The sequence below is a fragment of the Chaetodon trifascialis genome, chromosome 7, assembly GCF_039877785.1.
Source record: "Chaetodon trifascialis isolate fChaTrf1 chromosome 7, fChaTrf1.hap1, whole genome shotgun sequence".
NCBI classification, from domain to species: domain Eukaryota; kingdom Metazoa; phylum Chordata; class Actinopteri; order Chaetodontiformes; family Chaetodontidae; genus Chaetodon; species Chaetodon trifascialis.
The window spans coordinates 1,003,454-1,147,632 of NC_092062.1; the positions used below are offsets into that span (position 1 = coordinate 1,003,454).

Below are 144,179 nucleotides of genomic sequence, written 5' to 3' on the forward strand. Positions count from 1 at the left end.
AGTTGCAGTGGATGTCAGGCAGGGCCAAGGCAGGAGACGCAGCTGTAATCCACAATCCGGATTCAGCCACTGTGTAACCTGCAAGACGACAAAGCACAGAGACTCCGGGGAAGGAGCTAAGTTAGTAACACGCCGTGGTAGGACATGAAAGCGTGCAGATGGAGAGGGAGAGAAAGACAGAGGAGCTCGGTGTATCTTTGGATGTCCCCCGACAGTCTAATCCTATAGCAGCATAACACAACAGCTGTAACAAAAGGGTCACCCATTCAAACCCAGCCTGGCACCAAGGTGTGAGCATTTCCATGTTTTTGCCCATCTGTTGTGAACTCTTGTGGTTTAAAAGTTGACATGTTATTTTCCTCCTAGAAGCAAAGACCTAGAAACACCAAAAATTGGCAGATGGGTTGTGAATTTCACTCACTACAGTATAATGACACCCAAGGTGACGCTGTAATAATCAAGTTTACATTTTCGCAATGATCTTAAATTACTTGGCCTAGAGGCAAAATGTTTCATCATTTTACTCTTTCAAGACTTCTGCATCTGGTCTTCAAATATAAAAATCTAAAATTTAGCATTTTTTTTCAATCTGCTTGGACCCAAATTTTACAGCTTGTAGCTATATATTTTACCTTGTTGTAGTAACAAGCCCAGAAAACACCACCAAGGCAGACATGAAGAACAGGCAAGTATGCATTTCAGCAAGAGTGAATCTTTAAATAAAATCAATATTTTCTCTAATTAGCATTTTCATGGCAGTTATTTTGTGGGAAAAAATGTGTCAGGAACCTGCACACATTCGCTGAGTGATTTGTTGTTTTAAGTGTGAGCAATATCCCTTCAAGACACACTGGCTTTCTGGACTGTATGCAGTTATATCTAGACCAATATCCAGTAACAAAACTATTAGTGCTGTCAAAAATATTGCGTTATTAAGGCGTTAACGCAAATCAATTTTAATGGTGTCATTTTTTTTATCGCGCGATTAACGTTCTTTGTGACCTAGTGAACTTGTAGTTTTTTATAAGCTGTGGCCACCATAGACATAATATACGTAGATGCCTCATTGACTGCCGCTTCCTATTGGAGCTGACGTTCAGCACGGCCGCCATCTTGGATGGGTCTCCCATGCGTCCCCAGTGCATTTATTTCTATGGAGGAAGGTGTATGTCCAGCTACAATTATCATCATAACTCCTAATTTTTACCTGATTTCCACACGGTTTGGTTTGTTACAAACGTCAGAGATGTAGTTATGATACAGGACGGTGTCACACATTAAAAATAAATGCTTTCATGCTGAAATACTTTGTCTTTGTTAAAGAGCATAATACAGACATATGGTATGGCATATTAATAAATGTATAAATGAATTAATTTTGGATTTTAATAAAGAAACAGTTTGATTGTTCATTTGATCTCTCTCTCTCTCTCTCTCTCTCTCTCTCTCACACACACACACACACACACACACGCACACACACACGCACACACACAATCATGGCCCTTCTGTACACACCAATAACACAAGAATTTCTTCATTTTTGCTTTTGTGCGCTGAGTTTATTTAATGTAAAGTTAAGCACAGGCACATGCACGCGTGCGCGTGCACACAACACACGCACAAAAACCAGACATCTCGCATAACCTGTTGACATGCGCATTAAACTTTGAGTAAGTTTTTATACTCATTTGTGTTGGAATAAAACTTCACCAAAACACACACACACACACACACACACACACACACACACACACACACACACACACACACACACACACACCCCGTCTGGCCTGACGTGTCTAAATTTAAACAACTGTTCACAGCTTTAGGATGACAAAGATTCCATAATAGCCTGGACTGAAACTGCTGATGTTTGTGATATACACTGATTTTAACACATACATACATACAAAGCTCCCATATATACATGCTCAGTACAGTTTTTCCTTCTTTCACTTTTTTTTAAGGCCTGGAAAAGTTAGCTTTAAAATTCCAGGTCATTCCAGCGTCTTACACTACCCTGTTAAGCTTGTAACTGAGGCTGGGAAGCTAAATAAAATAAAATAAATAAATAAAATAGGGGCATTGTTGCGCTCTTTACGTTGACTTCAGTTGGCTCTGGTGCTGGCGGAGACCCACCCAATATGGCGGCGACGCTGGATTACGCTCCAGCACGTAATGAGGCGTCTACGTATATTATGTCTATGGTGGCCACTGCTAACGTTAACGTAACGTTACAAAAACGACAGGATCCGATTGTAAACCGGAAACAAAACAATGGGCACGCCCCATGCATTTTGGTCTCACCTGCTCGCTAGCTGTGAAAGTGTAGGCGGATGTCAAGCGCGAAACGCCGAAATGGATGCGAACAAGATTCTGAATAGAAAGTTTAGTTTCAAAAATTTTCCAGATGGGTCGACTGACAAGACCAAAGCTTGGACAGAGGCATATGGATACCGCAACTAAGAACAAGCTAACTGCAGCCATAGCCAAGTAATGTTCATTCTTTCTGGACAGAAATAAGAGGCTGGGTTGATAAGCCTCTGGTGAATAAACAGAAGAGCATTATAGTCTGACTGCTTGTATGTTCAGAGGAAACTTAAGAGAGGAACGTTTCAGCCATGGTTTAACTGCACTATAGCCTGAGTCCTAGTTTACAATGATGTGCACTTTGTGACTTTATCTTGTATCAGCCTGTTTTGATCCCTTAGAAAGGGTTGTCGAAGGGGCTTTTCTGTAACCAAGCATTTATTTATTTTTTTGTCATCTGTTTATTGACAGTGTTAAAATGCGTGGGATTTGATTCATTCAAAAGTGAATGACTGCTCAAAGTGAGAATGTTAGTGTGAAATATAACACTACACGTTGTTTTCAATAAAAAACATTTGCACAAAGCAAGCCTATCCACTTTTCCATGTTGATAACAGTATTAAAATGATAATTCATGGAACATTTAGAATAAATAAAAATGTGCGATTAATTTGCGATTAATCGCGAGTTAACTATGACATTTATGCGATTAATCACGATTAAATATTTTAATCGATTGACAGCACTAAAAACTATACCTTCTTTTCAATTATGGAGCCTTGAAGTGTTTGAACTCCTCACAGACAGCAGCCACACTGTGGAGAAGATGGTTTAAAGTGTCAAATCCAATTTAAAGTGGGATGATTTATGGTTTATGACTGAATTTCATAGCAGATTGGGACTCTCCCTTCCTATTACATGGACAGTGTTGGAGTGATGTTTGTAGAAGTGGTCCAACTTCAACCCAGCCATAACTGCAATCATATCATGTTGCTGTAGGTTCTTGCTCTAATTATGTGTGGTGACATCAGTCTGCAATATTTCTTGCTAAAAAAAGAAAGAAAAAGAAAAAAAAAGATGCTACTTTGTCTAGGGATTGTAATGATTCATTTATTCTTCCTTTGACAGATTTACTGTAATAAAAAAGCTGAAACAGAAATACATCATTATGTTTTGTTTATTTTTGTTTAAAAATGCTGTTGGCCCTATGCAGACTATGTGGGTCAGGATATTAAAAACAAGTTTCAGAGAGGAAGCCACTTTTAGATACAGTCAAGGAAGACATATTCAGATACATCATTTACTTAAGTAAAAGTTGCAATGCCTTAGCTTTAAAATTTTCCATTGGATGCATAAGTTTTGCATTCAGAATATTACTGAAGTACAGAATGCTAATCAGCGAAATCTACTTAAAGAAGAAGCACTTGTCATTTTATCACTGTGAGTGGTTGAGATGGAGCTAGTTTCAACTACCTTCTCGGCTTGTTTTGGGTATGACTTCTGAGTAAATGTACTTAATTACATTACTCTGGCAACAGCAAAGCATGTTCAGTCAATTCAACAGTAAATGTGTCAGTAGGAGAACTTTCTGAAAGCCAAAAAAGCAGTAATGCAAGTGTGTATGGTTTGTATCCAACGGATCAATTTATTAATTCTTGTTGCACAGTGTATGTGGACACTCCCCACAAAGAACCAGGCATGATTACAAATAGCCTGACTCCTGGCTCCACTGTCAAACCTGTGATCCAGTCAATGTTAGGAACCACAGACTGTGGCTGCATACAGTACAGTAATTCACTCCTGTACGCAGGCTGCTGGAGTTCTATCTAACACGCAATTTCTACTGAGAGCCAAAAGCACACAGCAAATTAATTCCTTAACAGGAGAAAACAAAAACACTACCAAAACCTAAAAAATTATATACAATCATACAAACCAGAAATATTAGAAAACTATACATGACTGAATATGTTTGATGTAATTTCTGCATACAAATATTTTCCATTTGACATGAATATAGATTGATTTCATGTTTGGTTCTCCACCAATTACTGTTCTCAAATGTGCACATATTGAAAAACTGTATGGTTCAGGGGTAGAGCCACAGGTAGGAAAACAAAACACTGTGCTTCCATTGTAAGACTTCAACCACAAAATTAGAACATGAAAAAATAAAAATCAAAGCATATGAGACAAAATCTCAGATGAGGCAAACCTACTCAAAAATAAAACAGAAATTTTCAAGGTTGTATAAAGGAGAAGCAGTGATTGACTGGAATTACTACAAACTGCATATCAATCCGAAAACACAATTGCATATCACATCTTCCAACAGCCACATAAACACTTTCTGACATGTATATATAATATACAAAACCCCAAGTCAGTCACTTAATCCCATCACATCAAGGAAATGTTTGCAGACAGAAAAAATAATTTAAGACATAATGTTGCTAGTTCAGAATGACAAAATACAAAACGGAACAAAAATATTATTTACCGAGCAATAATGTTGCACACACTGCATCATGTAACATAGACAGCACCTTTTTTGCCCCGATACTGCTTTCTGAAATAAAGAACATTTAAAATAAACAGCAAAACACAGGTGAATAGCCAACATTCACAGATTTCAAACTAACTTGGGCCAGAAACAGTTGCCTTCAGTCAGAGCTGAGAGTGGAGAAAAGAAAGACAAGCTCCTCTACAGCTCTCAAAAGACAAATAGATAGAAGACCCAGAGTCTCCAGGTGCTCATCACATCATTTTAAAATGAGAGAAGAAAGAGTCCAGAGAGCATGTGCAGCTGCTTCAGACTTAAAGAATGGCAACACTGGGATGTACAGTAGTACTGTATTTACATCCACTACCTGCCTACAGACAGGTCAACCACTACAATCTGAACACCAACATTTTAGTCAAAACTGGATTCTTGCCATAGTAAAAGAAAGGAAAAAAACATTAGTCTGATGTTTTATCTGTTCATTTATAGCTTTTCCTTCCTTCCTTGCGGTTTCTTTCTAAAGACTGAAGAGGTAGTTTCACATTAAGAAGGGATATGGATGCTGATTTGGAGACAGCAGTTTTAACTGTAACAAATATCATTAACCTCATTTAGAATGATAAAAATATCACAGGAAGTCAAAGGAGCATCATACTGTAGCACTAAAGAAACAGGAGAATTGGCTTTCCATAGCATACACATCACATCAGGAGGATGGAAACCAGCAAAGCTGAGCATTCCATTCAGGCCCTCACAGTCTCAAACAGCATCAATGAGCCAAATGTGCTCTCACTTTTCATTCCCACATGCACAAATCTCTCCAGAGTAGGTGTTATTGGGAGGACATAGAAGAAGTGATGGTCTGGGGAGGAGCCAGTTTGATCTGGCCCAGCAGAGAAGAAGTGAGGTCCAAGGAGAGTTTGCAGGCCTGTAGGCCGCTGTCTCTGCCAGAGATTTAGAGACCAGGAAAAAGATTGGGCTGCGGAGGTGAGACAGGGTTAAAGTTGGAAACCCTCCATGGGGCCTTCCTGTTGCTGGAAGACGAACTGGCCTTGACTCTGGTCCACCTGTGGAGCCAAGTTGGCATCCTCTTCCTCAACACCAAAGTAGTGTTCGATCAGGTCAAACGCCTTCTGGTAAATCTCCTGGTTCTCGTGGCTCTGCAGGAACTCAATCTTGTCCAGGCCTGAAGGGGCGCAACCACACATACACAAGTTCTAACCTAGTTGTTTGATTTAACAACTTGTTTAAGGCAGCATTAAGGAGCAAAACATGCAATGTTAGTGATTTTTTAACGAATCATTTGTTTGTTAAATGACCCAGACTAAACTGGGTGGCACTAATCAAACGTAAATGATGTCTTTGCTACTAAAGCCTTTAGTAATGTGTAAAACAGTTACTAACATCTGTGCCATTATCATAAAGCTCTAGTGGGTGTAGCCTGTCATGTAAGACCTGTTGATGCTGAATATAATGTCAGTTTTCATTTTGCTCAGCCACTCCAAGCAGCCATATGATGCATTTTTATTCTTGTGGCAGGAAAATTGTTTTGTACTTAGCTGTTAATAACTAGGTGTAAATATTTAGCAACAACTAATGCACGTACATAAGAACTGTTAAATTTCAGTTTTATAAATGTTTACATTATCACTAGGCTAAGTTTGGACATAACAATGTTGTGAAACATAACTGTCCACTACAAGAAAGAATTAACTATTAAATATTTCTAATTGTGAGTTAAGTGTGGATGTTAAGTGCCTGGAAAAAAACAGGCTGAATGACACAGATGGTGTTTCATTTTACATGTGGGTAACAGAGTTGTCTGTTGTTTCCACAGCTATTTGTCACACTTTGAATGGTCAGGATGACTTTAAATGATGCTGATGCTGAAGGGGTGAAAGCAATTACATTTTAGACTACATGAGAACAATTCAACAGTCAAAACTTAGTATGTGCTTCTTTGTTTACTTAATCTTGTAATTTATGCTGCAGTAACAATATAAAGTGGGAGTGGAACTCATTTTCATGTATTAAGCTTCAGACATTCTTGTATGTACACTGTTTTTAAACTTTTTATTGTTAAATGGATGGTTTATATTATAAGAAACGATGAGACATATCCTTTTAAAAGGTAGGGTAGGATGAAAAAAAAATGTAAAAAATGTAAACACAGAATACATATTGTATTATAAGTACATATTTTACAATTATTGGATATTCAACTGTTCAATTATGTTGTCGTTCAATAATTTCAATCAAAAGATGCATGGGTTATGTACCAGTTATGTATCAGTTACTGGACTGATGAATTGGTCTCAACCAGAGACTATAACAAGTGTAATATAAGAAGAAAACTAGCAACTCAGTCTTATCAGATTATAAAACCAGAACGCAATTTGTGATGCATTTCTGCTTCAGAACCAGCTTCAAAATGTGTAAATTGCTGTCATGTGTTAAAATTGAATGAAGGTATTGGTGTAAGTGACATATTTAATACAGTGTTGGCATGTTAGTTATGATGTTAGTGTGACGTTGCAGAGCAGTACCGTAAGCCTCCTCAATAAGAGCACAGTATGGGTTGATGCCTGTTCCATTTTGTTTGGCCTCCTGTTCTCCCAGCCTTAAGATGTTCTCCAGACCATTCAGAGATACCTGCACTATCTTTGAGTCCATCACTGTCAGCAGGTCACACATGGGCTTGATGGCATTCAGAGACACCAAATACCTGTTTTCACAAAGAGAAGTGATGAATAATGTATTTTAATTTATATTTAATGTATCTTTATAAATTGGTTTCAACCTTTTCAAATTTCAATCTATAATTACAAGCCTGTTTAATGTCAAAATATTACTACTACTACTATTACTAACAGGCAGATCAAATCATGTCTCTTGACTGTCTGTGTTCATCCTGGTCTGGCTCCAACTGTGGCTGAGCTGAGGAACATCATTGCTGCATTCCTACAATTATGTTCCCTGTTATCCATGAGGGAAGAATTCTCAGTGTTCAGCACATCAGACACAACCAGTGTTGTTTAGGACTGGTAAATGTACCTTATTTGTGAAGGAGTGCCACCAGAGGTGGCATTAGTAATTGCCCATGCTGCCTCCTTCCTTGTACGGAACTCAGCCTTCTGGAGGATCTCAATAAGTACTGGGAAAATGTTGGCATCAATCACATTCTGACAAGAGAAGAAATACTGTCAGCTACACAGACACACAACAGCAGCCCTTCTCCAGACAACACACCATACTCAGATGAAGCTGCCTTTACCTGAATCTGAGCCCTGTTTCCTGCTGTGATGTTGGAGACTGTCCAGCATGCCTCCTTCTTGATGGACTCCTTTGGACTGCTGAGGAGGTGGAGTAAACATGGTAGTGCTGAACAGTTCAAGATTACCTGAGAGGACAAACATACAAACAGACATCATATGGCATCATTTACATTTAATACTGTGTATGATCCCTTACAAATACATCAGTGAGGAAAAAAAGTGAGGGAATCAGTGTCTACTGTGAGTAAATGAGCCACTACCTGAGTCTGGATGTCATCTCCTGTTACAATGTTGCCCACTGCACGTAAAGCAGGAGAAACAACCTTATAGTCACTGTGCCTATAAAAAACACAAACATTCAAACAGTGTACAGAATTGAGATTACAGCAAAAGCTACTCAGTGTAAAAAATTTTATGCAAATATTCAATTTCTTAGATTTTGACAGTTTTCATGCCAAAACATTGAGAAACTGAAATTGTGTGTTGTTTAGTTAATGAACGTCTTCATTTGATTAAGGGCTTTCCACTGACAAAATAAACAGCAGAAACACTATTTTAATTCAAGATAACTGCACTGGGGCCACAACCATACTTGTTTATTAGATGAACACTTTATTAGATGAACACTTTAAAGGGAAATTTCAGTATAATTCAAACTGTGTATACTATCTATTTAGTATTTCCCATTACTATTTGCTATTGTGACTGGATAGGTCATGTTAATTTTGCTCTCACCAGCTCTCTTATATTCAGCAAAATGAACACTTGCACAAAACAGCTTATACTGGATCTTGGTGTGTAAACATCATACAGCTTTCCAAATAAAGCAGATTTTCGCATTAATACATCTTTAAACACTTGTCTCAGTGTACAGCTCTGTAAACACAAAACTATGCTAACTGCATACGGATCTACATCTGGGGCAGCTTGCTGGATGACCTGATCACCCTGCATATTCATCTGCACACAGGGATTTGTCTATTTTATTTTCACTTTAACACTGCCCTCTAAGGAAACTGACTGCAGCGAACTGCAATCACAAATAATTCCATGGACTATTATGAAAACAATCTTAAGTCATTTTACTTTGATGGTTGACTGTAATTATTCAAACTAGAGTACACAGACAAAGAGCTAAATCAAATGGAAGAGCAGATGCAAATAATCAGAATCAATCAGAAAAAGCTTTATTGCCAAGTACGATTTTACACATACGAGGAATTTACTTTGGTGAGGTTGGTGCATGACACTATTAAAAAGAAGCTATCAGAACAGTAAAAAAATATAACAGTAAGTAAATAACAAAAAAATAAGTAAAATATATAACAATATTAGAAACTGTAAGAGTAAGTAAAAAAATCTAAGAATATAAATATATGTACACAAGTCAGTTTTTTTTTTTTTTTTTTTTTTACAGAGGCACAGTCTGTTTTTTTTGAAAGGATGTCCAAGCAGAGTGTTAAAGTAACGCATATAGTTATGGCAATATCAATGACAGGTGGAGTCAGAGGTGGAGTGTGAAGAGTGTCGGGGGGGTTCTGGGCCTTGTTAATAAGGCTGACAGCAGATGGGAAAAAACTGTTCTTGTGGCGTGAGGTTTTGGTCCTGATGGACCGCAGCCTCCTGCCAGAGGGGAGTGTCTGAAAGAGTTTATGTCCAGGGTGGGAGGGATCAGCCACAATCTTTCCTGCACGCCTCAGTGTCCTGGAGGTGTACAGGTCCTGAAGAGACGGGAGATTGCAGCCAATCACCTTCTCTGCAGACCGAATGACACGCTGCAGTCTGCCCTTGTCCTTGGCGGTGGCAGCAGCATACTAGATAGTGATGGAGGAGCTGAAGATGGACTCAATGATGGCTGTGTAGAAGTGCACCATCATTGTCTTTGGCTTTGACTGAATTTCTTCAGCTGCCGTAGGAAGTACATGCTCTACTGTGCTTTCTTGATGAGAGAGCTGATGTTCGGCTCCCACTTGAGGTCCTGGGAGATGATAGTTCCCAGGAAGCGGAAAGACTCCACAGTGTCAATAGTAGAGTCACAAAGGGTGATGGGGGCAGGTGAGGCTGATTTTTTCCTGTAGTCCACAACCATCTCCACTGTCTTTAGAGCCTTGAGCTCTAGGTTGTTCAGGTTGCACCAGGTCGCCAGATGGTCAACCTCCCACCTGTAGGCGGACTCGTCGCCATCAGAGATGAGTCCGATGAGAGTGGTGTCGTCTGTAAACTTCAGGAGCTTGACAAACTGGTGACTGGAGGTGCAGCTGTTGGTGTACAGGGAGAAGAGCAGAGGAGAAAGAACGCAGCCCTGAGGGGCCGGTGCTGATGGTCTTAGCATCGGAAATGTGTTTTCCCAGCTTCACACACTGTTTCCTGTCTGACAGGAAGTCTGTAATCCACCTGCAGGTGGAGTCAGGGACGCTCAGCTGGGAGAGCTTCTCCTGAAGCAGGGTTGGGATGATGGTGTTAAAGGCAGAGCTGAAATCCACAAACAGGATCCTGGCGTAGGTTCCTGCAGAGTCCAGGTGCTGGAGGATGAAGTGGAGGGCCAGGTTGACTGCATCGTCTACAGACCTGTTGGCTCTGTAGGCAAACTGCAGGGGGTCCAGGAGAGGGTCGGTGATGTCCTTGAGGTGTGAGAGCACAAGGCGCTCAAAGGACTTCATGACCACAGAGGTCAGGGCAACGGGTCTGCAGTCTCCAGTCTCCAGTGAGGTGTTAAAAATGTCTGTGAACACTGGAGACAGCTGATCAGTGCAGTGCTTCAAGGCAGATGGGGAGACAGAATCTGGTCCAGCTGCTTTCCGGGGGTTCTGTCTCCTGAAGAGTTTGTTGACGTCCCTCTCATGAATGGAAAGAGTCGTCACTGAGGTGGGTGGGGGGGGGGGGGGGGGGGACCTTTAAGGTGGGAATTGGTGGAGGTGACTGGAGCTGGAGCTGTTGGGAGATGTCGTCGTGGGGAATGGTTGCTGGACTGTCCCTTTGTCTTTCAAAGCAGCAGTAGAACTCGTTCAGGTCGTTGCTAGGCGTCGATCGTTGACAAAGTGGGGGGCTTTAGGCTTGTAGTTGGTGATTTGCCTAAGCCCTTTCCAGACAGACGCAGAGTCATTAGCTGAGAACTGCTGTTGGAGCTTCTCAGAGTACAGTCGTTTAGCCTCTTTCACCGCCTTGCTAAACTTGTACTTCGCCTCTTTGAATCTGTCTTTGTCCCCACTCCTGAAGGCCTTAGCTGTCTGAGTTTGGCTGTGAACCAGGGTTTGTCATTGTTGTAACTCACCCTGGGCGCGTGATGGAACACAGCAGTCCTCACAGAAGCCGTCCTGCACGTTGGCCTGCAGCAGCATGTAAACGCCGACCAGAATGAATGAAGCGAACTCATGGGGTGAATAAAAAGACTTACAGTTTATGAAGAAACACTCCAGGTCAGGAGCACAGTGCTGCTGGATCACTGTCACGTCATTGCACCAACCACTGTTTATGTAGAAACAGATTCCTCCACCTTTAGTTTTGCCGGAAAGTTCTGTGTCTCTGTCCGCCAGAAGAGTTGGAAGCCAGCCAACTGCAGGGCAGAGTCCGGAATTAATCCACAGGTCCACGTTTCGATGAAGCACAAAACCGCAGATGAGGAAAAGTCCCTGTTTTTACCCAACAGCAGTTGCGCACCTTTGACCAGAATGTCCAAAGTTTCCACTGTTGGGAGCAGAAAATTAGGAAATAGATCCACTGGTGTTGTAGCCCTGATGTTCATGAGCTCATCTCTGGAGAAAGAGCTCCGGGTATTGTCGCAAAAAACAGATTTAACACACAAAACAAAACAAAACAGTGTGCACCAACACACCGAGGCAGCCGTCCGTGGCACGATCTTACAAAAGACCAAAAGACAATATACATCAAGAGGTTGGTGTTCTTGCGGGCACTGCTCTCCACAGCTGACAGAGAAGGAAAAGCTTTGCTGTGGACAGTGGTACCTTTTCATGCCAGCCTTGGAAAATACATTTGTCAATGGATGATAGAGGACAGGCTGCAAAGGTGGAACTAAGTTAAATGAAATGAATTTGTGGCTCTGATCAACATTATTGATCTGCTGAGTGTGTTTTACCACCCCAAAATCAACTGGAAGAAAAGACTGTGGCCAGCTGGACCAGTAACATGTCAACATAAACATAATTTTATGTGAAGGACAGCACAGAAATACAAGCATCTGGTTATAAATTCTCCTTGACCTACAATGATGCACCATTACAATCATTATGTTAATTAAGAGAAAAAGTCAGCAAGCTGCCACAGTTAGTCAACATGTCCATTCCAGGGTGTTACTTTCTGTGTTCACTTCGAACCAGACTCACAGGCCAGTATTTAAAATGAGTTAGCTACAAGTCAGGTTTATTTGGAGTTGTAGGAGTTTCTCACAGCTTTACCCAATACATGTTGTTTTGAGCGAGTCCTTGTTTACCCCAATCTCTACAATAGAGGTGGCGAGAGCAAGTGCAAAGTTGTCATGACCCATACAGTCACATTTATGGAAAATACAACAGGATGTTCCTTTAAATATAGTTCCAGCTCACAGTTAAATCACTATTCTAAAGCAGTGTGAAAGGTACACTAAACTGCAGGCAACCACAGCAATGACACTCTGCTTCACACTGATACATACGAGGTAACTTACCACTGAAATGAACCCAAATGTTATACTCAGGGGTGCACATAACTGGTGCGCATGCGCCGCCAAAATGCATGATGCGCGGCACATCAAACGCATTGAAACTCACATGCGCACCAACAGCTGGAGCGGCTGCAAGAGGTATTTCTTTCCGGAAAATCCCGACATGTTCGCTGCTGTCTACAACTCTTCAAAATGTCCAAGAAGCAAGCCCCGCTAAGTAACTATTTTGGTGTTCCACCACCACCTCCAAAAAGACGTCAGACTGAACCGCCACCCGAGCCGCACAACAAGAGAGTGTTCTCGGAAAAGTGGCTGCAGCAGGTCGGTTGGCTCCAAACCAATGATGAACGCACCATGACGTGGTGCAAAATATGCCGCGAACATCCCAATATGGCCGATAAAAGCAGCGCCTTTTATATAGGGACAAAGAATTTCAATCATCCACCATTTGACAAGCATGAGGAAAGCAAAGAGCACGTTAACGTTGTGCAAACTATTGACAACAGGAGCAGCCAGGATCGGAGTCGCCCCCTTGACAGGTGGCAGGACAAAATGCATGAATAACAGCGTCAAGCACTGTCTAATATTTTTTTGTTAGCTTTTCACAAAGCCAAACATGCACGTCCTATGCGCTCTTTTGAAGAGGACGTTCCACTGTTACAAAGGCTTGGCGTTAATGTCGGGACTACATATCACTCACGTGAGGGGGGGACCCGAATAATGGAGACAATTGCTACGACAATCAGTTCACAACTCCATGAAAAATTAAAAGCAGCTGAATTTTGGGGTCTGCTCTTTGACGGTTCAGAAGACATAAACAAATCACAGCAGGAAATCGTGTACATTGTGTCGGTGTCAAGCAATGGAGAGTACAGCTCAGATTTCCTTGGATTAATTAATCTGGGGGCGCAGCGATCAGCAGAGGACATTGTGGATGGACTTGTGCAACTTTTCCATGCGTGTGGATTAACGGACAAGTGGAAGACGAAGTTGGTCTCGGTGTGCACAGACGGAGCTGCTGTCAACGTGGGAACATATAACGGCGTCATTCCTAAACTACGGGAGAGGGTGGTCATCGGGGATGCCATGGTGCACGTACTGTGCACCGCCCACACACTGGAGAACTGCGCTAAATCAGCTGATCGGCTGGTGCCATACTGTGAGTCTTTTAATCGTTCTGTTGTCAAGGTGCTTCGCTTTTATTTACAGAAGGGGGGTGCAAAAAAATCAGCACAACTAAAGAAACTGTGTGATGAGAATGGCATTGCCTTTGTGAAATTGGGAAAGTTTCACAACATTAGATGGTCTGCATGGAGACAGGACACTCTGTTGAAAATATGGAGACTGTTACCTGCCATCAAAATTCAGCTGGCTACAAGTGATGACTGACCTGAAACATGTATGCACAGAGCGTTTTCACTGTTTCCTTGCCAACATGCTTGACACTAACAAAGTCTTGCAGTCCCTCTCTCTCAAGTTTCAGCAAGATAAACTGACTATTGGTGAATGCAAAGATGAGCTCATGGTAGCAATTGGACAGCTGACACTTTTAATTGACAGTGATGACCAGCAGTACAGGAAAGGGACTGTTGCAAATGTGGATGCTGACAGGGACAAAAATAATGTTCTGACAGGTCTAATTGGGGAGTTTGAATCTAGATATGAATCCCTCAAATCCTGTGATCAATTATTAATATTTGATCCTTCTACTTGGCCTCAGGAAATAAAAGACCTCCACAGTTTTGGCAACACCACACTTAGTGGCATCCTCCAGAATTATGAGGGTAGCATGTCTGTTGACAGAGACTCCACTATGAGGGAGTGGATGAGGCTAAAGCATTCAGCAAAACGTTTAGCATCCTCCTCTGTGTATGACTTGGTCAAAATAGTGAAGACAAGCAACCCAGAGACTTACTCCAACATTTGGAGAGTAATTCTGTTGTCCCTTACACTGCCCTTGAGCAGTGCTGCATGTGAGAGAGGATTTTCTCACCTCAATATAATAAAAAACAAGTACAGATCCTGCCTGTCAGACTCTCGTCTCTCATCCCTGATGCACATCCATATGTCCAAGGTGACAACAGAGACTTTTGACCCAAAGCCTGCTGTGGACTTGTGGATGCAAACAGCTGATCGCAGGCTCAACCAGGGAGGGAGGAGTAGGCCTACATCCTCCTCTACTAAGACTGCCTTGGACATGGTGGTTGAAATTGAGGACAGTGATGAAAGCAGTGATGATGAGGATGTTTCAGCATAGGTTTTAGTTTCAAGCAAACTGAGCTCAAAGAGCAGTTAATCAGTGTTTAGAGAAAATACTTTGGTGGTGCTGTAGAGCAGCCAGTTGATTTAAGTTTTTACAGTGTTGATTTCAGAGTTTACAGAAAAGACATTCAGTGCTTAAAAAGGTGCCAGTTGAAATGATTTTTTTTTTTTTCTTTTGTTTTACATCCAACAACCTTACACCACACTATACACATCCATCCACTCATTTACACTACTGATTCTACAGACTAACATACACCATCATTTGTTAATGCACCTTAATTATGAATAAATGTTATTTTTGTGAAAATTTATTTGACTGTGTATCCCTTTTTTTATCCATCCTGCGGGGCGGGTTCACAACTCGCGTGCTCAATGAGCACCAAGTAACATCTCCAGGTGCTCCTCTGAGTACCAGACCAAAAAAGTTATGTGCACCCCTGGTTATACTGACAACAGACTATTAAAAGTGGATGACTTGTTAAACACAGCTTGCCATTTTTTACTTTTTCAGTATAAACATGCTAATGCAACCTTAGCTGTCCAAAGAGAAAATAATTGAGTTACATCTACCTTGTCCGTAATTTTACCATAACAGGACACCTGGGCATGCCAGGCACACACATATGACCCTACTTGAAAATGTGGACGTGCCAGTTCCTTACATAAGCAGCTCCACTAGTCTGCGGCACACCCCAGAGTCAATGACTGTCTGGATCTTTTCATTAGGACCGTCAGACAGATAGGACAGAGCCCAGCAAGCATCAGCCAGCACATCTGGATCACTGCTGAACAGAAGCCTGGACAACACACTTAGACAAGGAGACACCTGACACACACCAGAGACACAGATAACAAAGTTTAATACCAGAGCTGGATGAACAACTCAAGAATTAATGGTGCAAACAGAAATAAGGGAAATGGGCTCCAGCATTCCAATTTAGTTATGACAGGTAGAGTCACCTTGGCAAAATCTGGTGGTGGGTTCTTTCCTCTGCAGAGGTTGGACAGAGCCCACACTGCATTGCGGGTTGTTGTGAGACGGTTGGACTTGGCGAGTAGCCTGGATATGACAGCACAGGATTCAGTCGTTATAATATTTTCCACACTCAAACAGAGTGACACCTAACACTTAAGTGACACTAGACACTAAAGAGACTTACTGTTGTAGAGACGACAGGATGCCACAGTTGAGCACGTAGTCTCTGCACTCAGCGTTGTCTCCTGCAATGTTCCCCAGCGCCCACACTGCCTAAAACACAACTCACAGTCAACACACCTCAGAGTCCAAGTGAAAATGAAAATTTACAAACACTGGCACCCTCTCATACCTCACTTTGAAACAATGCAGCAATCTTTTCCACTGGGCCAGAGTGCTGGAAGTATGACTGGATATAGATAACTGTGGATTGTTCAGGCACATATATCTTGGGGCCTTTTGGGGTGCTTAAAGTTAGGCTGACACCTGTTCTTTTTTTCTTTGAATTATACAATTATTTTGTTATCTGTATTTATCTAATTGATTCAATACTAATTATTATTTTATCTCACTGCATGAAAAGTAGCATTTCCGTCAATTATTGTCACTGTAAATTGCCGTGGAAGTTCTCTCTCAGCCCCTGTGACCGTGAGGTGTTAAAATGCAAATGTAAATGCTGCAAGCTATACAAATGCAAATTAGAATTGTGTGTGCGTGTGTGCGTGTCTGTGTGTGTGTGTGTGTGTGTGTGTGTGTGTGTGTGTTCTGTGCCTACAGAATACAGACAAAGATTTTTTTTTTTAATGAGGATTTAAAAGTGTGTTTAAATAATTTTATAGGTTACATACAGGATAAGTGTCCTGACTCTCAAAAGCCTTTCATTTTCCACTTAAATCCACTAAATCAAATTGTGAAAATTAAAGCATCTACACTTCTTGAACACGTCACAATTTTTCGCATTTTGCCACCACACCAGATGAAAAATGGTTGCGTGATTAGCTTGCAAAATTCCAGCAGGGTAAGTCCACTGATGATTCTTTAAGTAGGAATAAAAAGGGAACACACCAAAGTAACTTTTCTTTTTTTTATTTTTGATGATGTTAAACAGTTTAAAGAAGTTTACATGTTTTATAAAATATGCAGGTACAAAAACAGAAAATCAAAATACTTAGCAAAATCACAACATGTTTTTCTTTCTCCGCAACAAAAATTGCCTCACGAGAAATTCCAAGAGCACGACCTCGCATATGATTGGACGTCTCCTCTGATGCAATGACGTAGGCAGAAAACGACCTTGGCGCGTCTGTGAACGCGAATGGAGTTTGGATCAGAAAAGTTAAATTTCGGGTCCTGGAAGGTGGGGTAGGTTAATAAAATACACAGAAATACACAGGAAATATTCTGCAGAATTAAGTAAATGGAAATGTTGCATGACCCGTTTGTACTTTTTGTGTTTTACAGACTGAACTCGTCCCACAACGAAGCGGTAACTTCACACTTGACGGCTGGGAGTCCTTTTATGTAAGTTTGTTTTGTTTTGTTCTATTTTTTTACCCCCTTTCTGTTGTGTCGTGTTGTTGTTGTTCTTGTTATTGTTGTCTTGTTTTTACTGAAGCCTGTCTTAATTATTTCAAACGAATATATATTTTCTTCCAGCAGCGTGTAAGACATATTACGAGATGGTGCAGAGGAGCTTCAGGTATGCCCAGCCAGCTCTTTCAGTTCAGGCAGCAGCCGTGAAGATTTTAGCTCGCAGCGGACAGAGAAGGAAGCGGGTAAGAGTTACATGAATGCCGCTTTATTTTCACAACAATGTAAAAATGGGCTGAATTTTATTTATTAGCTGCAGTGTTTTTGACAAACATGGTCACATATGTTATTACGTGTTATTGTTTCTTAGCAGTACTAATATTATATTAATACCTGTATTTTGTATTTACAGCTGCTGGAAGCAATAAGGAGTGTCTTACCTCTCCCAACTCTGCCAGACACTGCAAGAGCGGATGGAGAGCGACCCAAAGTATGTGGTGACACACCACAAGAGGCTTCGCATCGAGTCCCCTTCTTTTCCCCCCCAGTAGTCACTGATTTTATTTGGTTGATCCTTGTTGATGTGTGTTTTCATTAAAGACTTTTTCAAAATGTTTCTGTCAACTGTGTTCTTTGTGTTGTAGTGTAGTTTTCAGAAGGTGGATCGTCAAATAAATGAATCATTAAAATAAAATATAATCGATATCATATATATGTGTGTGTGTGTGTGTGTGTGTGTGTGTGTGTGTGTGTGTGTGTGTGTGTGTGTGTGTATATGGTATGTAGTATGGTATGTATGTAAATGTATGTAAATGTAGCACATGCCCTTGATGAGCCAGGTTTAGATTACTCAGCAAGTAGATGTTATAACATCGTATTTTATCTGTGCGGATAAAGAGAAGGAAAAGGAAAAGTTTCCCAAATAATAAGCCACGGGTAACAAAACAGTTAAGAAGTATTCTGAAGGACAACTGAAGAAAGGAGGGAGCATAAAAAAAATCAGGCAAGATTACGCTAGAAGAATAAAACTGCACATAAATGGAACCATGGTGTTAGTTAAGCCTGGAGAGACATCAAAACTACAGCAAGGACAACACTGACACATCAATTTTAACGACGTCATTTTTTTAAAATCGCGAGATTAATGTTCTTTGTGACCTAGTGAACCTGTAGTTTTTTATAAGCTGTGGCCACTGCTATAAACGTTAGCAAAACTACAGGATCCGATTGTAAACCGGAAACAATACAGAAGGCACGCCCCACACACGTGTTTGGTCTTGCCTGCTCGCTAGCTGTAAAAAATTATGCTACCGGTTTGTGTGGATGTCAAGTGCGAAACGCCGAACTGGTTGCGAACAAGATTCTGAATGGAACGTTTAATTTCAAAAAGTTGCCAGATGGGTCGACTGACAAGACCAAAGTTATCTGTGTGTATTGTTGGTGTGAACTGAATTATCACTGCAGCACATCCAGTCTGAAATGCCACTTGATGGCCAAACACACGGCTAATGCAAATTCTCCGCCGCCTCCTCGTCAAAACCAGCCGACAATGGATGGCTTTCGACAGAGGCATATGGATACCGCAACTAAGAACAAGCTTACTGCAGCCATAGTCAAGTAATGTTCATACTTTCTGGAGAGAAATATGAGGCTGGGTTGATAAGCCTCTGGTGAATAAACAGAAGAGCATTTTAGTGAAATGATGAAAGCACGCCACCCCAGACCTGGGCAACTCTGTGCGCCAGCAGCACACCGCTGGGCAAGTGGATTTTCGTAAACCGGCGGAGTCGTGCGCCCACGTCACCAATACCTCACAGGCAGGTTTCCACAGTGTCTGGCATTTCACTGCGATCAATAATTAGTGACAGCCATGATTCAATGCAACTATCTCAGTCAGCACATACAGTCAGACCTAAATTTATATATTTTGATCAGTATCTCATCTGACCACATCACAAGCACGTTCGGCACACGTAATGGTCATTCAACCTGACCGAATGTTCACAGGTGAAACAGGGATGTCTGGTGATCTGTGACTCAAATTGCCTGGTGACAAACATGTATGGCAATTTCCCCGGGTCGGCACATGACTCGTTCATCCTTGTGAATTCTAGCATCCCTACAGTCTTTCAGGGGGACACCCCTCTGGATGGGTGGCTGCTAGGTGTGGGCTTCATTGATAATTGGCAGACTTTCTGGGGAAGACCTGGTCTGATTAGGAGAGACGGCATCCATCCCACTTTGGAGGGAGCAGCTCTCATCTCTAGAAATCTGACCGATTTTATTTATGAACCTAACCCCTGACAACTCAGAGTTGAGACCAGGAGGCAGAGCTGCAGTCCTACACGCTTCTCTGCGCCTCCATTAGAGCAGTTACCCACCCAACACTCCATAAAGACTGTGTTTGCCCCCCGACCACGTAAGCTAAGTAAACCAAAAGTACAGATAAGAGGAGTTAAACATAAAAATCTAATTAAAATTAAAACAACCACTACAATAGTACAACAAGATAGGAGAATTAAATGTGGACTCCTTAACATCAGATCTCTGTCCTCTAAAGCTGTTCTAGTAAATGAGTTAATATCAGACCATAATATTGATTTATTTTGTCTGACTGAAACCTGGCTGTGTCCTGAAGAGTATGTGAGCCTAAATGTAGCTACTCCTCCGAGCCATATTAATACTCACATTCCTCGAGGCAGCGGCAGAGGAGGTGGAGTTGCAGCCATTTTTGACTCAAGCCTTTTGATCAACCCTAAACCTAAACTCGACTATAACTCATTTGAAAGCCTTGTTCTCACTCTTTCTCATGAAAAATGGAAAACAGTGCAGCCAGTTTTATTTGTTATAGTATACCGCTCTCCTGGTCCTTACTCCGAATTTATAGCTGAGTTCTCGGAGTTTCTATCAGGTTTAGTCCTTAAAGCAGATAAAGTAATTATTGCAGGTGACTTTAATGTACATGTCGACGTTGATAATGACAGCCTTAGCACTGCGTTTATCTCAGTATTAGACTCAGTTGGCTTCCATCAGAATGTACTTGAACCGACTCACTGTTTTAACCACACCCTCGACCTTGTTCTGACATATGGCATTGAAATCGAAGACTTAATAGTCTCCTCACAGAATCCTCTTTTATCGGACCATCATTTAATAACTTTTGAAATCATATTACCAGACTACCAGCCAGTAGGGAAAAATTCTTATACCAGACTCCTGTCTGATAGTGCTGTAGCTAAATTTAAGGATATGATCCCATCAGTATTTAATTCAATGCTATGTTTCAATACAACAAAGGATTCCTATGCTAACGTTAGTCCCTCCCAGATTGACTACCTGGTTGATCGCGCTACAGGTTCATTGCGTATGACACTTGACTCTGTTGCTCCCCTAAAAAAGAAGAAAATTAAACAGAGGAGGTTAGCTCCATGATATACTCCTCAAACCCACAAATTAAAGCAAACTTCACAGAAAATAGAAAGGAAATGGCGTTCTACCAATTTGGAAGAATTTCGGTCCGCCTGGCAAGACAGTCTTAAAATATACAGGAAAGCCCTCCGCAGTGCCAGGGCAGCCTATTAATCTGCACTAATAGAGGAAAATAAGAACAATCCCAGGTTTCTCTTCAGCACTGTAGCCAGGCTGACAGAGAGCCATAATTCTGTTGAACCATGTATTTCTTTAGCTCTGAACAGTAATGACTTCATGAGCTTCTTTAATGATAAAATTCTAACTATTAGAGACAGAATTCATCGGCTCCTGCCGTCAACAGGTACTGTTTTGTCTTCAAACACAGAAACCGTAGAAACTGTTAGTCTGTCGCAGTTTTAGACTGTTTTACTCCTGTCGACCTTCACTAACTAATTTCAATAATTTCATCATCAAAATCATCAACCTGTAATTTAGATCCTATCCCGACTAAGCTGTTTAAAGAAGTATTGCCTCTAATTGACTCTTCAGTATTAGACATGATCAATCTGTCTTCATCAACAGGCTACGTACCACAGTCCTTTAAAGTAGCTGTGATAAAACCGCTATTTAAAAAGCCTACTCTTGATCCAGGGGTTTTAGCCAACTATAGACCAATATCCAACCTTCCCTTTCTCTCAAAAACTCTTGAGAAAGCAGTTGCCAATCAGCTGTGCGACTTTCTAAACAATAATAGTTTATTTGAGGATTTCCAATCAGGATTTAGAGTACATCATAGCACAGAGACAGCACTGGTTAAAGTTACAAATGACCTTCTAATTGCATCTGATAAAGGATTTGTCTCTGTACTAGTCTTATTGGATCTTAGTGCTGCATTTGACACCATTGACCATGGCATCCTATTGCAGACACTGGAACACTTCATTGGCATTAAGGGAACTGCGCTAAGCTGGTTTGAATCCTACCTGTCAGATTGCTCTCAGTTTGTACGCGTTACTGACGACTCCTCTGTGCTCACTAAAGTCAGCTATGGAGTTCCGCAGGGTTCTGTGCTTGGACCAATTCTATTCACCTTATATATGCTTCCGGGTAAGATTATCAGGAAGCACTCAATAAATTTTCATTGCTATGCAGATGATACCCAGCTATATTTATCAATGAAGCCGGAAGAAACCAGTCAGTTAACTAGACTACAAGCATGTCTTCATGACATAAAGACCTGGATGACCTGCAATTTTCTGATGATAAACTCAGACAGAACTGAAGTTATAGTAGCAGGCCCTAAACATCTTGGAAACTCACTTTCTGATGACATAGCAGTTATGGATGGCATTGCGCTGGCCTCCAGCACCACTGTAAAGAATCTGGGAGTCATCTTTGACCAAGACATGTCCTTTCACTTCCATGTAAAACAAATTTCAAGGACTGCCTTTTTTCACCCATGTAATATCGCAAAAATCAGGCATATTTTGTCTCAAAATTATGCAGAAAAACTAGTCCATACATTCGTAACTTCCAGGCTGGATTATTGCAATTCCTTACTACCAGGCTGCCCAAATTCGTTGCTGAATATTCTCCAGTTGCTCCAGAACGCTGCAGCATGTGTTCTGACAAAAACCAGGAGGAGAGATCATATTTCTCCAATACTAGCCACTCTGCACTGGCTCCCTGTAAAGTTTAGAATAGAGTTTAAAATTCTCCTCCTTACTTACAAAGCCATAAATGGCCAGGCACCTTCTTATCTTAAAGAGCTCATAGTACCTTATTGCCCCACTCGAGCACTGCGTTCCCAGAATGCAGGTCTACTTATGATTCCTAAAGTCTCAAAAAGCAGAACAGGAGTCAGAGCATTTAGCTATCAAGCTCCTCTCCTGTGGAACCATCTTCCAGTCTTTGTCCGGGAGGCAGACACTGTCTCTACATTTAAGAGTAGGCTTAAAACTTTCCTTTTTGATAAAGCTTATAGTTAGGGCTGGCTCAGGCTTGCCCTGGACCAGCCCCTAGTTATGCTGCTATAGGATTAGACTGTCGCGGGACCTCCAAAGATACACCGAGCTCCTCTGTTCTTCTGTCCCTCTCCATCTGCACGCTTTCATGTCTTACTACGGCGTGTTACTAACTTAGCTCCTTCCCCGGAGTCTCTGTGCTTTGTCGTCTTACAGGTTCCACAGTGGCTGAATCTGGATTGTGGATTGCAGCTGCGTCTCCTGCCTTGGCCCTGCCTGACATCCACTGCAACTGCTACTGCTGTTATTACATCCACTGTCACTGTTACTGTGATTGCATCTCTCTCTCTCTCTCTCTCTCTGAGAGAGAGAGAGAGAGAGAGAGAGAGAGAGAGAGAGAGAGAGAGAGAGAGAGAGAGAGAGAGAGAGAGAGAGAGCTTGGTCTGTACCAGCACTATATGGAAAGTGTCCTGAGACAACTTCTGTTGTGATTTGGCGCTATACAAATAAAATTGAATTGAATTGAATTGAATTGAATTGCTAGGTGATAACGGCTATCCACTGAATACGTGGTTGATGATGCCATATATCACACCTTCAACAAGATGGCAGCATGGTTTTAACAGTGTTTTCAGCAGTACTCGGTCAGTCATCAAATGCACATTTGGGGTTCTCAAAATGCGTTTTAGATGTCTGGACCAGACAGGTGGTTCATTAACATACAGCCCTGAGAGAGTCGGTGCATTCTTCGTGGCATGCTGTGTTTTACACAACATGGCTGTACGACGTGGATTTCACTATGAACTCACGGAGGACACATTAAGGGACTTAAAACGGAGAGAGGCTGAGCTGCATGTGCCGTGTCAACTGGGAGAGCAGCAGAGCGCACGGGAGAGGAGGGAGCGCCTCACCGCCCAGCTTTGTCATTAAGTGAGTATTTGGGGTTACATCAGTTCAAAAAACATCTGGCGATCAATAACTTTCCACACTAAACAGATACAGTATTGAAATAAATTTCGCAAGGTCGTAGACACGGCCACTGCAAGCCCGAACCTCTCGGACCAGAACGCCAGTCTCCTCCTGGGAGAAGTTTGGGCGTCAGACAGTTTCCTGCGCGGGCTCAGTCATCCTCGAAATTTGCCATGCGCCTTGCCAGCGGCGTTTTTAAAGGTGAGACAAGGAGCTGGTGTGATTGGTGATGATTGGACTCGACTGTGTCAAACCCACTCCACGCCTTCTCCCCTCCCTCCTTCCGAGTTGCGCCGCTGGGTGGGACTGAGATGAGAAGGGGGAGGAGTTGCGCCGGCACGCCACGCCCCATCGGCGAAGCGGAACTGACTTTGCACCGCGGCGGAATCGAAAATAGAGCCCAGCGAATACAAAAAATGATACTCTGCCATGCAAATTAAATAAGTTCTTCCCTTGCTTCAGAATTTTAGAGCCCAAAAACATGTGTCCAGCAGAGCATGTGAGCGGAGCGGAGCGGAGTGGACGAATTTTGAAAGGAGGCCAGAGCGGGACTTTTTTTTTCTAAGATGATTCGGGTGGAGCGGGGCGTTATCCCGCTCCAGTTTCGCTCCGTTACCGCTCACATCACGGACCCGATGCATGCCCAAACATACCCCAGAATGCATCGGTGTTCACTTCAGTTAGGCTACTGACAGCAAGATGGAGTTTGCAAAATATTTCAAAAAAGAGGCCGATCATACAAGTGCACTATTCTTGTCAAAATAACAGATGGTGATGATAAGGAGAAAGAAAGAGAATGTAACGAAATTGTGTCTGTGAGCAAAGATTCACTGTGGAATCTAAAAAGACACCTCTCCTGCAAACACGATGGTACTCAAGCACTCAAGCAAAAAAGAAAAAGGTGAGCATTTTGAATTAGGCTATAGTTATTTTAACTTAGCCTAAATGAATTAAATAGGGCTATTGGTTTTTATTAAAGCAGATTCGTATTGTCATTCAAATGAGCAATTCACTAAATCTAGGCTAACTCGGACTGTCTGTAAATTTGTATTTGACACACAGCAGCAGCAGCAAGAGAAAAGGAGCGCGGAGTTCAAAGGTTTCTTCACCGCGGGCAAAGTCCAAACCATATCCCGGGGTAGAAAAAGGGAACTGGATGAAGCCTTTTTTAAAATGATTTACATGGATTATGAACCTCTGAGTAAGGGAGAATGTGAGGGGATGCAACAGTTTGCCAATGCGGCTCAACCCGGCTACACGCCCCCCTGCTACAGTACCGTGCGGGACACGCTTATGCCACATGCCTTAGAAGACATGTAGACAAAGCTTGCCAACCTACTGCAAAAAGGCCAGGGGTTCGTTATCTCGACGGACATTTGGACCAATAGAAGAGGGCATAGCTTCCTTGGTATTGTGGCCAATTTCATTGATGAGATTTTCCAGGGACACAGTTTTGCTGGGCTGTGAGCACATTCAGGGACACAACACAGCAGATCGTATTTACCAAAAATATGAAAATGTGCTGAAACACTGGCAAGTGGAACAACGTGTCATCAGAGTAGTCACTGACAGTGCCAGCAAAATGATAAAGGCATTTAACCTTCTCCCTGCCACTGAGGAGGCCGAGGGTGTTGAGGTGAGAGGTGCCACTGACGACAGCAGCAGCGTTGAACGTGACGAAGAGGAGGATGAAGGCGCACCAGCACTCGCGCAGGCCCAAATGGAAGAAATAACAACAAATGTGGAAACGATGATAAATCACTACTTCACCGTGCCAAAGCTACATCTGAGATGCCCAATTCACTTGCTGCAGCTGGCGATTAAAGATGCAGTTAAGGAACATGACAGCATCAATAGGATCCTACTGAAAGTAGGAAACCTGGTGAAAAGTGTGCGCAAAAGCACCCTGAACACGGAGGAAACCGATCAGTTAGGTGTGCGCCCTACGGCTGCTTGTGCCACCCGATGGAGCAGCCAACTGTGGATGATTGAGTCTGTTCTCCGTTTGTTTCAGAGAGGCCCGCTGTGGCAAAGCAAATTGAAGACTAACGTTGCTCACCTAACATTAAATGAGGTGCGGCAGCTGACACATCTTGCCAGTGTGCTGGCACCGCTGGCAGACCTGACAGAAAAACTGCAGAAGGAACTGGGAAATCTCGGAATGATTCTCCCTGCTGTGACAGAAATCAAGTCCCTGCTCACCAATGATGGTACACATCCGATGGGCATCGCTGCTTTCGCTGAAACACTGGCCAACAACCTGTCAACTCGCTACGGAGGATACTACACTGATAAACATTTAATTTTAGCATCAGTGTTAGATCCCCGTTTCAAGGCAGAATGGATCATCAGAGATGGGTCTGTGTGCAACAAACTCGAGGAAACCGCGAGCTCCTCATCGAAGAAACTGTTGCAATTACCCGAAAACGGGACACATCTGAGGCCGACACCCCATCTGCAGCCATCCTCCATCCTGAACCCGAAATGAAAAAGGCTCGACTGTTTGGATCATACTTCAGTGAGCAGCAGCGCATACCTGGAGATGCAAAAGCTGAAGTTGAAATGTACCTCTCATCCCCCAGGCAGAACCCGGACGCAGAAGTCATTCAGTTTTGGAAAGAAAACACCAAATCTTTTCCCCGCCTGGCAAAAGTAGCACGCACCGTATTCAGCATCCCAAGTGGCTCTGCTAGTGTCGAGAGGGTGTTTTCTGCTGCTGGTCTCCTCTCAACAAACCACCGCATGAGTCTGAAGCCCCCGACTTTGGCCAAACTGGTATTTTTGAAAGTGAACTCAAAAGAACTGTAAGAAAAGTGGCCCAATCCAGTTCAGTTCAGTTCAGTTCATGCAGGCTTAAATTTAAAATAATTTTAAAAAGGCACGGGATATTTTGTTTGGTTTTTAGCCTTATTGTTAATTAAGCTTGCAAACAGAATATTCATTTATGTCATTTTGTACCTTATCCTCTTTTATCAAAGTGTTGTTTAAAATAAATATTTTATATTCTGAAAATATTGTTGTTTTTCTTTAGTTCTTTTAGGTGCAAGTATAAAAGTAGAAGGAAAACGGTGAATGAAAAATAGTTTCAGAGAGGTTAATAACTAACAAAAGTGTATTTAACCAGCTAATTCCGTTAGGTAAAATTATTTTCTTAATTTTAAAAGTGTTAACATTTGTGTTTTTTTTCAATAAACATCTTGTAAACTTTATGATGTTCAGTGGCAGAGCTTTGTTAATAGGCTGTCCGAAAAAATAAAATCTAGCCATAGAACATATACTTTGTATTTTCCCAGTTCGCCCCTGATTAGATATAAGGCTTCAGCTAAACATGTAAATTTAATATGCATGCAAACATTTTTGGAGCGGAGCGTGGAGCGGAGCGGGATGCAGTCTTGCTGGAGCGCTGAGCGGTTATGGGTGGGGCGGCGTGTTGCGACTTTGAGCGAGGAGAGAGGGGGACGGCAACCTATGTGAGTGAGGAGCGGGAATTCTCGCCACTCCACTCCGCTCACATGCTCTGGTATCCAGTGGACAGAAATTACAGATTTTCAAATTTCACTTATTATGTCTCTTCTCAGTTGGTCAGATCACTACATGGACATGTACTGGTCATGCAAAAATTTGTGGACTGGCTCATTCACAGCACAAATGCTGAAATTGTCCAGACCTTCAAATATTTTAACTGTGTTTAATGACAGATTGAGATTTAGTGAAAACACAGATATCATTGTGAAACACTGATAACATTTGTAAACTAAACTAGGTTGGGTAAGATGAAATAATATTGACAATGTTTTATCCTTCTTCTGTTGAATATATTTTAACTTTGTCATTTATTTGCTGGTTTATATGCTACTTCCGGCGCCGCACGAGTGGCAGCCTGTTACAGCAGCTCCCGCTCACTGTGAGCTTTTTTCCATTTTAGTTTTGTCTTTTTTTTTAAATTATTCTTTAATATATTATTGCGTGCATGTTCGCAATTGATCGGAGCACAATGGAGACCAAAGTCGCCATGTTTGCTCTGGTCTTTCTCTTGATTTTTTCCATTGTTTACCACCGTGTCTGGGGACCCCGGACGCAGCCAGGGCCCTATTGTTTACAGTAGGGATCAGCTGTTGACGCTCCGTAACACCGCGGTGCCCCCCGCGAGCTGAAGAGGAGGAGACGGGGGAGCCGTACCGGAGCCAATCGTCGCACCAGAAGAAGGAGATACAGACCCATCCTCCCGTCATTATCATGGGGAATGTGAGATCTCTTCCCAATAAGTTGGATGAATTAGTGGACAGACACGGACGCGAAGCTGGACGGCTTTAAGATGCTGCGGGCAGACAGGACGAGAGAGAGCGGTAAGAAGAAAGGAGGAGGGCTGGCAGTGTTTGTGAATGACAGATGGTGTAACTCTGGACACATCACTATTAAAGAACAACTCTGCTGCAAGGACATTGAACTGCTAGCCGTGAGCATGAGGCCATATTACCTGCCATGGGAATTCTCACATGTGATCGTGATAGCTGCGTATATTCCCCCCTCTGCTAACGCTGATGCAGCCTGTGATGTTCTCCACTCTGTCACAAGCAGGCTACAGACAGAGCACCCACAGGCCCTCCTTCTTATCTCTGGGGACTTTAATCATGCCTCTCCATCCTCCACTCTGCCCACCTTCACCCAGTATGTTACATGTTGCACTAGAGACAATAAGATACTGGACTTGTGTTATGCCAAAACCAAGGAGGCATAAACTTCATCATCCCTCCCTCCCCTGGGAAGATCCGATCACAACCTGGTTCATCTCCTGCCTGTGTACAAACCTCTCGTGCACAGGCAACCAACTGTGTTCCGCACAGTGAAGAGATGGTCCGATGAGGCTGACAAGGCTCTGAGGGACTATTTCGAGACAACTGTGCGGGAGGAATTCTGTGATTCTCACGGAGAGGACATAGAGGGTCTCACACACTGCATAACGGACTATTTTAACTTCTGTGTGGAAAACACTGTACCCACCAGGACTGTACGGTCTTTTTCCAACAACAAACCGTGGATTAACCCTGACATAAAGGCTCTCCTTAAGGAGAAGAAGAGGGCCTTCAAGTCAGGAAATAAGGATGAGCTGAAGGCTGTGCAAAAGAAGCTGAGAAGGAAGATCCGTGAGGGGAAAAACAACCACAGAAAGAAGATGGAGGTTCAGCTGCAGGAAAAAAAATGTCAGTGGAGTCTGGAGAAGCCTAAAAACCATCTCTGGCCACAAGGTACCTGACTCTCAAGCTGCAGCCCGGGACCAAAAGTGGGCGAATGACGTGAACTTATTCTTCAGTAGATTTGATCAGTCATCTGCCCCTCCCCCAGCCCAGTCCTCCATGCTACAGCCCCCCCTTTCCCCCTCTGCAACACTCAGCTCACAGCCACCCCACTGCTCACCTCATCAACTCAACCCCCCCACCCACACCCTCCAGCACACAGTCCCCCTGCACCAACCTGTCCCTCACAACAATGCAGGTGAGAAACCAGCTCCGGAGGATCATGGAGAGGGAGGCTGCTGGTCCAGACGGCATCAGCTCCAGGCTTCTCAAGTCCTGCGCAGATCAGCTGTGTGGGATTGTTGAACGCATGTTCAATCTGAGCCTGAAGCTGGGGAGAGTGCCAAAGCTATGGAAAACATCCTGCGTGGTACCGGTGCCTAAGACTCCGCACCCCAAGGACTAGGGATCGACCAATTATCGGCCTGGCCGATGATATAGGCTGATATTTGGCATTTTTTCGATCATCGGCATCGGCAGTTTTTTTCCACAGATAACCGATAAAAAGTCGGCGTGCACGGTCCCTCCCATACAACTGAACTGAGAAACGAACAAATCACTTGAGGAAGTGATTCGATTCAGTACGTTCACTTAAAAGATTTGTTCTTTTGAACGAATCGTTCGTGAACGACACAACACTACCACAGACGAGGAGAAGCAGACAACTGCTCCGGTGATCCAGCGGAGATAAGGCAACAGAGTCAGTCGAAATTGCAATAAAAACCCTCTATGATGATGTTTAAAAAATACGACAACCTTATGATTAATTTCAGTGATAAGAGTTGACATTTCACCGACCTACTTGTCTAATCACATCAAGCATACGACGAAAAAAAAAAGACATAACCAAGTGAACATAACCTGAAGTTCCTTACTTAATAAAAAAAAAAGATATAACGACATACCGGTAGGTAGACTATAGCAAGTATAAGGGAGGAAAACCTACTGAATTCCGCTGTTTGGCTCTGGAGATGAAACTGTTCACAACTTTAACAAGGCTTATATACCATGGTCTGGGTGAATACTCGATTCTGAATGGCTGCAGGGTGTCCGTTAAAAAGTGTTGTAGGACACCTTTAAAAAAAGTTCCGGTCAAATAGCCTGATTGTTCTAAATTATTGCACTGGCTCAAACGCTGGTTGAGCCAGCACTTGGCATCGGACGGTTCACGCCTCAGCGTCCTCCATTCATTTCTGATAATGGATACCTCGTTATACCTGCCGCAACCGCTTTATAGCTGTGGCCTGATGCACAATAATAATATAGGCCCTTTCGGTTACCGTTACTTTGGGGGAATAATAAATCTCCTAACATGTCTCAGCCCGTGGGGCGGCTCCTGGTTTATCAATAAACAACAGCGGAGGTGATTACAGTCGATAAGCTTAACGGTACTACACGCTAACGTGTCCTTGTTTGTTTACAGTTGCCTCTCCCTCAGCGCTCGTGCTCTCACCACACTATGGTGCAGCAACGTAACTACTGGTGTTAAATGATCGTCTTTTTGCCTGTCACTCATAAAGTCCAGGGATATGGGTGAGGCAGAGAGCACACGTCGAGGAGATTATTCTCAGTGTGTTTTATTTTCAATCAATAAATTTACCATCGCGCCTACAACTCACGTCTGCAATGAAACGCTTTTCCAAACTCGAAGATATGAAAACTGTGGCGCTGGCATGTCTCCAGCTACTGAATTGGAAGTACTAACTCAGACCCAAATTTCAGAACAGTTCAATTCAGTTTATTTTGTTGATGTTTCAAAAATTCAGGGAGCTATTTTATTTATTTATTTATTTATTCATTTATTCATTTATTCATTTATTCATTTATTCATTTATTTATTTATTTATTTATTTATTTATTTATTTATTCATTCATTCATTCATTCATTCATTCATTTGAGTGAGTTTTAAGAAATGTTGCTGGAAGGCCCCTGCACTTTTTATTAATAATTAACATTGTAGCAGAACCGGCCTTTAACTGACCCCTTCTTTCCCTCCTTTTCTGGTGATACTCAAGGGAAATGGAGGTGTAAACCCGCCAACCGATTGAATTATAGACCGTCTGGTTTACCTATAATGCAATCTGATTTCGAAGAGAGACAGGAAGTCTGGCTCAGTAAACTACTTTACTAACACACTGAAGAAAGAGAGCCAAAAGGTCAACGCCTATCTCTAAACCAGGATGTCCCACTCTATGCTAATTACTCCCCCAATAGCCCGAGGACTCCATACAACAAGACTGCCTGAAGAGACAAATAGCAGGCCTCAGAGGAATCCACAAACATCAGCAAATGCTGATGGGTCGTAAACCGGATATCCCTTGAAGCAACTAGTGACTCATGTTTGTGTGCTGTTTCCCAATACTCCAAGATAACCAGACTTTTATGTTAAACTTCACTTTTCATGTTTTCAACTTGCAGGACTCGGGGTACGCATAATATTGATGTTTTTCCCGTATCTCTGACCTGAAGTATGACCAAGTTGTGATTTTAACGGTTTTATAAAAGTTTGTATGAATTGTCACCACAAGACCATACTGCCATCCAGAGTTTCCTAACCGCCAGATTGAATATGCTTGACTTGGTACATTTATCAATAAGTAACCGTAGTCGTGATAATCATTTTTGACAAATATAATCTGCCTCTCTTTATTCTTACCTTTATTTTTGTATTAGTTATTCATTGAGTTATTATACCTGTTGGGATAAAACTGTACCATGATTATCATTTAATGTTTTCACCCAACCATAGAAAGTGTCTAATGCATGCTGTGAACAATGTTGAAATGCCATTGAAAATTGGTCATTGAAATTATATGTGATTGACCATAGTGAGAAGCAGATGAGCCCCTCGTATGATTCTTTGATTAGTTCAGCTCCGTGAGGCGAGATTACACCGCGCGTCACAAAGAGTCTCACGTGATTCGATGGCCTGCCTTTCGACATGCCCCGGAGCGACCTTTAAAAACTGCGTGTAGTGCGCGATACAGTAGTAGATTTGTAGTAGATTTTTGGTTTTTGTTTTTTGTTTTTGTTCCGTCTAAGTAGATTTTCAGTAGATTTTTGTTTTTGTTAGTTGTTTTTAGTTCTGTTCCTTTGTTTCTTTTCACGTCTAGTTACTCTCAGCTGAGTTCTTTTCTTTGCTTTTGTCTTAAGTTTTGCACAGTCGTTTTGCTCCTTAAGTTTTCGTCTTCGAGCTACTCCAAGCCATTCCGGGTAGCGTAAATAATCTTCAGAAGACGTATTCTTATAATTTGCCGTAAACTTCAAAGTTAACTTCCTCTTTAGCCCAACGTTTTGTTTTGTTTTCATTAGTAAATTTAGGCAAGTAATACTAATTTTGTAGCCTTCTTCGACCGGCCATCGAAGAGACTCCTAATTTGTACTATCAGTCTAAAATAATCCGTCACGGACTCAACCGAACCAAACCCTGCGGCCAGCTGTTGATCCTTGGTCCGGTTCACAACCATCCGGAACAGTCCATCATCTGTAACCGACCGCCGAACCAGTTCCAGAGATGCCCCGTTCCGCACCAGTTTGTCATCTTGGAGGTCTGGGCCTTCCACTAGACCACCAAGCAGATCGAGCCGCGGACGAACATCTGGAACGTCTTCGAGCCAGTTCGGAGCAGAGGACAACGGGACGCCAGCAACCAAGTAGGCACGCTAAGCGGGTTTGAATAGGAGTTGGTCCGTGAGGTTAAGATTAGGTCAATTCGTCCAAATTCTCTCCATTAATCGTTCTTTCCCTTAACTCTGCGTTCGCGTCCCCATTATTCCTTTTAGACTGCCTCTCACTATCGCCAATTTATTTACCCTTGTGTTGCCATAAGTTTCTCGTGTGTTCTGTCATATCACCTCCCATCTTCTGTCTTATTATTCATGGTACATTACCCATTATCCACAATTCTGTTTAATAAATGATATTTTGATTTAAGTCCTGGTTAGACGGTGTCCTTTTGAGCTGAATATATATGATCCCTGTATCCAGAGTTTACGCTTCAGATTATCAGACTGGTTTACTGTTAGTTCATTCGTTAGTATTTATCAGCGTTATAGCAGTTAATCTCTGCAGTCCTTCTTAGCTGAGGAAGGTGGTGCCCCGACATTTTATCAACGAATGCAACATCAAATTAAGGTAGTACACACTACAACATTAAAGGCATTTCAATGAAGATTTTGTGTTTGTGTTATTTTACAAAAAGTTAAGGTCTTTTTTTAGTGTACACAAAACAAACAAACAGTATACTGTATTCATTCTAATCCCAGGTGTGTTACTTACTTACTTAATTTTTGCTGCAAGCGAATATCAGTTCTAAATATCGGCTATCGGTTTCACTTGATTATTAATTCGGTATCGGCCCTGTAAAATCCATGTCGGTCGATCTCTACCAAGGACCTCAGCAGCTACAGGCCGGTGGCACTAACATCCCACCTAATGAAGACCCTAGAGCGGCTGGTCCTTGTTCATCTCCACCTCTTGGTGAGCCCATCACTAGGTCCACTTCAGTTTGCCTACCAGCCTGGCATCGGGGTGGACGACGCCCTCATCTTCCTCCAACACCGAGCTCTCTCTCACCTGGAGAAACCAGGGAGTACTGTGAGAATCATGTTTTTTGATTTCTCCAGTGCTTTCAATACCATTCAGCCTGCACTTCTGAAGCTGAAACACACCGGGGAAAACCATCACCTCACACACTGGATTCTGGACTATCTTACCAACCGTCCACAGTATGAGAGGACCCGGGACTGTGTGTCCCACACGGTTGTCTGCAGCATGGGGGCCCCGCAGGGAACGGTCCTGGCTCCGTTCCTCTTCACCCTCTACACTGCAGACTTCTCATACAACACACCCACCTGTCACCTGCAGAAGTTCTGTGATGACTCTGCAATCGTCAGCCTCATCACAGATGGGGATGACAGAGAGTACAGAGAACTGACACAGGACTTCGTGGACTGGTGCCAGTGGAAATGCCTCCAGATCAACGCAGGGAAAACCAAGTGGTGGTGGATTTCCTGACACCGGTGAACATCCAGAGAATGGACATTGAGATGGTGACATCTTATAAGTACCTGGGTGTTCACCTGAACAATAAACTGGACTGGACTCACAACACAACCGCACTTTACGAGAAAGGCCAGAGCAGACTTCATCTGCTCAGGAGTGCAGGGGACACTCCTGAAGACCTTTTATGACACTGTGGTGGCATCAGCCTTTTTATATGGAGTGGTCTGCTGAGGGAGCAGCATCTCGACAGCTGACAGGATGAGACTTGACAAACTGATCAAGAAGGCCAGCTCTGTTCTGGGATGCCCCCTCGACTCAGTGGGGGTGGTAAGAGAGAGAAGGATGATGGCTAAGCTGTCATCTGTGATTGAGAACGACTCCCACCCCCGGCAGGACACTTTAACAGCACTGGAGGGCTCCTTCAGCGACAGACTGCTTCACCCAAAGTGTGTGAAGGAACGCCATCACAGGTCCTTCCTTCCTGCAGCAGTCAGACTCTACAACCAGCAGTGCTCCCAGTAGACCACACACTCACAAGACTTTCAATATGACTGCACTATAATACACATTAACTGTGTTCATTCATACTGTGAAAATATTTGCTCAGGTGTATTTAAACTTAAGGTGCAATATATTAATTCCTCTGTGCAATATAGGAAACTATTCACTATCAATACTCCAGTCAGGAGTATTCAATGTCAAATGTCAGTGCTGATGGTTCATAATCATATCAATGTGCAATATCAGTATTTTTTGTTCATATTTAATTATTCCGTGTTTATATTGTTTGGTTTGATATTTAATGTCCTTTTACTGATGCCCTCTATGTTTGCTATCCACTTTTGCTGCTGTAATACCTGATTAGGAATGTGTTTTAGATTGCTTGTACTCCAAACAAGCAGATGGAAAACTTGTGAACCGTCACAATACAAGAAATCGTCATCGATTACCTTGTGTATTGACTGATAAATGCACCTGTAGTCATGTTATGTTCTAAAATATATCATATTCCTATTTTTTATTATTTTTTTATTTTTTAAGTTTTAATATATGTGAATGATCAATCTGTGTGTACTGCCTTGTGAGGCCGTGATACTTTATGCATAAAGTTTCTTTTTCAAAAACACATTTCAAATACAACACAGATTCCAAAAAAGTTGGTATGTAGTGCAAAACATGAATAAAACCTTTTTGACATACACTGAATTAAGAAAACAGTACAAAGACAACATATTTAATGGTTTGCCTCATCAACGTCAGTGACTTCTGTAAACCTATGCTTAGTCTGAATTTGATGGCAATAACACGTTTCACATAAGTTGGGACAAGGGCAAAAGACTGGAAAGTAATGGAATGCCACATTCCACAGGTAAAGAGGTTCATTGGTAACAGGTGACAGTATCATGTTAGGTTATGAAAGAGGCATCCTCAAAAGGCTCAGTCATTCACAAGCAAGGATAAGGTGAGACACCACTTCGTGAAACAAATGATTGTATAAAAGGATCTTAATACATATGCTGGGGAACACTTTGTAAAACCATTGTCAGTAAACATAGTTCATTTGCAAATTATTTCATTCTGTTTTAAATCTGTTTCGTCCCAGCTTTTTTGGAGTCATGGTTGCAAGTACTGTTTTATGGTCTATAATGACACTTGTGTCCATATTAAATATCTTATCTTGTAGGCTCTCACCTGTTCCTGGACATCCTCATACTCCGAGTTCAGCAGCTCAATGAAAATAGGAACAGCTCCTGTTTCAATCACCACCTTTGTGTGCAGGAAGGTACCTGAAGCGATGTTGGTTAGTGCCCAGGCTGCCTCAAACTGTTGGAAGCAAACAAATAATACACATAAAAATGGCATTTCATGCAATCCAGTTGCAATTACCAAGAAAAAGCAGGAACTTGACCATCTTTCCCATGCAATCATTTACTTGATGATCAATTATAAATGGATCAAGCAATACAGAACATATGTTCTATATATCTGAAGTGAAATTACAGGTTGGAAGCATGGTGGCTCAGTGGTTAACAATGTCGCCCCACTACTACAAGGTTAGATTACCAGCAGGGGCAGGGCCTTTCTTTGTGGAGTTCCTTTATATACTTAATTCTCCTGTCATTGCCTTTGACCAAGGCACTGGCTTTGAGCTGGAGCTGGTCCCAGGGCACTGCATATTGGCTACTCACCACTCCTCAGGGATGGATTAAATGCACTGATTAAATTTCTCTCCATTCTACTGTGTGTATGATTGTATGTGACAATAAAATCTGATTAAGAAAAGCATTTTATCCTATCTGAATCTAGTATTTATCTTATTTAATCTGAATCCTTTCAACCTCTAACTGAACCTATTTATGTTTACAGTGCAACTTTGAAAATTGCCAAAGTTACAAATAACAAAAACTCAAAGGTGCAGGTGAAATCTGCAGGTTGAGAATATATGATATCAATTGTTGATTAAATATTCATCTGCTGGTGGACAGAGTTCAGCAGGGTAACAGCTCTGGGGAAGAAGCTGTTCCTGTGCCTGCTGGTGTGGGAACGGAGGCTCCTGAACTTCCTACCAGATGGGTGGGGGGCAAACTGTCCATGGTTGTGGTGGGAGCTGTCTCTGTTGATGCTGTGCACCCTTAGACACCACTTGCACTGGAGGTCCTCGATGGCAGTTAGCTGGGCACCGGTGATGTACTGGGCAGTTTTCACCACCCGTTGTAGGGTCTTCAGCTCGGAGGCTGTGCAGCTATCATACCATACTGAGAAGCAGTTGGTCAGGATGCTCTCAGTGGTGTAGCAGCACAAGTTAACTTCACAAGCCAGGTTAACTTTATTCGCTTAACCAACTTGACCCTCTGGGTCAGGGTGGCGGAGGTGTGAGCATGTTTAGCTTCCCTGATGCCCCTCTTCAGGTTCCCTCTGGATGAGCTGTAGGCCACTGCGTCGCCAGATCTGAAGGCAGCATCACATTCCTTTAGTAGAAGGCAGACCTGACTGTTCCTCCAAGGCTTCTGGTTGGGGAAAGTTCTTATCTGTTTGTGGGTGGTGATGTTGTCCGCACATGTGTTAATGTAATCCAGAACAGAGGAGGCATATGAGTCAATGTCAATGGATCCTGAGTCCAGCGTGGCCCGGGTGGCGAACATACTCCAGTCTATGTGTTGGAACTGGTGCTGGAGTGTGGCGTCCACTCCCTCTGGCCATACTTAAGCAATTAATTCTCAACTGGGAGATTTTGTCTCCTGAAACTGTCCTCACGAGTGTCTGGGGCGGGGTGTCCACTGACCAGAAGGTTGGTGGTACCCAACCTCTCCCTTGCTCCTTTGGTCTGCATGTTGATGTGTCCTTGAGCAAGATGAACCTCAAATTGCTCATAACATTGTGCCATTGGTGTGTGAGTGTGTTGAGAATGGGTGAATGTGCCATGTGTTGCACAGCACTTTCAAAAGTCAGTAGACTTAAAAAGTAACAATAATACCGGCCTGGACACAAATCTTGTCAAGTTAAAATAAATGATATTCCTGCCATCAACACTGAGCAAAGTTTAAAAAGAACAAAGAAGACAGCAATAAGTCTGGTAGGTACAGCTGGTCAAGAGAGGAACTGTTGTATAAGCCAGAAGGTTTACAAGAATTTGCTCAGTGTAAGTGTCTCGCGATTAATTGCAAATTAATTGCACATTTTTATCTATTCTAAATGTCCTATTAACTATCATTTTAATACTGTTATCAACATGGAAAAGTGGATAGGCTTGCTTTGTGCAAATGTTTTTTATTGAAAACAGCAACATGTAGTGTCATAGTTCACACTAACATTCCCACTTTGAGCAGTCATTCACATTTGAATGAATCAAATCTCACACATTTTAACACTTTCAATAAACAGATGACGAAAAAAAAAACTTGGTTACAAAAAAGCCCCTTCAACAGCCCTTTCTAAGGGATCAAAACAGGGCGATACAAAATGTACAAAAGTGCACATCATTTTAAACTAGGACTCAGGCTATGCAGTTAAACCATGGCTTAAACTTTCCTTTCTTAAGTTTCCTTTGAACATACAAGTAGTCAGACTATGATGCTCTTCTGTTAATTCACCAGAGGCTTATCAACCCAGCCTCTTATTTCTCTCCAGAAAGAATGAACATTACTTGGCTATGGCTGCAGTAAGCTTGTTCTTAGTTGCGGTATCCATATGCCTCTGTTGAAAGCCATCCATTGTCACCTGGTTTTGACAAGGAGGCGGCGGAGAATTCGCATTAGCCGTGTGTTTGGACATCAAGTGGTATTTCAGACTGGATGTGCTGCGGTGATAATTTAATTCACACTGACAATACACACAGATAACTTTGGTTCAAACGTGCTAGTGGAGAATTGTATTCAAAGCCATTTACAAAAGGTATTTCTTCAAATTTAAGCTTATTAAAACGTTGACTTCTCTGCATTCTATTCTGGATTTGTCAAATGGAAATGCCAACTAAGCTAATAGCAAAAAGCAGTGACAGCACAAAACAGTTGGTCTGCTGATGCCCCAACCTCTCTCAACCCCCGGCCAATTATTTGGGTGGATATTGGCATTTTTTGATACTAGCTGATGCCTGCACTCACAAGTCCCATTCAACAAAAATATGTATTCAGACTTAAAGTGAACAATACATAAGTGTAAATTTTGGGACCAAACACTCAGAGATGCTGCAGTTTTTCTTTTGTGTTTTACAAGTTTTAGTTTTTTGATTACACGTGGACATTTATTTAGTTGATACTTTTTTTAGGGCTGCCAGTTTAACGCGTTAATTAGATTAATTAATTACGCTGCAAATTAACGCGCTATAAAAATTAACACAATTAATCATGAGTGGCAAGTCAATGCGCAAGCATTTTAAATTTGGCCCTTTGAGTGACCCGTAGGCTGCAGCGGCAGGTCGCATCCTACCTGCGCCACTAGTCAAAAGCAGGGTGACAACAGACATGGATGCGACACCGGAGAGCGAGGCAAGCCTACTTGGACCTTTGAACGGCAAGTTTATTTATAAAAAGAACAAAGACGGGACTATTAACAAGAACGCAGTGATTTGTACCTTGTGTAAAAAAGAATTTTCCTATCACCGTAGCAGCTCCAGCCTGAATTATCATTTAAACGCTAAACATGTAGTTGCTGCTAGTGCCGCTAGTGCTACCGTGAGCTCACTCCGCCAACCCACACTTGCTGAGTTAGGAAAACGAATGAGCAAAGCCACGACAGAAAAACTGACAAACTCAATCGCAAAGTGGGTTGCTGCTGATTGCAGGCCGATTTCAATCGTGGAAGACGAGGGCCTAAAAGAGGCGTTTCAGATAGCGTCATCTGAATTTCATTTATGAAGCACACTTCACCAATAAAAATGTGGATATCAAATCTTCTCTTCTTGGTGTATTCAATTGATTAGTCAGGCACTACAATTTTGTAATGTCCTAGAATTCAAATTCTTTATTTGGGGACCTTTAGCAGATATGAGATTAAAATGCGATTAATTAGATTAATTAATTACAAATCCTGTAATTAATTAGATTAATTTTTTAATCGCCTGACAGCACTAATTTTTTTATTTAAACTGAGTCCACTGTAGCAGAGATAACTGATACCAGGATATTAGATTTTGGTCATATCACACAACACTATTAACAATGGCAGCATTTCAAAGTTTACATCTAAACTGTGACTACAAAGTTATCATAGTAATGCATGATGTTTGGGTAGAAGTAGACAATAAAGTGGTTTTGTTGTTTTTTTTAATGAGTTAACTAGGAACTCTAGCTAATTACTATAGTTCAGTGGCTAGCACAACAATGCTAATCATACCTTTACTTACACAGGTAACTGTGCTGGGAAGCTCTCACCTGCAGTGTGCAGTTTTCACTCCTCTGCAGGAACTCCACAAAACGATTCACAACACCAGCAGTGGAAATGACCTCATCTATGGGTGGGTTTGGCTCTGTACAGAGGAACAGAACAGAAACCATCTCTCAATTAATGTAACCTGGTTCAAAGAATGAAAGAGATTTAAAAGAAGTGGCAATGGTTCAGATCGACTAATGTGCAACAGTCAATTTATCTGCGTTATCACAAACTTTGTATATTCCTCAAACAGAAAATTCATGTTCTATATTTGTTTGTAATGACCTTAATTAACAGTTTCATCTAAAGTGGTCAATACTGTGGTGTTTTTGCAGAGGTCTTTGGCAGTATGTTTAAGTTGTGACGTAGCACAAGTTTGGAAAGTTGGCACTCTTTTCTTTTGGTTAAATATCTAGTATGTTAATAATATAATACAATAATAATAATAATAATTAATCAGTGAAAGGGTGGTGCAAAGTAGTAAGAGACTGTTACTTAGACTTCCAAACAAATAAATCATGTACATATTTATTTGCCAGAATGGAACACAAACCTTTGGAGAGTAATTTCCTAAATTTCTGGGTAGCAATTAGCTGCTGGTCTGGGTCGTCAGAGAAGATCATCTGAATCATGTCTGGGGTTATGACCCCATCCTGCACAAATGTCAACATTAGACAAATCTCAGAAATTGCTATCATGTCCAGGATGTAGTCAATCACACTTACCAGAAAAAAATGTAAGCTTAGAAAGATAAGTCTAATATAGGGGCTTTAGCTATAAGTACAGGCCAGATAACTACATTTAAAGAAAGAATGTTACAGTAAACCAACACTTACACCTGAAACAGGGACTGTGGAGCTGATGTCTGGATCCTGGATTGGACATTCCAACATTGATTCATCATTTGTAGATACACATACATTTCTCCTCTTGAACAGCTGTGGGCACAGAGTCAAGGTCACATGATTGGGACACTAAACATACCAGCACATATCAAAAAAATGCACAGAGGTTTAATTGTAATTAAGAATATTTAATAACCTGAATAACAGAAACACAATGTCAGTTGTTTTAAGACTTTTCATAGACTGGAAACATTGGTTAATACAAGTAGTTTCATTTCAATAAACACACCAGCCATAATAACTCTACTACTGTTGTACTTATTAATCAGACAAATACTTGAAATATATTCCATACTCTTGTTTGGATCCAAATGCCCCGAATCTGAAATTTCCCACTGTTGATGTTTTGAGACATACAGTACCAGTCAAAAGTTTGGACACAGTTTCCAATGTTTTTTCTTTATTTTTATTATTTTCTACATTGTAGATTAATACATCATAACTATGAGAGAAAACATTGGAATTATGCAGGAAACACAAAATTGTTTAACAGGGCAAAATACGTTCTAGATATTTAGAATATTTAGATTCTTCAAAACGGCCACTGTTTGCCTTTATGAAAGTTTTGCACACTATTGGCATTCTCTCAATCACCTTCATGACAAATTTACTTGGAATGGTTTTCAATTAAGAGTTGTGCCTTGTCGAAAGTTAATTAGTGGACTGTAGTGCCATCTGAAAGCATTTGAGATAATCAGTTGTGTTGTGCTAAGGTAGTGTTGGTATGAAGTAAAAAGTCCTATTGAACTGCTGTTATAATTTGTATGATGGCAAGAACCGCTCAACTAAGTAAAAAAAAAAGGACAATCCATAAGCGAGGTCAGTTAATCCGCAACATTTCAAGAATTTTGGATGTATCTTTAAGTGCAGCCGCAAAAACCATCAAACCTTATGATGAAACTGGTTCTTGTGAGGACAGCCCTAGGAAAAGAGGACCACAAATTACCTCTGCTGTGAAATTCATTACAGTTACGAGCCTCAGTAATCACCAGTTAACTGCACCTCAGATCACCATCTGAGACCATCATTTGTTTTTCCAATACGACAATGACCCAAAACGAAGTTCAGGATGAGAGAGTGTTTACCTGCTCCTCTCTCTTTTGTTTGCGTAGCTGGATTCCTTCCTCCTCTCTTCTTCGACGCATCTCCTGAGGATTCAATGCTTTGTTCTTATAGCTCTTCATCCTGTAGTTGTCTTTACCCGGGCTTGCCATTGTGTCTAAAAAGTCAGGGTGAAGGACAGGCAGTTAAGATCAAGGTGCATTTGCTCATCAAATGCAAACATCATTTAACATTGAGGATCTATTACTATGTGACAGCATTTAGTATGAAAAGGCAAAACTTTCATATATTACATAATAACTGTAAAAATAACTCCAGCAAACCTCTGTTTACCACTTCACCAAACAATACATTATGCCACAAAGAACAAAGACACACAGAACAGAACAATACACACAAAACTGACTATTTTGCATTCAGGTATGAAAACGGTCTCAATAGAGATACAAGTGTTGGGACTTGTAGGTTGGCTTCGGCAATTATTTTACTGTTACTATTAAATTATTATTTGTCAGGAAACAGGTACAAACATATCATACAAAGGAAGTGGCACTTTGCTATTTTTAAAATTTATCAACAAGCTACTTTAAATGTGCAATCTTTGGATAGTTATACACAATCACAACAAATACAGTAACTGTAAAGCACAGTGAGTCCCATAGTCACACTTCTTCATACCTAACCCCACATAATCAGGGTTTGTGAAGCATCAGGAGATCAATGGAGCAAGTACAGAGGAAAATTAATCCCTGCAATATTCTAACAACGAATTTGCAGATAAACACATGTTTGTCTGGCAGGGAAGATCATTAGATCTTCTAAATAATGTAATGGCAATTATGTGAAATCATATTGTGACCATATATTGTCAGTGTTTTACAAAAGCTATTTGCAATTTAATTCTAACAAAATCACATCAAATGATTGAAGACAGACACAACAAACACTGTATTATTTCAATAAGCGAACAACAGGACTGGGCCCAAAATAGATTCCAGTGGCACTCCTTTCATAACTGGAAGGTGTTAAGAGGCCCACCAGCCTCACACCCATTTCTGTCTGATGAAGCTGTGGATCCATTGATTAACTACATTTTGATAAATCTTACATGTACATTGTTTTATATTATCTGAACCAGCTAAACCAGGACGATAACGTTACTTACTTACGTCATACGCCTTCTCTAGTAATTTCTGGAGTTATTAATGACAGACAATATATATGGTCTTAAACAAATATATTTGTGTAATTTCTTCATGGTACGTTATGTTAAGCAGCCGTTTTCCCGTGCAGAAGGAGGTCACGCCAAACGCCTTCCCCAAAACTAACGTTAGCTCGGAGTATAAGCCAACGCTGCACTGCTGACAGTTAAGGCTCACATCAGAATCAGCTTTATTGACCAAGTATATGTCCTCATACAAGTGCATCTAGCTCTTCAAATAAAGACTATACGCACACAGCGAATGTTCATCCACCCAACAGCACTTTGTTCTCCGGAGTTTTCATAAAATCTACCCGTACAGCAGAACAAAATATATTTGGGCTACTCCTGGTCAGTTATTAAACTAGCTCCATAGCTATCTCCTCAGCTAATGCCACGATATACAGTTATCTCAGAAGTATTTAGTTGCAGTGACAACATCAGTTCCCGTGACACATTCCCGTAACACTGATTGTTACTCACTTCGTATCTAGTGTTCCATACCTGAAAATACGTAGTAGGGCTGTTTAATAGCTGCAACCTTTGGAGCTCTCCCTCTCATTCAAGCAAAATGGCGTCCTACTGATACCTTCCCAGGAAATCCCTCGTGTCAACAACACCTCACGCCACTTCCGTCAGCTGTCGGCCGATTTCTGCGTGTGAACTGAGGCCCACTCCCAATGACCAGCGCCTTTGAAAAAGAGTGGCGACACCTCAAGAGACATGTGTAGGAATTTTGGAATGCGGAAGTAACGTGTGTGGCGGTGCAACGGGTAGTTCAAAAACGTTGAGGAGTTCAGCTCTGAGCCCCAGTGTTTCCCAAGCACGGTCGATTAAAAACTGATGCAATGTCTGCAGTTTTTGACATTCTAACGTATGAGCTGAGCTGTCACAAATCTAGTGAATAGTGGTATCAGCGCTAGTTAATATTTATCGTAAGATAATAGCTAGTTACATTGTAATTACGTACGTGACATTAAACTGATGAAAACAATGATGAAGCAGTTATATGTGCACATAAAGATGTTGTCGAGTGCTTGTGGGACCAACATCATTTAAGTTTTAGTTGATGAAATTTAATTTGACATTATCTCAAGATAATACTTTTTTTATTTTTTACAATGTTCAGTTTTTGTTGAAAAGAACTTAATTTTGTTAGTTAGATTCTGTCAGCTGATAATTGTTAATGTTTTATTTCATTTTATTTTATTTTATTTTATTTTATTTTATTTTATTTTATTTTATTTTATTTTATTTTTCTCCAATGAAGAACTGCTGTTTAAAGTTGTTAGATGTGACATTTATGAATGGTCAACCACTCAATAATACTGTAAAATTGATGGGCTAAAATAAAGTTGTAGTCATGCATTAATAATATTTTTCAACTGGAAGCATCTTTTGTGGGTGTTTTTTTTTTCTGCTGGAACTTGGGAGCACAAAGGCTGTGTTGTTTTTCCTCAAATTATTCCTTTTTTTTTGTTACAGTTTTTCTCCATTGGTTTGGCTCATTTCTTCAAACAGAAATTACATTCTCAAAGTAACATGGACAAACCTCCAAACCACTTCGCAATTGTTCACAACAGAATTGAATTTCTCATTCATTTCATCAAATTACAAATGTCTTAGTACATGTCTCAATGTCTCAGTATATCTTTGCAAATGATTGAGTACAGGTAGCCTACAGTTAGCTCAGTTAGCCTACATTTAGCACAATTTCCAAGTGAATAGATCTTGTTGATCTAAACTGATTGTTGATTCTCAGTCTAATGCACAGGTCTCAAACTCATTCCACAAAGGGCCGTGTGGCTGCAGGTTTTTCCTCGAACCAATCGAGAGCACGCAGTCTGACCAATCAGCGGTCTGAAGACTGAGATCATCTGATGAAACGAGTTCAAGTCTGGTGTGCTGCTGCTTGATTGGAAAGAAAACCTTCAGCCACTTGGCCCTTTGTGGAATGAGTTTGAGACCTGTGGTCTAATGGTTGTTCTCTCCAAAACATGTCAGCATCATTTCATTGTATAAGTCATCACATGCACAATAGTTTGTTCAATTGTCAAAATTAATCAAGAGCATAATACCATGAATACCATATATGAATCTCTTGGAACATTTGATAAATTGAGTACAGTACTTGACAGTCAGGTGAAACTAGAACTTGACAGCTGATTGATCAGACTGCGTGCTCTTGATTGGTTTGTGGAATAGGCTTGACATGTCTGGGCTACACAGACAGCAGCGTGGCCAGGAGGGTGAGGAGGACAGCCAGGAGAGCCAGGATGAGGACAGTGACCAGTGAAGAAGTCCCTGCACCGTCCCTTTCGCATTGACTAGTACTAAGACATTTGCAATTTGATGAAATTAATGAGAAATTCAATTCTGACCAATGAAGAAAAACTGTAATCCCCGTAGGGGAAATTAACTGTGCTCATGTCCAATCTGATGCTACCTAGATAACAAACAGGTTTATAAATAAAAATGTGGAGTGATGTTGCTGGATTTTTTTCTTATATTTTTATTTTATATTAATTAAGTATCCTATGTGTTTCTTATATTTTATATATGTTTAAAACAAAACTATTAGTATTAGTACAGTGGTAGTATTTTGTTCCTTTTTATTTAGCTAAAATAAAGGACGAAATCATAACTGTGGTGAAATAGTGACAAAAAAAGAATGAAAAACAAAACGTGCATGCTCACCAACCATTCTAAAACAGATTTGCTGACCTGTCGTGACAACAAATCAGGCACAGAAAGCAATTAGTAAAGTGTGTACTCTTGTTCCTTTTAAATTCTGTGCTCAGGAGGTGGAGCAGTCATCCAGTTTTATTCAATTCAAGTGATTTGGAGTAGAGTACCAAAAAGAGTTGCTCTGTTTCATCCAAGAGTTCCATGAAGGCAATCAAAATCAATGATTTTTAGGCCACCATCTTTTTTTTTTTAATCATTTAATTTTTTCATACAATGTGGTTCGTTTCTCCAAATGAAATTTATTAATAGATTTGTTTGGAATGGGAATTCCCAGGTATTTGAATTACGACTTTATAGGAACATTACAAATATCTCTTCATGGTTTGTCATGTACAGGAAATAGTTCACTTTTCTTTTTAAAAGTGAAAGTGTTAACTCCGAAGCATTAGAGAATTACATTTTTATATTTTTTTAAGTTATGGGAGTATGATGTCTTTCAAAAATATTGTTCTCATATGCGAGTTTACTGATGAAAAAATCTGTATGTAACGCACTTAGTCAGTTACTAACATTTCAGTTACCAATGAAACAAATCTAGTGAGATTTCATGTGCTTTATTATTTTCTGTGTGTCATCTTCAGTAGGGTTTATTGCAGCATAAATTGAATTCTTTGATGACTTGCTCTTTTTCTTTAAGATCTTTTGCATTTTTTTTTAACTGAATGTGGTATTTGGGCAACTTGTTGAGTATTTAGAGGGATATTTATCATAAAATTCATCCTGGACTAAGTTAAGATTACCTCAAGTTGTAACATTATCAGCTGAGTGTGACAATTTGAGATCATCTAAATGAAAGGCAATTTGGTTGAATCATTTTTCATTTGCTGTCGCTGCCATAGCCATATATGTTGATTAATCAGTGGTCAGGATAAGAACTTGTCAATGACCTTCCATAAATGGGATGCAATCTGACTTTGGAAATTTTTTTAGAAAGATGGGACCCCTGCTGATCTGAAAGTGGCATGAGTGAAATAAGATCCATCTCTCCATTGCTTCGACCAAAATATAATATCTTCGACCTTATTTTCTTGTATAAAAATAATAGTGGACTTCTTCCCTTTACAGAATTAAAAAAGCTTTTTATTTTTGGCCTGACCCTTAAAGCTCTTGCATTAACAGTAATAAAACAAACATTGTTCTTTAGTTGAAACATAGAACTTTGCAGATGGGGTGATGTTTGATGGGTTGCCTGAGTTCAACTCCGAAATGCCATCCCAGTGAACTGCATCTGTTGAGGATGATTGGTGCAGTTCAGTCCTAGACAGTGCACAGAGTCAAGGAGGAGATCTATCTTCTCCCTCCAGTATGGAATAATCTCTGTGATGATCTGATCACTTCATCTTAAATTCCATCTTCTTTTGTAGTTCTGAAGCTCTCTTTTCCTGCTCAGTAGCCCCTCGTTTCCAGCTCTGTGTTCTTTTGCCATATTAGATATGGTTAGCCTGTTTTGTTTAAATTGCATTTTTAAGTTCTTCATCGCATTTTGAAGAGTTTCAGTCACATCCAGAATTGCAACATTTTTGTGTATTCTGCCTATTTGGAAGGCAATGCTGAAGTGTTTTTAGATCCTCTGGTGTTTGTCTTCATGTCCTGTGGTCTGCAGCAGTTGTTAGGAGCAGCTTAGCTTCAGTTAGTAGTAGTAGTTCTGTCCATGTTGTAGTTTTGAATATTGTTGTTCGAGAGTGACTGAGCTCACTTACTAGATCCTGAACATATTTGATAGATGTAGCATCAAATGGAGAGAAGTTCTGAGTTTTAAGACCAGGCTATTCAGTTTCAAGTAGTTTTGCTACTCAGCTGTTTACGGCGTGTCTGCTCCCTGCACCATCTTGCCCTCAGGAAGCATGAAAATAGCAATCCATCATCTCACCCTCCAAGCATTGGTGCTGTCAAGTTGTGGTGGAGAACTCCTCCATTGCAGCAGACAGCAACAGAGGAGTGAATTTTGCTGCCACAAAATCATAACAGTTGAGTAAATACATTCTGTCAATTATTGCACTTATCAAAATTGTTGGTGGGATTATTAGTTTGCTGTGACAACTTTAAGAAGTAAGTATAAGTGAATGTTTTTCCGCTTCTATCCTCCGACCAAAAAAATAAGTCAATCAGTGAAGGCAGCTTGGACCACTGTTTTAAGTTACTTGTACCTTGAGTATTTCAATGTTTTTCTATTTCTATTGTCCAACACTTCAGAGGTGACTACAGCATTTTACTCAAGTTCATTCATCTGAGAGCTGTAGTTACAGTACTACCTACTTGGCAGGTGGAGATTTTACACACTAATCACATGATCAATCTCTAAAATATGATGTATGATGTTACAGAATGTAATGCACAAATGAATAGAAAATATAATTCACTCATGTAGATGCACTCTTCAACGAGTCAGTGGTATAGAAACATGTTTAAATGACCTCCCTCTGAACCAGCAACAACATAAAAATGCTGTTTACATCAGTAATGAAACTACAATCTGAAACTCTCAACTAAACGGTCAAACTGTCTGTGGTGTGTCTGTTTGTCTGTGGGTCCGTGAGAGACAATGGCTCCCATTGTTTACAGTAGGGATCAGCTGCTGGCCCTGCGTAACACAGCTGTGCGGCCAGAGGAGCAACCTGATGCGGGGGTGCCGCGCAGGGATTAAACATTGCGACGGGAGGAGAGCTTACAGACCGACTCTCCTGTCCATCATCATGGGGAACGTAAGATCTCTCCCCAACAAGATGGATGAGCTGGCAGCGCTGACCCGACATGAACAGGATTACCGGCGGTGCAGTTTGCTACTGTTCACAGAGACTTGGCTGGGAACGCAGCACACAGACGCGACTGTAGCGCTGGATGGATTTTCACTCGTATGGGCGGACCGGACAGAGAAGAGCGGTAAGAGGAAAGGAGGAGGGCTGGCAGTGTTTGTGAACGATAGATGGTGTAACTCCAGGCACATCACTATCAAAGAGCAGCACTGCTGCCCGGACATTGAGCTGTTGGCTGTTAGTCTGAGGCCATATTATCTGCCGCGGGAGTTCTCACACGCCATAGTGGTGGCTGTGTATATTCCTCCCTCCGCTAACACCGAAGCAGCCTGTGACGTCATCAACTCCGCGATCAGCAGGCTGCAGACTCAGAAACCACAGGCCCTCTTACTGATCTCTGGGGATTTTAATCATGCCTCTCTGTCCTCCACTCTGCTAAAATTCATCCAATATGTCACATGTGCCAATACAATAATACAATAAAACACTGGACTTATTCTATGTCAACACCAAGGAGGCATACGAATCATCACCCCTCCCTCCTCTGGGAAGAGCTGATCACAACCTGGTTCATCTCCTGCCTGTCTACAAGCCCCTTGTCAACAGGCAACTAGCTGTGTCCCGCAGAGTGAAGAGGTGGTCTGATGAGGCTGAAGAGGCTCTGAAGGACTGCTTCGAGACAATCGTGTGGGATATATTCAGTGACTCTCATGAGGAGGACATCGACAGCTTGACAGACAGCATCACAGACTACATAAACTTTTGTATGGAGACCACTGTACCCACCAGGACTGTACGGTGTCACTCCAACAACAAACCCTGGATTAATCCTGACATTAAGGCTCTTTTAAAGGAGAAGAGGGCCTTCAAGTCAGGAAACAAAGAGGAGCTGAAAACTGTTCAGAGGGAACTCAGAAGGAAAATCGGGGAGGGGAAGGACAGATACAGGAGGAGAATGGAGAAACAGCTGCAGGAGAACAACACCAGGGGAGTCTAGAGAGGCCTGAAAACCATCTCAGGCCACCAGAAGACAAACTCTCAGGCAGCCGGGGATTCAAAGTGGGCAGATTAGCTGAACAGCTACTTATGCAGGAAGCATCTGCCCCTTCCCCAAGCTGTACCAGCCCTGCAGCAGCCCTCCTTTGGTCTGCCAGCACTCTGCCCAAGTACCCCCCACCCCCACCCCCCACTGTTCCTCCCAGCCCCCCATCCACTTCACATGACACTCAGCTCCCCTGCTCCAACTTGTCTCTCACACCTCTCCAGGTGAGAAATCAGCTGAGGAGGTTAAAGACCAGGAAGGCTGCAGGACCGGACAGCCTCAGTCCCAGACTCCTCAGATCCTGCTCTGATCAGCTGAGCAGGATTATTGGACATCTGTTCAACCCGAGTCTGAGACTGGGAAAGGTGACGTGACTCTGGAAGACGTCCTGCGTGGTACCTGTGCCAAAGACCACACATCCCAAGGACCCTAGCTGCTAAAGGCCGGTGGCACTAACATCGCACCTCATGAAGGCCCTGGAGCGGCTGGTCCTTACCCACCTGCGTCCCCTGGTGAGCTCGTCCATGGACCCGCTGCAGTTTGCGTACCAGCCTGGCATCGGAGTGGACGATGCCCTCATCTTCCTCCTCCATCGAGCCCTATCTCACCTGGAGTTGCCTGGGAGCTCTGTTCGGGGGTCCTTTTCCTGGATCTCAGTAGTGCTTTCAACACCATCAGGCCAGCCATCCTGAGGAACAAGCTGGAGCTTTCAGGAGTGGACCAACACCTCACAAGCTGGATTGTTGACTACCTCTCCAACCGGCCACAGTATGTGAGGACACGGGACTGTGTGTCAGGGACTGTCCTCTGCAGTGTGGGGGCCCCCCAGGGAACGGTGCTGGCACCGTTCCTCTTCACCCTCTACACAGCTGACTTTTCCCACCTGTCACCCACCTGCCACCTGCAGAAGTTCTGATGACTCTGCCATTGTCGTCCTCATCACAGATGGGGACGATAGGTCATACAGAGGACTCATTCAGGATTTTGTTGACTGGTGTCAGCAGAACCACCTGCTGATTAATGCGGATAAAACCAAGGAGCTGGTTGTGGACTTCCGCCGCCGCCGCCCACACTCTCCCCCATCACCAGTGAACATCCAGGGAAGGGACATTGAGATGGTGACATCTTATAAGTACCTGGGTGTTCATCTGAACAACAAACTGGACTGGACTCATAACACCAATGCACTTAAAAAAGGACAGAGCAGACTCTATCTGCTCAGGAGGCTGAGGTCTTTTGGGGTGCGGGGGGCACTCCTGAAGACCTTTGTAGCAGAACTGGCCTCCAACTGACCTCTTCTTTCCCTCCTTTTCTGCGATACTCAAGAGAAATGGAGGTGTAAACCAGCCAACTGATTGAATTATAGACCCTCTGGTTTGTTTATAATGAAATGTGATTTCGGAGAGAGACAGGAGATCTGGCTCAGTGAACTACTCTTCTCACTCGTTGAAGGGGGAGAGCCGAAAGGTCAACGCCTTTAACCTCATGGGCTATCTCCTACCCAGGATGTCCCACTCAATGCTAATTATTCCCCCAATAGCCCTAAGGGCTCAAGACAATAAAACTGTCTGGAGAGACAAATGACATGCCTCAGAGGAATCCACAAAAATCAGATAATGCTGATGGGTTGTAAATTGGACATTCCTGAAGCAACTTGTGGTGTATGCTTGTGTGCTTTTTCTCAATACTCCAGGATAACCAAACTTCTATGTTAAACTTAACTTTTGATGTTTTCACCTTACAGGACTCATTGTACGCATAATATTGGTGTTTTCCCAGTATCTCTAACCTGAAGTATGACAAAGTTGTGATTTTAACTGTTTTATAAAGTTTGTCTAAATTGTTACCATAGAACCATACTGCCATCCAGAGGTTCCTAACCGTCAGATTGAATATGCTTGACTTGACACATTTATTAATAAGTAACCGTAATAGTGATAATCATTTTGGGCAAATATAGTCTACCTTTCTTTATTTCTTTATTTTGTGTTAGTTATACCTCGAGTCATCATCCATATTAGGACGAGTATTATAAATTGTCACCATGATTATCGTTTAATGTTCTCATCCAATCATAGGAATTGTCTAACGCATGTTGTGAACAATGTTGAAATGTCATTGAAAATCGTCCATTCAAAATATATGTGATTGACCATAGTGAGAAGCAGATGAGCCCCTCGTATGAATCATTGATTAATTCCAGCTCCATGAGGCGAGATTACATTGTGCGCCACAAACCGTCCTACGTGAGCGACGGCCTGCCCATTAGACACGCCCTGGAGCGAGATTTAAATGTCTGCAGCCGCAGCATGAATTCAGTGCGCGTTACTCAGTCTTGTCTTAAGTTATGTTACGTTATGTTTTAGTTTTGTTTGTTACTTCTTAGTTGTCTTAGTCTTGTACAGTCGTTTTGCTCTTTAAGTTTTCCCGTCTTCGACCTACTCAAATGCCATACCGAGTAGCGTGATTTATTTTTCAGAAGACGTGTTTCCATAGTTTTGCCGTAATTTTTCATTTTTTTAAGTCACACGTTTTTGTTTTAGTTTCTGTAAATTTTAGTCAAATAATAATAATTTTGTAGACCCTTTTCGATCGGCCATCGAGGAGATTATCAATTTTGTTACTATCAGTCTAAAATAATCCTTCACGGACTCAACCGAACCAAAACCTTGCAGCCAGCTGTTGATCCTTGGTCTGGGTTAACAACCATCCGGAGCCGTCTCTTTTCTGTAACCGACACCGTAGAACCCAGTTCGAGAGACATCACCGTCCAACATCAGCTCTTCACCTTGGTGTGCCTGGGCCTTCCACCAGACCACCGAGCAGATCGAGCCACGGACGAGCACCTGGGCATCTTCAAGTTAGTTCGGAGCAGAATTTACCGGGACGTCATCAACCAAGTAGGCATGCTAAGCGGGTTTGAATAAGAGTTGGTCCGTGAGGTTAAGATACTGCTAATTTATCCAAATTCTCTCAACTGCTCGTTTAATCCCTTAATTTTACGTTCACGTCCCTATTATCCCCTTACAAATACTTCTATCGCCAAACTTGTTTGCCATTGCGTTGCCATAAGTTTCTTTTGTGTTCTGTCATATCACCTCATATCTTCTGTCGTACCATTCATGATATATCATTCATTATCCATAATTCTGCTTAATAAATGAAATTTTGATTGAAGTCCTGGTTAGACGGTGTCCTTTTGAGCTTAATATATACGATCCCTGTATCCAGAGTTTACACTTCAGATTATCAGAATGGTTTACTGTTAGTTCATTCGTTAGTATTTTATCAGCGTTATAGCAGTTAATTTCTGCAGTCCTTCTTAGCTGAGGAAGGTGGTGCCCCCTCATTTTATCAACGAATGTAACATCAAATTAAGGTAGCTCCCCTACACCTTCTATGACTCTGTTGTGGCCTCTGCCTTATTCTATGGAGTAGTCTGCTGGGGGAGCAGCATCACAGCAGCTAACAGGAAGAGGCTGGACAAACTCATCAGGAAGGCCAGCTCTCTCCTGGGATGCCCTCTGGAACAGGTGGAGGAGGTGGGGGAGAGGAGGATGACAGCCAAGCTGTCCTCCATGACAGACAATGACTCTCACCCACTCCAACACACACTCACTGCACTGAGGAGCTCCATCAGTGACAGGATGACAGGATGCTACATCCAAAGTGTGTGAAGGAGAGGTATCGCAGGTCATTCCTTCCTGCAGCCATCAGACTTTACAACAGATACTGCTTCAAGTAATCAGTACAATAATATGTTTACAATCTGTGCAATAACCTGTGCAATAATGCAATAATGTGCAACAATCAGTGCATAACAATCTGTAAATACTATCTACAATTTCTTAGGATGACGTTATTCTTTTATCCCACTCTAGTATATATACTTGTTTTGAATTTGCATTGCACTTGTTCTAATACTTTATTCACTTTATTGATGCTGCTGCATATTGGAATTTCCCCTCGTGGGACTAATAACGGAATATTGAATTGAACTGAATTGAAAACAGCACCAAGTCTGCCATTTTTCCAGTAAATTTAATTATTCGGGCAAAGAAATGAACACTCATGGGTCTACATGTATGTACTGTGTTAATGAAGATTTCCTCTCCAACTGCTGTGAGTCTTCAAAAAATAAATGCAGCTGTTTGATCTTCTTGATGTGTCTGGTCATATGATCACATTCCAGAGAGGAGCAGTTATAGTCCTGTCCTCAGCTGTACTCTGTCCTACTCCTGATTTAGTCCTCATCATTGTCCATCTCTAAAGGGTCAAATTCTAGGTCTTCCTCATCCAAGTCCAAGTCCTCAATCTCCTGGAACAGTGACTCATCCACCTCAACGTTGTTACCAGCTGCAGAGGAAGAAAGCAGATGTGTGTCAGAATAAAGTCATTTTTGAGTAGATCCACTATGGTACTAAAGAGTTTTGCTTTTCTGTTGTGGCCAAAAACAGTCATGTATTCGTGATGTTTTTACAATGTTCAATAATTTTCATTGCTATGCAGATGATACCCAGCTATATTTATCAATGAAGCCGGAAGAAACCAATCAGTTAACTAGACTACAAGCATGTCTTCATGACATAAAGACCTGGATGACCTGCAATTTTCTGATGCTAAACTCAGACAAAACTGAAGTTATAGTAGTAGGCCCTAAACATCTTAGAAAGTCACTTTCTGATGACATAGCAGTTATGGATGGCATTGCGCTGGCCTCTAGCACCACTGTAAAGAATTTGGGAGTCATGTTCTTTCACTCCCATGTAAAACAAATTTCAAGGACTGCCTTTTTTCACCTACGTAATATCGCAAAAATCAGGCATATTTTGTCTCAAAATGATGCAGAAAAACTAGTCCATGCATTTGTAACTTCCAGGCTGGATTATTGCAATTCTTTAGTATCAGGCTGCCCAAATTCGTTGCTGAATATTCTCCAGTTGCTCCAGAACGCTGCAGCACGTGTTCTGACAAAAACCAGGAAGAGAGATCATATTTCTCCAATACTAGCCACTCTGCACTGGCTCCCTGTAAAGTTTAGAATAGAGTTTAAAATTCTCCTCCTTACTTACAAAGCCATAAATAACCAGGCACCTTCTTATCTTAAAGAGCTCATAGTACCTTATTGCCCTACTCGAACACTGCGTTCCCAGAATGCAGGTCTACTTATGGTTCCTAAAGTCTCAAAAAGCAGAACAGGAGTCAGAGCATTTAGCTATCAAGCTCCTCTCCTGTGGAACCATCTTCCAGTCTTTGTCCGGGAGGCAGACACTGTCTCTACATTAAAGAGTAGGCTTAAAACTTTCCTTTTTGATAAAGCTTATAGTTAGGGCTGGCTCAGGCTTGTCCTGGACCAGCCCCTAGTTATGCTGCTATAGGATTAGACTGTCGGGGGACATCCAAAGATACACCGAGCTCCTCTGTCCTTCTGTCCCTCTCCATCTGCACGCTTTCATGTCCTACCACGGCATGTTACTAACTTAGCTCCTTCCCCGGAGTCTCTGTGCTTTGTCGTCTTGCAGGTTCCACAGTGGCTGAATCTGGATTGTGGATTGCAGCTGCGTCTCCTGCCTTGGCCCTGCCTGACATCCACTGCAACTGCTACTACTATTATTACATCCACTGTCACTGTTACTGTGATTGCATGTCTGTCTCTCTGTGTCTCTCTCTGTGTCTCTCTCTCTGACTGCATTTCTGTCTGTCTGTCTGTCTGTCTGTCTGTCTGTCTGTCTGTCTGTCTGTCTGTCTGTCTCACTCTCCCTCTCTTGCTCTCCCTCTCTCACCCAACCGGTCGAGGCAGATGGCCGCCCACCCAGAGTCTGGTTCTGCCCGAGGTTTCTGCCTGTTAAAAGGAAGTTTTTCCTCGCCACTGTCGCCAAGTGCTTGCTCATGGGGGAATTGTTGGTTCTCTGTAGATAAAAGAGCTTGGTCTGCACCAGCTCTATATGGAAAGTGTCCTGAGACAACATCTGTTGTGATTTGGCGCTATACAAATAAAAATTGAATTGAATTAAAATTGAATAGCTCAATAGCTCAATAGCTCAAATCTCAAAATTTGTTGTCTCAAACATGCTTGTACCAAATTTTTGTTTAAATCTGAACCAGTTAAAAAGAAAGATAGTGCCTTATTACCATGGACATTATCTGGGATGGATGAAAAACAAACCCCACCACATGCTGTGACCTGTACTGAAATCTTTCAGATTTGTGCTCCCACCATATGGACCACAGAAATGGTACATTTCAATTATGGAATTTAAAGTGTTAATGCTGTTGTCCATTAAAATGAAAAGGTTTTTCATCCTAAAAATAAACGCTGTAATTCTTTTCATTGCTACAAAAATGTTTTGGAATGTTTTCACTCTTTGTACCAGTATGAAGTCTTAATAATATTAACAGCATCATTTTTAAACATTCATACTCAGATACACTCCTTACCATCTTCTAGGAACTGAATGTCAGATGTGTCCAAGTTGTGGTCTCTCTCAAACAGCTGTTTACCTGGTGAGGTAAAGGATATTTTTGTACTTCATATATTCATGCAGTAGTGGAGGAAGTATTCATGTCCCATTCTTTGGTTAAAATACTACTACCATGCTGTAAAAATACTATGTTAGTAAAAGACCTGTATTGAAAATGTTGTATGGAAGTACTATAATCAGGAAATGTAGTTGCAAGTAAAAGTACTCAATACAGAAAAATGTCACATGTGACTGTTACTATCATACTAAATATATATCATTAGATTATTGTGAATCATGCATTGTCAGGATTTTGGTGTTGTAGTTGGTTGAGATGGAGAGCATTTTGAACTATTTTGTATAGGACTGCAACTGATGATTATTTTCATTATGGATTAATCTGCGGATTACTTTCTCCATTAATCATGTTTGCGTTGTAAAGATTTTGAAAAGAGTGACAATTGAGATCACAGTCACTCAAAGTCAAAACTGACACCTTCACAGTATTTGTTTAGTAAAATTATTTAGAGGCTACAATGGAGGGCAGCAAATGATCACGTCTGGGAACCTCCAACCTTGAAATGCTTTTCAATGAAAAACGACTTAAATGATATTACAGTTGTCAATTAATTCTCTGTCAAGTGATTCATTGATTAACCCACTGATCATTTTCAGCTGTGCTTATGTGTCTTTAACAGCATCAGAGCTTACCTGTGAGTTTTGGTTTTCCTGCCTGCTCCTCCTCCTTTTGTTTTTTTCTCCTCAGCTCGGCCACCTCCACCTCAAACTTGGCTTTCCATGCCAGGAAGTTTTCAATGGTTACCACTGTTCCCTGGAACGCTACCTGTCGAACAATACAAATCATTATATTGCCATTAGGGTTGTCCCGATCCGATCACGTGATCGGAAATCGGGGCCAATCGCGTGACTGCAGACTCGATCGGATCGGACATTATGTTCCGATCAGGTATCGGATAAATAATATATATACATATGTATATTTATTGTTACTTTTAAATCACATTTACAATATATGGGATAGTGATTAAAAATAAACGAGAATAAAATAGTATTTATTAACTACCAACGTTTACAGGCCGGGTCTGTGTCTGTGACAGACGTCACACGGCAGCATGCAGCAGTTTGTTATGAAGCTCGGGATCTCGAGAGGTGCGAAGGACAAAGCTGCTTTTAACAACACAAACTTGATACGACACCTCAATACACTGCACTGCAGTTTACAATGCACTGAGAATACGAGTTAGGAGTGCAGTTCCAAAAAAGCACAATACTGGCCTTAGGCTACTTGATAACAGTCACTTTAACTTGCTCATTTGTTTGCATTTGACATTTTGATGCCTGTTTTAAGTTAAGCAGCTCTTTGTTTTAATACTAGACTATTGAGTCTTTTTTACCATGTTCTGGGTGAATACTCGATTCTGATTGGCTGCAGGGTGTCCGTTAAAAAGTGTTGTGGACACCTATAAAAAAGTTTCGGTCAAATAGCGTGATTGTTCTAAATTATTGCGCTGGCTCAAACGCTAGTTGGTAACCGTGGCAACAGAAACTCAGAACATACGTTAACATACGTTGTTTCACAGTTTATTTATCACAATGGCAAGACAGTAGAGGACACACACAAGCGGTAGGAGGTGCACTTGCCCTCTGAAATGGTACTTTGTATCACGTAACATAACGTTAAGCAATCATCTCACTTCCCTCCACTGATTAGGCCTAATAAAACAGCTGCGGCCGACCGAGCTCCAGGTTCTGTGGCCAGAGCCGGTTACCTTGGCAACGCGTCACAATGAGAGATATTAAATAGTCCACTCAGCTGCTTCTTGTGAAAAACTTTTAACGGTAAAAAAACAACATTAACGTATTAATAATTGATTAAATATTTCTTTCTTTCGTAAGTGACCATGTTATAAGCGGGATAATGCCCTTCAAGGTGTCCATTATCAGAAATGAAAGCGAAGTCCATTCATTCGCGTCGGACGGTTCACGCCTCCGCGTCGTCCATTCATTTCTGATAATGGACACCTCGTCATGCATTATCCCTTACATAATGTTGCACTATTCCTAATGTGAAGAAATTTTATCTCTGTGTTCTGCTCTGATTTGAGACTGTAATTCAAGCTACCTCATAGAAGTTTACAATACACTGCACTGCATGCATGGACAATTATGCATAAGTGTTACATGTTAATATAAGAGCCATTGGTAAAAAAAATACTAATAATAAAAATAAGGGACACGGGAGGCAAAAAAACGTGATCAGGACATCCCTAATTGCCATATCATTGAGCACATTTATTCCTTAACCTATATAAAACTTCCAAATACTGTCTGTAAACAAAAATAACTTTATGGAATGTGCAAGTTAACCAGATTTGTTACATCAAACCTGGTTTAGTAAATGTCTGTCTGTAACACACAGTAGCATTATGTACTTAAACCAGAGCTGAGAAATATGATTTAGATTAATGACATATTCATATGCAGCACGGTGGCGCAAGCAGGTATTGCGCGTGCCAACAAGAAGGTCGCCGGTTCGATCCCCGGGTCGGGCCTTTCTGTGTGAAGTTTGCATGTTCTTCCTGTGCATATGCGTGGGTTCTCTCTGGGCACTCCGGCTTCCTCCCACAGACCAAAAACATGCAAATTACATTAACTGGTGACTTTAAATTGTCCTTAGGTGTGAGTGTGAGTGTGAATGGTTGTTTGTGTATATATGTTGCCCTGCGATCGACTGGCGACCTGTACAGGGTGTACCCTGCCTCTCGCCCATTGACCGCTGGGATAGGCTCCAGCCCCCCCACAACTCCGAAAGGGATCACTATATGGAAATACGGGAAGCGTAAGCAAACTGTATATTTTTCCCATTCTTACCTTCTCTGCTTCCTCTGCCTCTATCTCTTTACGCCGTTTCTCCTCTTCTTGTCTGTTTTTCATCACATCCACAATTTCATTGAGTTTCTCCTGAACGGCTGTCACCAAGGTGAAAATCATCACCATGCCCAGGTTTTCTTCTGCCTGCAGGGTAACCGTGTAAACACATTGTTGATACTGATTACACACAGTGGTCATCTATGGGAACAACTCAACAACTCAATTAGTTCTTAAGAGATATTTTGATTGGCTCCAACAAAAACACTTTTATGCATTATCACATTTTTATTTCTTAATTTGCCCCAGGAATAATTAAACCTCTGTCAAATCTGAATCTGATTTTAATGGAGAGGAATGGTCCAGTATGATCTTAGTGTCAACTCTTGACTGGTTGTTCTCAAGTGACTTACCTTATATAGTCTTTCAAAGTGCTTTACAAGGGTAACTGAAGACTCTCAGGCATTAGGATGGCATGAGTCATAGTGTGAATGCCGCCTGAGGAGGGATCTCAGGACTGCATTGGAAGTGGCTGATCTACGCCATCTACGTCAAACTTTAATAACCATCACTGAACAGAGGATGTGGTTCTCTGACTCTAATGAGAGGGTGAATGACCCTGCAAGAGGACAAATGCGTGGGAGTCCCCATCAGTCAGCCAGAACTGAAGAAGCCTTTAGGATGAGGGACAAAATGTCTTCTGGAACCTCAAGCAGTCCAGCTGCCTTTGTAAAGCACTTAGAAGAACCAGGACCTGGATGAACTGGAATCTCCACAGACTCCTGTCAGGAGCAATGCATTGTAAGTTGTGGTGTTTTCACTAAACATTGATGTAATGTTTGCTGTGTTTGCAGTGACCAATACATCACTCACAGACAGGCAGTGGACAGGGGACGTGGATAGGGACCAATAAATATTAAGGAAATCCTATTCAGTTCATATAGATAGACCTGTTGCTGCAGTAAGGTGAGGATGTCCTCCACATCACTGTCCTCCAGGTTCTCCTGGGAGTGGATCTCCCACAGCGGAGGCTCATCTGGGTATTTTTCTACATATGTGAACTTAAATGTTGCTTCCACAACTGCAAGAAGAAAACAGACAGCTTATATTATGACAGACCACTATATGATAACTTTCAAGTTTAGTTTTTGTAAGGTGTTTGCTAAAAGCTTACACAACTCACACCAACTCTGTCATACGGTTTCAATCATGCTTATTTTTTCCTCTCACAATATTTTTTGAATCATTGCCTTTATCATCATGACCAAAGTCTCCTTTAACATCACAGATTTCACAATAGACAAGGTCAGATTTCATAACAATGCTTAATTGCCATGTGTGCAACGCATACCAGTTTGCAACCACACACATCAGTGTACTCACTTTCGCCATTTTCCCCTGCATCTGATATTACAGTGATGGTAAAGCTGGTGGGGTCATCTGAAATCACTACAAACACACATGCATTAGTACCATCAGTTCTACATCTTGCTGTCTGACAAACAGGTTTACCTTGAGTCACTGTATACCAATAAATAAATCCAATGGCCTAGGGCAAGCTGCCCAGGTTACATCAGGCATCATGAAAAAACAAAACAAAACATGTTGTTTATGCTGTTAAGATTGTCGTAAGACAGATAATGCTACTTTGAGGTCAATAGCACCTTTTTATGTGTTATTATGTCTCGTTCATTCACTCACCGACCTGTGCTGCTAACGTTACAGTACAATGAACACTCAAGTTAGTCCGTCACATGACATATATTTGATTTATGTCGAAGTTGAGAACAGCCCCCGGAATAGCTAAAATGTACATTTAAGATATGCATAGATGGATTACATATAGTGCTCTTCAATATGGGACGAATTTATACCAAAACTGAATGGACGTTGACGTACTTTCCTGTCCATTTAAAATACAGTCAAGGGCCCAATGTGAGAGCTTGTCGAACACTGCTGCATGTCTGACATTTAGCTCGAGTAACGTAACAACAATAAATCTATACCACTGGGTACCAAAGGCAATATTTGGCTTCGTTTGTTTGATTTGTCCCTTGATACATATCAGCTGGCTAACTGTTTTTGCTAGCCTGTGGACTTGCTGTCTATCGTTTTTTGTACACTGATGAAATTCAAACCTGTGAAAGAGTCTGGGTAGATGGACTCTATGGCTTCAAGTTCATTCCTTTGCTCTTCGGCGTAGTCGGTCATTTTTGTGTGGCTGCAAGTTACCTGGTCGTTAGAAAAATCATTACCACAATTTTGAACTTATCACACGATGCTCTGAGTAGTCGAACTGTCAAATGGTGATCGACGATATCGTGATTCTGACTTTTTGAACTGATACCAGTTTACAGATCTAGCCATGTTAATTTGAATCTGTGGAGATACTGTTGTTTGAACATGTCACCACTATAAATTTGGCCACTGTAATTGTAGGTATTTCTGCTTTATTCAGTAGTTCCTTACCAACTTCACAGAAACAGTGGCAGCGTCACTTTTCTGACATCCATTTTTCTGGTCTGTGAACGCAGTCGCGTAGAGGTAGCGTAGATGTTTTTTTTTTTTCCCCCCCACCAACTTTATCGACAATTCAAGGCAGCGGTGCCAGAGGAAGGAACTGACGTATATGAAAACTTCCATAACACGTTTAACTGAAAGATATGACTTTCCAAAGTTTATGAATAAATGTACATGTCCAAAATGGACAAATTGTTCCAGGTCACAGCTTGAAGGAAAATTAATGAGATCCAGGCAATTAATCTATTTAAAAGAAAAGTATTTGAATAAGCTTTACTGTAAAGCTTATTTCAATATACAGTATGTCAGTTCCAATATGATATTGCACGTGACAGACACAGTGTTGGTTTGAGACAAAGATTTTATTCTATAATTACTTCTCTTAGTACCAGTACTAAGAGACACTCTTGGCTATCAGAGTGTCTGTAAGACCAGAAGGTGATGCTGGTGAAGGTGACAGACTAAATCAACTTCTGAATATCATATGAATTCCAGATGGGATCAAAACCAGAAGGGAGTTCCCCAGGAATTATTGGTACACTATGTCTGAGAGAAATACAAAGTGGCTCAAGTAAAGAAGACCATAATAAATTAAATAACTAAGAAAAAATGCTGGTCTAAAAAATAGTTAGGTCCAGAAATATTTCCATAATGGCTATGAAATGAAATAATCAAGATGAAATTGAAGTGCAGACTTTCAGCTTTAATTTGAGGGTATTTACATCCCAAATGGAGGAAGGGTTTAGGAATTGTAAACATTTTCAGACATAGTTCCCTCATTTCAAGGGACATTAATTGGACAAATGAAAAAAGAAAAAAAAAAAGGGGTTAGGGTTAACCCTATATATATATATATATATATATATATATATATATATATATATATATATATATATATATATATATATATATATATATATATATATATACACACACACACACACACACACACACACACACACACACACACACACACACAATATTCATTCTTAATAGTTTATTGAGAATCCTTTGCAGTCAATGACTGCCTGACGTCTGGAACTTGTGGACATCACCAAACACTGGGTTTCCGCCTGTGTGATGCTTTGCCAGGCCTTGACTGCAGCTGTCCTCAGTTGTTTGTTTGCAGGTACAGTATAGTGTGAACATGTCCGGGGGTATGGTTCCAGGTGATGACTGCACATGATTTTATCTACTCAAACTAACAACAGAACAGTTGATGACTTTAAAAACTGCTTTGTCTGGGAAATATCAAATCCATAAATGTAAAAAACCTGCTTCCAACTTAAGACTTTTCCTCAGCTGATGTGCAACATTCTTATGCATCCATAAACAATTTCTATATAGCACAAAACTGCCTCTCTTCTGACAGACACTGTGAAGTACATCTGATGTTTTACTTTTGTCATCATCATTGATTTTCATTTATTTTTTATATTGTCTATGGTTTATGTTGCAATTCTAGAGTTATTCATTGATTGTGGATGCTGATACTCCAGGTTTGTTAAACAGAAAAACATACTGCACAGGAGCACATGAATCCTGCCCCTAACCACTACTCAGATCACCTGAGTGCTACAAAATGCATTCAATTTTCTGCCTATTTTAGAGATAAGATCGCTTGGCTTTTCACACATACTAAGAGAAGTGCCCAATCACACCAATCCTTGCTGCCCTTCGCTAGTTATCTGTTAGTTTTAGCACAGTTTTAAGATTTTACTGCTTGTTTTTGTGTGAGTAGCTGCCTGATCTGAGTAGCACAGATTCTAAAGCCTGACCGATGGATGATCCTAACCAATCCCAAACCACTCACACATATACTACACAGATTGGGCAATGACAATCGCTGTCACTGTGGCACAAAAAAAATACTGTAGATATTCAAGAGTAACACATATAATACAGTAAATAAAATTTATTTTCACTGTTGAGACAATACACAGATTCCTCAGTCAAATAGAAATAAAAAGTCACCGCTGTAGCTGAAGCTCTTCTCTCCTCATCAGTCAACAGTCCCTGATGCTGAAGGGAAGCAGCTTTATAAATAGCAAGGTTCCTCAGGGGTGTGTGGTGAGTGTGGAGTCTGCCTTCTGTGTGTGTGTGTGTGTGTGTGTGTTGGGGGGGTTCATTTTCGCTGAACTTGTGTGAAGGATGAGGGCAGCTGGATGGGCTGGATAGACTGGAAAGGCTGGACGGGTTTCTTGCGGGAGTCGGGGGAGAGCCTCTGGACTGTCATGGGCAGTAGCTGGTTTCGTTTGATGATCTGCAGGGCCAACTGGGTATTTCCTGAGGACATGTGTCACAGATCCAGGGGATTATCTCCTGATTTTAACCCCTAACTTTCACACTTAACAAAGGAACATCAGGTAGCAAACCACATTATTCATATTAGCTTGACTCATTGAGACACCAATTCAAGTAAGACCAGGCAAAGATGAGACTTTTTTCAATGTTTGGAGAGCCAATAACCCAGAGCAGTTTGAAATCTGTAGTAGCAATGTCATTATGGTACCAAAGTTTCAGTGCTGATATCTATTTTATACTTTACTTTGCTGATCTACAAAACAGTGTTTCTTCATTAAACAAAACAAGCTAAAATCTCAGATGTACCTCTTTGCTGGCCTAATACAAAATGCTGTTTAAGAGCTTCACAGTTCAGACTCAGTCATATCAAAGCATATGCAAATCCATATCCAGATACAATTTGTGTTTTGTTTTGTTTTTTTACACTTGTTACAGCCATTATTTGTGGCATTATATAGCCAAGACATTCAAGGATTATGCGTTGTCCTACAATGTTGTCTTCATGGAAGAGTCTAATCTCTAAAATGTATGTATTTAGACAACATGTCTGCAGACTGTAATCCTCTAAAGGCAGCAACATTCTTTCATGTTGGTGGTACAACAGGGAGACTGTTGGTCTGGTGATTGTTGTGGTTCTTTTTTTTAAATATATTTAAATAAAAACCCTATATTTAAAAAAAGAACCAAAGATATATTATATCTTTAGCCCCACACCACAAAGTGGAATTTCCATGGGAAGGAGCTCCTTAATGACTTAAAATTGGCTCAAAGGGGCTATGTAGACTGAGTGTGTCAGTGAGTATCTGATGGAAAGCTGACCATTTTGCAGCTCCAAGTAGACTCCCAGCAGGATGGCTTCAGGTGGAATCTCTTTGGTGTTCACCATAGATGCAGCCTGATAAAGACAATAAAATTCATAACTGGAAGAATTCTCAATTTACTACAACTATCGACTGAGGAGAAGTTTTGTTTTTCATGGATTTGAACATAACTTGGTGTCTTCGCAAATCAGACGCTTGAATACTTTTGAAGATCTTTGTAGGAACAAATGTAACGACAGTTCAGGTTCAGGGTCTTCAGCGTCATCAAATATCATTTTCCACTACATCTTGAAAATGTGAGGTAACACAGAATGAGCACATTCTATGAGCTGTGTGTCACAGCCACTGCTGAAGCTACAACTGCTGACCATGGATACGTCTCAAGTCTCTTATTTGATATCGCCTCTCTCCTTGAGGCTTGCTTGAACTGGAAGGCATTCTGGTCCAACATCTTGAAGGCCGCCTTGAAGTTCTTATTTCTGCTCTGATGGACAGGATCGAGGAGCAAGGAGGGATTTCTGAGGAGCCACAAGTGGGGATACAAAAGAGCATCCTTCACAGAAGTCGCCCCTTTCTGGATACCAGTAAGGGGGCTACTACAAATGTCGCTGGCGTTCTGACCACTTCAGACTTTTCCTTTCTCTATGCACCTTGGAAGTATTTGAGGTTGTGCCAGAAATCCCTACACTGCTTAAACAACACAAGGTGTTCTATTGCACTGGGCTGCAGAAAAAGTTGAGCCAGGATCTACTCTAGTGTGCACTGGCCCCTGCAGCATAGATGGGCTGTATTTCTGACTCACTTCTATGTCTGGTCTGAACACAACCTGACATTTTCAAGACCTGTTTAGGTCACATAGCTATTATCACAGTCACCTGATGCAGGCACTTGCGGGCCTTGTCGTACTCGCTCCTCAAACAGTAGGCGCTGCCCAGGTTGAAGAGCATCATAGCTCGAGCTGACGTCACACTGCTGGGGTAGCACATGGGAGTCTGTTTCCCTGCTGCAAACATACACACAAAGGGAACTGTTATAGTAATAGCATCGATACTTACTTATTCTTTTGTATTTGTATACTGCTCTCATGGAATTTATGAAACTGTATTGTACATCATTTCATTCTTAATACTGCACTTTTTGTCCTATTTTGTCTCAAGTGCATTATGCAATATTCATGTCCGCTATTACTGTATAAGTATCTTATAGGTGAGGTTTTGAACTGTTTCAAGAAAAATCATACACTATGGTTTAAACAAGGTAGACTCACAAGACTCGACAGGTTCATCTCCTCTGTCTGACCCTGCTGAGAAAAACAAAACAAGCACTAAGTAAATATGATTAAATAGTATCTGTAGCAGAGTAATGTGTAAAACTCACAGACCTTGGTCTTGATCACTTGTCAGCACTCCCATTGACACATCACTGACATTGTCTGGGTTGAGATGAGCAATAGCATCAGAGATCTTGTCCAATGAGATGAGGGCTTCAGCAGCGTAAAGGTGACCCAGGAACCTGAGCACACAGCAGAGGAGGAGGAAAACATATCAGACAGCTGAGTGATCCAAAGTAGAAGAGGGCACTGCTGATCAGCCCTTATCAACCTTAACTTATCAATGTGTAAGACTAGGTAACCAACTGCTGGGTAGTGGTGAACAAATAATCGAAATATAATTGAAATCGCAATGTGGCCTGCAACATCCAAAACGTGGTTGCTGCTATTTTTTTTGATGAAGGTTAAATGTGTCACAACATACCATTATGAATGACATTACAATTAGGATGGAAATTACAAAATATTGTGGTGTTACGGAGATGCCTCGTACTACAAATTATATTCTCCAGCAAAAGTCACATCATCCTCATTTTTAGATTTTTTTTTTCAGTGAAAATGAAAAGAAAACATTTCCACTCCCCCTAAATCATGACTGATATTGCAATCGCATTATGAATGAAAGAATGAATGCTTTATTTCGGTTTAAAAACAAAAAATAAAATCATGTTTTTACAAAAGAATTTATCAGATAGCAACCGAAAAAGGAGTAGGCTGAAGCCCCAAGGCTTATTTTTGATAACTTAAACAGAAAAAATGAATTCAAATCATCAAAATGAATTCAAATCATCAAATTTCATTATAACTTTTGATAATATTAGATTTTAAAGTCTTCTTGAACACTAATAGGGATGCACATTTTTAATTTTTTTTATGACCGTTAACCGACGCCCTTTAACGATTAATAACCGTTAACCGATAAGATTTAAATGCCCTTACATGCTGCCATTCCGACATTCCGTCATTCCGACATACTGCCATTCCAACATACCACCATTTAGACATATCACCATCCCGAAATACCGCTATTCCGACACACAAAAGTCCCACCATTCCGACAAGGCTTTCCGTGTAAGGTAAGGTTGGAATCAGAGAGTCGCTGACTCGGCGCTGTTCGGTCCGAACTGCAGATTTACAATGACGGAAAATAGTTAGATTACTCATCTAAAATGTTAAAAAAAAAAAGCTACAAGATTTAGATAATTAACAGTACTGCAGGCTTCAATCGTCTCCTGTTGCTTTTTAAATTATGTCGAGAGCGAGCGCGCTGGTGATTTCTTTAATTGTGTGTTCTGATTCACGCTTCTGAAATCAGATTTTTAAACAGTTCTGATGGAGCTCAATGTTTATCTGGATGATGTGGCTTCATTCCGAACCATTTTACTGTAAACCTGGATGACCCGCGGCGTGTCTGGAGATAAAAAAAAAAAATATTCAATATAACGTGTGTTTTGTGCGTAATTGCGCACAATAAGCTGGTGCTTCGGAAGTTGCATTTGGTCCTGTTTGGCCTCCAGTGCCTTGCATGCAGGTGTGCTGTGGTTGAAGTGCCTGACAAGCCGCCCCGCTGCAACAATAACACGATGCACAAACACATTAAATCCGTCATTTACTGCCAGCTGCAGTGTATGTGCAAAACAGGGGATCGAGTCCCAGCTGACCCGTCCGGGAGAGTTGGCTGCCACGATGTTGCGCGCGTTGTCGTGGACGCGTGCGGACACTTTCCCACTAAGTCTCCACTGCATCAACCAGTTTAGCTGTGAGGTTATCAGCTGTGTGTCTACCTGGCATGCTCTGCGTTAACAGGACGGCAGAATTAACTTTCCAGTACTCATCGATATAGTGACATGTAATTGTCACGTAGCTCTCTGTTGTGAGCGCGGTCCAGCAGTCCGTTGTAATAGCCACGAACTTACGAACTCGACACGCCCCCATGAGTTGATTGACTTACGTAGCTAAAAAACAAAATTGACCGTTAGTATTAATCGGTTAACGTTCCTGTTATCGGTTAACGGTTAAACAGTTAACCGTGTGCATCCCTAAACACTAACATAGAATTACACATTTTTATTTCATCGTTCAGTCCATTCCATAATTTTACACCCAAAACTGACACACATCTGTACTTTAGATTAGCTCTGACTTTGTGAGTTTCAAACATTAGCAATTCCTTTAAGTCATAAACCACCTGCCTTAGCTTAAACATTTTTTGAATACAAACGGGAATTGTCTTAATTACCACTCAAAACATAATTTCTAATGTTTTTGAATATACAATGTCCAAAAATTTTAATGTGTGTGATCTTATAAAAAGCTGATTTGTAGAATCAGCCTCATTATCTGTCAAATGAATGGCAATATGATTCAGTGTATTGTTCAGCCCTACACCAGGGTTGGAGAAACACACCCAGCACTTACTTGAGAGATCCAGACACCTTGGTTTGATGGAGCAGTTTTTCAGCATAGTTCAGAGCCATCAGGTTGTCTCCCAGTGCTAGCGCCACATAGGCACTACAAGCCAGGATGGAGCACCTATACACCAAACAGTCGACAACACTGATTACTAGGGGTGTCATGTTTCTCCAAATCCACGCTTCAATTTGATTTTCAATTTTAAGATCACAATTTGATTTAAACATATTTTACAGTACAGATGGCTATGCCATTGTTAGACAATCGAGTTTTGATTTGTAAAGATCAAAAGACCATTGGTTTTATGCCCTGACATCTGTCATTTACATATTCAAATTCAGTGTAACTGCCTGGTACTCCTTTATACTTGCCTGTATACTGCTTTTCACTCTTTCACTGACATTGCCAATGAGTTGTAATATGTAGTGCTGATACCAATGCAAAAACAATCATGAATAAGTTAGTGCGCATGTGTCGACCGTGCATGCTTACTTATTGCAGTCACTCCTGTTGTTTTTTGACTTCTCCAGTGCATTTAACACCATTCGTCCAGCTCTACTGGGTGACAAGCTGACAGAAATGCAGGTGGACGCCCCCCTAGTGTCCTGGATTGTGGGCTACCTGACTGGCAGACCACAGTATGTGCGCCTGCAACACTGTGTGTCAGACAGAGTGGTCAACAACACTGGGGCCCCACAGGGGACTGTCCTCTCTCCCTTCCTCTTCACCCTCTATACCACAGACTTCAACTATTGCACAGAGTCCTGCCATCTTCAGAAGTTTTCTAACTCTGCGATAGTTGGATGTATCAGTGAGGGCAATGAGGATGAGTACAGGGCTGCTGTGGACAACTTTGTCACATGGTGTGAGCAGAACCATGTGCAACTAAACGTGGCAAAGACTAAGGAACTGGTAGTGGACCTGAGGAGAACCAAGGCAATGGTGACCCCTGTTTCCATCCAGGGGGTCAGTGTGGACATTGTGGAGGATTACAAGTACCTAGGGGTACATATTGACAATAAACTGGACTGGGCAAAAAACACTGACGCTCTCTACAGGAAGGGCCAGAGTCATCTCTATTTCCTGAGGCGACTGAGGTCCTTCAACATCTGCCGGACTATGCTCAGGATTTTCTATGAGTCTGTGGTGGCTAGTGCTTTTCTCTATGCTGTTGCGTGCTGGGGCTGCAGGCTGAGGATGGCGGATGCCAACAGACTCAACAAACTGATCTGCAAGGCCAGTGATGTTGTGGGGATGTGGGGAGTGTGACTATCTGACGGTGGTGTCAGAGAGGAGGATGCTGAATAAGCTACGGACTATCTTGGACAACGTCTCACACCCACTTCATGATGTGCTGATCAGGCACAAGAATACTTTCAGTGAGAAACTCATCCCACCAACATGCAAGACTGAACACCACAGGAAACCATTCCTGCCTGTGGCCATCAAACTGTACAACTCCTCCCTCTGAATGGCCCTTGTCTCAGTATATATATTTGTTTAGTTATCTGTATATATATTTAGTTTTTTTATATATACATATATTGTTCTCTTTTAATTGCAATTACATGTTTACATGTTTATTAGTGCTGTCAATCGATTAAAATATTTAATCGCGATTAATCGCATAAATGTCATAGTTAACTCGCGATTAATCGCAAATTAATCGCACATTTTTATTTATTCTAAATGTCCCATTAATTATCATTTTAATACTGTTATCAACATGGAAAAGTGGACAGGCTTGCTTTGTGCAAATGTTTTTTATTGAAAACAACGTGTAGTGTTATATTTCACACTAACATTCTCACTTTGAGCAGTCATTCACATTTGAATGAATCAAATCCCACGCATTTTAACACTGTCAATAAACAGATGACAAAAAAAATAAATGCTTGGTTACAGAAAAGCCCCTTCGACAACCCTTTCTAAGGGATCAAAACAGGGTGATACAAGATAAAGTTACAAAGTGCACATCATTGTAAACTAGGACTCAGGCTATAGTGCAGTTAAACCATGGCTTAAACTTTCCTTTCTTAAGTTTCCTCTGAACATACAAGCAGTCAGACTATAATGCTCTTCTGTTTATTCACCAGAGGCTTATCAACCAAGCCTCTTATTTCTCTCCAGAAAGAATGAACATAACTTGGCTATGGCTGCAGCAAGCTTGTTCTTAGTTGCGGTATCCATATGCCTCTGTCCAAGCTTTGGTCTTGTCAGTCGACCCATCTGGAAAATTTTTGAAACTAAACTTTCTATTCAGAATCTTGTTCGCATCCATTTCGGCGTTTCGTGCTTGACATCCGCCTACACTTTCACAGCTAGCGAGCAGGTGAGACCAAAATGCATGGGGCGTGCCCATTGTTTTGTTTCCGGTTTACAATCGGATCCTGTAGTTTTTGTAACGTTACAAGCAGTGGCCACAGCTTATAAAAAACTACAAGTTCACTAGGTCACAAAGAACGTTAATCGCGCGATAAAAAAAATGACGCCGTTAAAATTGATTTGCGTTAACGTCTTAACGCAATATTTTTGACAGCACTAATGTTTATCTCTTCTTTCTCTTCTATATCTCTTCTATTCTCTGCTTCTAATTTCCCCTGGAATCAATAAAGTATATTAGATTCTGATTCTGAATAGGGATGAGTCCTCCTCCTGCATACTCTATCCAGGCATCATCACTCATATAAGCCAAATGGAGTATTTCAAGTGTGTGAGAATACGTGAGACAAAAGTGCTGCAAGGGTGAAAGGCCAACTCTGAGTCTGTATGAGAAAAAGGCTTTAGTGTCTCTGCTATTACATTCGGGGTGGGCAGTGTAGAAATGCAGCTCCCTTGCACAGTAATGTGATTTGAGGACTGTTTACCACATTCTCATGTGGCGTGAGATAGGATTGGGCGGTAATCTGGTAATAAGGTATCCCGTGGTATCTAAAAATAGCAATGGTATCAGTTTCATTACCGTCATTAAAAAAATGCTGCGCATATAGGTCTATAGGGGTCTAACATAATTGTAGCATCGTCATAACAAAAATGAAGTCCACTCCGTTCAATGTATCTGGTTGAATCGAGAAAAAGGTGACTGTGCAAAAGTACATGCTACAAAAAGAACCTGAGCAGTTTTACAGGTGTTTTCACACAGGTATGTCCAGGCGCTCATATGGGCACATCTGGGCAGAGTGCCGTTATCTCGTCCAAGCACACGGAGAAACTCCTCTGTTGAAAACACTTTTTCAGCCTTTTTTCTGCTTGCTTTCATATGATACCGGCCTTTTGTGGTCTGCGTGAAGTGATGAAATCAGCAGATGCAGTGCCTTTGACGTGTGCTATTTTCGTGCTTTCATTACATTCACATATAATTACACATATTACACATATTTCGTGGGGGAATGAATTATGTTTCTTTTAACTGGGTTTCTCTTCGTCATTCTGGTATGCTACAAGTTAGGACTGGTGCTTCTTCGTGTGAGCATTGACCGTCTGAACTGCACACATGTCACGCTGCCCTGCAAAGTGACTTTTAATTAGTCACAGTAATACCGTATACCCCGGTAAAATGTGGGGAAAGTTTGATGGTATCAAAATTTGGATACCGCCCAACTCTACCAACTATCTTCCTCACCAATGTTCGGTCTTTGCCAAACAAAATGGACGAACTCCGACTTTGGATCACATCACAGAGGATGTTTATGGACTGCAACATCAGTTTCAGCGGATACAACGGCAGAGCACTCCAGTAAGACCAGGGGCAGAGGACCGTGTATTTACGTGAACAAAACTTGGTGTTCAGACTGACTGTTATCACTGGTAGCCACTGTTCTGCTAATCTGGAATACCTAATGATCAAGTGCAGGCCTTTTTATTTGCGCAGAGAGTTCACATCCACTGTGATAACTGCAGTTACATACTCCCGGATGCTAATGCTAAACTAGCAATGAAAGAACTGTATGTTGCTATGCACAAACAACAAACTGCATACCCTGATGGAACGTTTAAAGTTGCTGGAAACTTCAACAACTCGAACCTGAGGACTGTTCTCCGCAAATTTCACCAGAATGCCTCCTGCCCCACCAGAGGAGACAAAACCCTGGACCATGTCTATACAAACATTCCTTAGGCTTATAAAGCCACCCCCCTCCCCCACAAGGGACAGTCTGATCACCTCTCATTGTTCTTACTCCCCAAGTACACACCACTCATCAAACGTGTGAAGCCGTCAGTGAGGACTGCTAAAGTATGGCCAGAGGGAGCGGACACCACACTCCAACACCTGCACAATTGAGAGCATCCTGACCAACTGCATCTCAGTATGGTACAGCAGCTGCACAGTCTCCGAGCAAAAGCCCCTGCAACAGGTGATGAAAACCACCCTGTACATCACCGGTGCCCAGCTAACTGCCATCGAGGACAAGTGGTGTCTAAGAAGGGCACACAGCATCAGCAGTGACAGCTCCTACCACAACCATGGACTGTTTGCCCCCCTCCCATCTGGTAGGAGGTTCAGGAGCCTCCGTTCCTGCACCAGCAGGCACAGGAACAGCTTCTTCCCCAGAGCTGTTACCCTGCTGTACTCTATCCACCAGCAGCGCCCCCTCCAACCCCCACCACCCTCCCATTGATTGACACGGACACACTCTCTGACTACCTCGTTGCCCCCACTCCAATCCTCCCACCACCCTCCCATAGACACTGTCACCCCCCTCTTCAACCCCAAGAGACTACAAGATGAACATTTGAACTCAGTCCATGCTATACTGCACATGTCACTTCATTTTATATACCTCATCTGTTAATTTATACTTTTTACTTTTACTGCACTACCACTTCCTACCTGTTGTACTTGTCACCTGTTTACATACCATGTTGCACATGTCACTTGTTTACATACCGTGTTGCACATTTCACTTGTTTACATACCGTGTTGCACGTTTTTATGGTTTAACTGAAATCACTTGCACTACCTGCACCTAACTCATGTTAGTTCAATAACTATGACAACAGTACTTTTTTAGACCTTACTTCCACGTCTCCACGACAACAACAAAACATGAACCATTACTCTTCGCTCACGACTATCTATTCCCTTGCACATGCGGAGTGGGAAACAAAGCACATAACAAACTCCCCTTTTTTTCATTAAAGAAAAACAGTGCAAAGAAAACATTTCCCTTTTTTTGGGCGCAAACAGATAAACAGGTTTAAAGTCTCAGCTTTAATAACTAAAGTTGAACGGTAGAAAAGTCTTTGTTGTTTAGTCCATCTTAGCCTTTAAGCTGCCATACACCTTCGCTGAGAGCACTCAGCAGAACAGTGCAGATGTCCCCTTCCCTGTCAAGCAGTCAGTGAGCTGGTCCTTTGTTGACCACATGATCTGTTGAATAGTCCCAGAGTTGATGAGCTCCTTGATACTGCTGATTTCGAGTCTGAGTCTCTTCTCTGTGACTGATTTGGTGGATCTGACAGCATCAAAAAGAGAGTGATTGTCTGTTACATATGCAATGGGCACATTGTTGCATATACAGTCACCTTTGTTGAGCTCTGAGTAGAGTGTAGTTGCACTGCACTGTCAATGCCTGCATTGTCAATGCCATCTCCAAGTGCCAAAGTCTCTCCTGTTAAAGTGCTTTGAACAACTCTCCTGATCCCCTTTGACTGCCAGCATATAGGTGAGAATCTTCCATCCTCTCCCATAAGCATGATTAGGTGTCCACCTTGAGTGCCTCCGTCTGGAAGATTTCCCATGGACGAATCACTGAACACCACCAGTTTTAGGGAGCTGTGTTTTCCTAGGTACTGAAACTTCGAAGTCACTTCCTCTGATTTCAGTTTATTAGCACAGTGCAAAGTCTGAAAAGTGGCATGCTTTGTACTGAACGCCAGGGTGGATATGTCACACATTATGTCAGGTCTGCTCTGCCTTGTCACCCACAGTATTTGGACAGTCTTCGACTTAAGCATATCAGTTTCAGTGTCTGTTAGGGGGGCCTCACGCTGTGTGGCTCTGGTGGGGTCCACAGGAATGGGTTGGAGGTTTTTTATGTACATACATTGTTGCACCTGTATTTCATCCTCCACAGAGTGAACCTCTAGTCCAATATAGCTGAAGCTGTTGTGTTCCTCCCCAGATAATGTCATCCACATGACAAGCAAGGACTCCCATCACATTGCAGGAGTCATCCAACCAGTAGAACACTGTCGGGTCAATTTTTGACACAGTACCTCCTGACTGCTGCATAATGTCTTTCACCCTGTTGTACCAGTACAGAGAAGTGTCTGCTAGGAGTAGAAGAAGAAGAAGAAGAAATGTACTTTTTATTATCACATCACACAGACAGTAAGTTGTACACTACACGCCATGCTTCCCGTGAAATTATTTTCTCCGCATTTATCCCATCCTCGGTCTGTCAATCCTCTGTGGCAGAACAGAAGCGGTGGGCTGCCAGCTGCCAGCCGACGCCAGTGCCCGGGGACCAGTTCACCTTCGTCACCATTGGTCAGGTGGTGATCTTCTTGCATGTTTTTAGTGGGGGTTATTTAAGGAGGAAACCCCGGGTGAACACGGGGAGAACATGCAAACTCCACTTCCCTTTTTTCCTCGAGCAACAGGCACCGAAGGCATGGTGGAGGACATGCCACCAGCGCCCACAGCGGGATTTGAACCGGGGATCGTCTAGCTGTGAGGCAACAGTGTTACTACTTGTGCCATTGTGCTCATAAACTAGGCCATAAACACACTTTTTCAACTTCCACAGAGTTCCTTTGCTCTGAGCTTCTCGGGGAGGCCGAATGTAGACATTTTGGGTCAACTCTTTACCTTGTAAAAAGGCTGCTTTAATGTCCATGGAGTTCAGCTGCCATATACAGCCATGATCGTTTTTAGAGACTCTGAGGCACATGTGGGTGAGTCTTTTGGGAGCATCTCTGTGTTCATTTCCTCAAAGCCTCTTGCAACAAGTCTGGCTTTAGGTACAACACCATCTGGTGTCGCCTTGAGTGTACACACCCACCTTGTAGAGATGCTTTTCTGACCTTCATCTTTCACCTCTTCAAACACACTGTTCTGTTTCCAGTTGCGGAGTTCAGCGGATTTGGCATACATGAAGACATCATCATTCACAATCAGTACGTCCTCTTTACGGCAGTCTTCACACAACTCAGCATGTTCAGATGGAACCACTTGAAGATTGTCTACTTGTCCTAGGTCCACTGATTCAGTTGTGCAAGCAATTTCATCAAGGTCTGTGTACTGTAAATTGTACCAGTTTTTGTATGTTCCAGTGGCCTTTCCTTCCTGGCTGAGAATTTTTCCAGTGTGTCCTAGGCCACTTCCACTGTCTGTTTATGTAACTACTTGTCCAGTTTTCAGCCTAAGTCCTTCACAAGCAGTATTTGAGTGTGTTCGTCATGCGTCAGATAGATAGATAGATAGATAGATAGATAGATAGATAGATAGATAGATAGATAGATAGATAGATAGATAGAGCATCTTCATCATTTGGGGATGCCTCTTCCTCATTTTCATTTTCAGTGTTATGGTTATTTTCACTGATTCCAGTTTCTGGTAATGTGGCATTTTCAGTTTGATTGACCCTTTGTCCCAGCATACCTTGTGAGCCAGCAACCTTTCGAAGTCTGGATTGATGCACACAAACATGTGTGCCCCCGTGGTGAACAAATACCACCACACCATCTTGGCCAATGACCACACCTGGACCTTTCCACTCTGTAGAATCCACCCACTTGTAGTAAACCTTATCCCTGTTTCGCATTGGTCATCAGTGGGTTGCAGTTGTTTACAAAAGGCTCTTCGGATCCTCTCAGAGCATTCTGCTTCTGTAAATGCTCTCCTTGTAGCATGTAATGCTGAGATGTGCGGGGCTATCCAAGTAGCCATGCTAGTCCCTTCTAGAGCTGGTGGTTTATCAGTGAGAACTGACAGCAGATTTGGGTTCTGTCCTAACAGTAGCTTAGGGCTGGGTGGTATGGCCTAAAAATGAAATATCCGATTTTTTTTTTTTACAAAAAACTTGAATTACGATTTTTTCCGATTTTTTTCCTACTTTATAAAGAAGACAATAAGTACAAATGACAGAGATAATTCAAAACAAGTTTTGCTTTTATTTTATCAAAAACTTAAGGTAACCCTATTTCCCTCTGGGAATTAAAGTGCAAGCTGTTCTTTTGTTATCAAAAAGGTTTGTTGGTTGTAGCGGTCTTAAAGTCGTAAAGGTCGTAAAGGGTGGCATTTCTCCCACTCGGCGGGATGCCTCTGTTTTAGATGCTGGAATAAGTTTGTTGTGCTGCGATGGGCTTCAGACCATCTTTGCAGCATGCAGTCACCTGTTCCACGTCTGTTGCTGCAAACCTAAACCAGTTCCATACCACTATGTAACGAGCGTAGGTGCAGGCGGAGAGGCTAGCAGGATTAGCAGTTAGCAGAGGCTCCAGTTGGTGAGTTAGCTCAGAGAGTTGACAGGCGGAGAAGTTGGGATTTCACTCAACAGTTTTATTCTATAATATTGAACATCAACCATACAGAACCAGGTCTCCACAGCGCTAAACATAAATGTCTTGTAAGACGTAGACAGCACAACCAGCACCAACTCATTACTCATTACTCGCTCTCATTAGCGACAGCCATGTTGCTGCTGTGTGTGTGTGTGTGCATTTCTGCGAAAGAACCAAAAGGGAAGGGGGGAGGGAGCTCCTGGCTACGGAAGCTCCTGGGGGCAAAAGGCGCGTCGTAGCAATTGGAGAAAAAACTCAAATTTATTATTATCGTCCACAGCAAAAAATTTGAATTAATCGAAAAAAAAATCAATATATCTACAGTAGCTGGTAGGGACTGTAGCCATGCACATTGTGCATAGAGTTTTTTGCCATTAGGGCCCAGCCTTGGGCTGTCTTCCAGTCACATCTGTTGTCTCTCTTCACTTTCAATAGGATTTCAGAGAGGGTTTGATTATGCCTTTCTAAGACACCATTTCTCCATGGGCTATAAGCTGCAGTCGTTTTCACTTCAATGTCGAAGTTTTCAGTAATGTCCCTCATTTCTTGGTTGTTGAATTCACCCCCATTATCAGTGAACAGTCTACATGGAGGGCCATGAACACTTATCCAGCAGTGAATAAAGTGCTTCACTATCTCCCTGGGTTTCTTGGTGTAAATATTGCTAAACTGAAGCGTGTGAAGTGGTCAATGGTGTGCAGATACCACACTCCTGGTTCTAGGTCATGTAAATCCATAGTTACAGTTTCATTGTAGGTTGAGGCCATGGGTAGACCTACTGCTGGCTTTTGCTTTGGTTTACTGTATCTGATGCATGTCTCACATTTCTGTACAATATCTTTCAGAATTGTGGCGTACTCCTCATCAGTATTACTGCTCTTTTCAGTGAAGTTTTGCTTAGAAGCAATGGGATATCTGTTAGGACAACGTCTGTCTCAATTTGACATCTAGTCTGCACTATCACAGCTGGGATTTTCACTTTCTTTGTGGAATGGACAATTTTCCCATCGCCAAATTTGAATGGTCTTGCACTTTTTATGTCCTTCATTTTCAGTAACTCATCCTATCCTAATGATCAAACCATCTTTCGCCACACACTGTTCTGGTGCAAGCTGTGTCAATCACAGCAGATCCCAAAGACTCTACCATGAAAATCTCTGTCAGACTGTGTGTCTTTAGACAACAAATTAATGTTGCACTCTTCAACATCTGACAGTCTTTCATCTTCTGTTAGTTTTGCATGTTCATTTTTGAGGGGGCAGTCCTTTTCCCAGTGAAATATGCTTTGGCAGACTGCACATCGTGTTCTCCTACCATATCTGTCGAGCGGATTGGTGCCTTGAACAGCTGTTTTGACATTGCTGATTTGACCTAATTTCTCTCCTGCCGGCAAACTTTGTATAGTAGGCAACGTCAGCTCGATCTACGCTCACCTGTAGTTCACCAGTGCCCCTCTGTGGCATATTATCACCAAATATCCTCTTCAAGGCAGCTTTCTTGTTGTCAAACGTGAGACTTCGACAAGTGGTAAGCGCCAACTGTTTGTCCTTAACATTGAGTCCCACGGTGTCTAGCAGCTTGAATGCTAACACCGCATCCGGAAGCTCCATTTTAAACTGGCTAATTCTGTTGTACCTCCGTTCAAACTCAACAATGTAGTCCACCATCGAAGCACCATTTTCTCTCAAGATCTGGTCAAACTCTGTGTATGCCTCGTAATGGTGGTCCTTTTCCTCTTTCAAAAACACAGAGTCCAGTTTCATCAGAAGTGTAGTCATTCCATCATCTTTGTTCAAATCACCTGCGGCTATTTCCAGCGCACTGTTGCTCACTCTCCCCATTAGTGATTAGGCGACCGCCAAGGCCTGCTTCTTTTTATCCAAGTCGGTAACCAGTCTCCAGATTTCGACCTCATTTTTCCAACTTTCGCAAGATTTCTTCTCATCAAATACTGGTGGAACTTTATAATTACCAGCGGCCATCCTCTGCTACCATTGTTAGTTCAATAACTATGACGACAACTGTACTTTTTTAGACTTTACTTCGTCTCCGTCATGAGACTAAAATTGAACTTTTCGGCCACCAAGGAAAACGCTATGTCTGTTGCAAACCCAACACATCCCATCACCCCAAGAACACCACAGTGAAACATGGTAGTGTACGTGGCAGCATCATGCTGTGGGGTTTTTTTCAGCAGCAGGGATTGGGAAACTAGTCCGAGTTAAGGGAAGGACGGATGGTGCTACATACAGGGATATTCTTGAGCAAGACCTGTACCAGTTTGTGTGTGATTTGAAACTGGGACAGAGGTTCACCTTCCAGCAGGACAATGACCCAAAGCATACTGTTAAAGCAACACTTGAGTGGTTTAAAGGGAAACATTTAAATATGTTGGAATGGCTTAGTCAGAGTCCAGACCTCAATCCAATTGAGAATCTGATGTCAGACTTGAAGATTGCTGTTCACAAGCGAAAACCATCCAACATGAGGGAGCTGGAGCAGTTTTGCCTTGAGGAATGGGCAAAAATTCCAGTGGCAAATGTGGCAAATTCATAGAGACTTACCCAAAGCAACTTGCAGCTGTAATTGCTGCAAAAGTTGGCTCTACAAAGTACTGACTTTAGGGGGGGGATAGTTATGCATGCTGAAGTTTTCTGTTATTTTATCCTTTTTGTTGTTTGCTTGACAATAAAAAATCTTCAAAGTTGTAGGCATGTTCTGTAAATGAAATGATGCAAACCCTCAAACAATCCATTTTAATTCAAGGTTGTGAGGCAACAAAACATGAAAAATGCCGACGGGGTGAATACATTCGCAAGCCACTGTATCTATCAACCATACATGTAGGTACCCCTCAGTCATACACATGTGACATCCCACCCCTACTGAACTGCATCATACCAACACAGTTTAAAAACAAGGACTAGTTCAAGACAAGATGATGGTCACATAAATGGTAAATGGACAGTATTTATGGAGCGTTTTTCTAGTCTTAATGACCCTCATAGCACTTTTGCAATATGAGTTAGCATTCACCGAATTCCACACATTCGTACACTGGTGGATAGGTGTCACCTGCTCATTACAACTTGTAACGTTCACACACACTCAAACACTGATGGCACAGCATCAGGAGCAATTTGGGGTTCAGTATCTTGCCCTTTGACATGTGGACTATAAGTAATGGGGAAGGTGAAATGTCCCACCGGTGACTTCAAGGAAGTTTTCTGTTTTTCTGTCATCTCTCACTCAGTGGCATGGCCATGGTGTCAAGATGAAAAGTACAGCTGCAGAATACAGGTGAGCTACACTGTGTGGTCTTCAAGGTGTTTTTATTTTTTTTCTTCAAACACATACTGGGTGCATTTAAGTAGGTGGGGTCAGAGGGCAAAAAAATACTGGGAGTACTGCTCACCCTCCTTTCGATTCGGATGATCAAAACTGAAAGCTAACTTTGATCGATTTCGAATTGAAATTGTGACACCCTACTGATAACTGTACCAACCTCTGGGTTCTACAGGTTATTTAATGTTCCTAAATAATGATTGATGTGTCAGCTGAACTGAAGAGAGAAGAGAAAATGAGAGGAGATGAGAGGTCTCAGTACCTGAGGTTTTCTACCTCCTGTTTACGGAGAGGAGATGATGGAGCTGCAGACAAGAACTTATCAGCCTCCTGTCCTTTCCCACTGCAAAACACAAAATTTGAATCCGGTTTAAGCACTCCCAATGTACTTGCACTGGAAAAAAAGGACATACAGTTCAACAAGGACAAAAAACACAAACAAAACTGAGCAATAAGTTCCTGATCCAGATCCTGAGTAGTAGTGGGGTGACACTGGGGAGAGGTGAGAGTGGTGCAGGGGGTGTAAATGGTTATTCAATGTCCAAAACAGGGCTGGTGATATTGATGGTATTGATGTGGTATCAAACCTACAACAAAATGCATTCAGGTCATCGGCCAGTTGATGGCTCTCAGCTGTGTGGGGGGGTGGTCTCCTGAAGTTGGTAACATCTTACAGTTTTCTCCACACTGATGAAGGGTTGTTTGCTGGTAAGCTGCCCTCCAGCTTTTTGGTGTAGCACCACTTTGCTACTTTAATCTTATTAGTTAGAGTGTTTCTGGCTTGGTTATACAGGACTCTGTCTCTGTATACTGTTGTATGTGCAGACAGTTTTAGTTGGCACGCAGAAGTCCTTACAAAAACTCATGTAAGATGTCACATTGTCACAGTGAGTTCATCCAGATGTTGCAGCAGCCTCAAAAACACTCCACTGCAGTCAAAGCAGGCCTGTGGTTCCAGCTTTGGTCCATCTTTTTACAGTCTTAACGACAAGCTTAGCAGATTTCAACCTCTGCCTGTAGGTTGGAAGAAGATGGACCAAACAGTGAGAGGAGAGGCCCACGGCTGCACAGGGGACAGAGTGATACGTGTCCTTCAATATTGTGTAGCAGTGTAGTGTATTACTGTCCCTTGTGGGACACTTGTGCTCTGTCTGTATTTTGGCAGTTTGTGGCTGAGGTTTGCTCTTTTGAAGTCCTCAAGAACTATGAGCAGAGAGTCTGGATGTTTCTGCTCCCCGTTAGTCAACTGGTCAGGTGTCGTAAAGCCTCACTAGCACAGGCCTGAGGTGGGATTTAAACACCAACCAGAATAAATGAGGAGAACTTCTGTGGTGAATAAAAGGGTTTACATTTTGTGAATATGATATCGAGGTGAGGGCTGCATGATTTCTTCAAAACTGTGACATCTGTACACCAATCTTTGTTAATGTAGTTAATGTAGAAGTAGATTCCACCTCCCCTGGTTTTCCACTAGAGCTCTGTTAAATCGTCTGCTCAGAAAAGGTGAAAGCCAGGTAGATGTAACGCAACGTCTGGTTGGATTTCTGATGTTAGTCCCTCCTCTATTACTTCTGCAATACACAGGATTTAGTATACATTTTCAGGTCTTACAGTATCTATTGGACCTGCTAGTTATTAGTCACTGCTGTTGGCTTTGAAACCTGAATCTCCATTCCTGTTTCAAAACAACGGCTGAGTGGAGACACAAGTGTGTTTTGCTTGTTTGTGTGTGTGAGTCTGTCTGTTCTGTGTGTGTGTGTGTGCGTTGTGTGTTGAAGTGAGACCTGCATGCATCACTGTTCTCACTGCCGCTTTCTGTGCTTCCTGATTGACTGGAGGTCTTGGAGCCATTCTCTGTCTTGGCGTCCTGCTGCTGATGTTCAGGCAGCAACAGCATAGCGTTCCTCAGGCAGATGGCTGCAAACTCCATACTGGCTACTGGGATAGCTGCTGACTGGCCCTCACTGTCCAAACACAAACAAACAAACACAGCTCAGGCTGATTCAAGTCAAGAAGAGCATCAGGTCAAAAAGCACGATTAACTACTTGACCTATTCAAAAAGTGACAGAAAACTGAAGATAATAATAATGAAACTAATAATGAAAATAATAAGTAAACTATTCTAAAGATAACAAGTCAACAATATAAGTTCAACACAAGACAGGAACCCCAGTCTCCTGGGTGAAAGTTCTCTGCTTGACCCATTCATCTACCATGACCTGCTCCCTATGCGATTTGGTCATTTTTAAGTCACTTACAATGATGGTCTAGGAGCAACGTTAATTATGATGTTGTAGAAACAACACCAAGTTGGTGATATCGGACAAACCATTAACTACTAATTAAATATCAGTCAGTCAGTGGTCCAGTAGATATACAGCAGTTTGACAGGTAAAAAGAGTATAAAATGATGTACAAGACATGTAAAATATTTCTGTTGACAAAGTCTTGGATTTGAATATTTCACTCAGTGAAAATATGATATAGCTACAGTGGATATACAGTGACATCCATAGATATCATATAAGAGATATTATCATACAATAGTTTTCTAATTTTAAAGAAAATGACAAGATAGCATAGCAGCGTTTTTTGCTGATCTCAGCTCCAACATGATGCATTTTTACCCTTTCAGACTTCCATTGTTTTGGACTAATTTCAACTAGCCCACTCTTGAAATCTGCTTGAGTTTGTCATAAAAACAAATGTTATATAGGTATGGAGAACAATTTGCTGTAAAATTGCATTATAAATCAGTTACATTTCAGCATGTTGGTACAGTATGTGTATTTGGTTCTTTGGACAGAGGCTGACTCACTGTTTTCTCCTGCTTTTGGTCTTTATGCTTCACCAGGCTCTCTGACTCCAAGCTCTAACGTCATGGTTAATGCACTAACATAAGACTGAAACTGATATTTTTCCTCTTAGGAAAGAAAGCTAATATTTCACTAGTTTTTAATAAGAAAACCTAGAATAACTCTTAATAGTGGTTACCATGTCAACAACTAGCATGCACTTCACTGTTGCTTTCTGCTGGATAGTTAAAGTCTAAATCAATGGTTTCTCCTGTGCCCTTCACAGTTGGAGGGTGGACTTGAAGGAGTTGACACTGACCTGTAAATAGTGTTCTGGGTAGACTGGGATGCCAGAACGATCTTGCGATGGTAACCCTGGCCGACAATAGATTGAACTATACCTTTTTTACAAGGTAAACCTTTGCTCTCCTGCTCCAACCCCTGGAAACATAAACACAGAGACCATGAAATGACTTTGTATGGTTTTCTGTTCACCTTTGTGTTACTTTTTAGGAAAGAGCCGTCAATTCAAGGTCACACAATGTAAATGTTCAAACTACGGTTGCACTGATACACTTTTTTTCAGGTCCTGATACCTGTATTTGGATATCTGCTGATACTGATATCTGATACCGATCTGATATCAGTGTTTAATTAAGAGTTTAATTAATAAGCCGTATGCCTCACTGTGTGGAAGAGACTGGGATTCTTTTTTTTTTGAGTAAAACAAACTCAAGCTTGACTTAAACATCGCTCTCCTAACTTTGTAAAACTAAATGTAATGAATAAATATATATACATTTTCTGAATTATATATTATTAAAATAAAAATAATCATGCAGTAGAAACTTGGAAAAAAAATTTTTAAATTAACATGAATTACAATTCAAGTGTAAATCATATAACTGCAGCAACAAGATGGTCAGGAATTAAAATTCAAGTACAAAAGAGTGCAACTGGATCAAATGAGAACAAAAGATAAATATAAAATCAGAAACTAGCACTAGCACAAACAAACAATAAATTAAATCACAATTCACAAGTAGAATAAAGTAACTTGGTAAGAACAAAACATTCAAATTAAACAGGAATCAACATACTTTGTAAATATTTTGTGAAACAGGCACATAGACATATATATAGAATAAAATTTCACTGATCGGATCGAGCTCAAGGTTACTGATCTGATATCAGTTGTGTATCTGGAGCTGCTACAAATTATATTGATATCACTGAAGAAAAATCTTGCTAATGGTAGTTCGTGTAGAATTACTGAAGCAAAACTATGACTATTATTAGATAATATTCCACATTTTCAAAAAGTATTCAGGGAGTGTAAGGTTGTCTTCTTTAACAAAAGATATTAACACTGATGAACTAAGTATTTAAAAAAAAATGTGCAAAACAACAACTAATCTTTAAAATAAGCCAAAAGGAAAATCCAATGAAGCAGAATACTAAAAAAGAATAAGAAAAATACTGAACTATGAAGCTAAACTCAAATCAGAATCGACATCCGGCAACTCATACCCCCTTGTTAGCGGAGACGCAGCACTCTGCGAGCCGCAGCCACAGGCGAGGGTTGGAGTGGTAAACCTGGACTGCCTCCATCAAACACTCGAACGCTGCCAAAGGCCTGCCAATGTGTAGCAGCTGAATACCACAGTTATAGAGCAGCTCATAGCGCTTGTTGGATAGTAGAGCACACATGGGGATACCGGTGAACTTCTTAGCTGTTAAAAAGAACAACAGAGGAAAGGTACTTGTTACTAACAGGGACACACATGCTAACAATCCATCAAAACTGAAGTGAACACTTGACACAATTATTAGAATTCTTTTGATAAGTTACACATACTTGAAAAAATGATTATAATGCAGTTCAGCAATTCTTTGTTCATTTATGTCCCTTGTGTCAAAGTAACCCTCCATCCAAAAACCAGCCATGTGGGTTTTAAACATGACCCCAGTCAAAGTGAAGTTAAACTCATTTCACACAAATGCAAATCTGATGTCCTCTTAGTGGGATCACTCTATGCTGATGGTCTGAGATTTCTGCACACCACCCAATACAATGGAGGTGAACTGAATTTACCTTAAAGTGCTCATGGCATTAGATGATAGTTAAGAAAAAAACGTGACATCTTTTTCTTGTTACTCTGGATAATCCACATACCTTAGTGTCAACAGTTTCGACGAGGCCTAATTCTTTGGTAGAAAGTAGTTAGTGAAAATGTTTCATACAGTGCTGAATATTTTGTAAATGTCAAAACTTAATTCTTCTGAGACAGACATAAAAACCTTGACAAACGAAACCAAGAAGATGAGCATGGAGAAATACCTCTAGAGGGGAAGTGTGAAAATACACTATGCTGCACAAAGTAGCTTGTTGCTTTGTGATGAGACACTGTGGGGATTTTGGATTTTAATTGATTCCAGAATGTGTTTCTGAACTGCTTCTTGGATGTTTTCATGTGATGCTGGGTCAAGTTGAAAACCATTGTAATTACTGTTAATCCAAGATGAAGAGAGCTGCTGTCCTCTGTGAGTGAACAAGCTACCAACTTTTTACATTCACCTTTCAAGCCTACAGGAGATGACTGCTTGATCAGACAGATTAGAGGGATATTCATTTGAAATCTTAGCAGATTCAGATCGGGGACAGTACTTGCTGTGACCTACATTGGCCATCGCTGCCATCTCCCAGCTGTGCACAGGTGTGGTCATTCTCTTGCAGTGCCTTCTTGAAGTAGAAAATTCCGAGGTTATGTTTCCCCATTGCAAAGTGAATGCAGCCAAGATTGTTCCAGAACATACATCTAACGCATTCACCTGAATGAGACAAGTAAGGACATGTGCACAATTCATGAACTAGCACATATAAAACTCATCAAACATGACCACTAAAGCCAGTTACATCTCTAATGAAGACAATGTTTGGAAGTAGGGATGCACATTTTTAATTTTTTTTATGACCGTTAACCGACGCCCTTTAACGATTAATAACCGTTAACCGATAAGATTTAAATGCCCTTACATACTGCCATTCCGACATACCACCATTTAGACATATCACCATCCCGAAATACCGCTATTCTGACACACAAACGTCCCACCATTCCAACAGAGAGAGTCACTGACTCGGCGCTGTTCGGTCCGAACTGCAGATTTACAATGACGGGAAATAGTTAGATTACTCATCTAAAATGTAAAAAAAAACAAGATTTAGATAATTAACAGTACTGTAGGCTTCAATCGTCTCCTATTGCTTTTTAAATTATGTCGAGAGCGAGCGCGCTGGTGATTTCTTTAATTGTGTGTTCTGATTCACGCTTCTGAAATCAGATTTTTAAACAGTTCTGATGGAGCTCAATGTTTATCTGGATGATGTGGCTTCATTCCGAACCATTTTACTGTAAACCTGGATGACCCGCGGCGTGTCTGGAGATAAAAAAAAATAATATTCAATATAACGTGTGTTTTGTGCGTAATTGCGCACAATAAGCTGGTGCTACAATAAGCTGGTGCAACAATAACACGATGCACAAACACATTAAATCCGTCATTTACTGCCAGCTGCAGTGTATGTGCAAAACAGGGGATCGAGTCCCAGCTGACCCGTCCGGGAGAGTTGGCTGCCACGATGTTGCGCGCGTTGTCGTGGACGCATGCGGACACTTTCCCACTAAGTCTCCACTGCATCAACCAGTTTAGCTGTGAGGTTATCAGCTGTGTGTCTACCTGGCATGCTCTGCGTTAACAGGACGGCAGAATTAACTTTCCAGTACTCATCGATATAGTGACATGTAATTGTCACGTAGCTCTCTTTTGTGAGCGCGGTCCAGCAGTCCGCTGTAATAGCCACGTACTTACGAACTCGACACGCCCCCATGAGTTGACTGACTTACGTAGCTAAAAAACAAAATTGACCGTTAGTATTAATCGGTTAACGTTCCTGTTATCGGTTACAGTTAACTGTACAGTTAACTGTTAACTGTACAGTTAACTGTTACCTGTTACAGGTAACAGTTAACCATGTGCATCCCTATTTGGAAGCACTATTTAGTCAATGAATAATCTGAAGCACGGTGTCAAACAAAAACTAGGTGTATGGCTTTTTGACAACAGGCTTATCATAGGAAGTCATCAAGAGGGGGTGCAGCAGTTGTCACCTGTCTTGATGGGTCCAGGATGCTCTGCAATGTTGGAGCTGTTCAAAAGTTTCACTGCTTTCCGGTAGTTTCCTCTCAGGTACTCAAAATTACTCTTGAGGAAAAGTGAGGGTGCAGACTGGAAGAGGGGACAGGAAACAAGTCAAAGAGAGAACACAACATAAACATGAACAAAGCAACAGCTGATTGCTGTGAATAGATGCTGAGAAGGACCTGTCCAATACTAATGGAAAAACAATTCTAATGGACAGTGCAAGGCCAATGGATGTGGAAATGTAGCCAGAGAGCTTCATAAGCAAATGGTTTGAGAGTTAGAGCTAACATAAGTCGTTACAGAACTATGGGAATTTACAATTTTCATTTATTCTTCTCAACTGTAAAATTAGCATCATCATAACATCAGCCACTCATCAATACCTGAATTCCATTGGACCAGTGATGTGTGCAGCATGTGCTGAGACAATGTTCATTTTGCACCATTTGAATTGTAAAAAAAATCATCTATTTGATTTTGACAATTAATATTCAATTGTGGTTAAAAAAAAACAGTACCAGAAATAATTCCTTAGAGTTAGATCTGAAAAGATTCCAATGTTGTACACTGACAGTGCGCAAACAACCAGAGTGTTACATTGCAGGCTGTTTCATGGCTGCCAGCTGCAGTGGTCTTGTTCAATACTGAAAAAAACTCAAAAATTATTGTCTTCATTAGTCAACCTGGACAAAAAATAATAAGATAATATGTGACCAGAATTCCTCCCTTTGTCCGGTACACTGAAGTGTGTGGAACTGTGCAATTGTGCACACAAGATCATTTCACTGACTGAAAAATATAATGTAGGTCAACCTGAAACTAGCACACAATAGGACATTATTTCATTTATTTTGTATTGTGTAGGTAAGTAGATCTTTTAAAAGACGTTTATGTTGAAGACATGCAGTCTTCTACATGTAGACATGTACTATGTCTCTTGTACTGGTTTTCCTTCTCATGGACATAATGCGCAATTTTATAGACATGAGGTTTTTTTTAGAAGGTACATTCAAATTTCACTTTTGGCTAATTTTAACAGTGCTAGTTTACACAGTGGTTGAACTATGGCAGTACAGCCTGACAGAATTTCAGCATGCTGCACATCACTATGTCTGACGCAGCTGCATCACATCACTTTTATTTGAGTTTAAATTTTCTAGTCTGTAAAAGTTGTTCCTTATTTGTTTTTAATCTGTGCAGTCAAGAATTCAAAAGCTCCTCATTATTCTCGCGGCTTTTTAAAGGAAATGATGAGTTCCAAACACATGCGTATCTCATATATTATCACCTCCCAGTTTGAACCAGGTGATGAAATAGCATAAAGAGAGACTGAGACTCACATTCCCCGCTGTGTTCATCACTGATTTGATCTCCCTTTTACAGGCCTTGGAGGATTTCATCTGGATGTAGGCTCTCACTTTGTACTGTAAATTAAACAGTCAATTACAGTGAACAGGATGGAGACTGAAACACAGAAACAGTGGATGCTAAAATCAATGAGTTCTTGCCTGATGCATCTTTGACTTGGCTGCCTCAATCATGGCGGTGAACTCTGCTTTTTGGTTTGCTCCATCTTTGTTAGAACTGTTGTTCTGAAATCAAGCACAGCATTCAATATCAAACTTTATTTATTTCTATCAAACTTTATTTTCTATTTCTAGAGCTATCTGAGCTGCTCAAAAGGGATTTTAACAACCTTTTTAGCTTCTTAAACAACTGTGGTAAGTCCGTTTTCATTAGCGGTCCTCTCCCACACTGTCCCATCATGGAGCATGGCGCTTCAGCAAGCTACTCTATCTAAACACTTGGCTACAGTCCGCCTGCAGAGCTTTTAACGTTGGTTTTATTGACAATTTTAATTTAATTTATTTTCTTATTTTAATTTTAAATTTAAGTAAAATGTTACCATAAATTATATAAAAATAAGAGCACGTTGTGCGAAACTGGAATTTTATTTTAATGACAATGTAGTGTAGTGAGGTACCTCTCCTTTGCAGTTCTTGTTGCTTCCTTGTACAGACAGTTTGTCCAGCACGGCCAGCAGATGGAGAGCCTTCTCTGGCTGGAAGGTGAGCAGGTATAGGTCCACCAGCAGGAAGCACACAGCCTGAGCAAACTTTTCTTCTAGGACAAATAAGACAATGACTCCATGCCAAACTCAAAGGCGATACACAAACCCTTAAAAATATCAATATATCATTGTTATCTAACTCCAGTAGAGAAACAGGACTGAGGTCAAAACATTTGATATCTTCCGAGCGGTCTTGTTAATGCTATCCTTTCTCAAAATCACAACCACATTTCCCAGAAATCCTATTAATTTACACAAGCAACCATAAGCCACTGGATGGCTGGCATGCCTGCATGGTATTTTTAGAAATTTTAAATATTTTGGGCCAGGTCCAAGTCAAGTCTCAAAGACCTGTGTTTATTTGGTTACAGAAACTTAAGCTCACACATCCATGTTATGATATCCATTATCAGTATCATTTTTTAGAAGGCAAAACTACACACAGCAGTTTCCAACATGGCTCAACGAGTCAAGTTCTCGTCAGCTTTTCCCTTCAAACTCTAGCTGTAAATTAACTGCTCTCAATGTTTTGTGTCATATACAATACTAAACTTTACTAAAACATATGTAAACCATAACATACCAAATGGTTCCAGAAACTGATAGAGTCTCTCTCCTATGGAGATTGCTTCAGAGAACTGACGCATATGATAGTGGATGATGGCTTGATTATAGTACAGCAAGCTATTTTCAACATCATCCAACCCATCAATGTCATCTGCTGATGTGTGAACCTAAAAGATAAGGAAAGGATGTGTGATGAATTCCAGGATAACATGAAGCAAGTTGCTGTGTTTGTCTAGAACTTTGACTGTAAATGATTCAACATGAACTGAAAACATAAGAGTAATACTTTTCGGCAGTTACCTGGTTCTTCATTGCCATTAGACTCTGCTTCAGAGTGCCTGTGGTAGTCTGACCGCTTTTGTAAAACTCTACAACAGCTTTATTCATGGCAATCTTGTAGTCCTCTTTGTTGAGCTCCTGCAGGGCTTCAAGGTGTTTGAGAGACTCATTGTACTTCCCAGCCTGTGAGGAACACAAGGGTCCTGATTCACCAGACTTGCAACATGCAATCTACAATTTGCAGCAAGCTAAAAAATCTTCTCGCATTAATTTTAAAATGTTTCAATCTAATCAAAACAAAGTCCATACTTAGACCAATTAATGAGCATTTGAGAGCCCTTTAGTACTTGCAAGTTTATTGACAATGCAAAGCTTGCAAACTGCTTTTATGAAATAAAAGTACAGCATGGATACACTCATGTTACATAAGTGTTTAAACTACAAAGGATTATTCTGATTGTTCTGACATTGATTGTTTGTGATTGTGTGACATCATGGTCAAGTGTTTCCACTCTGCTCAGAATCAGAATGAGCAAGGCAGTTAGTCAGACACAGGAAAGGTGGTGAGATTCCAGTAAATTTTTTCAAAATAGAATACCCTGTGCAGACTACTGTTCATACATCAACAATCAAAACAGACAAAAAAAACTTAAGGAAACAAGCAAGGCAAATCGCTCCGCTTCTGAAACGTTCCCCTTCTGAAATGCACTTGGTAAGATTTGAAGCCACGTGGAAGGCGGAAAAAAACACGGCGCAGACATAAAGACATGCAGACCCAGTGGAAAAGTTGGTTGAATTTGCTAAGATTACTTGCTGCCAATGACTTCTGACTCTCAGTTTAGCACACCAGACTTCAGCCCCTTTCCTACATTATACGTGAGTCTGTAACAAGCTGTAACATAGCCTCTATGAGTGACCATTACAAAAGTTACACATTTCATGTCATGATCCATTTTACCTTAACAATGCAGCAGTGCCTTTGGAGAGACAGCGAGAGCTAAATAAAACTGTATTTTTAGCCAGTATTTCGCTGCTGTTTCACTCACATACAGCTGGGCTCCCATTGACTGTTTGAACCCCGGCTTCCCATTTCTTGTTAGACAACTCTCTCAGCAATGCTAGGGCTGGGTGGTATACCGGCTCACACCGGATACTGGTGTATATTTTTGTTATGATATGAATTTTTAATATACCGCCACACCGGTGTATGCGATTACACAATGTCCAGAACTTTGCGCCACGCGCAGTTATATTCGAGCTCCAAAAAAAATCACTGCTAATATGTCCTCCTATGACTCTGCGATCAATCACGAAGGTCCTGGTTGTTTACATAAAGAGGAGGGGGAGGACTCTGCTGAGCAGCTCGAGGTGTTACTTTACTGTTTTATTACGGTTTTATTTGCATTTCGTCCTTTTATGAGAGATAAGAACATTAGCAAGCAGAAAAAAAGGCTGAAAAAGTGTTTTCAACAGAGGAGTTTCTCCATATGCTTGGATGAGATAACGGCACTCTGCTCAAATGAGCGCCTGCATATACCTGTGTTAAAACATCTGTCTTCCGGATGAAAGGAAAAAAAATACCGCTATATACCGTGAAACCGTTCTAATTTTGAAAAATACCGTGGTATACATTTTTGGTCATACCGCCCAGAACTAAGCAATGCAGTTGGGTCAGAAGCCTTAAAGGTACTATATATGAGATTCAGCCACTAGTTGTCGCACTAGGACCAGCATCTCAGACCAAAACAAATGGAGGATCAGCTTAGTCTGATGGTTTCAATTGAGGGTTTCAAGTCTCTGCTTAGGATGCCATTACTCCCCAACATAGAAAAAAGTTGTTTGCTGCTATATTAATATTTAAAGTCTCATATATAGAATCTTGGCAGGCAAAACAAGGTAGGAACAATGTCAACTTTACCAAGTGAAACAAACATGCTAACTAATTTAACATAATTCAATCATTTAAAACACATCCGGAAGAAAGCAAGACTAATGTACAAACCTGATAAAAACTAACACAACAACCACCGAGAAGTGACTAATATTTACATTTGAAGGACAATGTAAAGTACATTATTCAGAGTTTAGGCCACTTCAGAGAGGAAGACAGATCGTATACAAAAACTAGTCCATGCATTCGTAACTTCCAGGTTGGATTATTGCAATTCTTTACTATCAGGCTGCCCCGATACCTTGCTGAATAGTCTCCAGCTGATCCGGAATACTGCAGCACGTGCTCCAACAAAAACGAGGAACAGAGATCATATTTGTCTGATATTAGCCACTCTGCACTGGCTCCCTGTAAAGTTTAGAATAGAATTTAAAATCCTCCTCCTTACTTACAAAGCCATAAATGGCCAGGCACCTTCTTATCTTTAAGAGCTCATAGTACCTTATTACCCCACTCGAACACTGTGTTCCCAGAATTCAGGTCTACTTATGGTTCCTAAAGTCTCAAAAAGCAGAACAGGAGTCAGAGCATTTAGCTATCAAGCTCCTCTCCTGTGGAACCATCTTCCAGTCTTTGTCCGGGAGGCAGACACTGTCTCTACATTTAAGAGTAGGCTTAAAACTTTCCTTTTTGATAAAGCTTATAGTTAGGGCTGGCTCAGGCTTGTCCTGGACCAGCCCCTAGTTATGCTGCTATAGGATTAGACTGTTGGGGGACCTCCAAAGATACACCGAGCTCCTCTGTCCTTCTGTCCCTCTCCATCTGCACGCTCTCATGTCCTACCACGGCGTGTTACTAACTTAGCTCCTTCCCCGGAGTCTCTGTGCTTGGTCGTCATGGTTCCCGTGGATAGTGGCTGAATCTGGACTGTGGATTACAGCTGCGTCTCCTGCCTTGGCCCTGCCTGACATCCACTGCAACTGCTACTGCTGTTATTACATCCACTGTCACTGTTACTGTGATTGCATTTCTGTCTGTCTGTCTCTCTGTCTCTCTTGCTCTCCCTCTCTCTGTTTGTCTCTCTTTCTTGAGGCAGATGGTAGCCCACCCAGAGTCTGGTTCTGCCCGAGGTTTCTGCCTGTTAAAAGGAAGTTTTTCCTCGCCACTGTCGCCAAGTGCTTGCTCATGGGGGAATTGTTGGGTCTCTGTAGATAAAAGAGCTTGGTCTGTACCAGCTCTATATGGAAAGTGTCCTTAGACAACTTCTGCTGTGATTTGGCGCTATACAAATAAAATTGAATTGAACTGAAATTGAAAATTGAATTAAGTTGGAATGCCATCCAGCCTGCATGTGCTGACATGACTTGTGGTGTGTTCACACGTTTCCAAAACACAATGGAGACCAACCTACTCAAAATACTCCCATCCATAAACAACCATTTGAACATTAATATGATCCTGGATATAACTTTACCTTTGAGATAGCAATGTTATGCGTTTTGGAAGCTCTGATGGATAGCCTTGCATTCACTCTCGGCAGTTTAGATTTTTGAAGACATTTTATATTTTCTCTCATTTTACATGTTTTCCTTGACTGGAAAATTGGTCAACAGTTTTCCAGGATGCATGGGGAACCCTGATGTTAGGAAAGAAAGGAGGTGATTTACCAAAAACGCTTCATATGCACTGGCTGCCACTTCTTTCTCTTGGTCTGTCATCCCAGGGGATGATGAGCTGTCGTGCTTGGCCTCATTTTGTTCTGATCAAAATGAAAAAGAGAGAAAAAATTCAAAATTGGACAACATTGGTCTCCAAGCTTCTTAAAGGTGATAAAGGTCTCCTCCTGTCTCCAGTTAACAGCATTTTGTTGTTGCTACTGTCATAAGAACACTTTCTTTTCTTGCACTTGTTGTTTCTACCATAAACTGCTGAAATTTTGACCCTGCAGCATTATGCATTGCAAGATACAGATGTGGTTATAGAAGTTAAAAAAATGAAATGACAAGGGCGATAACTGTCTGAGAGAAAGGTAAAGTGCTGTCAATATTCAAAATATGCTGTGCACTTACACTGATACTACATAGTTTAGTTTTAGAAGGGCCATTTTCCAAGTGGATGAAATACATTTTCCTCCTGAACCTGTCTACAACAATACATTGCTTTGTTTTCATGCCAGTACTACTCTCTGCTTCTCCACATTGGGGGCATGCAAAACTTCTTACCCTTAATGTGTGGTAAGTAAATTTTCCCCACACCATTACACCACCATTATCTGCCTGAATTGTTGACAAGCAAGGATGACAGGATTAATTCTGACACTACCATCTGTATCTGGCAGAGATTCATGACATCAGGCAATGTTTTTGCCCACTGTGGCCTCAGTTTGTTGCTCCCAGCTGTTCGGGGTGGAACCTCTGTAGTCCTCTTTACGGTTTCACACAATGTGATGAGTGACAAAGATGTCCTTATGTGTACTACTGGTGTAATGTGGTTATGAGTAACTGTCACCTTCCTTGTAGCAGTCTGACATCTTATTTATCTAAATACAAAGTCATTTTCGCCCAGAGAATTGCCTCTAGCTAGTTTCTTGTTTTATTTTATTTTTATTTTTTTCACACTTGAAATCGTGCATAAAAATCCAACAGTTTGAGAGATGTTTTATCCACCTGTCTGGCACCAACAATTACAAAGTTCCAGAGACCACATTTCTTCCCCATTGTGTTGTTTGGGCAATACCAACGACCGAACCGTGCATGCATAATGAGAACCTCATTCACAAATGCGACATTTTATGGCCTCGTACATGCTACGCTCATTCTGATATCACCGTGCTAACGCTAGCTAAATGTTAGTCATTAGTTCATTTGTAGTTTGCAGAAGCGCGTGGGTTACCATCTTCTTACTGCTTAATACGCTGAATTTACTCACAACGTTAGAAGCTACTAGACGTGTTAAGGGCAATTATATTTTGCCAATACGAAATCCACTTAAATGTGACTTTTCTGAATGAAGTTTTGCCAGACCGTGACTTCGGGCAACATGCGTCACGGCTCGGCTACCCTTGGACAAGTTCACTCGGGTGTTTAAGATACAGAGCACAGCATAAGCTAATGATCAACTCAGCGTTACGAGAGTGACTCATTTCAAAGCACATTAGCGGTTATTCGACTATACGGATTCAAAAGTGCATCTGTTAAAGGAGTTTAAGATAGCTCAAATTGACCATAACTAGCTATCAAGCTAGCGTTAGCTGACACTCACCCGCATTTTCTGCCATTCCTTGAGTCGTATCTAGGACAGTTACAAATCGGATCTTCGTAGGTAAGATTAGATTAGATTAGATTCCGTTGACCGGCACAGGAAACATTAATACGACGCGTGAAGACTTAATATTTAGTCTTTCACACAGTAGATGGCTAGCAAAAATCTGCCTAGTCCGCTCTTAACAGATTCTTCTTTGCTGTTTGCGGACAGTTTGCAACCAACGCGTTATACCGCAACGACGCCCCCACCTGTCATGAACATGTCAGGAAAATAAGGTTTGATTAGTGATTTCGGAAGAGCATTTTACAACATGTGAAGGCGCTTCAACACGTGTACATTGCCCGTAGTGTAAATAATTCCGTAATTGATTCTTTAATGTGCTTTACAGACCTTTGTATTATGACTTAAACTTAGACTTTTACTTGATCCCAATTTGGTTTTTTTTTTTTTTTTTGCTGCAGCAGCAGGTTAAACATACACACAAAGATTAAATCTATACAATAGAGAAGAATAAGGATGAGAATAAAACTAAGAGAAAAAGAATGTTCTCAAAAAATATAACTAATTGTATAAACATGGAATAACAGCAATTCTTAGAATATAACACAGACATAAAAAAAAATTGGAAATCACCTTTATTTATCACAGCACACAGAGAGTTACCAGGAGGGAACTGTACACACCATGCAAGTGAAATTCTTTCTCTGCTTTCGACCCAACCTGGAATGTCGTTCCTCTGTGGCAGACCGGGATCAATATAGCAATTGTTAAAAATGTATAGTATAGTATAGCATAGCATAGCATAGCATAGCATAGTATAGTATAGTATACATAGTATATATTATTATAATAATATAATAAAAATACAATGTAACAAAGTATATAAACAAGTATTAATAGCCATTCTTAAGATAGTTTTAAAATAGATGTGCTTTGGTCAAAAAAGCCTGGCATGCAGCAGGAAGGAAGCCCATTTATACTAAGTGAAAATAAACACACTGGGCTCCATTCACATTAAATTTTTAATTATTTTTTAAATAGCTATGATGATTGGACACTTTAAATATGAAATACGCGAATCTAATATTTCGGGGGGAAAAAAGAAAAAAGAAAAATCACATAGTGGCCCCAGGACATCCCCCTGACCCCTCTCCTCTACATCCAAATGTTATTCCAGCAATCCTGAATATAATGTCGTTTTCTGATGGTTTATACCGAGGGCTCTCAAACGTATTAGTCAAAGCTCCGCATCTGGTTTTTCTTTAAGTTGAGAGTTCTGGAACGATTGGCTATACAAAATAATATTAAATCAGTTAATTTATGTCACATCTCTTGTGATTAAGTCAGCATGAAACCAAGGCAGACACGGCTCAAACAGTTAATCCATATTTATTTCTAACTTAAAACTGTCCAAGGGCCAGAATTTTTCTGTGCAGGCTGGACTTTTTTTTTTTTTTTAAGTAAATTTATTAAAGCCTAAGTAGCCTATTATTGTTTAATATTTTCACTTTCTGGCTGCACGGTGGCGCAGCAGGTAGTGCGTGTGCCTCACAGCAAAAAGGTTGCCGGTTCGATCCCCGGGTCAGGCGGGGCCTTTCTGTGTGAAGTTTGCATGTTCTTCCCGTGCATGCGTGGGTTCTCTCCGGGTACTCCGGCTTCCTCCCACAGACCAAAAACATGCTCATTAGGTTAATTGGTGACTCTAAATTGTCCGTAGGTGTGAGTGTGAGTGTGAATGTTTGTTTGTCCTTACATGTGGCCCTGCAATCGGCTGGCGACCGGTTCAGGGTGTACCCCGCCTCTCGCCCATTGTAGCTGGGATAGGCTCCAGCCCCCCGCAACCCCGAAAGGGATAGGCGGTATAGATAATGGATGGATGGATTTTCACTTTCTTACAAAACTAACTAACTTATTTTTAACAGTTCTATCAGTGTGAACAGACTCCTAAAAAAACAGAAAATCCTGAGCTAGGTCACCTGCTGACAGACAGGAACCACCAGGGAAGTCTGCAGAAAATCACATCCTACACCTGGAGCCAGCACTGGAGCCCCCCATTGATGTGTGCTCTTCCCCCGGCTTGTCTCCCTCTACACCAGTGTTTCTCAAATAGTGGGGCGGTGTGATGCGATGCCAGAGGGGTGCGTGTGACCCTGGGGAACATGCTTTTTTTTTTTTTTTTTTTGCCGTACTAGAATAAAGTGTAATTGCACATCCACTACAGTAGATGGCAGTGGCGCTCTCATTGTCAGAGTGTGCGTAGGGAGTATTAGCTCTATGGTTTTTTTTTTTTTTTCAGCGAGCAGACGATATGAAGTGTAGTAAACAAACCCTCGAGACAACATGAAAATTTTTTAAACAGGGATGAAGAGAAAGGCGGAGAGAGACGAAGATAATGAGACAAAAGAAAGTCACCCGAAAGCTAAGACGAGGAAATATGACGAAGTGTATGTAGCGCTTGGCTTCACTGTGACTACAGTGGGAGACGAGGAAAGACCAGTGTGTTTACTGTGTCTAAAAATGCTGGCAGCGGACAGTATGAAGCCAAATAAATTAAGGCGCCACTTAAAGACATTACACCCCAATCACACTGATAAGCCGCTGGAGTTTTTTTCAGCGAAAACGTGCCGAATATTGCCAACAATCATCCCGCTTTGTGAATGCTACTTCAGTAAACCAGCGAGCACTGTTAGCAATAAGGTGGCGCACCAAATTGCTCAGTGCAAAAAACCCTACACCATAGCAGAGGAGCTGATACTGCCTGCAGCATTAGACATGGTCTCTGTCATGCTGGAAGACGCAAGTGCTGCAAAACTAAAAACTATCCCTGTGTCCAATGACACTGTCGCCAGACGTATAGATGACATTGCTAACGAGAAGAGCAAGAACAAGAACAGCTGGTAGATAAACTCAAAGACAAACATTTTGCCTTACAATTTGATGAAGCAACTGACAGCAACAAAGACTGTTTGTTTATTGCTTATGTACGTTTCTGGATCTACGTTTTTGTAAATATGTCAGAGACAGAACCACAGCTGAAGAGCTATTCAAAATGCTGGACTGCTTCTTGACTGAGAATGGGCTAAAGTGGGAGAACTGCATTGGTGTTTGCAGTGATGGTGCACAAACCATGGCAGGGAAGAGAAAAGGACTTCAGACACTCATCAAGAAGGCCTCACCTAATGCTGAGTGGACACACTGTATTATACACAGAGAAGTACTTGCATCAAGGCAACTTTCCCCTGAATTAAGTGAGGTTATGACTGACATTATAGGTTTAGTCAATTTTATAAAGACTAGACCACTAAAAACAAGAGTCTTCTCTGCTATCTGTGAGGAGATGGGAGCTGAACATCAAGCTGTGCTCTATCACAGTGAAGCAAGGTGGCTGTCACGAGGAAAAGTCTTGTCCCGAGTTTTGAGCTCAGAGAGCAGATAAGAGTGTTTTTGGAGCAGAGGCACAAGTGTGAAGTCGCAGAAAAATTTAGTGATGAGAACTTCCTGGGAAAACTGGCCTACCTGAGTGACATATTTGGAAAGCTAAATGAACTAAATCTACAGCTTCAAGGGAAAGATAAACACCTCCCTCAGGTCACAGACAAGATCAGCTCTTTTACCCGAAAGCTTGCAATGTGGGGCAGGCAACTTGATGAAGGAAACACTGATTCATTCGAGAAACTGCATGAATTTGTGGACACTACTGACTATGATGCTACCTCAGTGATTCCACACATTAAGCAGCATATTTCATCACTGATGGGATTCTTTAAAAAGTACTTCCCTGAAGACAGTTCCCAGTATGACTGGGTGAGAGATCCTTTCAGTGCACCAGCTCCAACTGGTTTCAGCTCTGCAGAGGAGGACCAGTTCATTGACATGACGTCTGACTCCACATTGAGACTGAGGTTCACATCACAGACACTGAGTGAATTCTGGCTGAGTGGAGAGAGGCAGTATCCACTCCTAGGGCAGAGGGCTATAGGCATTCTGCTTCCTTTTGCAACATCTTACCTTTGTGAGACTGGCTTCTCTGCTGTTGCTGCACTGAAGACCAAGTACAGGTCCCAGCTAAACATTGAGCAGGAGCTGAGAGTTGCAGTATCATGCTTCAAACCTCACTTCGAAAAGCTGTGCACTGCAAAACGTGCTCGTTAATCCTGACTTCCTCATTTTGATAAAAAAAAGAAAGAAAAAATCAGCACAAATTGTTTTATTTATTTTTGTTTTGTAGGTTAAAGTGGTTTATATATTGTGCTCCTGAGTCAATGTTGCTGAACTGAATTTGAATTTGTTATTATTTATTGATTTTATTTAATTTTATTTTTCAGTATCAAATTAATGCACTTAAAATCTTTTCTGTTACGGACTAAAAAACAATGTTTATGAAGTTATTCTTTGTTGTAAGTTGAACTATATTTCTTTCTTTTTTCTTTTTTGTTTTCTTTAATGTTAATAAGGATACAATGTTATGCAGAGGTGTACTTATAACAATTTTATAGACAAATGATATTATTTATAGTCGCGGCGGAGAGTGCGGGGGCGCAAATTGTTTTTTTCTTGCTGGGGGGGGGGGGGGGGGGCGTAACAGAAAATAATTGAGAAGCACTGCTCTACACCAACGACTGCACCTCAGGACACCCCTGTGTTAAACTCCCGATGTTTGCAGACAACACGGTCACTGGCCTTGTCTAAGACTGTGACAAGTCTACAAACAGATGGGGGGTCAAACAGCTGGTCCTCTGGGGCAATCAGGATGACCTGGAGCTGAATACGCTCAAAACTGTGGAGAGGATAGTGGATTTGAGGGGAAGCCCCTCAACACTGCCCCATATCACCATCCTCAACAACATTGTTTCCACTGTGGCAACCATGGACTTCAAACATAGCCTCAATCATCAAGAAGGTGCAACAGAGGTCCTTCCTGCATCACCTCAGGAAGTTCATCCTGCTTCAACAGTGGCTGATCCAGTTCTGCACAGGAATAATCCTGTTAGTTCTATGCACATCCATTATCATCTGGTTTTGGTCTGCCACCTAACAGTACAAGAACAGACTGCAATGGAGTATAAGGACTGCTGAGAAATCATTGGCCCTCCATTCAGGACTTACACACCTCCAGACTGCGGAAACAGACAGGAAGCATCACTGCAGACCCCTCACATCCTGGACACAACCCTGTTCCAGTTTCTTCCCACAATTCATCACATCAGATAAACAGTTAGCTAGTCATAGTGTCATTAACACTCTGACACCAAAACATCCACTGACATCTAGTTATACACAGTTTTTAATATGTCATCTCTCACTGTCACTGTCAACATAAATACCTGCACATTTTAAATTTCATTGTAAATATTGTTTATTGTCTCATTCTTTGTACATGTTGCTAATTTATATTTGTACTTATTTTATGTTTTACACCACTTAACCTAACCTTTTTATTGTTTTTTGTTCTTGTTGAGCTGTATGTCCTTTTTTCCAATGTAAGGACATTGAGTGCAATGTTTAAACCAGACTCATATTCCTTGTATGTGCATATATCTGTAGGGGAACTGGCTTAATGTGATGTTACATTCATTGATAAAATATCGGGGCACCACCTTCCTCAGCTAAGAAGGACCACAGAAATTACCTGCTGTAACGCTGATGAAACAATAACAAATGAACTAACCATAAACCAGTCTGATGAAGTGTAAACTCTGGATACAGGGATCGTATATATTCAGCTCAAAAGGACACTGTCTGACCAGGACTTAAATCAAAACCTCATTTATTAAGCACAATTATGGATAATGAATAACGTATCATGAATAGTACGACAGCAGATGAGGATGATATGGCATAACACAAACAATTGCAGAGAGAAACTTATGGCAAAACAATGGCAGAATGAGTTTGGCGATAGTGAGAAGTAGTTTTAAGGGAAAAATGAGGATGCAAATGGAGAGTTAATTTCTTCAATAAATGGTTGAGAGAATTTAGGTAAATTAACAGTATCATAATCTTAATGCATGCCTACTTGTCAGCAGGCCTCCCAGAGGCCTGCTCCAAACTAGCCGAAGATGCTTCCAGTGTCCGTCCGTGGCTCGTCTGCTCAGCAGTCCAGTGGAAAACCCAGGCACACCAAGTTTGAGAGCTGATATTGGACAGTGACGATTCAGGAACTGGATTTCGACGGCGTCGGTGACAGGCGAGGAACGGCTTTGGATGGTTATCTGACCCGGACCAGCGGGTTAGCAGCAGCCTGCAGGGCTTTAGCTTGGTTGGTAACCGCAAAGCAAGACTTTACATTTAACAATAATAAGATTAATAACTGGGCTGCACGGTGGCGCAGCAGGTAGTGTGTCTGCCTCCCAGCAAAAAGGTTGCTGGTTCGATTCCCGGGTCGGGCCTTTCTGTGTGAAGTTTGCATGTTCTTCTTGTGCATGTGTGGGTTCTCTCCGGGCATTTGGCACTCTGGCTTCCTCCCACAAAAACATGTTCATTAGGTTGATTGGTGACTGTAAAATTGCCCCTACGTAGGTGTGAATGGTTGTTTGTTTGTGCCCTGCGATCGGCTGGCAACCGGTCCAGGGTGTACCCTGCCTCCCACCTGTTGACAGCTGAGATAGGTTGCAGCCCCGGCATAGAAGCGGCATAGAAAATGGATGGATGGAAGATTGATAACCTCTTCAATGGCCGGTCGAAAAGTGTCTCCAAAATTAATATTACTTGACGAGAATTTACTAAAGACAAAACAAATCATGTGACTTAGCGTGGTGAGTAAAAATTAAAGTTTTAAGGAGCGCAAACTTGGAAAATACGTCTTCTGAAGAATGAAATCAGTACAACAGACTTAGAAAACGACAGAACAAAAACACAAAGACAACTAGACAAGAAGAAACAAAAAGACAACTAAAACTAACTGAGTAACACGCACTGAATTCATGCTGCTACTGCAGACACTTAAATCTCGCTCCGGGGCGTGCCTAATCAGTAGGCCATCCCTCACGTGGGATGGTTCGTAGACGCACAATTTCATCTTATGAGGCAAGATGAAACTTAAAACTTTCCTTTTTGATAAAGCTTATAGTTAGGGCTGGCTCAGGCTTGTCCTGGACCAGCCCCTAGTTATGCTGCTATAGGATTAGACTGTTGGGGGACCTCCAAAGATACACCGAGCTCCTCTGTTCTTTTCTCCCTCTCCACTCTCTCTCTTTCATGTCCTACCACGGCGTGTTACTAACTTAGCTCCTTCCCCGGAGTCTCTGTGCTTTGTCGTCTCACTGGTTCCCGTGGATAGTGGCTGAATCTGAATTATGGATTACAGCTACGTCTCCCCCCATGGCCCTGCCTGACATCCACTGCAACTGCTACTGCTGTTATTACATCCACTGTCATTGTTACTGTGATTGCATGTCTGTCTGTCTGTCTCTCTCTCTCTCTCTCTCTGACCCAACCGGTCGAGGCAGATGGCTGCCCACTGGTTCTGCTCGAGGTTTCTGCCTGTTAAAAGGAAGTTTTTCCTCGCCACTGTCACCAAGTGCTTGCTCTTGTGTGAATTGTTGGTTCTCTGTAGATAAAAGAGCTTGGTCTGTTCCTGCTCAATATGGAAAGTGTCCTGAGACAACAACTGTTGTGATTTGGTGCTATGTAAATAAAATTGAATTGAATTGAAAGGGAAATGGGAACTTGTGATGTACTCATATGTTGCACAAGCGTGGTTTGACAAATCTATTCTCCCGAGTGCTGTATCTTGTATCATTTCATAACTACACATGCTCAACCTGCCTCTCTTTTTCTCCCCAACACCACTGCAAAGAAGATAGTTGTTGCAATGCCTTACTCAAAACAATAACAATACTCCTGTATTAACATCAGTATAATAAGAAAACAAGATCAGCCAAAAAGTACAATTACATAGTGTACAAAATGAAATAAGACTATATCCTTGATGTTACTATGATCTTATAATTTATTATTTACAAATACTTTTGACAGCAAGCTCTGGAGTCCTCACATTTGTTTAAAAGCTTCACCAATACTTGGGACAAATGTTGTATTCTGTGTGACAATGTGGTCAGTGCAGGTAGACAGAGATATAGGCCACAGCCTCGATGCATAGAAGGCACCAGACAGTTCTGTTTTGAGAGCAAACAGTTCAGACGCAAAGCTGCCTGAAGCATAGAAGCAGAGAGTTTTATTAGATAAATGTCAAATGCCAGAGACACATGCTTAAAATGTAACATTTCTTATAATATTCAGAGTTCTAATACAAAGCTGATTACTGTCAAACAAGCTGCTGTTATGTCTGGCATTAGTAAGTTAGTAAATTCTTTATTAATGCTTTATCAATAATAACTAATTTCATAGCCATGAATAATCCATTAGTAACAACTTATAAAGCATGTCTTAATCAAGCGATACCAAAACAGTTGAAAACTAATAGGAATTATTCACATTATAAGAATAATTATATAAAATACCTTATTTTTAATATGTGATTTTGTTTTTAAAATCAAGGGGACAACAAAATGATTAGTGTATGAATATAAATTTGAGCATATGAACTAACACAAAATAGTACAAACACTAAAGTACTGTTTATTTTCAAAAAGTTCTTTAAATAGTTCAGGATGTTGGGTCCAACTCCTGTAATCTCTACACGTCAGATGAAACAACAGTGTATTGTTAAACATGATTATGTCCTTCAGTGACAATAGAAACCAAGACTGGAATCTAAGCTCAGACATATCTCATTACAGAGTTGTATTCTTTCACAGGAGCAAGCTGGAGTTTACAGTCCTCACTGCTGTGAGAGAATTTCAAGTTTCTGTTGAGCTCTCCCGTTCATATTCTGCCTGCAGTCATTGAATAATGGGCTTGATGGGCCTTTTCTGTGCAAGAAATGGAGATCCAATGTCATTTTAATTGTCCAGTTCCTACAATCATATTCTCCATTTTTCATAAACACGTGTGCTCTCATAAACAAGGATAATAACAAAACTAATTCAAGGGAAACTGGTGTGCCAGCTAATATTTAAAGTTGTCATAGTTCTCCTCTCCCTGTCTATCTTTTGATTTTTTGTTGCTCAACTAGATTGACAGGTTTAGAGGTGGGGATTTTCAGTGTGTATGAAACTTGATAACAAGCAGCACCTGAGGCTCTTTACCCTGTCACAGGCTGACCACAATTATTTTCATGCAATAGTTCATTGTTTTAAAAGTTTCTGTAGTGTATAAAGCACCTTATTAAATAGAGGCTTTCTTTTGCCTCTGCCAGCATGGTAGCAGATTAAATAATATTCACAAATTAGTGAAACAGAACAAACAAATTTAGCAGAGAAAACAAACTCACTCTGTCTGCAGTTGTGTCAATCATGAGTGCACCCGTGAAATATGAGGTCATTACCTCCTGTTCTCTGCCTCTGTTAGGAGACCTTACTATTTTTTGATGCCAGCTTAATCTTAACAAAGGGAAATATTGGTTCAAAAGGGATTCCTAAATGGCAAGGTCAAAGCAAAGCTCTGTAAGATTATGCGATAGTTTGAAAGACACTGCTATAACTTCACTTAAATCAGTGTTTCCCAACCACTGTGCTGCGGCACATAAGTGTGCCGTGAGAAATCATCAGGTGTGCCGTGGAAGATTATCCAATTTCACCTGATTGGTGCTCTGAGGTTTAGAGCACCAATCAGGTCTTCCTGCGTGTCTTTCTTCAATTTTTGCAAGAATTGCTTTGTGTTCAACTTAACAGGGCCAGGTTTCACACGGAGTAAGTAAATTGAGACTAGATTTTCATTATATTTCAATAAATATACTTTTTGCGGCATTTTTGTTTGGTGGTGTGTCTTGTCATTTTTCTAATGTAAAATATGTGCCGTGGCTCCGAAACGGGAAACACTGACTGAAATTACAAAATTACATGTTGAAATTTTGAAAAAAATACCATGTAAACTGCTTTAAATACTGTTGCTCCACTCAAGGTTAAGAAGATGTCACATGACATACTGAAGCTATGGGACAGCTGTGGCTGGTGGTTTGATTTCTGCAGAATACAGGGTTTTGGATGATTGGGTTTCTTTTGCATAACCAGTTTTAGGGTTATTTACTTATATTCGGACTTCTGCATATACATGCATAATAGCTGAAAGATTAATTACGTTGTTACAGACAGAAATAATGGCAAGAATAAAGAAGGAGACATAGAAAACCAACAAATAGACAATAAAAAATGAATACAAAATAGAATCAAGTATATGTGTGCATCTTACACAAAAGGTGTACAAAAATAATGTTTGTGTACTAGTTATATATTAAAACAGAGACAGAAATGTTATATATTGTGAATTTTGAAATAGATGCAATCTGGGTGATGAACTGAGCACTCTTTGTTTTATTATCGCTGAACTCTTTCTGTTTTAGAGAATTCCTTTTTGTTTCTTTGGTAAAAAATTCCGGCACCCATAACACAATGTTATTACAGAGGCTGCTGAAAGGTATAAGATAATATTCTCCCCTCACCAGCTACTCAACACTGTTCCCAACTTGCTCCCAGTTTTCTGCATCAAATTTGGAAGAACTCGCATCCTTCTTCAATAACAAAGTAATTTCAGTTAAAGCCAGCATTGCTGCTGATATGAAGGCATATGACCTCAGCAAACCCTGAAAAAAGATCTAACCAATGCAAAATTCACCTGCACCACATTAACTGAGCTTTGTAAGACTATCATTAAGTGTAACTCCTCCATCTCATGTATTGTTCCTGTACCTTCATTTTTAAAGTGGGTATTTGTCATGTCCTGAAGATTATAAGTAAACTGTGACAAAGTGGATTAACCACTCCATTTGCCACTTAAGTACATGTTTATTTTATAACCATTTCTTTGTTCACAGTGTTTGTTTGGTTTCATTACTTTATGTTAACTCTAAAGTTCATGTGATAATGCCAGTACACAGTACTATCCCGGGTCTGTTTTGTGTTTAGCGTTATTTTTCCATCATCCTTACAATCAAGTTAACATAGCAATGACAGACACAAGTTATCGGTATTTCAGTTACTTTTATTATTTTCTGTAAACAGCATTGTTAGATTATTCAGTTAAGCACATGTCCTTTGTTTAAAGTCTTACCAGGTGCAGCAAACCATGGTGGGAAAGGGAGCCGCTCAGCAATTCCTGGCATTTTATAGAGTTGGTGACATCATTAGTGAGGTCAGGGATGCTACCATGTCAGAGGAGGGAAGCTGCCGATATTATTGAGATCATTAAAGATTTCTGGTGGGTATGGCTGAGAATGGTGCATTGGGCTGTGTATTCGAGTCTCGTGGAAAATGTGAGTTTCAGGAAGAAATTGTCTGATGTGTGTGTTATGTCCTGGGTCTAGGATAGATTGTTTTCCCACCCTGAAGAGAGAATGGTAGGGGCCTGTTACCTCTAATGGAGGAAGAAGGAAGGATAAAAGGAGTTGTCTGTAGAGGCCAGAGAGAGAAGGTTATGCACAGCAGCTACCACGGCTTGTGCTGTTATTTTGTGAGTTGTACTGTAATGAGTTAATTACTTCTCAGTTCCTTATGCTTATAGTTTTTGCGTAGTGTTTTTTTTTTTTTTTTTTTGCACTTTCCTGGAAGCACCTCTAATTAAAATGTCCAGCCATGGGGACCTTCAGCTGAGCCTTCTGAGTCTGCCTCCTACTTCATTGTAGACCCTCTGGTTACTCTATCTCACATTTAACGAATATGCAATAAGTTACTGAAACTAAAACCAAAACTGAAATCCTACTAGTTGACCCTGAAACAAAATGAGGGATCCTGTTCAATGATCTTGGGAAATTAACCTCCTGGATGTGATGGTTGTAGTTTTGTCACTGTTGTGTTTTCTGATTCTGCTCTTTGTGTTCACGCCCACGGCAGGTTGGAGCGGGAGAGAGGGGCGGGCCGATCGTTTAGGGGAGCTGGCTCCGGAGGTGCACCTGTTCCTCATCTGCTAATCAACTCGGCTTCTTAAGCTGCCTCGTGCCTCACTCTGGTGCCGGACTATTGTTTCAGCTTCTCTAGTGTGCTGTTCTCCTGATTGATCGGCTCGTCTCTCGCTCTCGCTTCTCCTGAGTGCTTTGTGTTTCCTTTTGATATTTCACTGTGAGATTTTTCAAAGTCGCCCTTAGTTTTGCATTTTGTGTTTTTTTCTCCCAGCCTTCTTCTGGTGAGTTTTGTTTTTTGTGTTATTTTGTTACTTTGTCTTTGATACCGTTTTCTCCTGGTTGTGGTGATTTTTTTGTTTTTTCAGCTTGTGAGCTTTTTTCCCTGTTCTCGGGAGATTTCTGTTGCTACTTTGTTTAATAAATTGATTGGTTTTCATCTCTGCATTTTTGGGTCCTGGCCTTCCTTGTCTCCGACCGTAACACTGGATTAAATATGAAATTCTAAACCTTGGTGGTAGCTAAAGTATGGCTTTTTATATGGCAAAAAGACGCTGAAAAACGGGTTGATACCTTTATTATTTCAGGCAGACTCAATACCTGTAATTTATTATTTATTGGTCTCCCAGAAAAGAACAAAAAAACAAAACGCACTTAGAGACTCAAAACTATTTACCAGAACCAAGACAAGAGAACATTTGTCCAATTTTAGCTGCTCTGCACTGGCTTCCCATAACATTTAAAATTGATTTTAAGGTCCTCCTCCTTGTATACAAAGCCCATAATGGCCTGGGACCAAGCTACATTTCTTCAATTTCTTGGTCACTATTTGCCCTCAAGAGCCATCCATCCATTTTCTATGCCGCTTATCCCTTTCGGAGTCGCGGGGGGGCCGGAGCCTATCTCGGCTGTCAACGGGCGGGAGGCGGGGTACACCCTGGACCGGTCGCCAGCCGATCGCAGGGCACAACCATTCACACTCACACTCACACCTACGGACAATTTAGTCACCAATCAACCTAATGAGCATGTTTTTGGTCTGTGGGAGAAAGCCGGAGAACCCACGCATGCACGGGAAGAACATGCAAACTTCACACAGAAAGGCCCAACCCGGGAATCGAACCGGCGACCTTCTTGCTGTGAGGCACATGCACTGCCTGCTGCGCCACCGTGCAGCCCGCCCCTTAAGAGCCCTCCTTTAAAATGTTGTATTTTACTTATGTGTTCTGTGTACTCTATTTGAAACTTTTCCGATTCTCCCCACTTGAGGGGATTTCTTCAAATTTGGCACAAACCTTCACTTGGGGTCAAGGCCCAACCAATTCAATTTTAGTCAAAGGTCAAAGTCACTACAACCTCATGTCCATCCCATTCTCGTGAATTTGATTACAGGAATGCCTGCAGAGAATATCATTATCATCTGCCCCAAACCACTTGGACTCAAGAACTGACTTGATTTGAACTGAATTCAGTTTTATTTATATTAAACAGAAGTTGTTTCAGGACACTTTCCATATAGAGCAGGTTCAGGCCATACTCATACCATAATCTACAGAGACCCAACAATTTCCCCATGAGCAACCACTTGGCAACAGTGGCAGTGGAAAACTCCTCTTTAACAGGCAGAAACCTCAGGCAGAACAAGGCTCTGGATGGGCAGCAAATCAGAAGAAATAAAAAAAGTAGGGTTTTTTTTTAGTTTTTTTTTTCAACTAGTGAGCTGTGTTTTACACATGATGATGATGTTCACCCATATTTATTCTATATGTTACATGTTCCACCTCTTTTATGTTTTTGTACACATGTCCAGGTTTCTAATATGAATATGGTATTGCCACAGAGACATTTTAATTTGAATTATATCCTGATGATGATGATGATGATGATGATTATCATGAGCTTCATGGCTTTTTTAGCAGTTATTTTCATAATGACGGGATTCTCTCAGACCTCTGAGTCAAAGCCGCTGAAAGTGACCTTACATCTGACTTGCTGAAATACACCATTTACACAATCACAATTCTGCTACTTTGGTTTCTGTCTAAAGTTGACATGATTCCTGGTGTATGTACACTTGGGCTTGTTTTCTTTAAGGTATCCAGGATATATTGTCATAAAGGCAAATGGAACATAAGCAGACCTTACTGACTTCTTACTTCTGAAAACACAGAAATGGGGACAGAGATCTTGTGAAATCTATAATGTATAATAAATTTGCAAAATATACAGTTCAATATAAATGATTTCTGATTTTATAAAAAGTTTAAATGCTGGTGCTCCTTCTGAGGCAGTGTTGTGTGATTGAGCCTCTATGCAAACCTGTGCAGCTGGTTTCATCTCTGCAGTTTGTCACCACAGCAGGTTTGAGAGGATTGGCTGCAGGCACAGAGAGCGATGAGGGACTGATGATGAAGTTTTGAGCACTGAACTCTCGCTCTGACACTGAACTCCCTGACACAGGGATACAATCTGTGGTTTTGCTGGCGTAATCATACAGATTCTTCCTGAAAGCACTCTTGGTGTTTTGATCTTTCTTAAAAAGGATTATATAGCACTTTGGGAAGAAATGACAGCTAAGGATGCCATAATTGGAGATGAGAATGACCACCATCTCCACAGCTGGCAGGTACACTCCTGAAGTGGTTACATAAACAGGAACAAAGAGTAGCCAGGAGATGAGGTAGAGTAACATACTGAAGGTGATGAATTTTGCCTCGTTGTACTGCTGTGGCAGTTTGCGCCCTTTGAAGGCGCAGATGAAACACCCAAAAGCTAGGACAGCAATATAGCCTAGCATCACCCCAAAGGCCAAATATGAGCCCTCATGACAGTCCACTAGCAGAGTAGTTGGATACCTAATGATGTGATTAAATGGGCTTTTAAGGACCAGCCAGCAGATGCAGGTAGTTACCTGTAAGGCCACACAGATGCTGATGATGGCATAAGGCTGGTAGAGTCTCCGGAGAACCCCCTGCAGCTCAGGGTCAAACTGGAAGGCTAGTAGGATCTGCAGGGTCTTAACCAGGATACAAGAGACACACAGAGTGAAGCTTATGCCAAAGAGCACCTGTCGAGCCTTACATTGGAAACTGTTGGGCTTGCCGACAAACAGCATGGCACTGATGTAACTGATGGTCAGAGAGAACAGGATGGTCTGGCTCAGTGGCCCCCCAGCAGCCTTCACTACAGGAGTGTCACGCTGATGTAGAAACAGAGCTGACACCAGGAGAGTCAGGAGGATACCCAGGGCAGAAAATGACAGGAGCACTACAGCAAAGCCATCCCTCCAGGAGAAGAATTGCAGGGCTTTGGGGTTGCAGGTGGAGCTGCCCTTTGGAGACCACTCTGTGTTTGTGTCACAGCTCAGACACTGGTCCATATCTGCAGAAAAGAAGGAGCACAAGCACAGGTACAGAATAAAACACATGCACACATCGCATGCGCATCGCATGCACAAGTACCTTTAACACATACTGGACATCAATCAGACTTTACTCTGCCATCTCCCTAGTACATCTCATACTGTCTGATATGGCCCATATGTGTATAGAGTGGGTCATTGTATTTGGAATTCAGTGAGCAGGCATGTTGATGACATTACATGGTGTGTAATTAGTCTTGAGGATGTTTTTTTTTCTCATCAAGAGGCTTCAGAGTCCTTGCTCTGGGGGCCAAGGAACTAACCTGATGTACAGTATAATGCTGCTTCAAAATACAACAGAGCCTCGAGATGGCTACAGCACTGACAGGATTTGAATGTGGACAGTGTGCACGCCAGAGGTTCTGTTTATACTACAACGGTTGTCTGCATACCACGGATACATTCAGTGATATTTTTAGCCATATAGATCGTGGCAGCTGTGTGGATGAGGAAAGCTGAGACAGGGTGAGATAAGGAGATGAAGTGTGGGCAAATGGGAGAGTGAGCAAGCTAGAGAGGGGCAATCAATAGAGCCAATGAGTGAATGATAGAAGAAAAACTTAACTTTATGGCTATTTGGTTCAATGTAGCTACGTGCTAAGACAGGATTAATTAACCAAGAAACATACCTCAGACTGTCCGCTTTTCTTGTCTTCTTTGCAACATCCATTCGGATGTCACACAATTCAGACTAGACTACATGAACAATGTAAACAAACTACTAGAACAGCACTGTGACTGTATTGTTGCCTTTTCATATGCAAAAACGTGTCTCAAACAACATTTTCTGATCATTTAATGGTCATATTTGCCAAACTCTTCAGAAGTGGTACAAACACAAACAGGACTGCACAAAAGTGCCCTGTGTTTGGTTCCTGTTCCTTAATTCCTTGGTCAAAAAGGAGCTGCATGGCATGAGAGGACCAACCATTTACTTTTATTTACTGTGATGGAAACACAGTCCTTCATCAATGCACCTTGATTGGGGTCCCACCTGGGTTTCTGTGCACAGAAGCACAACAGTAGAGTTTATATGATCACCTAAAACATAACTTAATGTAATGTGAAAATGGTGTCATGTCAGCAAATTAGCTGAGCCAGACTCACATGACTATTAGCCATTGTGCATATAAATGTATCCAGTGACATCCAGTGTGGGTATGTAGGGGTCTTGCCTGTGTTATTAGTGTAGTAGTTCTCAGTACACTTGATGCACTCATAACAACAAGTGTGTTGACCCTCAGCTGTTTTCTTGAACTCTCCAGGGATGCAGCTATTGGAGCATTTTGAGATGATGTGCTGAAGAAAGCAAGAAACCATGATTATAGACCATTCATTTTCTTGTATTTTTTAAAATGAAATGTATTGTGTTCTTACTGTATTCTGTACTGTATTTTTAGTATTGCTCAAGTCAGCTTTAGGCTCACCTTCAGGTCCTGGAGATGTTGAGTGGTGTTGTAGTTGGTATGGGTGAAGTTATTGTTGTGTGGGTGATACTCAGCTACAACATCATGGACATGGATGTTCCCTCCATCAGACCTCCACATTGTCACATCATAGCCCATGTTTATGTCTCCTCTGCTGTCAAATTTATACCTCTTTTCTCTAAGTTTAAACTCCTGCATCCACAGAGCTCTCAGCACCTATAGGACATGATACATTTCATTTATCAAGTATATTACATCACTCTATGTGCAGGGACATACTCTTTTGTCTTTACTGTGTGTGTGTTCGGTTTCAGGGTCTGAGTACTTATCCTTTCAGACTGCAAACTTTGGGATTGGGTCTCTTTTTTGAAAATCAACTTTGAGTAGGTTTTCCAGAGGTATGTTTTGATTAGGTTGAAAAGCCATTCTGCTAATGGCTCTGAAATGCTTCAAATATTTATTTCTTTCAATTTCTATTTTTATGTGTATGTAAAACAAAGTAATCAAAATTGTGTCATGCATATTCTGTCTGTGTCAAAACAAATCTCATTATACCAATAAACTTTCACATCAAAAATAACAAAACAAATGTCTTGAAAAATAAATGTGGTGCAGTTGGGCTGTATCATAAGTCCACAGAAAGTGGCTGTCCAAATCCACAACTGTTCACATCTGGGAAGCCTGGAAGGACATTTGTACAGTATTTGGAGAGATTATAGTAGCAACAGGTTTTTGGAAAATGTTGTCTTAATATAGAAAAACATTTGTTCCAACAGCTCCACATATATGAAAAAGAGGCTGCCAATTGTCTCAGCCTATGGTAAGTAAGTCATGGTAAGCATCCCAAGGTATCATATTTAATGTGATTAATCTAAACAGTGAAACCTTACCTTAGCTGTTATCTGAACGTAACCTTACCCCTAATCCTAGCTGCCTGTAACCCTAAACCTTTATTTGCACCCTAACATTGAGGACCTCTCAAATGCAACTCACACACACACACACACACACACACACACACACACACACACACACACACACACACACACACACACACACACACACACACACACACACACACACACACACACACACACTTGCATGTATGTCAATACCTCCCAGGGTTGCACTGTGCCTGGTGTTTTACAGTCTCTGGTCTTGCAGATGGAAGCCACAGCCTGAGCGATGGAGTTCACAGCCATCTCAACACTGAAGATAGTATCACCATGAGTGTGTTCTCTGAGGGTGTTCACTGCTTTAGACACCAGCTCTGTGTCTCCAGAGCTTTTATTAGCATTTAGCTGAGTGTAGAATTCCAGCATGAAGGAGTTATTCCCTGTGTAGTCATGTCCAGCTGCCTCCAGCCTGCTTAGGTACTCATTGAATGATGACAGGTCTCCACTTTTGAAAGTAAAGCCCACAACGTGTCCTATGTCTTCCAGAGTTAAGTTACCTTTCACAGAGCTGGAGGAGGACCAGCTGTCACTGGCCACCCAGACTCTTCTCATTGACTTTATGTTCTGTCCTGCTTTCAGCATCTGATTCTTAAGCTCCTGGTAAAGGAACATCATGTGTCTCGGCTTGGCAAAGGACACAATCACCTGGACCTTGGGATTCTTGTAGATGGTTTCGACAGTCTGTGTGATAGCAGAAGAGACATCTTTACTGGTTACAGACTGAGGTAGGACTGATTTGAAGGCCACACAGATCCCATTTTCAGAAGTCTGGGACACAAAGTAGTCGAGAGCTGATTGGCCATAATTTCCGTCTGTCGTGACTATTCCCACCCAGTTCCAGCCATAGGTGATGAGAAGACTGACCATGGCAGCTGTCTGATGCTTGTCATTAGGAATGGTCCTCATGAAGGCAGGGAAGCGGCTCTTATCACTCAGAATGACAGCAGTTGATGAATAACTGATCTGGAGAGAAGGAAAGCAATAATGTTATTTTCCTAACATAGACCACGCCACAGAGATACAAATTTACAGTCATTTGATATGTCTTGGGATGAAGGAGAGTGGGGATGATGAAAGGAGGGATGAAAGAATGAGGGTCGAGGGATGAGGGATGAAGGGTTGAGGTTAAAGAAGAATTAAGGGAAATGGGTAAGGAATGAGGGAATGAAGGAATGGATGGTAGACTCTTGGATGAACAGGGTGCGATATTTGATGTTGGCTGATTTCAAGGGTCACGGATCTGGGGACGAGAGGAAACCGGGGACGGCAGAGACCCAGGGTGGGGCAGCTGTTTCTTCAGATGTTCTTGGGTTTCAGTTAAGCCCCGAAAGAACTTCCAGATGACAGATGCGCATGGGTGTTTCTGACGTCTCTTGGATTGTTTCGGATATACACAAGATATGAAGGTGAAGACCAAAGGCCAAGAATGTGCTTGGGAAAACCCTGCTGGGAAGCAGCGTGGATGCGCAATGAGTGACCTGTGTATGGTTCGGATTGAAATCCAGATTCTGGATAAGATTCGGCAGAAGTGATGATGAATCCAGAAGCCTGTGGCTGCATAGCCCATTTCTGGGATTAGTGAAGGATCATGGGGCAAAGCTTGATTACCTAGTCTTAAACTTACCTAATCACGGATGGGTTCGTATGGACTTCGAAATGAATTTCATTTGAAGGAGTGGATGGGTTGAGGTGGACCAGACTGATTGGTCTTACTGCATTTGAGGTGGAAGAAGAGAGGGGTTGGATGGAAATATACGACATGGCTGTGTGCCGGGATGGTTGGTAGATATAGTATAGATAGTGATATCGCAACAATGTGCAAGATATAAAATATTGGCTACGTGCATGTACTTTCTGTGTGAAAGGGGGGTATAAAATAATGTTGCCAATGGAATTGGTAAGGTATAGATAATTAAGTAGAGTGTTTTGTACTGTAGCACAGCACCCTAGAATACGGAGTAGTATGGTGCAAGTCTAAACGTGAACATTTGTGTTTATAGATGAGAAGTAAATGAACAACAAGAGATGCTTCAATAGCGAGCGGAATTGTAAGGGTTGTGAGCTGAGATCGTCTGAGCGCAGTCGGATATGCTGGCAGAGTTGGATTGCGGAAAACGAGACTGTGCAGAAAACAAGTCGAAGGGGAGATGAATGAATCAGGAGCACTTAAATACCCTGGTGCCTAATAAGGGTGTGTTTGAGGTGTGGTCTTGTTCCTGAACTTAGTTATAATACTTCATTTTGGAGAAGAATAATTTCCAGTTATATGTCCAACTGCATAAAAATGATGGAACTATGGGGACCTGCTGGCCTGGGGGTGAAGACAATATTAAAGGTCAAGGTTTCAAGGATCATCCATCCATCCATTATCTTCCCGGGGCCGGGTTGCGGGGAGAGCAGTCTGAGCAGGGACGCCCAGACTTCCCTCTCCCCGGACACTTCCTCCAACTCTTCCGGGGGGATCCCGAGGCGTTCCCAGGCCAGCCGAGTGACGTAGTCACCCCAGCGTGTCCTGGGTCTTCCCCGGGGCCTCCTCCCGGTGGGACATGCCTGGAACACCTCCCTAGGGAGGCGTCCAGGGGGCATCCGATAGACATGCCCGAGCCACCTCAGCTGACTCCTCTTGATGCGGAGGAGCAGCGACTCTACTCTGAGCTCCTCCCGGGTGACAGAGCTCCTCACCCTATCTCTAAGGGAGCGCCGCGCCACCCTGCGGAGGAAACTCATTTCAGCCGCTTGTATCCGGGACCTCGTTCTTTCGGTCATGACCCAAAGTTCATGACCATAGGTGAGGGTAGGAACGTAGATTGACCGGTAAATCGAGAGCTTCGCCTTTCGGCTCAGCTCCTTCTTCACCACGACAGACCGATACAGCGACCGCATTACTGCAGCCGCTGCACCGATCCGCCTGTCAATCTCACGTTCCATCCTTCCCTCACTCGTGAACAGGATCCCAAGAAACTTAAACTCCTCCACTTGAGGCAGGAACTCTCCCCCAACCTGAAGGGAGCAAGCCACCTTTTTCCGGTCGAGAACCATGGCCTCGGACTTGGAGGTGCTAACTCTCATCCCAGCTGCTTCACACTCGGCTGCGAACCGCCCCAGCGCATGCTGAAGGTCCTGGCTCGAGGAAGCCAACAAGACAACATCATCCGCGAAAAGCAGAGACGAAATCTGCCGGCCCCCGAACCGAACCCCCTCCGGCCCCTGGCTGCGCCTAGAAATCCTGTCCATAAAAATGATGAACAGAACCGGTGACAAAGGGCAGCCCTGCCGGAGTCCAACATGCACCGGGAACAGGTCCGACTTACTGCCGGCAATGCGGACCAAGCTCCTGCTCCGGTTGTACAGGGACTGTACAGCCCTCAACAGAGGGCCTCCAACCCCATACTCCTGGAGCACCTCCCACAGAATGACGCGAGGGACACGGTCGAATGCCTTCTCCAAGTCCACGAAGCACATGTGGACTGGTTGGGCAAACTCCCATGAACCCTCAAGCACCCTGTGGAGGGTATAGAGCTGGTCCAGTGTTCCACGGCCAGGACGAAAACCGCATTGTTCCTCTTGAATCCGGGGTTCGACTATCGGCCGGATTCTCCTCTCCAGTACCCTGGAATAGACTTTACCAGGGAGGCTGAGGAGTGTGATCCCCCGATAGTTGGAACACACCCTCCGGTCCCCCTTTTTAAAAAGAGGGACCACCACCCCAGTCTGCCAGTCCAGAGGCACTGTCCCCGTCTGCCACGCGATGCTGCAGAGGCGTGTCAACCAAGACAGTCCTACAACATCCAGAGACTTGAGGTACTCAGGGCGGATCTCATCCACCCCCGGCGCTTTGCCACCGAGGAGCTTGCGAACTGCCTCAGTGACTTCAGCCCCGGTGATGAATGAATCGACCTCCAAGTCCCCAGTCTCTGCTTCCTCTACGGAAGATATGACAGAGGGATTGAGGAGATCCTCGAAGTATTCCTTCCACCGCCCGACAATATCCCCAGTCGAGGTCAACAGCTCCCCACCTCCACTGTAAACAGTGTTGACAGAAAGCTGCTTCCCCTTCCTGAGGCGCCGAACGGTTTGCCAGAATTTCCTCGAGGCCGACCGGTAGTCCTCCTCCATGGCCTCCCCGAACTCCTCCCAGACCCGAGTTTTTGCTTCTACAACCGCCCGAGCTGCCACACGCTTGGTCCGCCGGTACCCATCAGCTGCCTCAGGAGTCCTATGAGCCAACCAGGCCCGATAGGACTCCTTCTTCAGCTTGACGGCATCCCTTACTTCCGGTGTCCACCACCGGGTTCGGGGGTTGCCGCCACGACAGGCACCGCCGACTTTACGGCCACAGCTATGGACGGCTGCATCAACAATGGAAGTGGAGAACATGGTCCATTCGGACTCAATGTCTCCAACCTCCCTCGGGATCTGGTTGAAGCTCTCCCGGAGGTGGGAGTTGAAAACTTCCCTGACAGCGGGTTCCGCCAGACGTTCCCAACAGACCCTCACCGTACGTTTGGGTCTGCCAAGTCTGTCCCGCTTCTTCCCCTGCCAGCGAATCCAACTCACCACCAGGTGGTGATCAGTTGACAGCTCAGCCCCTCTCTTTACCCGAGTGTCCAAGACATACCGCCGAAGGTCAGATGATACGACTACAAAGTCGATCATTGACCTCCGGCCTAGGGTGTCCTGGTGCCACGTGCACTGATGGACACCCTTATGCTTGAACATGGTGTTCGTTATGGACAAACTGTGACTAGCACAGAAATCCAATAACAGAACACCACTCGTGTTCAGTTCGGGGAGCCCGTTCCTCCCAATCACTCCCCTCCAGGTGTCACTGTCGCTGCCCACGTGAGCATTGAAGTCTCCCAGCAGAACAATGGAGTCCCCGGTTGGAGCACTTTCCAGTACCCCTCCCAGGGACTCCAAGAAGGCCGGGTACTCTACGCTACTGTTCGGCCCGTAGGCCGAAACAATAGTGAGAGACCTATCCCCAACCCGAAGGCGCAGGGAAGCGACCCTCTCGCTCAGCGGGGAGAACTCCAACACATGGCGGCTGAGCTGGGGGGCTATAAGCAAGCCCACACCAGCTCGCCGCCTCTCACCGCGGGCAACTCCAGAGTAGAAGAGAGTCCAGCCTCTCTCAAGGAGTTGGGTTCCAGAGCCCAGACTGTGCGTGGAGGTGAGCCCGACTATCTCTAGCCGGTACCGCTCAACCTCCCGCACTAGCTCAGGCTCTTTCCCCCACAGTGAGGTGACATTCCATGTCCCCATAGCCAGAGTCGTTGTCCAGGGTTTGGGTCGTCGGGGCCCCCGCCCACGACTGCTACCCATTCCACATAGCACCGGCCCCTTCTGATCCTTCCTGCGGGTGGTGGGCCTACGGGAAGGCGGGCCCACGTCGCTCCTTCGGGCTGTGCCCGGCCGGGTCCCGTGGGCAAAGACCCGGCCACCAGGCGCTCGCCTGCGAGCCCCAACCCCAGGCCTGGCTCCAGGGCGGGGCCCCGGTGACGCCAATCCGGGCGACGTACACTTCCTTGCTTTAATTTCTTTCATAGGGGCTTCTTGAACTGCTCTTAGTCTGACCCGTCACCTAGAACCTGTTTGCCTTGGGAGACCCTACCAGGGGCATTAAGCCCCGGACAACATAGCCTCTAGGATCATTCGGGTACTCAAACTCCTCCACCACGATAAGGTGGCAGTTCAAGGATCAGTTTTCATTTATTTAGCATTTTACAACACAGGGTTCCACAATGAAATGTAATGTGTAGCTCCTTCACGCTAGACACAAACATGACATAAAAATATTTAAATTTGAATTGAATAAAATAAAATAATCATTAATTCAGATATACGCAGTAACATGTATACATATAGCCTACTTATATAGACATATACCTATAGATGCATATACCCAGAGAGCATGTACACTATGTATATATGTACAATGTCATTTATTTATGGTGGAATGCGTAGGATGAATTGAGGAGTCGGACAGCCTGAGGAAAAAAGCTGTCCTGTAATCTGGTGGTACAGTAGCACATACTTTTGTATCACTTGCCAGATGGCAGCAGGGTGAACAGGTTGTTGCTGGAATGGGTATTGTCTTATTGTATCCTAGCTCTGTACGGGCACCTCACCTCACCTCAAAATCGCATCAAATTCGGGCTAGATCTGCTTAGTCTGATCCCAGCATAAGGATGATTCCATTCCACCGAAATGTCTCCCAAAACCTGAGCAAGCAGTCACAATACCAGAGCACTGAAAATGGGACACTTAAGTGGAATGCAGCCTTCATTAAGATTCTTAGTTACATGTGCTTTTCTGCTTATGACATATTTGACCTGTCTCCTTTCCTGTAACAAATTGTGGATCGTTTGTGCTGTATCATGGCGGTTGCCCTAATAATTTTATTATGAACAAAAAGTTTTCCTGTCTGTGTTGGTTAGTAATAATTGTTTTAGAATTGCTTATATGGATAATTTACGGAGCCCCTAAAAGGACATGGGGGGGGGAGAACGAAAAAGTAGAAAAAAAGGTTCTTGTCACCATGACAATGGATCACGTACGCTCCAGAAACTTATCATGTTGGCTCGAGATACGTATCTTGTGCGCTCGAGATACATATCACGTTAGCATGACATAGCATTTCCGGTGTACAGGTTACCTGGCAGGCTAAGGTGTCTCATCTGATCTGTATATTTTGTGATTTTAAGAAACCATAGAGATCCACTCCTGCAGCCATCCTGGACTCCAGAAGCCGCAGCTAACGAGCAGTGTATGAACTGAATACCGGAAATGCTATGTTGCGCTAACGTGATCCGTCGTCATGGTGACCAGAAACTTTTTTTTTCTGCTTGTTTTCCTTTTTTTTCTTCTTCTTTCTTTTTTTTTTCTTCATGCCCCTTTAGGGGCTCTGTAATAATTAATGTTAAAATCTGTACAAATACGGAGCCCCTAAATTGCCACGAAGAAAAAAAAACTATATCGTGTGCACAGGATACTAAAACGTGCACACGAAATACTAAATTGAGCGCACGAGATACTAAAACATGCACACAAAATAGTAAACGTGTGGGGGCTCCGTATAGAAATGTAAGAAAACTTTGTTGTTTATTTTTAAGAATTCAAAATTGATGTTTATATATGTATGAACAACAACATTTTCTATATACAGTGAGGTCAATACGTATTTGGTCACCCTGTGATTTTGCAAGTTCTCCCACTTAGAAATCATGGAGGGGTCTAAAATTTTCATAGTAGGTGCATTTCCACTGTGAGAGACAGAATCTAAAAAAAAAAAAAAAAATCCAGAAATCACATTGTATGATTTTTTTTTAACAATTTATTTGTATATTACTGTGTCAAATAAGTATTTGATCACTTGCTTATCAGACAGATTTCTGACCCGCAAAGACCTACTATGCTGCTTTTAAATAGTCCAACTCCATTCTGCTCATGATTCTAATTTAGTAGCAGCTGTTTGAGGTTGTTTTCTTGTTTTCTTTACTTTCATAAAGGCACCTGTGCACCCCACAGTCAGTCAAAAGTCTAACTACCAACATGGGCAAAACCAAAGAGCTGTCAAAAGACACAAGAGACAAAATTGTAGACCTTCACAAAGCTGGAAAGGGCTATAGGGCAATTGCCAAGAAGCTTGTTGAGAAAAGAACAACTGTTGGAGCAATCGTCAGAAAATGGAAGAAGCTAATGATGACTGTCAGTGTCCCTTGGACTGGGGCCCCATGCAAGATCTCACCTCGTGGGGTATCAATGATGCTAAGGAAAGTGAAGACCATCAGTAATACACTAAGACATCATGGTTTAAAATGCAGCGCACGGAAGGTTCCCTTGCTGAAGTTAGCCCATGTCAAGGCCCGTCTGAAGGTCCGTTTGCCAATGACCATCTGGATGATCCAGAGGAGTCATGGGAGAAAGTCATGTGGTGAGATGAGACCAAAATAGAACTTCTTTGTCTTAACTCCATTCGCCGTGTTTGGAGGAGGAAGAAGGAGGAGTATCATCCCAAGAACACCATACCTCAACCTGTCGCAGTTTTAGACTGCTTTAGTCCTGTCGCCCTTCGACAACTAATTTCAATAATTTCATCATCAAAATCATCAACCTGTATTTTAGATCCCATCCCGACTAAGCTGTTTAAAGAAGTATTACCTTTAATTGACTCTTCAGTATTAGACATGATCAATCTGTCTTTATCAACAGGCTACGTACCACAGTCCTTTAAAGTAGCTGTGATAAAACCGCTACTTAAAAAGCCTACTCTTGATCCAGGGTTTTTAGCCAACTATAGACTGATATCCAACCTTCTCTCTCACTCAAAAACTCTTGAGAAAGCAGTTGCCAATCAGCTGTGCGACTTTCTAAACAAATAGTTTATTTGAGGATTCCAGTTAGGATTTAGAGTGCATCATAGCACAGAGACAGCACTGGTTAAAGTTACAAATGACCAGAGGTGGAAAGAGTACTGAAAATTTGTACTCAAGTACAAGTACTGTTACATTGCTTAAATTGTACTCAATTACAAGTAAAAGTACTGGTGTTAAAAAAAATACTTAAGTAAAAGTACAAAGTACTCTTCTCAAAAACTACTCAGAGTATTAATTACTTTTTAACCAATGAATGTTTTATTGCGTCGTCAATAGCAGGCATTCAATTCGATTCACCTGTATAAAATATCAGTGTTCAAAGCACATTTCTCAGATGAGCAATGTATAGAAAACTTCAGCAATTTGTTTTGTAAACAAATGTAGATATAAAGCAGGCATTTTGTTTGTTAAAAGAAGGACAAAAATGTTTTTGAACCTGCATAGAACAGTTTAAACTTTGCCCAATACACTGTGAACAACAGGCAGGCAAGTGTCTTAAATTTAGACATACTAGCATTTCTGTCACATTTCACTTTCTGAATCTTTTGTTCCGTTTCAGCAGGAGCTGGTTTTCTAAGTTAACGGAGTCTATCCGGCTTCGTTTGGCTGTGAAGAGTAGGCCAGAACAGCTAAAAAGTCGTTCACATGCAGCAGAGGCAGGCAGAGCTGTATTCAGCTTGAGAGAGAGCTTCTTAATGGCTGAGAAGGAGTGCAGCAGCTCCATGGTGTCTGTGGCACAAGCAAGATAACCTTCAAGCTCAACTGGACTTTGCAGCCTTCTGGAGATTGGTCTGGAGAAGAAATCATCTTCATCAGATGACTCTTTTTGCTCATGCTCCGTCGTTTCAAGATGTTTGATGTATGTCAAGGCTGTCAGCCCAAAAAATCCAGTATCATTGTGGTCCTAAAAAAACAAATAGAGCAAAATATATGTATATATCAAAACTAAATTAAGGAAAGGGATCAAATATGCAAAAATGCTACCCATAGAGCTAACATATAAACACAATCCAAATTATGTTCTGTTAATAGGCCAATAGATATACGAATATGTCAACTGGGAACCTGAAGATTAATTTGAGATGCAGCTCAGCACTGTGTGCCAGTTTTTTCATCAAAAACAGCTCTCCTTATACAGTGAAATTACTGCAATGAAATGAGTATTCTGAGTGTAAACACATGGCACACATGAATACATTTGGGCTCACTGACTCCACAAAAGTCGCAGCTTTCCAGTCAGCCCTAATTTATCCAACTGTAATAATGTTTAAGGACCCCAATATGCAGGAATAACAAAATAGAATAAGTGAGATTACATAAATACCGCACGCAAAATAACCGGGTGGGTTTTGAACAAAACTGCAAAGGATTAGAGTGAAGTGGAGGTGTGTGTAAAGGGGTAACACTTATAAGGTATCTTGAAGTAAGAAGACAAGGGAACCCTTGCTCGTGCCCTGTTTTCCATGCTAAAAGTTGGCCTAAATTTGGAGCACCCCCTTACTGACAAGCTAACATGACATGGTTAATTTTCAATGGATGCAATTTGTGCTCTAGTTTCATATAACATAGCGTCACTCTAGCACAAAATATAAGCCTGTTGAACGTAGGCCTGTAAGTATTAAATTACTACAGATTTAATTTATTGTAATGACGGTGGTTGTCCAAATATCAAGCTAAGAATTGTAGCTCAATTTTGCATGCACGTACGCGCACACGTTAGCTAGCTCCGTCTTATTTTAATATCAGGCTAACCCACGGCAGTGACAACATCTTTGCAGACTTATCTTAGCCAAACTAATAACCTTAACAGATGAAAAATAAGAAAGCATTATTATACAAGAATAGTTGGAAATCCTCTTACCGCAATGTGTTTTTTGAGATTAGACGCTGAAGTCTTGTAAGCTGATATCACCGTAGAGGTCAAACAAAGTTTGCATTGCATCTGAACGCTGTCTCCTTTTCTCCCTCTGTACATGAACAATTCCTCCAGGTACGGCCACGGGCACTCGTCCTCCGTCTTGTCTTCATCATTTTCACTGTTGACAGTGTTGTCCTCTGTCTCCATTTTAGTTTCGTTGTCTCCAAATCCATAAATTAGCCTCCACTCCGCTGCGTAGGTAATATGTTACCTCCGGACACCTGTGCCTGCTGCAGCTGGGTTGTCCTCTCCTTATGTCATAGGTTAATTGGTGCGGTCGCGATCGGACAGCCTTATTGGCTACAAAGATGAAAGGTTTGAATATTGTGGGCATATTCTGGGCGTACTCAGTAGCGACTTATGATTTTAAAAGTAGCGAAGTAGATTACATGGTGTAAATTGTACTCAAGTATGAGTAAAATTACACACTTGAAAAAAATACTCCTAAAAGTACAAGTACACAAAAAATCTACTTAATTACAGTAACGTGAGTATTTGTAATTCGTTACTTCCACCCCTGCAAATGACCTTCTAATTGCATCTGATAAAGGATTTGTCTCTGTACTAGTCTTATTGGATCTTAGTGCTGCATTTGGTATCCTATTGTAGAGACTGGAACACTTCATTGGCATTAAGGGAACTGCGCTAAGCTGGTTTAAATCCTACTTGTCAGATTGCTCTCAGTTTGTACACGTTAATGACGACTCCTCTGTGCTTGCTAAAGTCAGCTTTGGAGTTCTGCAGGGTTCTGTGCTTGGACCAATTCTATTCACCTTATATATGCTTCCTTTAGGTAAGATTATCAGGAAGCACTCAATAAATTTTCATTGCTATGCAGATGATACCCAGCTATATTTATCAATGAAGCCAGAAGAAACCAGTCAGTTAACTAGACTACAAGCATGTCTTCAGGACATAAAGACCTGGATGATCTGCAATTTTCTGATGCTAAACTCAGACAAAACTGAAGTTATAGTAGTAGGCCCTAAACATCTTAGAAAGTCACTTTCTGATGACATAGCAGTTATGGATGGCATTGTGCTGGCCTCCAGCACCACTGTAAAGAATCTGGGCGTTATCTTTGATCAGGACATGTCCTTTCACTCCCATGTAAAACAAATTTCAAGGACTGCCTTTTTTCACCTACGTAATATTGCAAAAATCAGGCATATTTTGTCTCAAAATGATGCAGAAAAACTAGTCCATGCATTCGTAACTTCCAGGCTGGATTATTGCAATTCCTTACTATCAGGCTGCCCAAATTCGTTGCTGAATATTCTCCAGTTGCTCCAGAATGCTGCAGCACGTGTTCTGACAAAAACCAGGAAGAGAGATCATATTTCTCCAATATTAGCCACTCTGCACTGGCTCCCTGTAAAGTTTAGAATAGAATTTAAAATTCTCCTCCTTACTTACAAAGCCTTAAATGGCCAGGCACCTTCTTATCTTAAAGAGCTCATAGTACCTTATTACCCCACTCGAACACTGCCTTCCCAGAATGCAGGCCTACTTATGGTTCCTAAAGTCTCCAAAAGCAGAACAGGAGTCAGAGCATTTAGCTATCAAGATCCTCTCCTGTGGAACCATCTTCCAGTCTTTGTCCGGGAGGCAGACACTGTCTCTACATTTAAGAGTAGGCTTAAAACTTTCCTTTGTGATAAAGCTTATAGTTAGGGCTGGCTCAGGCTTGTCCTGGACCAGCCCCTAGTTATGCTGCTATAGGATTAGACTGTTGGGGGACCTCCAAAGATACACCGAGCTCCTCTGTCCTTCTGTCCCTCTCCATCTGCACGCTTTCATGTCCTACCACGGCGTGTTACTAACTTAGCTCCTTCCCCGGAGTCTCTGTGCTTTATCGTCACGGTTCCCGTGGACAGTGGCTGAATCTGGATTGTGGATTGCAGCTGCGTCTCCTGTCTTGGCCCTGCCTGACATCCACTGCAACTGCTACTACTGTTATTACATCCACTGTCACTGTTACTGTGCATTTCTGTCTATCTCTGTCTCTTTGTCTCACTCTCTCTCTTGCTCTCCCTCTCTAACCCAACAGGTTGAGGCAGATGGCTGCCCACCCAGAGCCTGGTTCTGCCTGAGGTTTCTGCCTGTTAAAAGGAAGTTTTTCCTCGCCACTGTCGCCAAGTGCTTGCCCATGAGGGAATTGTTGGGTCTCTGTAGATAAAAGAGCTCGGTCTGTACCAGCTCTGTATGGAAAGCGTCCTGAGACAATGTTTGTTGTGATTTGGCGCTGTACAAATAAAATTGAATTGAATTGAATTGAACCTACAGTGAAGCATGGGGTGGAAGCATCATGCTCTGGGGGTGTTTTTCTGCACAGGGGACAGGACGACTGCACTATATTAAGGAGAGGATGAACGGGGCCATGTACTGTGAGATATTGGGCAAAAACCTCCTTCCCTCAGTCAGAGCGTTGAAGATGGGTCGTGGCTGGGTCTTCCAAAATGACAACGACCCAAAGCACACAGCCAGGAAAACCAAGGAGTGGCTCCGTAAGAAGCATATCAAGGTTCTGGAGTGGCCTAGCCAGTCTCCAGACCTAAATCCAATAGAAAATCTTTGGAGGGAGCTGAAACGCCGTGTTGCTCAGCGACAGCCCTGAAACCTGACAGATCTAGAGAAGATCTGTATGGAGGAGTGGGCAAAAATCCCTGCTGCAGTTTGTGCAAACCTGGTCAAGAACTATAGGAACCGTTTGACCTCGGTAATTGTTAACAAAGGTTTTTGTACCAAATATTAAAATTGTTTGACTCAAGTGATCAAATTCTTATTTGACACGGTAATATACAAATAAATTGTTAAAAAAAATCATACAATGTGATTTCTGGATTTTTTTTTTTTTTTAGATTCTGTCTCTCACAGTGGAAATGCACCTACAACTATGTTGTGCGCACAAGATACTAAATTGAGCACACGAGATACTAAAACGTATGCATGAGATACTAAAACGTGTGCACGAGATGCTAAAACGTGCGTACCTTTAAGCTAAATCGTGCACTCGATTTAATTAACTCATTCACTTATACAGATAGACGGCAAATACAATAGACAGCCGGAGTCGAAGTACTACACCTACAAGTACACCTACTTAAAGTATTGGTAAGTTAATTTGATTATATTGCGAGTGTAAATCATTCTGGAAAGGGACAACTAGGTATGCAAACAACCTATCTGCATGACAGTAGCTCAGTGCATATTGAGTACATTTGTGACTGTGAACATCTGAAGTAGTCACTATGGAGAGCCATATGCATGGACAAGTCAAAGCGTGGGAAATAACTATCTTGAAAGCATGTTTTAGTATCTCGTGTGCACGATTTAGTATCTCGAGTGCATGATTTAGCTAAAACGTACGCACATTTCAGTATCTCGTGTGCACAATATGCTTTTTTTTCTTTGTGGCACTTTAAGGGCTCCGTAGCGAAGTGTCTGAACACAGTATGAAAAATTCTACACACATACACAGATTTAAAGTGCCAATAAGACATTAAAGTCAAAATACAAGAGGTATTTCCTTCTGTAATCACTATAATTCCAGTCAGAGAGGATGAAACTGTTTATGTTATGTTGTTGTGCCTCACATTAAAATTCTCCTCGTCTGTGTAATTCAATTACACAGTCAGTCATGCATCAGCAGACAATTTATGATGATAAAAGGTCCAGGTGCCGTTTATCAACTGCCAGTTCCCTGTAACAGTCAACACTAAGTCCATCATTCCTGCCACAGGACTCCTACCTGCTCCCTCACTAAGTCAACAGCATTTTCCTGTTTCTCATAACTTACTTGAGGAATCATCTCGAGAGTCAGTTGCCTGGCAATGGCGATAGATGTTTCAGAGTAAGAGGCCCCTATAACAGCCGTGACTGGCTGGCCACAGATAGAAGTGTTGTTTCTTCTGTGGCAGTTGGCCTGCTGGGTGAATTGTGCGGTAACTCTCAGAGCTGTGCTGACATCAGAGCAGGAGTCCACGATCCGGTAGCCCAGAGTGATGTTGGCATCGGCCAGCTGAGGGGATTTATTCATGATCTCGATGGCATTGATCATCGACAATGCCTTCACCAGACCTCTGTCTTGAAACCTGTGTGAGCAGTACAGTGTCATCAACAAATAATAAACACATTACAGATGTGATAGAGAGTGAACTACTATTTTAATTTCAAGTCTAATATGACTTTCTAATGAAAATCAGTTACTAATAAAAATTTCAAAAGTCAAGCTCTTTCTTTCACTTCAAACCTCTAAATACCAGATCAAAGCTGAACTCCTCCAAAATTGTATCAGATGAGTGACACAATAGTGAGCTTTCATCATAATAAGTAAAACCTATATACTTTGATCCAAGGAAGAAATTTTGTCTCCCCGCTACTTTTAAAACAAAATGACATCTTAGAAGAAAAAAATAACATCAGTTGTGGAATGTAACTATTTAATTGTAACTAATTGTAACTAGGTAATTACATTACCTGAAGTATGGTACTTAAGTGTAATGTTAGCTGTATATTTCTAATTTAGGCTGCATCATCCTGTTCTTATTTATTACATTTGATTTTATTCCATACATTATTGAGAGAAATACTGTACTTTTCACCATGCTACATTTAACTGATATTAATAGTTGCTAGTTTTTATGCAGATTATAATTTAACAAACATATCATCTCTATGAAAAATAGGCTATACATTATAAGGATAACTGATTCAACTACCCAACAGACTAAAAAGAGGGTGAAAATTTACTCTAGACCTTAGAAATTGTAGTTGTAGAAATTGTAGACAGAATAATCTTAACTCAAGGTTCAGTTAGTATCTTTTTCCAGAACTTTGAACCACATCTCATGTTTTTCACCTTTGCTTCCGCTGATGAAAAATGTGAGATGTGATGGAAAGGTCCAGAATAGAGCTAGTAAGTGGATGTTAAGTGAACATTATTTTGTATGTGCAAAGTAGTTACAATTAGCACCATCTTGAACAAACTACAGTTACAATCAGTGGTGTGTCCCCTGCAGGCAATCTCAAGGTTAATGATAACCTTAGGGCTTTTAGGAAGAATCTTTAAACATTCCATTTTTCTTAAGTGTTTTATTCTATTCTTTTCCTCCTGTCCTTTTCCTGTATCATTTTAATTATGCGCTTTATTTCTGTATTTGTGTCCCCAGTGTTGTGTACATTGAATTATTTATTAATATGTGTACTGTATGGAACACTTTGTTAACTTAATGCTTTAATGCCCATATGTAATTGAAAATAGCACAAAGACATCACATCAAATGTTGAACCTGAGAAATATCATTGTTTTTGTTTTGGAAACAGGGTTGTATAATAATATAACAGTCACAGCATACAATTGTACTACTTTTATAGTGTACTTTTACTATTGTAGATTTTGGAATGTAGGACTTTTTTATTTAAGTATATTTAAATTGGGCTTTGATGACCTCTTCCACCTCTAAGGGATATTGTATATCATGCTGTTTTGTCTCCAAGTTACTCATGGGACATCTTCAAGTTATTAACATTTAATGGAGAAATTTTGGAGGTTTGGTTAATTGCATCTAAAGAATCAGAGTCAAAAGGGATAAATACAGACTTAAAGTGAACAAAACATTAAATTTGGTTGAACTCACCTGATACATGGCTTTAGGTGGGGTGCAAAGGAGTTGTTCTCTTTGTCTACGTCTTCATGAATGGGAAAGATTCCTCCGATGACTATATCTCCTGGGGCTGTAGCTTCCAGAACTCTGGTGGTCTTTTCAGTGGCATGTCCAATTTCCAGAATAATAAAGAAAAGTAAGATGTGCAGATAGATTAGAAGAGAAACCAAGGCCATAATAATGTCTTCTGTGTTGTCCCTCTGTCTTTGATTTGTAAGCTCCCTTTCCTTTTCTTTCTTCTCTCACTGGCCTCTGCTGTTCTCACCTCCAGCAGAGCGATACTATCCCTTTTAAGCATCTTCACTTGACTAAAAGAAAATTCCCTTTTCCGTCCTCTTTCACACTTTACTGTTCTCATATTCTCCCCTGCAGCCCTGCCCACTTTTTATGAGTGTCAGCAGGGTGAGTCACTGCTCTGCCAAAAAAAAAAAAAGAAAAAAAGCTTATATTGTGCATAAGCATTTTTTGACTGAAAATATGATTGTGGGACACCTTACCTTTCACCAGGTGGAAACAAATTTCATGAACACACCCTTCCAACACACATGCACATGAGTTTCTCTGTGTACTGAATAACACTTATTTTTATAGTATTTCTAGGAAGTTATGGAGTACTTGCTTATACTAAACTGTTGGTACCAACTATGCAATTTGAACTTTTTGATATTTCATAATATCTTAATGAGGATAGACGCTACATCATATTTTCCAGATAATTATAATCACACAGTTGTAGAGAGTACTGTTTGTTACAATAAAGCAAATGACTGATATTAGTGAAAATAATGAATTGAATCAAGATGTTTTCTTGAAACTTGTAAATTATAATTCCTCACATTTGCTCATTTGCATTATAACTATTTAAAAGTCATACATATGACCCTTTTTAAGTTTTCATATTTTGTCTTTTCCAAGTCATTTTGTGAGCTGTGTGATTTATTCTGCACAGCTGCTCTGGTTGTGCTCTCATAAGCTCCACTCCAGTTCACTAGGTGGCAGTACTGCAATAAAATAACTGTCAGTGTCTCAGGCCGCATAGGCTCGAGAACGGTCCGGAAACGAAAACAAGTCACTAACGGAAGTAGAAAGATGGAAGCGGCTGTGTTCATTCTGTCACTTGTGGACTGCTGTGCACTGATTTTCCTCTCCGTCTACTTTGTATCCTTTTCAGCTGTGTTTTCTGGTGGGCATCTTAAACACCAGACCGGCTAGCTGGCCGAAAGCTCTTTCGAACTCCGTTGTTTATAGCAGTATATTACATTAACGCTAAGTAGCTAACCAGTTAGCCACCATGTTACTAGTGTCAGTCATATGCTAACGTGAACAAACGATATCGTAAGTTAAGTGGAACCTTGTCTTAACCGCATAGTAACGGTATGATAACACAGGAACATAAAAACAAAACTGAAAGTTACACGGATAGTTTTAAATCAGCATAACCATAGACGAAGATAAAAAAAAAAAACACTTATCTGTAGCTTGCTACTTCTATTGTTGTTACTGGTACTGCCACTTCTACGCTAAATGTGTCACTATTTAATGTTGCCCTGTGAGTCAGCAAAGGTATCTACATTACTAATGACTTTTTTAAAGTTGTTCACACAACGATACGTCACAGATTATTCCATCCAATCCCAAACTAATATACCACTATTTTAGATCAAATTTAGTTAAAAACCTTGTAAATAATATGCAACTGTTGTGGTAAATTATTCAATGGGGTTTCCATCATGTTCATGGCATAATGAAGAAAACAGACTTTTAGTGTGCAGTAAACCATCAAATGGGGTAAAATAAATGTCCAAAATTAGTAATTATACATATGTAACGAATTAGATTCAGTTGTGTAAAACAAAAGTAGCAGCTTCAAACAGTTTTTGTGGAGGGATAGAGGATTCTTCCTCAGCAACAGAGACACATCTTTGTACACCAATATGTATGATGTTGCCCAAGGGTGACCCCTGTCAACAGAACGTGGCCAACATTCATCTGATGTACTTGTATCTGCATCCTTTTGTGGAATTTTCACTTGGGTGTCACTGTCAGTTGGGTAGTTTTAGTTAGTTCTAAAAGGTTGCCAGAGTGCAAGTTACATTGAGTTTTTCTTCTAAGCAAAGTCCAATTGGATAGGGTAAATAGAAGACAGGAATGAAGATGCTGACATAACTTGCTTAAAAAAAAAAAAAACATTTTCTGTATTTAACATGTGCAAGATACTCACCAGTTTACGGCACCTTAACTAAAAGCTCAGATCATCACCCTGTCAGATCTAGAATGTGACTACATCAATGCTAGAGCCTGCTGCTCCAAGCTGAACAAAGTAAGTCATGATAGTCTGCGTTATCACTGTCAGAGGACATTTACTAGTGATGGTGAAATGAAGCTTCTTTAAGCCTTGAAGCCTTGAAGCCTTCTAGCCAAATGGTTCACAAAAACATTCATTTCTCGAGGCTTCATGTACACAACCCCCTCCTGCTGGTCAAAGACTGTTGAACAGCCAGATATATTATAGGTGGTGATGGGTCATACCAGGCCGACGCTTCGGAGCGGAGCCTATAAATTATAGGTAATTGTAATTTAATCAATTTGCAATACACTCAAGACTGTCCTGCAACAGTGCAGCCATGGGAATGACTGCCAAGAAAATGAAATCACTTCATCCTAATAAATGCATTTCAGGTATCATTCATGTATTCATTCATGTAAATAAAATGTATATTTTTGTTTAGTGTATTATGAGTATGTAACATGACAAGACAATGGAAGCTAATATTACTTGTCAAATGTTTATCAATAAATCATTTTGTCAACATCTGAATAACTCATAATGACAGGGGAACAGTGAATTTGTGCAACTTAAGGACTTTATTTTAATTCAGAAACAAAATATGGGCTGGGTTCAGCCACATTCCCCTCATTATTTTCATGCAAAGCACAAGAATGCCTCAGCATGGATGAGGTGGTGTTGTTGTACCCCAATTCTTTAGCACACAACAAACACTTCACCTTGGATTTAAAGAAAAGCAAGTGAAGAATATAGTATATTGCATCAGGGCTGGGCAATAAAACAATAACGATATGTCTTGCGATAGACACGTAATCAATATCAATAAAAAATGTGTTCGATAAAACATTCAATATTTTTTTTTTCTTCGTCGGAAGAAACCACAAGTGGCGAAGCAAGGTTGGTTGCATGAGCAAAGGCACTGGCTCTCAGGTAACCGAGCAACGTAGAGAGTAATCTCTGATCAGGGGGAGTAACACACTAACACGCCAATCATGTAACAGTATATCATTCGGTTGCGCCATCTCGTTGTCTCGTGTTTGATGCTCTGCGAGGAGTGAGATGAGAAATAGAAAGTGAGCGCTGCAGCAAGCGAAGAAATTGGCGATAAAACAGGGAAAGTCAGCTCGCCAGTATGGCAGTTTTTTGGATTTTATGTCGGACCGTAGTCAGACCAATGTGGTCTGTAACTTATGCAAGACTGTCGTCCGCACCAAGACCGGTAATACCACAAAGTTGTTTAACCACCTTAGTCGCGCTCACTCTTTGGAGCGCAGCCGTATTCGCCAACATCCAACAACATCTGCAACCGCAGCACCACCACACAAGCAGCTGACCACCATGCAGAGGTATCTGCTTCAGTGCCTGATGACAAATCATCTAAAAGGCACGAAGACATAACGGAGGCAGCGGCATATCATATAGCTAAAGACATGCTTCACTGAGCACTGTGGGGAAGCCAGGTTATAAACATCTCTTACACGTGCTTTTTTTTTCACTTGCAATAAAAATATAATTGAATAGTTCATGTATGTATAGATTAAAAAGAGTGACTAAAGTTATTCATATGTCTAGGCTGGTTTTATAGTTCAGTCAGTCTTATTGTACTGTCTATTATGTTTGTTTACAGATGTCAAGTCCACCTCAGTTTCTGCTGTGTTTACGAAACACTGCACATATTTGAAAACATTTTATTCACCAGAAGCTGAATCAGCTTGTGAACTTCCGGGCAAACCTGCAGAAAAAAGTTTTTAGGTTTCTCTTTGTTTACATTTTTACACTTTTATTTACATTTATTATTTGGGTGTTTTCCATGGTTGTGTTGACATTTCTTTTTCTTTCTGCCTTGATAGCTGAGGGGATTATAATCAGAGGGAGGTTAAATTTAAAATAAAAATGTTTAAATTTAATTTATTTTTCTCCTGGTCCTTATTTTAAATAGGCCACAAAAAATATCAATAATTATCGATATCGACCAATATTTGCTTACATACAGTTACATACATAATTTATAATACAGTTTTCAGCCATATCGCCCAGCCCTACATTGCATAACAAACACAAAACATGTGTAATAGTGTTACTGACAGTGTACTTACACACGTGGACAAAATTGTTGGTACCCTTCGGTTAATGAAAGAAAAGCTCACAATGGTCACAGAAATAACTTGAATCTGACAAAAGTAATAATAAATAAAAATTCTATGAAATTTAACCAATGAAAGTCAGACATTGCTTTTCAACCATGCTTCAACAGAGTTATTTAAAAAAATAAACTCATGAAACAGGCCTGGACAAAAATGATGGTACCCTTAACTTAATATTTTGTTGCACAACCTTTGAGGCAATCACTGCAATCAAACGATTCCTGTAACTGTCAATGAGACTTCTGCACCTCTCAGCAGGTAATTTGGCCCACTCCTCATGAGCAAACTGCTCCAGTTGTCTCAGGTTTGAAGGGTGTTTTTTCCAGACGGCATGTTTCAGCTCCTTCCAAAGATGCTCAATAGGATTTAGGTCAGGGCTCATAGAAGGCCACTTTAGAATAGTCCAATGTTTTCCTCTTAGCCATTCTTGGGTGTTTTTAGCTGTGTGTTTTGGGTCATTGTCCTGTTGCAAGACCCATGACCTGCGACTGAGACCAAGCTTTCTGACACTGGGCAGCACATTTCTCTCTAGAATCCCTTGATAGTCTTGAGATTTCATTGTACCCTGCACAGATTCAAGACACCCTGTGCCAGATGCAGCAAAGCAGCCCCAGAACATAACAGAGCCTCCTCCATGTTTCACAGTAGGGACAGTGTTCTTTTCTTAATATGCATCATTTTTCCGTCTGTGAACATAGAGCTGATGTGCCTTGGCAAAAAGTTCAATTTTTTTCTCATAGGACATTCTCCCAGACGCTTTGTGGCTTGTCAAACATGTAGTTTGGCAAATTCCAGTCTGGCTTTTTTATGATTTGTTTTCAACAATGGTGTCCTCCTTGGTGGTCTCCCATTAAATCCACTTTGGCTCAAACAATGATGGATGGTGCGATCTGACACTGATTTTCCTTGAGCTTGAAGTTCACCTTTAATCTCTTTGGAAGTTTTTCTGGGCTCTTTTGTTACCATTCATATTATCCATCTCTTTGATCTGTCATCAATTTTCCTCCTGCAGCCACATCCAGGGAGGTTGGCTACAGACCCATGGATCTTAAATTTCTGAATAATATGTGCAACTGTAGTCACAGGAACATCAAGCTGCTTGGAGATGGTCTTATAGCCCTTACCTTCAACATGCTTGTCTATTATTTTCTTTCTAATCTCCTGAGACAACTCTTTCCTTTGCTTCCTCTGGTCCATGTTGAGTGTGGTACACACTATGACACCAAACAGCACAGTGACTACCTGTAGCCCTATATATAGGCCCACTGACTGATTACAAGATTGTAGACACCTGTGATGCTAATTAGTGGACACACCTTGGATTAACATGTCCCTTTGGTCACATTATTTTCAGTCTTTTCAAGGGGTACCATCATTTTTGACCAGGCCTGTTTCATGAGTTTATTTTTTTAAACAATTCTGTTGAAGCATGGTTGAATAAGCATAAGAAAAGTAATGTCTGACTTTCATTGGTTAAATTTCATAGAATTTTTATTTATTATTACTTATGTCAGATTCAAGTTATTTCTGTGACCATTGTGAGTATTTCTTTCATTAACCGAAGGGTACCAACAATTTTGTCCACGTGTGTATTTTATTGGGAGAGATCAGATCAAGATGTTCTCACACGGGGGAAAACTTTCTCTTTGTCACAGGCTCCATCAAAATGCCCCTCTATGTCACACACAAACCAACAAATCGCCAACACTAACCCACGAAGTGTGAGCGGCTCCATTGCGGTATATAAATCGCGCCGATACTTGAACCAATTCCTGATCCAGCGAAGCTTCGAACGTCATCAGTGATGTCACTCACCCTAACTGACACGAGTGTCGATACGCGCTTCACAAAACACTTCCGGGGTTTCTCGACAAAAGCTCCGAAGCGGCAGCATGGTATGACCCATCACTAACATTTACATAAATATACCTGAGATTTTGCCTTTATTTGTGGTGCCTTGTTAATTGTTTTCATGTATTATATGATGATGGACATACAATTACTAAAGCTGATTTTTATATTTGTTTTTGTAAATGCTATAGATATTCGTGTATTACTAAAATGATTTCTATGATTTCTGAATTTTGATGTTTGATATTTTGTATTTCCAGTGGGTAATTCCAGAGATGGTCGGCCAGTGTCTCTCTACAATGCTGATGTTGGTTTCCATGCGCTGGTTCATCTTCCTCCTCAACCTGCCTGTAGCAGCCTGGAACATTTATAGGTACTGTATGCTCTTGGGCTGTCAACGAATATTCTAAAAATATTCCTAAAGAGAACATACATATTTGATTGTGAAAATTGATTTTTGATTGTGAGGGGAAAAGGAGCACCATCAGACAGGAGTCACAAAAGAGTTTCTTTTGTCCAGTAATTACTCTGGACACTGTTTTCCCCCGCTGCTTCTCTGATATCCGCCTTCATTCTTGCTCCTCTCCTTATTTGGTGAATTAGTAGTTTATTTCAACAAAACCAGGCTAGGTGGTGGTTTTTCTAACAGTAAAAGATAACTGAAGAAGGCTTTACTTAGTTTTATTTTGTTTCTAAGTGTGTTTTATGAAGATAAAATCACTGTTCCTGTAAATGGAGTCTGACAGCTTTGGTGAGAGTAATAAAACTGCTGTTTCTGGTTAAACAAAAAGGATCTTACTCTTTAACAAAAATGTTTGGCACGGTAGGGATTCTTTCCAAAATGTTGTCAGACACTTTGAATCACAAATTGAGCGTGTCAGTGGCACAACCAAACACTTTTAGTGGACGCAAATTGACAGTGACAAATTACACTTACACTGCAGCTCATTTCACGTTTACCAGCTGCAGCATGCTGGCTCAATACTGATAACTTCAAAAATTGTTGGTTTTCATTAGTCACTTGGAACACAACAATGTATGGGACATTATTTTATTGGTTTATTTTGTAAATTTATAGGTATGCAGATCTTTTAAAAGGCATGTTTATGCTGAAATAACATATAAGTAATATCTCATTGTTTTTTCCTCGTATGGACAGGATGCACAAAAATAGATATTCAAATGGTTCAAACCTATGTGTTGCTTTTTAGAAGGAATAATCTCATGTTATTTTTGGCCAGTTTTCACAGTTTCTCGTATGCTCATACAGCTGCTGCTGTTTCCTGCGCCGGCAGCTTTTCTGTAGGGTTGGGTATATGCTCTTTATCTACAGAGACCCAACAATTCCCTCATGAGCAAGCACTTGGCAACAGTGGCGAGGAAAAAATTTCTTTTAACAGGCAGAAACCTCGAGCAGAACCAGGCTCTGGGTCGGCGGCGTAGGAATAGCTAAGAAGCTGTTCAGAACCCTTTTTGGACAACTGAATTTGACCTCGATCATGCACTGCTGTTTTATTTATTGAATTGCTCTTGGGTTGAGCACACACTCAGTCTTATATGATTTAGCAGAGTTCATGTCTTATTGTCCATGGTGCAGTAAAGCTGTGGGCTTTAATCTGTCTTGTCCCTCTTGTCCGTACAGGTACATGAAGGTGCCAATGGGAAACATGGGTGTGTTTGACCCCACTGAGATCCACAACCGAGGTCAACTAAAGTCACACATGAAGGAGGCAATGATTAAACTGGGTTACCACTTGCTCTGCTTCTTCATTTATTTGTACAGGTGAGAACAACAGCATTTACAGACACACTGACATTTAGTGACTTGTCCAAGGCCGTTTACATCAGCTTACGCTCACTGACTCACACACTGTATAATAGTGGCTGTATAATAGCTGTTTGCTCTGTGAGTTCTATATTAACACGTATCTTTCCCACCCCATTTGCCCAGCATGATCCTGGCTCTGATCAACGACTGAAGCAAACAGCAAGCTCTCTGACCCCCGCTGCCAAATTCCAAACTCCAGCGTTTGCTGTTTTTCTGTATAGTACTGTATGCATAAAATCTGTTAGAACAGCAGAGAGAAGTGTACTATCACTGTGGTCTCACTGAGAGTCACACTTTTATATGTGTTGTCAGTTTTGACTTTGATACAATATGTATATCTAACTAATTAACACTTCAGTACCATCCTGACAAAATGTCCTACAACAACCACTGAGCTTTATTGTGAAGGGGACTTCAGTAATCAGTTTGTTTTTTTTTCAATTTCTATCTATAGCAGTGAGTAATTACAAAATGAACAGCAGATACACAGCTTCTACTGGCTGAAATATAGAAATATTAGACAATTTCATACTACAATGAGTAAGTAAGCTTATATCAGATAGAATCAGTGTACCTGCCTTTAGGACCTGCCTTTGACCCCACAACAGCCTCTTCGGTTCTTCATGTCGTATATTAAACAAGGTGCTGGGAACATTCTGCTCCATGTTGTCACAATTTGTCAAACAGTTACTGCTGACTTAGTGACTTTACGTATATTGCAAATACTTTAGAAGGTTTCATTTAAACAATGTACAGTCAGAAAAGAAGAGGCCTAATGTGTGCCAAGAGAAAATTCCCCACACTATTACTCCACCATCACCAGCCTGAAGTGTTGACACAAGGTGGATCCATGGATTCATGTTGTTTACACAGAATCCTAACACTGCCATCTGCTTTTGGCAGCAGAAATTGAGATTCCTCACTCCAGGCAGTTTTTTTCCAATCTTCTACTGTGCAGCTGTGGTGAGCCTGTGCACACTGTAGACTTGGTTTCCTCTTAGCTGATGGGTGGAATCCATTGTGTAACCCACATGTGTTATTCGAAGGTGTCCTCCTTTGCACCACTGGTGTAACATGGATATGTGAGAAACTGACGCCCTCCTGTCAGCTTGAAGCACGTGTCTGCTGTCCTGTCTATTAGAATAGCAAGGCATTTCGCCCACAGAACTACAGCTCCCTGGATTACATTTCTTCCTCATTCTGATGTTTGGTCTGAACAACCACTGAACCTCTTGACCGTGTCTGCATGCTTTTATGCATTTACTTGCTGCCACATGTTTGGCTGATTAGATATTTATATTAATGAGCAGGTCTGCAAGTGTACCTAATAAAGTGACCACTGAGTGTACATTCTGATCAGTTTGTGCTTAGCTGCTGGCACTTTATCATTTTGTGTTACCAAACATGACATTAAACAACTGTGTGTTTCTTTTCTGTGCGGGGCTTCAGAGTCCAGTCACATGTCTGTCAGCTCTGAAATGAACTGCACATGTAGCTCCTGCCATCACTTTATGAACTTGTTAAGATGCACAGTTCAAGACATGGTGAAGTGTTAAGTGTTTTAGCAGTCTGATTGTAGGTTTTTATTGACGAGCAGACCGGGGCACTGATATTCCAAGGTGACAGTTCAGCACTTTTTATTGATCTACAGGCTGGCGTCACCTGGAGTTGTGCTGAGCCTTGCTGTGTGTCTTATTGCTCCTTATCAGTGACCGCTCAGCTAACCCAGTATGTTGAATAGAGAGGCAGTCAGAAATCTCTGATTGGCTGTTCAGTCATCAGTTTTTCCTTTTTTCCTACTTGTGCCTTTCGTTGTTCCTTCAACAAAGTTTCATTTGCAATTTCTTGTCAAACAGTTTGATTTAATCTAGAGAATGAGACTGTTATAGTGGTTTGAAAATGGTTCATTAGTTTGTTTTTGTTATCAGTGTTTTTTGGCAGGAACACAGACCACTGACAAGGCATCTCCTCTGACACAGGCACAGTGCATACATGCAGGTGGCAAATAAAAGTAGAACCCAACATTAAGTAACAATGGTATTTTTTTATGCAGCAGCTTTTAAAAACAAAATTACAAAGTGCTTTACTGTAAAAACAAAGACAACAAATAGATAAAATCCCAAATATAACAGACAGAACATAATGAAATCTTTCCCAAACATGGCTCCAAAACCCCCCATTGATCTGGTGACTGTGAGGACTTTACCAAATTATTGTCATCATTGTTAGAATTTCTTCTTTGTCACCTGCTGTTGGATGCAGTCTTTGTTGTGTGATTCTGTGTTTTGTCTTGCTTGGTGAGTCAGGACCTCACTGTGTTTCTAGTCCAACACTGTTGCTCCTTCATTTTGCAGAACTCTTCCAGTTCTCACATTTTAAGCTTACGTAACAATCAAAGTATCAAAAGTTTTTCAAATGAAATGTTAAAATCAGAGGCTTGTGATGGTATTGAAGTGTAAAGATCATCAGATGATTGATCACTAAAGTTGCTCTAAGACTTTTTATGCATGTGCAACCTGCCAAACTTCACACACTCAAAGGGGGTGGGGGGTGGGGGTGTGTGTGGGGGGGGTGATATATATATATATATATATATATATATATTGTGATATATAAGTCATGGCTGTTGTATTATGACTATTCTTATTTTGGACAACTCAATTTGACCTCCACCATGCACTGACATTTTGTTTACTGAATTGCGTTTGGGTTGAACACACTATGTGTAAGTCTGACATTCCATATTTCAAAGATCCCTAGATCAGCAGGAGTCTTAGCTTTTCACTGAGACGATGGATAGATGTGTGCACGCTTCATTTGATTGAGTGTACAGACAGTGCAGTCAGTGATAGTACAGCACATCCATACCTACTCTGTATTATTTAAGGCCTTTTGTGTGACCAGTATGTACACGTATTCTGAAGGCATTTTTCTCTTCAGTGTGCATGAACTGGGAAGACTGCTGGTGTTCAGGCCTGATTCACACTAAGCTGTCTTATGTACTGTAAAGTTTCTTTTTTGGAGGGAAATGTGTTTCATAAATAAAACTAAGATATGTTGTTGGTCTTTAATTGCCTCAAAATGGCAAGTGCTAACTTTACAGCTGTGTGTGTGTGTGTGTGTGTGTGTGTGTGTGTGTGTGTGAGTGTGTGTGAGAGAGAATCTTTATGAATTGAGAAGTGATAAATGTTTAATGATTTTTTAAGAGGAGTTGAAGTTGTACCTTCATATTGTGTTCTCTTCTTAAGAGTTTCATTTTGCTGTAACTGCTGAAACCTTTAGCTCTTTTTAACTTGCCACTGTTTTACCCCCATATTTCTGTAATCATCCCCAAATTTAAACATTTTAAACATTCTGGCAGTTCTTTGTCTTGCTAGTAGCCATATCAGCATATATTGTGCTTCTGCTGAAGGCAGGAAGCTGAGCAGGTGTAAGATTGGCTATTACTTGGAAGAGAGGTTTTCAGGGAAAAAGAAAGAAGCTGCTGGAAGTGAAGCCAGTGGGCTTATAGGGGGCAGGCTTTCCTCTGGACCTAATAAAAATCCCAGTGCAGTGGTGCAGATGATCTCATGGCAATAGTAATAGTAGGGGTTTTATCTGGCCACCTAATCTTCCCCCACTATAATTGGCTCAGAACATTGTTAGAACTTCAGAAAACACTGGAGTAATATAATTATCTATTGTAAAAATCTTAAAATTAAGAAAACGGCTAGTGAAGAAAGTGAGGCCTGTGTGTTCATAAATTGATATTTAAAATGCTAAATAGTTTTTTACATACTTAATTTGACTGTTGATACACCTACATTTTATGAGTTCTTCACAGCTGGTTTCAAGTTTATATATTTACTGTGTCTTTAAGCTCAAACTTACAAAAGTCCAGTTTATTCACAGTCACTTGGATCATGAACCCCAAACATAGCCTCATTTTCAGTCATATGCTTATTAAAACACTGCTCAAAAATATAAAGGAAGCACTTAATAATCACAGTATAACACCAAGTCAGTTAAACTTCAAGGATATCAATCTGTCCATTTCGGAAGCACAAGTGAATGTGACTTAAACCTGCTTTGGTGCAGTGACAACAGGTGCAATGGAGAGGCAAAAGCAATACAACCCCCAAAAAGAGTGGTTTTGCATGTGGTGGCCACAGACAATTGCTTGCTCCTTATCGTTATTGTCTTTGTCTGACTGTCATAACTGGTAGCATGAGGCGGTACCTGCAGCCCAGTCAGCTCCTCCAGGATGGCACATCCATACGTGTGGTCACAAGACCATTTGCCTTGTTTCCCAGCAGTCTCAAGAGCATGGAGGAGATACCAGGAGACTGCCAGTTACTCAAGGAGAGCTGGCCAGGGCCATAGAAGGGCATCAACCCAGCAGCAGGACCGGTATCTGATCCTTTTTGCAAGGAGGAACAGGAGGAACTGCCAGAGCCCTACAAAATGACCTCCAGCAGGCTACTGGTGTGCAGGTTTCTGACCAAACCGTCAGAAACAGACTCCATGAGGGCCCCATGTGCTCTTGTGGGACCTGTGCTCACATCCCAGCAACATGCAGCTTGATTGGCATTTGCCAGAGAACACCAGAATTGGCAGGTCCGGCACTGGTTCCCGTTCTCTTTACAGATGAGAGCAGGTTCACACTGAGCACATGTGACAGCTGTCAAAGAGTCTGGAGACGCTGTGGGGAATGTTATGCTGCCTGTAACATCATCCAGCATGGCTGGTTTGGTGGTGGGTCAGTGAGGGTCTGGGGAGGCATATCCTTGGAGGGTCAGACCTCCATGTCATAACCAATGGTACCCTGACTGCTGTTAGGTATAAAATCCTCAGAGCGATTGTCAAACCTTACGCTGATGCAGTGGCCTCTATCAGTGTTGCCACACCGGCAGGGCAGTTTAGCCAGGTCTCAACGTTAAAAACATTAAATGCAAATTCTTTTCACTTATTAGATCATTTATTAGCCAATGATCTGACATTGAAAAGAGCTTATTTTAGCTGTAATGATTCTGTGATAGGAGACAAGACTGACTGTGGATGAACAATGACAAATTTAATATTACTGAGACAGGTACCAGATGGTCTGTGATGGCTACGATGTGTTTGACCATGCCACTCGTTTGTCACTGTTGTTTAATAGTTCTCCAGTTTGACTGAGCTTTGAGTTTAGCAACTTTAACACCTTGATTTGAGATTGTGATGTTGGAGGGGAGGGGGGATGTTAGTTCCCTGTAGATTGTGATGAAGAGGGAGGAGAGGGGCGTTGGATCCCTGACTGGGACAGAGGCATCTTCTGAATGCGTTGAGTAATGTTGAGCAGAAGGTCTGGTGCAGGGGAGAGATACAGACTGCTTGAATATGCTGGCCTTTGCACCTATCTTTACATTCTTGCTCTGTTACAGCATCAAAAGAGCCTGTTGCACATTGGCGCAATGCAGTCTGTAATCAGTGATGTTTGGATGTATCCCATCAGACTTAAAGCGGTCTTTACAGTTCCAAAAGATACTGAAATTGTGAACAAACTTTATTCCATGGTTGAGGCATTCCGATGTCAGCCAGGAATTCAGGGCAAGGAGTTTGCTGAAAGATTCAATGCATTTCCCAAGGTTGGATTGGAGTTACCAACATCTGGACCTCGGCCTAGAAGTGGTTCTGCGGCTATTTCTTGGGTTTTGGTCAGCCTTAATACTAGTGACGTGATTAATTTACCTGGTTGCAGCATAGTTTTTATGGAGTATGTCATACCTGTTTTGCAGTAAGAGTTAAGGACGGGGATTGAGCATTAGTGCCAGTCTAGCACGGCTGTTGTGCCACTAAGAAGTGTCACTGGGGAAGGCTGTTGGACAGCCTTAACACCTGATTTAGTGGTGTCTCAGTCAGAGCCTCACACTCTGTGTAGCTCACAGATTTTTCCATGTTGTCTCAGTCCTGACCCCATGTTTCCAATCATAGACACACCAAAGAGGCTTCTGCTGTTTGGAGGTGATGCTGACACAGTGCTGAAGATGTAATAAAAAGATGGTGGCATAGATTTAAGTCCCTGTGACTTCTAACTATCCAATATTCACTTTCTGAAACCTTTGGGAGAAAAACCAGGATATCAGCAAAAAAATATAAGTAAAGCAAAGACCAAGAAGGAAAAGCATCAGCTTTGTAAGAGAGCAGGAAGCAGAAGTGAAATGATAGATCCCTTGGCTTCAGCAATGTGGAGTGATCATTTCCTGCCATGCAGGACAACACACCACCCCAAGTTTCAAATAGCACCAGTGACCCCATATTTCCTATGGGAATAAAGTGATCTTAAAGAAGGGCTCATATATCAATATGAAACTCGATCTGTAAATGTTTATCTAAATTACATAAAAAAAAAAAAAAGATCTATTCACAACAGAGATGTCGTCATTATCAGAGTTGCTGATTGCTCTTGGTAATTTTGGTACTATAAGCAACCCCTTTCACATTACTCATTGCATCGGATGCATTGCACCTCTACCTGTCAGGTGATAAATCAGAGGTCCTGGACATCGACTCCCCAGATCTGAAGTGGTTTCCTGAGTTTGTGAAGGCAAAGAGATACGAGTGTGTGCTGCAGCCTGGAGATCTGCTCTTCATCCTCGGTGAGACAAACACGTCCATGTTCACGTCGTTGAGGCTGTAGCTCAAGTTGATGGCCTACTAGGCCTCTAACTAACAGACCTGTCAACATCAACATTTTCAACTTTCATCAACCTCCGGTACATCCTGGTAAGATACATCATGCCTCCTAAAAATGCTAAAACATCCCCTTGTGAAGAGGATGCTGTGGTCACAATGAGTGTACTCTCCCAGTTACTGGAGCAGCAGAGAGAGATCTATAAGGATATGCAACTGCAGCAACAGGACAACTTCAAATGTTTCATTCAGCTGATCATGGATGGAACTAACAAAAGATTGGATGGCGTTATCAGAGATGTACAGGAGCTGAAGACCAGCTTGGAATTCACCCAGGCAAAGTTTGAAGAGAAT

General features: G+C 41.5%; 5 protein-coding genes across 8 annotated transcripts; 1 reads left to right on the forward strand and 4 right to left on the reverse strand.

The window, feature by feature from the left end:
* Positions 1-3,472: 3,472 nt before the first annotated feature.
* On the reverse strand, positions 3,473-43,958 carry kpna5 (karyopherin alpha 5 (importin alpha 6)). Its single transcript, XM_070966145.1, has 14 exons — positions 43,703-43,958; positions 42,021-42,154; positions 40,867-40,968; positions 40,584-40,683; positions 40,033-40,127; positions 35,855-35,986; positions 16,174-16,262; positions 15,974-16,073; positions 15,676-15,839; positions 8,352-8,430; positions 8,091-8,216; positions 7,871-7,998; positions 7,363-7,541; positions 3,473-6,002 (listed from the first exon to the last, which is right to left on the reverse strand). The coding sequence occupies exons 1-14, from the start codon at positions 43,758-43,760 to the stop codon at positions 5,815-5,817; spliced, it is 1,674 nt and encodes a 557-aa protein (XP_070822246.1). The 5' UTR covers positions 43,761-43,958; the 3' UTR covers positions 3,473-5,814.
* A 9,805-nt stretch (positions 43,959-53,763) lies between these two features.
* rwdd1 (RWD domain containing 1) lies at positions 53,764-61,419 on the reverse strand. The gene is made up of 7 exons (XM_070966163.1): positions 61,230-61,419; positions 60,475-60,540; positions 60,042-60,172; positions 59,095-59,238; positions 56,914-57,046; positions 56,180-56,242; positions 53,764-54,097 (listed from the first exon to the last, which is right to left on the reverse strand). Exons 1-7 carry the CDS (start codon positions 61,300-61,302, stop codon positions 53,985-53,987), a joined length of 723 nt encoding a protein of 240 aa, XP_070822264.1. The 5' UTR covers positions 61,303-61,419; the 3' UTR covers positions 53,764-53,984.
* Positions 61,420-63,510: 2,091 nt separating this feature from the next.
* On the reverse strand, positions 63,511-95,613 carry cnot10 (CCR4-NOT transcription complex, subunit 10). Of its 4 annotated transcripts, none has more exons than XM_070966138.1 (19): positions 95,403-95,613; positions 93,809-93,900; positions 90,272-90,433; positions 89,988-90,138; positions 89,318-89,454; positions 88,842-88,925; positions 88,674-88,757; positions 87,300-87,417; positions 85,810-85,959; positions 84,658-84,860; positions 83,447-83,568; positions 82,116-82,295; positions 80,594-80,674; positions 68,485-68,598; positions 66,118-66,248; positions 66,004-66,039; positions 65,612-65,739; positions 64,735-64,810; positions 63,511-63,897 (listed from the first exon to the last, which is right to left on the reverse strand). In XM_070966138.1, exons 1-19 carry the CDS (start codon positions 95,416-95,418, stop codon positions 63,737-63,739), a joined length of 2,226 nt encoding a protein of 741 aa, XP_070822239.1. In that variant the 5' UTR covers positions 95,419-95,613; the 3' UTR covers positions 63,511-63,736. The 4 variants fall into 4 exon arrangements, with proteins under 4 accessions (XP_070822239.1, XP_070822237.1, XP_070822240.1 ...); XM_070966136.1 differs by having other exon boundaries at positions 89,318-89,457; XM_070966139.1 differs by having other exon boundaries at positions 63,512-63,897; positions 66,004-66,036.
* Positions 95,614-109,561: 13,948 nt separating this feature from the next.
* gprc6a (G protein-coupled receptor, class C, group 6, member A) lies at positions 109,562-129,240 on the reverse strand. The gene is made up of 6 exons (XM_070966998.1): positions 129,038-129,240; positions 127,198-127,492; positions 113,262-114,065; positions 112,147-112,362; positions 111,895-112,018; positions 109,562-110,679 (listed from the first exon to the last, which is right to left on the reverse strand). The coding sequence occupies exons 1-6, from the start codon at positions 129,238-129,240 to the stop codon at positions 109,562-109,564; spliced, it is 2,760 nt and encodes a 919-aa protein (XP_070823099.1).
* Positions 129,241-130,135: 895 nt separating this feature from the next.
* Positions 130,136-140,238, forward strand: cnih4 (cornichon family member 4). Its single transcript, XM_070967368.1, has 5 exons — positions 130,136-130,222; positions 131,316-131,384; positions 135,607-135,719; positions 136,989-137,129; positions 137,298-140,238. Exons 1-5 carry the CDS (start codon positions 130,154-130,156, stop codon positions 137,323-137,325), a joined length of 420 nt encoding a protein of 139 aa, XP_070823469.1. The 5' UTR covers positions 130,136-130,153; the 3' UTR covers positions 137,326-140,238.
* The last annotated feature ends 3,941 nt before the right edge of the window (positions 140,239-144,179 follow it).

Coding starts and splice junctions, on each gene's coding strand:
- kpna5 (XM_070966145.1), bottom strand. CDS start 43,760: ATGAGAGGGAGAGCTCCAAAGGTTGCAGCTATTAAACAGCCCTACTAC. Junction 16,074..16,173: donor ATCCTGTCGTCTCTACAACA/GTAAGTCTCTTT, acceptor TGTCATATCCAG/GCTACTCGCCAAGTCCAACC. Junction 8,217..8,351: donor GAGATGACATCCAGACTCAG/GTAGTGGCTCAT, acceptor TTGTCCTCTCAG/GTAATCTTGAACTGTTCAGC.
- rwdd1 (XM_070966163.1), bottom strand. CDS start 61,302: ATGACCGACTACGCCGAAGAGCAAAGGAATGAACTTGAAGCCATAGAG. Junction 60,541..61,229: donor CTACCCAGACTCTTTCACAG/GTTTGAATTTCA, acceptor GTGTGTTTGTAG/TGATTTCAGATGACCCCACC. Junction 54,098..56,179: donor CATTCAGTTCCTAGAAGATG/GTAAGGAGTGTA, acceptor CTTCCTCTGCAG/CTGGTAACAACGTTGAGGTG.
- cnot10 (XM_070966136.1), bottom strand. Junction 83,569..84,657: donor GCGTCTCCGCTAACAAGGGG/GTATGAGTTGCC, acceptor TTATGTTTCCAG/GGGTTGGAGCAGGAGAGCAA. Junction 66,040..66,117: donor GACAAGTGATCAAGACCAAG/GTCTGTGAGTTT, acceptor TGTTTTTCTCAG/CAGGGTCAGACAGAGGAGAT.
- gprc6a (XM_070966998.1), bottom strand. CDS start 129,240: ATGGCCTTGGTTTCTCTTCTAATCTATCTGCACATCTTACTTTTCTTT. Junction 114,066..127,197: donor CTCTCGAGATGATTCCTCAA/GTAAGTTATGAG, acceptor CCTTCTCTCCAG/ATCAGTTATTCATCAACTGC. Junction 110,680..111,894: donor CTACTACACTAATAACACAG/GCAAGACCCCTA, acceptor TCTTTTCTGCAG/ATATGGACCAGTGTCTGAGC.
- cnih4 (XM_070967368.1), top strand. CDS start 130,154: ATGGAAGCGGCTGTGTTCATTCTGTCACTTGTGGACTGCTGTGCACTG. Junction 131,385..135,606: donor GCTGCTCCAAGCTGAACAAA/GTAAGTCATGAT, acceptor TTGTATTTCCAG/TGGGTAATTCCAGAGATGGT. Junction 137,130..137,297: donor TTCTTCATTTATTTGTACAG/GTGAGAACAACA, acceptor CCATTTGCCCAG/CATGATCCTGGCTCTGATCA.